This window comes from Mytilus trossulus, chromosome 2 (genome assembly GCF_036588685.1).
Source record: "Mytilus trossulus isolate FHL-02 chromosome 2, PNRI_Mtr1.1.1.hap1, whole genome shotgun sequence".
Taxonomy (NCBI): Eukaryota; Metazoa; Mollusca; class Bivalvia; order Mytilida; family Mytilidae; genus Mytilus; species Mytilus trossulus.
The window spans coordinates 78,665,566-78,776,694 of record NC_086374.1 but is presented as its reverse complement, the minus strand read 5'-3'; the positions used below and the strand labels follow the sequence as shown (position 1 = coordinate 78,776,694).

Below are 111,129 nucleotides of genomic sequence, written 5' to 3'. Positions count from 1 at the left end.
GTCCGTCAACTTTTCATTTATAATTTAACATGAAAATAATCGATTGAAACCAAAGTTTGTCTGCTTTATCTGAAGGATGCCATTTATAGAAAATGTTCTGTCCTGTTGTTTGTTAGGTTAAAAGTGTAAATTGCAGTTATAATTAACTTGACAATTTATTTGAAAATTTGAGAAAAATCCAACTCCTCATTTTGGAGTTATTGGCCAAATGACCAGAGAGTGTGTCAAAAGTCAAGGTCAAAAACTTTGGTTCTAGTTGAAAACCCCATGTCCTATGGACAATATACATTTTTTACCCCTGCTGTAGTGATGTGGGCAATAAGTTTTACCCTTGTCCATCTGTACGTCCGTCTATCCTTCCATACATCTCAAAAAATGGTTTCATTCTTCTTTAGTTTGCATCAACCAAATATTATGAAACTTATCAGGGGCAAATTCAGCCATTTTAAAAGGAGGGGGGGGGGGTCCTAACCCAGGACAAAGGGGGTTCCAATTACATGTCCCCATTCAAATGCATTGATCATCCAAAAAGAAGGGGGGGTTCCAACCTTTGGATCCGCGCCTGCTTATACACAATGGTTATTACCTCAAAACACAGGTTCAATTTGAATTTTGGTGGTTTCACTTTTACAGTTCAAGAGTCGTGCCCTTTTACAAAAGGAAAAATTGCTGTTCTAAAAATATAGATTATGTCATTTTTAAAATCTTCTTTGCAATTTGGAGTTATCTTTCTTTAACAAGAATAGTAGTTGAATTAACTACAACCAATGCTTTATGCAATGCAATATTCAACTTTACTTCACACTGATAAATTAAAGCAATCTTTACCATTCATTACAAGCACTTTGATAACCATTCTAGGCTTATGTTCCTTTACAAATGGAAAAATTGATGATTTATTTTGTTTCCGTTCTCTAACTTAAATTTGTCTTAACTAAATTTAATAAAATGTATATATATATAATGCTTATAACCACTAAACTCAGTTTAAGTTCAAATTTTGGCAGCTTCACTTTTACAGTTCTTGAGTTATGCCCTTTATAACATTATATGTCTACCATGTAGTTGAGAAGAAACTGAAGAAGGACAGTGGCCGAAACGTCTTGAAAATACTACAATAATGTAATATTTGTTCCCTATTGGAATTTTTGAAACAAGGATATAGGAACTAGGTTAAAAGTATAAATTGCTAAAGAATCAGCTGGATAAAATACACATTCTCTGAAAATTGGAGATAAAAAAACAAAATACTAATGTTGATGTTATTGCACCTGTAATATCTAGTTGGTCCCATTTTTAGAAGTTGTTCACTGTTGCCTTGTAAACTGTAGGAGCTAGCTTACAAGCGTTAATTGCAAAAGGGTCAGCTGGATGAGATGTATCCACCCTGAAAATTGTAGACTTGTTTCCCCTGGAATAATTTTTTGGATTTTTTTAATGTAATAAAAACTGAAAATTACTTAAATGATAAGAACAATTGAATCAAATAAACCTGAAAAATTCTGAAAAATCTGTCATCACTCTTGATACTGTTTGTTCTTGTGTTGTGCTGTTTAATCTGATTTACCCAATTATGTAGCGCTGAAAGATTTGCCTCTTTGTACTGTTCTTATGTTTTGCTGTTTCATTGTCCCAATTTATGTAGGGCTCACAGACATGCCTGTTGGTACTGTTTGTATTTATGTTTTGCTGTTTCATTGTCCTAATTTATGTAGCGTTCACAGACATGCCTGTTGGTACTGTTTGTATTTATGGTTTGCTGTTTCATTGTCCTAATTTATGTAGTGCTCAAAGACATGCCTCTTGGTACCGTTTGTTCTTATGTTTTGCTGTTTCATTGTCCTAATTTATGTAGTGCTCACAAGACATGCCTCTTGGTACCGTTTGTTCTTATGTATTGCTGTTTCATTGTCCCAATTTATGTAGCGCTCACATCCATGCCTCTTAGTACCGTTTTTACACCCCACTATAAAAAAGGGGGGGTTTACTGTTTTTCCTCTATCTGTCAGTCCGTCTGTCCGTCCATCAGTCCGTCAGTCAGTCTGTCCAATGAAACTTTTGTCACATTTTTCTCAGGAACAACACATCCACCCGTTCTGTAATTTGGTATCAACATTAATATATGTCAGCCATACCGTGTGATGCGTTTTCAGATTCATCACTTGACAACTTCCTGTTTACCGAACACTTGTAGGATTTTACACATGATAGCCAAGATGAAAGTTTTCGTCACATTTTTCTTGGGAACTACAATACAAGGATTTCTAAAATTTGGTTTCAGGATTTATATAAGTCAGCTTTACTGTGTGATGCGTTTTCAGATTCATCACTCGACAACTATCTGTTTACCGAAAACACTTGTATGATTTTACACATGATAGCCAAGTTGAAAATTTTCGTCACATTTTTCTCAGGAACTACAATACAAGGATTTCTGAAATTTGGTTTCAGGATTTATATAAGTCAGCTATACCGTGTGATGCTTTTTCAGATTTATCACTCGACAACTTCCTGTTTACCGAACACTTGCATATTTTTACACTATTAATATTATCCACTTGCGGCGGGGGTATCATCAGTGAGCAGTAGCTCGCAGTTTCACTTGTTTCTTATGTTTTGCTGTTTCATTGTCCCAATTTATGTCGCGCTCACAGACATGCCTGTTGGTACTGTTTGTATTTCTGTTTTGCTGTTTCATTGTCCTAATTGATGTAGCGTTCACAGACATGCCTGTTGGTACTGTTTGTATTTATGGTTTGCTGTTTCATTGTCCTAATTTATGTATTGCTCAAAGACATGCCTCTTGGTACCGTTTGTTCTTATGTTTTGCTGTTTCATTGTCCTAATTTATGTAGTGCTCACAAGACATGCCTCTTAGTACCGTTTTTATACAACCGCAAAATTTGAAAAAAATTTCGTTGTATATTGCTATCACGTTGGCGTCGTCGTCTGCGTTGTCGTCATCGTCGTCGTCGTCCGAATACTTATAGTTTTCGCACTCTAACTTTAGTAAAAACGAATAGAAATCTATGAAATTTTAACACAAGGTTTATGACGACAAAAGGAAGGCTGGGATTGATTTTGGGAGTTTTGATCCCTACATTTTAGGAATTAAGGGCCAAAAAGGGCCCAAATAAGCATTTTCTTGTTTTTCGCACTGTAACTTTAGTTTAAGTAAATAGAAATCTATGAAATTTTGACACAAGGTTAATGACCTCAAAAGGAAGGTTGGGATTGGTTTTGGGAGTTTTGGTCTTAACAGTTTAGGAATTAGGGGCCAAAAAGAGGTTCAAATAAGCATTTTTCTTGTTTTTCGCACCATAACTTTAGTAAAAGTAAATAGAAATCTATGAAATTTAAACACAAGGTTTATGACCCCAAAAGGAAGGTTGGTATTGATTCTGGGAGGTTTGGTCCCAACAACAGTTTTGGAATAAGGGGCCCAAAGGGTCCAAAATTAAACTTTGTTTGATTTCATCAAAAATTGAATTATTGGGGTTCTTTGATATGCCAAGTCTAACTGTGTACTTATATTCTTAATTTTTGGTCCCGTTTTCAAATTGGTCTACATTAAGGTCCAAAGGGTCCAAAATTAAACTTAGTTTGATTTTGACAAAAATTGAATCCTTGGGGTTCTTTGATATGCTGAATCTAAAAATGTACTGAGATTTTTTTATTATTGCCCAGTTTTCAAGTTGGTCCAAATCGGGGTCCAAAATTAAACTTTGTTTTTCATCAAAAATTGAATAAAAGGGGTTCTTTGATATGCCAAATCTAACTGTATGTAGATTCTTAATTTTTGGTCCTGTTTTCAAATTGGTCTACATTAAAGTCCAAAGGGTCCAAAATTAAACTTTGTTTGATTTTAACAAAAGTTGAATTCTTGGGGTTCTTTGATATGTTGAATCCAAACATGTACTTAGATTTTTGATTATTGGCCCAGTCTTCAAGTTGGTCCAAATCAGGATCTAAAATTATTATATTAAGTATTGTGCAATAGCAAGAAATTTTCAATTGCACAGTACTCAGCAATAACAAGAAATCTTCAATTGCACAGTATTGTGCAATAGCAAGAGATTTTCAATTGCAGTGTATTGCGCAACAGCAAGAAATTTTCAAGTACACAGTATTGTGCAATAGCAAGTATTTTCAAATGCACAGTATTGCACAATATCAAGAAATATCTTATTTCACAATATTGTGCAATAGCAAGATTTTCAATTGGAGTTATCTTTCTTTGTCCAGAATAGGTAGTTGAATAAACTTAAATCATTGTTTTATTCAATAAACAATGTATATTCACTTTTACTACCAACTGATAAATTAAAACAATCTTTACCATTCAGTGATAACAAGCACTATTTTTTACATTAAAATATTTTATGATGTATTCAAATGAGTAACTGTTGTTGCAAACTCCATTAGAAATTTGAATTGAGATCAGTTTTGGAATAAAGGATAGGGGAATGTGAGGAAAAAAAATTGTGGGGGGAGGGGGGTTTAATTTTTCTCATTGGAGATTTCATAAATAAAAAGAAATTTCTTCAAACATTTTTTTGAGAGGATAAATATTCAACAGCATAGTGAATTGCTCAAAGGCAAAACAAAAATTTTAAGTTCATTAGACCACATTCATTCTGTGTCAGAAACCTATGCTGTGTCAACTATTTAATCACAATCCAAATGTAGAGCTGAATCCAGCTTGAATGTTGTGTCCATACTTGCCCCAACCGTTCAGGGTTCAACCTCTGCGGTCGTATAAAGCTGCGCCCTGCGGAGCATCTGGTTAAAATCTATGCCAGCTTACGAAAGGGATTTTGGTTACATGATGAATCCTAACGTAATATTTTGAGTGTTTTTAAAATCACCGAGTTAGCTGTGTAGTATATCTTTTTTATGTATCCTTCCTGAATTAATAATGTTGTAGAGCTGCTCAGACTAATCGTATCATCACTATCGTTATTCGTTACTTCGGTGTGGTAACATCTTTAAATTTTATTTTATTAAAACAAATAACATAATACATACAAGCACACTTCACTGACAGATCCATAGTCAGATATGTTATCCTCACTAATGAATTCAGAAAGTAATGACTTTGGGGAAAGTGGTTCATTGTGTGTTTAATCTTAAATGTTAAGTTAAAACAATATAAAAACGGTAATGCATAGCAATTCTACAAGTCTGCCATCGCCTTTGATCTTCTAGGACACCAATAACTTCACTCAAAAGAAAATAGCTTCTTTACTTTTCCCCAAAGTTAGTACTTAAAAGTTTTCATTTCCCATGTGATCGCATGTTAAAGCGGTAAACAATAATAAAAATGATAAGAAACAAAAATAAAACTTATTTGGTTGTCAAAAAAAAATCATTGTTGACAAGTTGTCTTCCCTTTAGTGTCTTCGATCACACTTTGTGTTGTTCATCTGTGAGAATTCTGTTAAATGCTGCCGCTGTATATGACCACATATATGGATTATACAGTGAATACATGTTGTTTGATTGCGTCTCTTTCGTATTGGGTATAGTGGAATTCCTGCAATAAAAAGTGAATTTCATATTTTATAGTGACGAAAACTAAGTGTAGACAAGAATTTGAATAGTAAAATACTATACAAAATACTATACAAATCCTTGATTTAGACACAATGACGCGAGTATTTCAGAAATAGGTGTAAAACGAAAAAGTCAAAACGAAAAAGTCAGAACGAAAAAAAAACCATCATGAATTATTATTAAATTTGCAATAACTAGCTGTTGAAGGATATGACAGAATTAACCGATTCAATTTATTTGCTTTAAATGCTTATTGATTTAAAAAGTCACCTAAAATAGAAGTTAAACTGTTACTTTGTTCAAAATGACCTACGTCTTTTATCAAAACTTAAAAGAGGCGGAAACTATCAAAGCCAAAGGGATATTTAAACTTAAAGTAGATGACAAACTGGCAAGCCGTAGTAAAAAACTGAAAAGTGATCTAGAGACAAAATATGAATCTGCAAAACACAACATAAAATACTAAACACAGAACAACAAAAATAGAGGTGTCAGAGTTCGGAAAATGCAAGCTTACGACTATCAAATCCATGGAGATGTACACACCATATGCAGGTGTTTCTAAATGTTACATATTCACAACTGGGAAACATCTCTTTTTTCTTTTTGTTCTCAACCTACTCTTTTATCAATTTCCAGAAGTAAGTCAAGATTTTATGTAGATTTATTTGAATCGGGCGTATCCTTGTTTTAAAGTACGATGAGATCGTTTCGTTCAACATACTCACCAAACTGAATTATTTAGTGAGAAGACACCATCTTTAAAGCGGACCTTGAAGTGAAAGGACAAAGCTAGCGTCTCTCTATTCTTCTAAACGTACCACTCTGACCTTGAAGTGAAAGGACAAAGCTAGCGTCTCTCTATTCTTCTAAACGTACCACTCTGACCTTGAAGTGAAAGGACAAAGCTAGCGTCCCTCTATTCTTCTAAACGTACCACTCTGACCTTGAAGTGAAGGGACAAAGCTAGCGTCCCTCTATTCTTCTAAACGTACCACTCTGACCTTGAAGTGAAGGGACAAAGCTAGCGTCCCTCTATTCTTCTAAACGTACCACTCTGACCTTGAAGTGAAGGGACAAAGCTAGCGTCTCTCTATTCTTCTAAACGTACCACTCTGACTTTTTCGAAATTTTGCATTAGATCTAATCTTCTGCCAAAGTTTCATATGGTTCTACTGAGACTACTATAACACATGTGTTATAGTAGTCTCAGGATTCTATGACATTTTGACAAAGTAATTGATAAACTTTAGACTTTATCTGAATGAATACTGCAACTAAATATCTTCTTTCAACAGTAAAATACGGGAAAATGAAAATAAAAAAATAAACAATTGTATGTTGTCTTTTTGATTATAGGTTTAGACACCCATTACTTACTAACTTACCGTATTTGTTGATCTATGTGGGCTTTTTCTATTCTTTTTTCTTTTGCTCTCCGATTTTGGAACCATATTTTGATTTGATTCTCTGACAAGTTTAGCAGTTTCGCGACTTCATATCTCCGAGGTCTGGAAATATATTCAGTCCTATTGTATTCGATTTCAAGTTTTAATGTCTGTTCACTTGTGAATGTTGTTCTTTGTCGCCTCGGTCGACTTTCACGTCGTTTTCTTCGCTGCACTGAAAACAAAAGAGGTGAAATTAAAAGAAGTGAATGCTTCTATTCATAATTGTATTTCCCCTCTTCAATATAATTTTATTATGTTATAAAAGCGTTGACCGCAAGCACATTTTTGCGCTTTAAACAAAATGTGCTTCGGTCAAATATTTTAGACCCAAATAAAAGAATAAAAAAAGCCCAATAAAAGGCAGGTTAGCAATCGATTCTCTAATAATTCCGTAAATTTGATTTGCAGACACATATAAAATTGTATTTCTATTTTCAAATAATTACATTAGATGTATGTTTCATTATAATACGTTATTCTGATTGGCTAATAGCACATCACATGTTATTCCGTAAGCAATTGCATGAGACAATAACATTTCATTCATGATGACACTAGGTCCCACAATAAAGTGCACTGGGTGACAGGTGAATTTAAAAATCAAACTTCATGAAAATCGTGTTTTTATAATCCTATAGCTAAAAAATGTAATTATAAGTATTGAATGCTTCTTTTTGTAACTTTATAGGGTTGTAAAAGCGTTGACCGTGTGTACATTTTTAGAATGAAGCGCTTCCGCGCTTCATACAAAATGTACTTCGGTCAATGCTTTTACACCCCAATAAATTTACAAAAAGAAGCATTCAATTCTTAAATAAAAATTCAACATCGGTGGCTGTCACACGTTCTCCTTGGCAACGTAAAAAAATATGTGCATAAAGGCTTAATTTGACTCATAATTTTATGGTTTGAGCATAAAAATGTAATTATAAAAATTGATCGGTGTTTCTGTAATTATCTAAATCTTATTGGATTTTAAAAGTTATGAGCGTGCGCACATTAAATATGCTTATTTATAGATTTCCTTTCAGAATCAGATTGTAAATAAAATTAAAAATTAAAAAAAAAAAAAAATGAAATATAGGGAATAAATAATTTTGACTGGCCTGCGCGGCGACGAAAGTCCCAGTATGCGGGACATGTTACTATAATATTCTGCAGCGTGAACTATTTGGGAAAAGCTTTACATTTTACAAGAAAGAAGACTTCTTACGGTATTCCTTGTATGTAGATACCTTAATTTACAAATTGTACAAATTGTCTGTCTGTTATTTTTCTCGTCATGTAAATTGCTCACTTATTATGAGACAGAGAGAGACATAGTCAGTGATCATGGTTATAAAGTATCTTGATTTGGTCCGTTGCTCAGCTAGTATAAGCTGTAGCAGTAGGTCTACAACATGTGAAGTATGGAATGATTGTAAGAGGTACATGACTACATGTCAGTCTGAAAATTCTCAAATGATAGCACCAAAGCAATTCTTACTTCGATACAAAAATTACAAACACATCAATCTACTAGAGAATAGACTATAAAAGGAGTGTGGTATGTGGGGAAGAGCAAAGAAAAGGAAAAAGATGTCGTATGAGGTGAAGAGCAAAGAAAAATAAGAAGATGTGGTATGAGGTGAAGAGCAAAGAAACGTAAGAAGATGTGGTATGTGATGAAGAGCAAAGAAAAGTAAGAAGATGTGGTATGTGGGGAAGAGCAAATAAAAGGAAGAAGATGTGGTATGTGGTAAAGAGCAAAGAAAAGTAAGAAGATGTGGTATGTGGGGAAGAGCAAATAAAAGTAAGAAGATGTGGTATGAGGTGAAGAGCAAAGAAAAGTAAGAAGATGTGGTATGAGGTGAAGAGCAAAGAAAAGTAAGAAGATGTGGTATGAGGTGAAGAGCAAAGAAAAGTAAGAAGATGTGGTATGTGGGGAAGAGCAAATAAAAGGAAGAAGATGTGGTATGTGGTAAAGAGCAAAGAAAAGTAAGAAGATGTGGTATGTGGGGAAGAGCAAATAAAAGTAAGAAGATGAGGTGAAGAGCATAGACAAGTAAGAAGATGTGGTATGGGGTGAAGAGCATAGACAAGTAAGAAGATGTGGTATGGGGTGAAGAGCATAGACAAGTAAGAAGATGTGGTATGGGGTGAAGAGCATAGACAAGTAAGAAGATGTGGTATGGGGTGAAGAGCATAGACAAGTAAGAAGATGTGGTATGGGGTGAAGAGCATAGACAAGTAAGAAGATGTGGTATGGGGTGAAGAGCATAGACAAGTAAGAAGATGTGGTATGAGGTGAAAAGCAAAGAAAAGTAAGAAGATGTGGTATGTGGTAAAGAGCAAATAAAAGTAAGAAGATGAGGTAAAGAGCATAGACAAGTAAAAAGATGTGGTATGAAGTGAAGAGCATAGACAAGTAAGAAGATGTGGTATGAGGTGAAAAGCATAGACAAGTAAGAAGATGTGGTATGTGGGGAAGAGCAAATAAAAGTAAGAAGATGAGGTGAAGAGCATAGACAAGTAAGAAGATGTGAAATGGGGTGAAGAGCATAGACAAGTAAGAAGATGTGGTATGGGGTGAAGAGCATAGACAAGTAAGAAGATGTGGTATGGGGTGAAGAGCATAGACAAGTAAGAAGATGTGGTATGGGGTGAAGAGCATAGACAAGTAAGAAGATGTGGTATGGGGTGAAGAGCATAGACAAGTAAGAAGATGTGATATGAGGTGAAAAGCAAAGAAAAGTAAGAAGATGTGGTATGTGGTAAAGAGCAAATAAAAGTAAGAAGATGAGGTGAAGAGCATAGACAAGTAAGAAGATGTGGTATGAAGTGAAGAGCATAGACAAGTAAGAAGATGTGGTATGAGGTGAAAAGCATAGACAAGTAAGAAGATGTGGTATGTGGTAAAGAGCATAGACAAGTAAGAAGATGTGGTATGAGGTGAAGATTATAGAAAAGTAAGAAGATGTGGTATGAGTGCCCTTGATATTTAGTAAGAAGATTTGTTTTGAGTGCCATTGATATTTAGTAAGAAAATGTGGTATGAGTGCCATTGATATTTTAAACTAAATTTTAAAATACAAGGCTATATTTTGTGTGATGCAAAGATTAAAAACACATGCAATAGACGTATATATTTATTTTGTGTGGCATTAAAAAAAAGTAAAATTTAGAATGGAAACGGGGAATGTGTCAAAGACACCGCAACCCAACCAAAGAGAAAACAACATAAGACCGTCAACGCAGCGAGAATATCGAACCCCAAAGATGGACAACATATTTTTTCATAAACTGTACAAATGCTTATTCATTAATATCTATTTACAATTATATATTGTGTATATATTATTATAATATTGTATTATATATATAGGTTATAATTATCCATATTTTGAGGGCTCTCAGGAAGATATCTAATGGGATTATCCTATTGAAATAAAGATTGTTTATTTATTTACATCGGATGGTTCCTACAACACAATGTATACTATGCGGTATGGTTTTGCTCATTGATGAAGTCCGTACGAAGTCCCATAGTTGTTTACTTCTATGCCATTTGGACTCTTCTTGAGAGTTGTCTCATTGGAAATCACACAACATCTTCTTATAGTAATATGTATAGTAAGCGAAATGGACGCGATACAAAATACTTCGAAAATATAAATGACCCCCCCCCCCCAAAAAAAAAAAAAAACCCACACAAGACTATTAGGCAAGAGGTTCTTGAATTTGGAAACGCGGGGTTAAAAATATTTAATGATGAAAGTAATTAAGATAGATGACGGTGTGATTGTTAGCTTTTCATTTGGTGATGTTGAAGTTCTAGTGCCACAAGTTCAGCTATAACATGTATATTTGCCAACATATCTAAACAAATGTTAACAGCCCCTTCCAACCAAATATAACATGGTAATTAAAAATGTAAGTTATATAGGATACAATGCTCTGTTCAATGTTTCCAGGCGCTAAGTTTTTTTTAAACATTTCTTTGTATCCTAATGATGTCAGACATTTGGAAATTGACTAATTTTTTAAGGCATTGTGTTAAAAAGCCAGATTTTTTTAAGATATAGATAATGCCTAAAATTTTTAGGCATTTTACAACTAATGGGATGCATTATTTTAGTTAATGCCTGTAACATATACATACAAGAGCTACTTTAAACAAATTTTGATTACGACTAAAAATGTCCTTCTGATTTACATTTTGAATGAAACCCCAAAAAAAAAAACCAGGATAACAAAATCAAACTTTATCAAAATTTGGCATTCCCACATTATTGATACCTACAAATAATTATCAACATTCCCCAAAAAGGTTATTTGTACACTCTGTGAATATTGTACGATCTGTATGGTAAAACATAAATTACAAAAGGAAATTTCGGCATCTGTGTTATTGTCTGTTTTTTTTAAACTGTCTTAGTTTCGAAGCTTTATGCATGATAGCTCATACTTACTCAGACCCATGAAAACTGATGTGACTGGGGAACCACTGTCCATTATATCCATGAATGAATACGGTTTTCGTGCGGCCTCGGGTTGTATTCTGGAAGCATTTAGTGGTAAACAGCCAGGATCGTATTGAGGTGTTACTGGTGACCAATTCATAAACGCAGAGGAAGGCTCAGCTACTGGCGCAAAACTATTACTTCGGACAATGTTTGGTATGCTTAGCATTTTTTCCATTTTGTTCCCCAATGATGCTTTCCTTAAACAAAACTTAAATCAATGATAAATCCTCTGATGATTTTTTACATACTGTTTATTTCAACTGCAAAATTGTTGTCATTCTCATTATAATTATTCCTGTTTACAGAAAATCCCCCAGGTTAATAAAACGCGTGCCCTGTTTTTATAGTGTCTATTCGAAGTAAAAGTGGAGAAAATTGTGAGAATTGTAAAGATGTCTCTCTGCACGAAAATGTTTAAACAAAGTAATTTGTAACTTAATTGGAATACTCGTTTGATAAAATTAAAAGATCCTTAACTTGACATATCCAGAAGCTATTAACTCTATCGTATTTTGGTTAAAAAAAATCTTCACGACAACCAATTAACTCGAATAACAACATAACATTGATACAAGATCGTTTTTGTTTAGGTTAATTATCAAGTGATTATACTTAAGATATTTTCATCATCTTTACAATTTAGATATTAAATATTTATGAACAATCGAAGCTAATTGAGCCATTTCTATTATTTAATTCATTCAAATTTCCGATCTTAACGTGTGTGTTTTAGAAAACTGCAATTAGACATTATCAATAATAGATTAATTCGAATTGGAATTTTTAGGAGAATTTTGCCCATTAAAACATCCTGTTTATATTACTGTTTATAGCCTTTTAGCTAAGATGTGATATTGTTCTCACGAATGTTATTGCTCTCCTGGCAAGATAATTATAACTTTCGTTTGTCGTAGGTCTTCAAGTTTAAATAGTGTAATAGTATATTCATTTCAGTTATTTTCTGACTGCGTTTTTCTGCGCTTTCTTTTGTATTTCAATTCATTAGAAGTATGCCATCCTTGGTTGAATTTTGCAGATCAAATGATATTATGTTCAATCTTTAGTGAAATGGAATTCAATAATATGTTTAGGATTCAAATAGATGCAATAATTGTAAATGGATTGACGTTTAAAAAAAGTGACTCAGTGTGGAGAACTGTGCATAAAAAACGACAGATGAATAGTGATTGTAATGATGAAAAAGGTAGTCGATCATTTCTGCCCCCCCCCCCCCCCCCCCAAAAAAAAAAAAAAAAAAAAAAGAAAAACCCAATGCAAACTCCCGGATATTAAAATAGCAAATAGAGTTGCAGCTTCCTTTGGTTTAATAATCCCTAGTATACTTGAACCAAGTCTGTAGGTTTTTTTTTAACTATTCATATTTTGACAGGAAACTATTTTTTGTACATCAATATTCATTTCTTGTGTATAGTCTTTGATTTTAAAAAATGGACATATTTAGTAACTTATCAAGATCTATTGTGCAAATCAAAATTACCATCTTTAAAAATATGAAGATAGAGATCATTTGCTATTGAAATTATTAAAAGAGAACGTCTTGTTTATCTTCATATTTATATAATAAATACTCCTAACGGAAAACTCTTACTCTTTTAGAAACCAGAACACATCAGACCTACCACACACGCGAGAACAAACTGCAATATGATCTACAATTTTAAACGTTTGTGGATGCTGAATAAGTTACCATATGCGTTGCATTAGAAATCATTTTCTTGATAACTTCTTGGTATGGCAGCTTATGCACATGTTTCGCGTCATAACTATTACAATTCTGTTCATTGTTTTTGGTACCTGGTGTTCAGTGGTCGTCGTTTGTTGATGTAATTCGAATCATAAGTCTTTCTAGTTTACCGTTTTTGGAATAGAATTAACTGTTGGTTTTCTTGTTTGAATAGTTTTACAGTAGCCATTTGTGGATCCTTTATAGCTTGATGTTCGGTGTGAGCCAATGCTCCGTGTAGAAGGCCGTACTTTGATTAGGTTACTTTTACAAATTGAATGTCTTGGATGTCTCACCTTGGACAAAGTTAATGTAAATGACACAGTAAATGATGCAATGTATTGTTTATCAGTAATACCCGGTATAGTGCAGGGGACAAAGAACAGTTAAAGTAATACCCGGTATAGTGCAGGGGGCAAAGAACAGTTAAAGTAATACCCGGTATAGTGCAGGGGGCAAAGAACAGTTAAAGTAATACCCGGTATAGTGCAGGGGACAAAGAACAGTTAAAGTAATACCCGGTATAGTGCAGGGGGCAACTAATAGTTAAAGTAATACCCGGTGTAGTGCAGGGGGCAAAGAACAGTTAGTGTAATACCCGGTATAGTGCAGGGGGCAAAGAACAGGGTAGTCCAAAAATCAGGTATAGTACAGGGGGCAAAGAACAGTTAAAGTTATTTATTTGCTCTATGTATTTGATTTTGAAATTTTTCTTTTGATACGACAATTAGGATTTGAGTGGAGATATTTTTGATTCAGGAAATCGTGTGAAAACTAATTGCATTTTAATTCATAGTTGAACCAGATGCTCCACAGGGCGCAGCTTTATACGACCGCAGAGGTCGAACCCTGAACAAGTATGGACACAACATTTAAGCTTGATACAGCTCTGAATTTGGATTGTGATTAAATAGTTGACACAATATAGGTTTCTGACACAGAATGATTGTGGTATAAGAACTTAAACTTAAAAACTTAAAAATTTTAAATTGGACAATTACCTATAATGGTCCAATATCCAAAATCTAAATACATGGTTAGATTCAGCATATCATAGAACCCCAAGAATTCAATTTTTGATGAAATCAAATAATGTTCAATTCTAGACCCTTAATACCTCAATGTAGACCAATTTTATAACCGGGCCCAAATATTAAAAATCTGAATACATGGTTTGATTCAGCATATTGAAAATTCAATTTTTGTTGAAATCAAACAAAGTTTTATTTTTGTACCCTTTGGATGTTAATGTAGACCAAATTGAAAACGGGACAATACTGTGCAATTGAATATTTCCTGCTATTGCGCAAAACTGTGCAATTGAAGATTTCTTGCTATTGCACAATACTGTGCAAATGAATATTTCTTGCTATTGCGCAATATTGTGCAATTAGATATTTCTTGCTATTGCGCAATACTGTGCAATTGAAGATTTCTTGCTATTGCACAATACTGTGCAATTGAAGATTTCTTGTTATTGCACAATACTGTGCAATTGAAGATTTATTGCTATTGCAGAATACTATGTAATTGAAAATTTCTTGCTATTGCACAATACTTAATATAATAATTTTGGACCCCGATTTGAACCAACTTGAAAACTGGACCCATAATCAAAAATCAAAGTACATGTTTAGATTCAGCATATCAAAGAACCCCAAGAATTCAACTTTTGTTAAAAAGCTAAGTTTAATTTTGGACCCTTTGGACCTTAATGTAGACCAATTTGGTAATAGGACCAAAAATTAAGTATCTGAATACACGGTTAGATTTGGCATATCAAAGAACCCCAATTATTCATTTTTTGATGACATCAAACAAAGTTTACGTTTGGCCCCTTTTGGCCCCTAATTCGTTGGGACCAAACCTCCCAAAATCAATCCAAACCTTCCTTTTGTGGTTATAAACCTTGTGTTAAAATTTCATAGATTTCTATTAACTTATACTAAAGTTATTGTGCAAAAAACCCGAAAAAATGTTTATTTGGGACCTATTTTTGGCCCCTAATTCCTAAACTGTAGAGACTAAAACTCCCAAAATCAATCCTTCCCTTCCTTTTGTGGTCATAGACCTTATGTTAAAATTTCTTAGATTTCTGTTAATTTATACTTAAGTTAATGTGCGAAAACCAAGAAAAATGCTTATTTGGGCCCTTTTTGACCCCTAATTCCTAAACTGTTGGGACTAAAACACCCAAAATCAATCCCAACATTTCTTTTATGGTCATAAACCTTGTGTTTAAATTTCATAGTTTTCTTTTTACTTTTACTAAAGATAGAGTGCGAAAACCAGATGTCTTCGGACGACGACGACGACGACAACGTGATACCAATATACGACCAAATTTTTTTTCGGTCGTATAAAAACTGAAGGAGAACGACATTTGAAAGCAAAAGAATCTTGCTTCTTAAGATACAGACTAATAAAAAAATATACTGGTTATTTTAAATAATCTGCAATTAAGTGGAATTAGCTTTTTTATTGTAAAGTAAGACCAGAAGCCATTTACTAAAAAAAGTATCTATATCTATAAGAGCAGACCAACTTGCAAAGAGATCAAATAATCATATCTTACCACACCTTCTAATTTACACTCTTTAACTTTTACAGATAAATCATGCTTTAAAAAATCCCCTTTGTCTTTCTGTTAGAGTAATATTGGATCAGGCAAATCATCATCAGTGAGAACAGAACTTGGAAGGTATAAGAGAAAGAGATGCACATAAAAGTTCATAATTAACTATACTTATTTGCTTTGACCTTTTAAATTCTGATGTTAATCCATCATTATGTTAATTTTGTTAATTTAAAAAAATAAAAATTCTACCGTATAGTTAACTTTCATTATTTTACGACATAATAGTTATCAAAAGTACCAGGATTATAATTTTATACGCCAGACGCGCGTTTCGTCTACATAAGACTCATCAGTGACGCTCAGATCAAAATAGTTAAAAAGCCAAATAAATAAGAGAGGATTTCAGCTTCTCAATTATGAATTTTTCATTTCTATGTAGCAATATTTCGACACACACAATTCTTGGGCTTGTTTTGCTTATCATGATAACATTGATAGAAGGTTGCTGCTCAGAAGGAAGCTACTTAAAAAAGAGTTCCAATTGGTGAAGTAGAAATCAACCCTTAATAGTTTTTACGGAAGAAATTTGGAGATGGTCGACCGTTATGGAGTATCTGTTTCACAGATGACAACACATATGCTACCATTGTCGTAACTACAATCCAGAACCCTTTTTCCCTATTTCCCGAATTTGACGTACTGAATAAGACAACACCGCATTTGTACTAAAACGAGGAACACGACGAGTGCTACATATGGAGTTGGATCTGCCTATTCTTCCGTAGTATATTATATCGCTGCCAGGCTTTGGTAGGGTTCGCCTTATCCAGCCTTAAATTTTCTATTTTGTGTTTTGTGTCCTGTTGTTTGTCCTTTTTAGAAATGGCGTTATTAGTTATTTTCGTCTTATGAGTTTGAATGTCCCTTTGAAATCTTTTGCTTCTCTTAAGCAAATTGGAAATTACCCTATACAACACTTCAAGTATAATATAAACTCATTTTCTGATATATTCTTATATTTGTGCATGCCAAGTGTTGACTGTTTATAGACAAACACTGTGAAAAGTCATGAATGACCTATTGATCTGATCTTTATTAAAGTAACGTGTGATAAATTTGATAAAGATTTCTTTCAGAATTCGTATGAATGATACATAAAATTAACGCCAGTCATTGTGGACAAACATATTTTGTACTGAACGAATATCGTATATACCTTTGCAAAATATATTTTTTAAAGTAAAATATTGCAGGGGAATTGAAGAGTCGTTAAAAATACCAGTATTGGATTTCGATATGAATTATCCTTCTTTGTACGATAAAAAGGAAATAGTAAAGATTTGAATACAGCTCTTTATTATTGAAAGTAAACATAATCAAAACGACATACAATTCAATAATAATAGATTGTGTACTTCATGACAGAAAATGTCTTCTACACTACTACTGTAATTTTCAATTTATAAAAAGTTCACCTTTTTTAGAATACTTAGGCGACTGTAGTTTACCGATGTTTATAAAGAGACAAACCAAGACAACAACGGACACTGAAAGTTGTTCAGACAGGATAAGCGGCCCCGGTATACATGCATCAATAACCATGCGATTTAACACTCATTTGAACAGTTGTTATTGGAAATAAGACACATTCAGCAAAATTACAAATTAGACGATAATGTTCACCGATTATGTAGCAAAAGGTTTGGTGTATGTGTATATGAAATGACAGGTGTAGTAAAACAAGAATAAAGTAAAAGGTGTACAGGACTTAGTTTTTTAGAATACTTCGTTATAAGCCACGTTGCCAATAGTTATCAAAGGTACCAGGTTTATTTAATGAATGGTTATTATTTATTTTGAATTTATTGAACCATAAAACTAATTTTTGACTGTTCGCATTGGAAAATCCGCGAAGCGGATTATGTTAAATGTGAAGAGTCAAAAAATAGCTTTATGGTTCAATAAAATCAGAATAAATTATTGCCATTCATTATAAAAAAATTCTATAAAAAATAAGGTTCAATGAACTTTATATATTATTTATCTTGACAATAACAACGTACACACATGTTGGCGTATGAATACACAACGTCAGAGTGGGCGTGTCGCCATCAAAATTTACAATATTGAAAATAAAACTAATAAGTTTAAGCAATCAGAAGACAATAAATACACAAAATTTATTTATAATTAAATACACCAGACGCGTGGTTCGTCTACATAAGACTAATCAGTGAGGCTCAGATAAAAAAAAATGGAAAGCCAGACAAGTAAAAAGTGACAGTCGAAGAGCATCGTTAAGGACCTGTTGTGCCAAATACGACTAATTTAATCTATGCTTTGGATAAGAAATTGCTAAGTATATTGAATAATTCATACATGTACCAAATCATTCGTTGTTTCACTTTTTGTTTTTAAAATTAACTCTTTAAAGTATCATAACATGTACGTATTACAGACTAGGGGAATAGCTCTGGTAGCATGGATGGAGGCGATTACATAGGGACACACAAAAACACATCAGCTTCCATTTCTACATTTTAATCAGACAAAGATGACGTCACAAACATAAATACAAAATACTGACAAAAGGGGAACAACTCTCTTTCGCATACAGAAACATAATCTGACCATATATACTGATATATAACATCCCGCCCCCAAAACAAAAAATTACTAAATTTTAACAATGGTCAATATGTTTATGTGTTATGAAAAAAAATACAATATAAAATAATTTCCAAAATTAACAGTTTACATGAATAAAGTTAATCTCTCACTCTCTAGTAACCATTGTAAAACAAACGTATCAACGCTGCAAAACCGAAAGTCTGGCATCTCGAACTCCTCCCTCGCGGATGACCTTATGCACGCATTACTCTCACACAAACAAAAACATAATCTGACCATACATACTGATATATAACATACGTTAAGACGGCACTAAAACTTCTTTTTTTTTTTTATGAAATACAACAAATGAATCTGAAGTTTGACTTATATTAGACAATAACGTCTAGAAAAAAACACAAAAAAGTGTCAGGAATAATTATCAATAGTTTTGTTAAGTAGGATCCTATTGTCGAAATTTTATGACCCGCCTATAGAGGATATTTGTTGTTACAATTTATGTCTGTTCGTCCGTGCGTCCCGAATCATATTACAAACTTTTGAAATCATTATTTGTTTGAGTTTTTGATTTTGCATTTCATAAAGGACTTTTTGTTTTTCATTTTGAAATTCCATTGGAATTCGGTATTTTTGTTATTTTACTTTTTACTAAATTTTAGTTGAATGGTTCACTGAACATGGCAATATGATACTTTAAACCGGGATACGGTGCTTCATGGACAAATATACTTGCATTAAATGTTTTGTAAAAATATGTATGCGTTTTCTTTTATCTTTCTAGGAACTAACAACGTCTTATGCATAAGTTGCAAGCAACTGATGTATACTATATATTATAACTTAACTTGGAAGTAGTTATCAAAGGTACCAGGATTATAATTTAGTACATCAGACGCGCGTTTTGTCTACATAAGACCACAAAATATTTATAAAGTCAAACAAGTACAAACTTGAAGAGCATTGCGGATCCAAAATTCCAAAAAATTGTGCCAAATACGGCTAATGAAGCATTATCAAATATTTGTCAGTTTACTTGATATATTTTCCAAAAACTGTGAGCACATGAACCCTAGTAATTTTTGTCAGTAACTGTTGTATATGATGCTAAGTGTCGGTCTGTTATCAAGTCATAACTAACTTGTTTTTAAAGTATGTTCTTATGTTGGACCATTACTCCACTGTCGAATGTTGTGGGGTAAGTGGAGCACTCGCAAACATGTTTAAACCCATCAGACAGCAGTATGTATTTCAGTGGTTGTCGTTTATTGCAGTTGTCATTTTGTTGTATGTAATTATGAATCAGGCCGTTTCTTTCTTGATATGTTTTGTTTTACATTTCGGACAGCCATAATCTTTTATAACTTACTATAATGTATGGTGTTTTCTCATTAAAATAGATTATACAGAGATCCATACTTGTTAACATCCACTTCATTCTTGTCTTTCGTAGATAGTTGTCTCATTCCCTTATAACATCTTCGTATGTTGATATATCCTATAATTAGTTATGCGGGAGGCCAAAACAAATTAAGATTTAGGGTTCGACTCGTTGATTTTCGGAAAGGAAAGGAGAGGGAGGGGTTGAATGCCGGACGAATGTCTCCTCATTACACGTTAGGCTTGAGAATTCAATAGAAATATGTTCTTTTGTTGTTTAAGTGATGTAGTATCTTTTGTTATTTTGTTTGAGCAAGGCAAATTTAATTATATTTTGGCAAGTAATCCTAATGATAATTGAACTGTATGAATAGCAGTAAGAAGCGATATGTATGATACGGACATTCATTTAAAGCAAATATAACATTGTTTAGAACTATTGTAAATCGTATTCCAATAACTACCTTGTAAGCTACAAGAAAAGATTTTTTTTTCAAATATTATTTTTTGTTCAATCAATAATAATTTAATTTTGGATGTAACGCGTCTCCTGATTGGCTGACGTTATTTTGTTATGAGCCCATAGACATAATTCAGTCATGTGACCGTGACGTCATCAACGTTTTTCCATGGTTATCTACGGTTTAAAATGGAATTTAGAATTACATTATAAGAAATGACAGTAATATTTTTTCTGTCTATTCGAAATAAATAAAAAATGTGGTGCACACTGTTAAATAACCCGCTATGCGCGTTATTCAGTGTGTACCAAAATTTTTATGTTATTTCTTCATATACAGAAAAAATATTACAGTTATTCCTTAAATGAAAATGAAAAAGCTAAATGATAATTCGCTATTGGTTTAATTTTGTCAAAATATGCTGAGAAACATCGCTGATAAATTATTCACTTATTGCAAATATATGATTCGACCTCATTGGATCAGTATTCATGTGAACTTAAATCTGTCCTTCTTAGATTGAGATGGATTACGCATGAGTTATGCGTGTTCCGTTATTAAAAGGAAAACAATGTAAACATTGACAGTGAAACAAGGGTAAGCAAATTGATTAACTGAAAAACTCTTCCTAAAACATATAAAAACGATGATTAACATATGTTTAACCTACAATATGAAATGAAACAGACGTAGAAAAATCATATTGCACACGTTCGCTTTCTATTTGTATCTATATTTACGTTCAAATCGGGTTAATGACAGTAGGCTGTCTTCAGAGGCCACCTTGCTGGTAAATTAGATGGCGTCTGGACAAAAATGCAAACGATATGATGAACATTTCTATTCAGTTCATGCGTTGTAAATTGTATATTTTAGACTTTTTATAATTTGATTATACTTTTAAGTATGTTATAAATCTAATATGATAATTTAAGTCGAATCGCTGAACAAATATTTTTACAGCTGATACCCTTTAGTCCGAATATCATCTCCAGGCAATGTTGATATAACATGTTTGTTTCTCATCATTGAGAATTAATTTTTTTCTGTATAATTGTTATTGTTTATTGTTGTATTTATATTTTCTAATGTCAGCTTGTATTTATAATGTATTGAATTTAACACTAATAAAATTATTTGATTCATTTGATTCATACCTGATCAAAGAATACTTTGCCTTTATCGGGTTGGATTTCTATTTAATGGGACGTCAACTTCATATTGATACATATATTCAGGCAATTAATTGTTATTAATTGGTGATTTTGAATTGTATTATCAGTTGGAAGCTACTTACTCACCTTTAAAGCTTTATATCTGATAACTTCCATTCAAGAATGGTTAACACTGTGAAAGGTTTTTATTCCAATTTGGGATTTCAAGTTCAACCTTGGATAACAACAATCGGTATTGTTTAGAACAATTGAAACCCGCCAATAAAATATCATATTATTATTTATCTTTATTTACCTGTTTTTTTCTGAAATAACTCTTATTTTTATTTCAATTGTTTTATTTTATTATCATTAAAGTCATAAGAAACCTCAAATAAAAAAAATTAATGCATATGATTTTTATAACTCAATGGATAGTTTTCATTATAAAACTTATGTACATATACTTTTTTCTGAAGAACATTCTTTAATCTATTCTTATTTAGAAGAAGTTTACTTTATTTGAATAGCTTCCTTCCAGCAAGCAATTCCCCCGACATATTTTCCGTATGCAAGGTGACCTCAGTGTGACCCATCTCGTAAAAATCCGGTGACCATGCACAATACGAATGGATGTCCTTAAAATAAACTATTATCTGAATTTACATGTTAAACACGTGCTCTATTTCCATGATTTTTTGTTTATTTTTCGTCAATTGTTGACAAACAGGTGACAATCGTTAAACTTAAGCTTCAAAACACGAACTTACCTGCCATATTTTCACAACAACACTGACCGATTGAAAAAAAAATGACAATTATACGAAATTTACACGAAAAAAAATGATAAATTCGAGCACAGAAGACTAAGTTTATGATGTTTGTATGCATTGGTTCAAGAATTGGAAGAACATTATTTTTCACCGGTCACTCGTTTCTTATGACTTTAAACTATTGTGGTGTGTGATTCCATATCAGAAGCTTGAATGCAATATTTTTTATATAAATTTTTCATGTGTTCGAAAGTAATTAGGTCTTGTTACTAGGAACCAGGAGATTTTCATCTGTACTATGAATGCCCTTTTTCTGTGTTATGAGAATTCATTTATTTTACGGTAAAAACAATTTTAGCAAAGTGGAAATCTGTCAATAAAACGTTTCGAGTATGTAATAAAATCATTTTCAGATATATTCTTATATGTTGTTCTTAATATTAGGGTGAGCTATTTATAACCGTTCACTCATGGAAAGATATAGTGGATGACCTTATGATCTTTTTCTATAGATCTGTGAAATTTTCCTTGTTATGTAATAGAGCAATAACTGATAGAAATTGACCAACGGTTGTTATTGCATTCGACGGGTTCGACCGGTAAATGCATCGCCTCTAAGACTTTCAGGAATGACATTATGAACTAATTTACAGATATGGAATATTATGTCATAGATGATAAAATGATACGTTCCATTTATCATAACCACAATCTTCGTTCAGTTGATTTCTTGTTATAATATACGTCTGTTTACCGAGTAAGACCAATCAGTGGATTTATAATTGTTAAATGCAACACGATGCATGGAGATGCACCCCAGGGAAACTTCTGTTTAAGGTCTCTGAAATGTTCTGTGAACAAGTATTTGTCTTTTTGATTTGGCTCTAATTTTGTTAAGACAATGGTATTTTCTGATTTTTTTCGGCTTAAGACTTTAATTGTCTCTTGCACCTGTATCTTCTTTTGTATACTTTATATTCTGTGGCGGACCGAGGACTTTCAAAGAGGATTCCTTCACGCGTAGAAAGCGAAGTACTCGAGTTATTTGGTTATTTAAGCCCATAAGTTCTATAGGTGACGGTTTCTTTGTACGAATATACAGAGGAAAAGTTTTGAAAGTCAGTATACATCATGTGTTATCTGATTCATATTGGTTCTCACTCTCCAAAATCACACACCTGGCAAATTCGGAAAAAAAACTGCGAGGTTCGAACTAGCAATCTCAGTGTGGATAGGCTAACGATAAAGTAGTTGAAGTACTTAGATCACTCGTTTAACGAGGTCCCTTCAATTGTGTGCTTATTATCAACAAGGAAAAGCTTAAAATGATATAAAACACACATGGATTTGCAGGCGAAATGATTGAACATTTCAAAAATTACAACGAGGAAAGAAATTATATTATTTATGTAGGGTTGATATTATGAACTTAAATGAAATTATTTTCTTCTGAATTGCATGTCCGAGATATCGTTTAGGTTATGCATCTGTATATATATGTCTGTGTGTTACGGAAAATAAGTATAACCAAGGAATCCATGTCATTCCTTAAAATTAGAGATAAAATTTATTATCCAAACAGTGACTAATTTCATTTAATCGCTTTATATCGCTAGGGAATTCATGCAATCCCTGGAGTTTTCCAAACAATTACACACATTCCCTTAATCTTATCATAATCGTTTTAATCATTTTAAATTGGACATTGTGTGAAATAAAATGGGTATAAAAAAATTTAAATACACTTGCTTTTATTGATATTTAATATACACATACATTGTGATAAATAATAACGGTTACTATCTTCATGTACATGTAGGTAGTGTTCAAGGAACATACTGATTAACTTACAACTAGATAGTTATTCCCAATGAATGTGTCTGATTCATATGAAAACTGATTGAATTTTAAACTAGTCATCGTTCATGACAGACTTACACATCTTCAATCCCAAGGAAGCAGTGAGACGTCGAATGCTGATATACATAACATGCATGTGATATAGATGCTCGACTATGACAAGTTGGCCTACTGGATTAAAGTAAAAATTGTAGACAACTTGAAAGTATTTAAAAGCAATGTCTAGAGTACTACAAAAAATTGACCTTCCACGTCACCTCTGCCTTATGGTGTTATCTAAGAAAGAAAGAAAAAAACCACTCTGATATATGTATTTCTACCTTTATGACCAGAACTTATTAAGATTCTGGCTTTGTTCATACAACTGATTTTTAAACGCTATTGATGAAATCACATCCACAAATGTTCCTATTACATGTATGATATTGAAGAAAACAGAAGTTCGTTGTAAAGAGTTGAATGCTTATTCAACTACAACAATTATAATAACTGTTAAATAACTATGTACCAAAAGTACTGCATTTCATTTAGATCCTGTTGACAGAGTTCTTGGTGTTCCATGCAACCTATTCTGTTCCGTATTGATGAAGGCCATTACAAACTTGGTTCGTCCCCGAGGGAATCACCAGCCCAGTAGTCAACACTTCGGTGTTGACATGAATATCAATAATGTGGTCATTTTTATAAATTTCCTGTTTTACAAAAGTTATAATTTTTCGAAAAACTAAGGATTTTCTTATCCCAGGCATAGATTACCTTAGCCGTATTTGGCACAACTTTTTGGAATTTTGGGTCCTCAATGCTCTTCAATTTTGTACTTGTTTGGCTTTATAAATATTTTGATTTGAGCGTCACTGATGAGTCTTATGTAGACGAAACGCGCGTCTGGCGTACTAAATTATAATCCTGGTACCTCTGATAACTATTGGAACAACAATAACCATCGTTGCTAAATATCCAAGAAACCAGTTGACCCATACATTGTATCCTGAAGACAATGACATTAAGATTGACACATTTGTAAGCTTTCGAGATGCAAGGCGTGCTTAAACGATATGAAATAATCATGGACGTACTATTAAAACAACCCACGGCACTGTCATATGGTATTGCACTTTACTATTTCTTGTTATGTACCATATGCTTAAATATGAGTATAAACATGTGGTTGTTAAATATGGATTTTAAAGGAAGCACTTCAAGAAATTAAAAATTTAATAGCCTCGGTTCAAAAATTTTAAGTTGTGTTTATATCGAAATTGCTGTTTTAATATAAAACTCGTATACAAAGTTGTTAAACACATATTAAATTGTACAATAAAAGAATAAATTAGGAACTAAGATCTTTCATGCAATGTTAACTTTAAATGAATCAACCTTTAACGTTAACATTTGATGCAAATCCAGAAAAACAGGTAAAACGAATAAAATTAATAAAGAGTTATTTTCGTCCAAAAGTTAAAATGATTTACCTTAGCTGTACTTGGCAAAACTTTTAGGAATTTTGGTCCTAAATGCTCTTCAACTTAGTAATTTATTATTTCTTTTAAACATTTTTTTATTCGAGCGTCACTGATGAGTCTTTTGTAGACGAAACGCGCGTCAAGCGTAAAAATTTTGTAATCCTGGTATCTATGATGAGGTTATTTATAACTCAAATGATTTACCTTTGTTTCACTTTCAATGTTGATATTCTCTTCTTATAATAACTGAACACGCATTAATAATGCGTAATCTATATCTAGGTAATGGGCTTAATTGAATTCACATGGACACGAAGTCAATGAGGTAGAACTATTCACTTGCAAGTGAATAATTCATTATCTTAGCTTATTTTGACAAAATTGAACCATATACTGGCTGCATAAAGCAAATTATTATTTCACCATTTCACGTTTATTAATGACTGAACAAACATTTGTTTTATATATCTCGTAGCAAGTACCCCTTGATTCATTAATCATTTTATCCAAATAGTTATAAAAGAATAAGAAAGAAAAAAATACAAGGTAGCTCATCTCTACTTTTCCTACCTGTCTTGCCACTAATCCAGATATGAAATGATAAATGATTTTTAAAAGAGAAAAGAATTATCAAAAGGACTTTTGCAGTCCGAAATCAAAGTACAAATCAAAGAACAACTTTACATAAAGCATATAGATGATCCCATTTTCAGCAAAAGGAGACATGTATAAAACCACAAAAAAATTTATTTGAATTTTTCAATTAACACAATCATGACATTGCTTTTGGGTGTAATACTCAATCTGTTGTCGAATTAGCGGTAGAAAACGTAAAATATTAACGTTTTAAGGCTTGCATCAGGCTGACGTTTTGTTTGTTTGCACCTACGTTGAATGACATTTAGCGCACAGCAAAGTCTGTAGTACTATGGTCATTTCACATCGTCAACATGGCAATTTTAAGAAAATCTTTGTATTGACAATTGCAGATTTGAAGATTCTAAGATAAGGGTTAAATCATGAACTGTTTTCCCAAATTTTATGTGCTCTCTAAACAAATGTACATCTTTTTTGAAACAATTCATTCAACGATCATTTATTTTTTTCTACTTTTGCTTAAATTTCAACGAACAAAAGTTGTATGTATAATCAATGATATAGTCCATTTACTGTACCTTGGATTCAATTTTTATGAAACTCCAAAGTACTTATATCAGCGAATTATATGTGTACATTTTAGTCAATGTAAATAAGTGTCAGAGAGTTCCACTTCATAGACAATATTAATAGTAATATGATTCATATCTCTGAGAATCGTTGATGAGATTACTTTAAATTGGCTTTTCAAAGTTAACGTCTAATTTAAGAATTTCTATGGCGTAAAATTATGCAGAAAACCTGACCAGAACTTTTATTGATCAGATGGACGTCAATTTACCATCAGAAACACAACTTTCGCCCAGGACGTACTTAATAAACGGCATTTGGTATTAACAAAACAGCAATTTAGCTAAGATGAAATAGACTAAGCGCTTTAAGATAATCATATTTCTGATCTTTCCGTTTTCCGAGGCAACTTAATATAAACTATTCTTGTAAATGGAACTCAGAGAAAATATTTTTTTTCCGACTTAAAAGAAGTAATTGTTACGGAGCTAAACATTTAATATGATTAGTTCTTGTAATATATAAGCGAGAATTTTATGGAAAATGAAATATAACAACATAGATGTAATCCACTGTCAATTTCCGGTTGTCATAATGTAAAATCTAGTGAATTCTTTCCTTAATTGTATTTCATTCATATTTTGAAATTAAATAAAATAAGACGTTCATTAAAGACAAACACACTTACACAAGCACTTACATACTAGGGATTGGTCCGTTTGTTTTCTGAAACGGATTTTATTTTTTAATATTTAAACTTCATGGCCTATATACTGATAGTAAGTCGAAATGATAAACGTTTTCGTGTATGGCTGTCGTAACCATATCAGGAAGAAAATTGAAAAATTCAAATTTTACGTGCTGTTCATGTATCGGCGCAGTACAAGTTCAAAATAATAAGATTTTTCACGAAAACACGTGTCGAATATTTTAACGAATGAAAAATAATTCCATGTGCTTTAATTTGAGATGCAAGCATTTGAAAAATTGGAATTGGATTTTTGGTGGAAATAAAAGGTATTAGAGTGTATAACTGTTAGGTGATGTAAAACCATACTTAGAATTCGAAATTGCATAATTATTTACCAGGTAGAAATATGAGATTCGTAAAAGAATTTTTGGGATTATATAATAGTTTTATGGTTTCAAAACATTACCGAACAGATGAAAACTAAGTAATGAACATCATTTAAATAGAAACACAAATGGCCAGGTCTGAAACCTTAATATAATGTATTGGTAAAAAGCGCAAGTAAAATATATGTACACTTTATAAATTCTTTCAAACTCTCAAATTTGTTTAACTTTTTAAAAACTCTTTATTTTGTACTACAAAAGTAAGACAGAAAATAATACACGATATACCTGCACGGAATCGTTATAAAGTATCAATATTTAGTGTGTATTCGTGATTGAATTTACCATTGACATTACTCACGAAAATTGTCAATGGTCATTTTAACGCCGTTATATTTATAAATATAAGCAGACCTGTAAATATATATAAAAGTAAGAGCAACAGTAGAATTATTTCATACTTCTGTTTGAAATTATTTCAACGAAAAACATACAATATAAGTTATTCAATAATACACGATGGTGTAGATTCTGGGTACTGACGTTGTTTATCCTCTTTTTAATGTTGTAAGTATTCTTTTGTTTGTCTTATGTATATAATACTTCTTTTACTGTTTAGTTTGACTTTTGTCATATGCCATGAATCAGTACTTATATACCCATTATTGTGTTATTGTTCTATGATGATTTTTGTATTCTTTTCTTTCAATTTTGCAAATGTGATTTGTCTACAAGTCGTTTAGTGTTCCTTAGATACATGCGGCACTTAACTTATACATCCCGTCACTGTGTTATTGTTCTATGATAATTTTTGTATTTTTGTTTTTCAATTTTGCAACTGTGAATTGTCAAAAAGCCTTTTGGTGTTTCTTAGATACGTGGCCCTGCACTTATACATCCTGTCATTGTTCTATAATAATTTTTGTATTCTTGTCTTTCAATTTTGCTAATGTGATTGGTCTATACGCATTTTTGTGTTTCTTAGATACGTGGCCCTTTTCTTATACATCCAGTCATTGTGTTATTGTTCTATGATTTTTTTTGTAAACTTAACTTCCGATTTTGCTTGTGTGCTTTGACTATCCTTTTTTGTGTTCTTTGATACAAAAGACGTGACTCTACACTTATACCTACCGTCATTGTGTTATTGTGCTTTTTAAAATTTGTGTATTCGTGTCTTTTATTTTTGGTTATGTTCTTTGTCTATATGCCTGTTTGTGCTTCTTTGTTACATACTTGTTTGTTTTTATTGTGATTTAGATTGTTAGACACACAATATTGACTGCTGTACCTATTTTTGACGTTTTTAGCTATTATATCTGTTTGTTTTGTTCACGCATCGTTTTCAATATAATGGAATTTGATTCGACGTCATACAAGTGAGAGGTTAGCTAGGTATAAAACCAGGTTTAATCCATCATTTTCTAAATAAGAAAATGTCTGTTCCAATCAGGAATATGACAGTTGTTATCCATTCGTATGAAGTGTTTGAGCTTTTGATTTTGTTATATGATAAGGGGATTTCAGTTTGGAATTTTCGTCGGTGTTCATAACTTTAGTGATTTTACTTTTCCCATATGAATTCTAAAAGACTTATTGGCTAGAGAGTCATATCAAAATTTACGTATTCAGTCTTCCTGCTGATGCCTTCTCTAGGTTGACCTTTTCAGCTGACATTCGTTTCAATCACTGGACATGCTGAACACATGCTGAGTTCATGCCTAACCCATCTTAAACCACGGGTTAAATTAAAGGTTGCTTGTTCGCACCAAAAATAATGCGATGTATAGTTCCGAGATAGCTGTTGTTTCAAAGTAGATATTTGAAAAGTGGTATCATGTGTATTTTTTTTTGGCACATATCTAGAATATTTATTAAACCGAATATTTTAAAAAGTAATGAAATAAATACATTTCCACTTAAAAATGTTGACCGCGCTGTTCTCGTTGACCATATCACCTATATAAAAACCTACCGTATGATGACATTGCCAATATATTGACGTATTCGGTTAAACAGACAAAGTATATGCTTGCAATTCAATTATAAATCAGCGATAGTTTTGAGTCCATTGTCATAAATTTTAACCAGGATGGCTGCTTACTGCGATTTATTATATCAATTTTACGCTTTTATTAATGTTTATAACAAAACAAATTGACATATTACTTTTGTCTAAATCTTAGCTAATTTTCCTTTAAAGACATTTAATACTGGATCGCTGCATCAGAGATGATACGGCAAATACATATCTGAACTGTAAAATATTGATCAATATTTATATATCTGTCGCTAAATTATCTAGCTTCAACAGAGTGTTGATGTTAATAACTATTATACTGAAAAGACGCTTGGTTATAACATAGACAATTCATGTACATCGTCTACTGATCATCAAAAATAAGACTTTTACTCTTGGCTTTCTAACTGACAGTTAATCATATGAAGGAATGAAATCCTTGATATATCATGATGCACTCTGTTTTAAGTAATACTTTAATTCCATACACATGTAAACATAGTGTAATTTTGACCACGATCCCTTTTCAATATTTAGTTTTGGATAAATTCTCCTATATTGGTTTCACATATAAGGTCCAAATATAAAACTTGTCAAATCCTTTCGACTATAAAGAGTCAATAGCATATACCTGGAACATTTTTTAGCAGTTATACATATTTCCATTACATTCAAATGTTTTACGTCATTACACGTGGCTTTAAAATGCATTATTTGCTTATCTCACATGTAATAGTTTCGCTCACAGGGTCAATATCTAAAAATTGACAAATCTTACTGGAAATTAAATATAAGAGAGTCTTTGAAATGTGCTAAAACAATGTTTCCAAATTTAATATTTTCCGTACAATTAAAAAAATAGAATTAAAGTTTCTCAACTCTGCGTGTTGCTGTTGAGGACATTTTATTACAAAATAGTTTAACATGTTTCAAATTCATCAGCTAATTAGAATGATGTAAATTGTATAATGACAAAAATGACGCTTTACATCTAAAACAATTTTGTTTTTATTCCTTCTTGTACATTCATGTATCAAAAGTCATAAATTTCAAAAATCTTTAAAAATAAATTTTAAAAAGATTTAGTGCTCTCTTTAGGATGAAGACATTTTGAAACCTGCCATAGTGTGAAATAAATCAATGGGAAATTGGTCCTTACTTTTTTTCCAATTTGATATACTGGAATCCACTCCATTACATATTGAGACATAGCTCTAAAACCGACATTTTGGTACTGAAATGAATTCTTGACTCAGCTTTGTTAGCTTTGTATTTTGTCTATATACCTGATAAGATTGGATTTTGAGTTCTGAAGCTGTGACTCTTTGAAATTTTCACTATTTCCTGTTTACACTAACTCTGAACACTAAAATACTCTTAACTAAAATATACAAAATATTAGTCTTAGAAATTTTGGGTGATATGTTTACAATTATTACATACATATAATCAGAGGCTGTTGAGGAGAAATGTTTTACTAATGATAAGCACATATTGATTTTTTCTCCATAGAAAATCATGTAAGCAAACTAAACTAAAAGCATCAGCCATGAACTGAGTTTTTTCTTCATTTTTTAAAACATTTTGCGTCTACACATAAACAATACTGAATTCGACAAAGGTATACTATTCATTTACAGCGATAAGATAACTTACTTACACGACACATTAGCATCAACTTTATAGGGATTGGAATGCAGATGTTTTAGTTTTGACAGTTGTGGGTTATGATCGACACGACCAAAACCTTCGACAGTTATTTATGCATCATCCCATAACAGACGAAATTGGCATTTATATGAGGGACTGATATCTTGCAATTGTCTCGATCGGAAGGGTGACTTTTATTTGGTAGATTTAGAATATTTTGTACTTTGCAACCAAAAAGACTAAATATATAGCTATATCTTACACAAGTGTTTCCTTTCATTGCACAAAATTTCAGTATACTTAAAAGACCGCCAATTTTATTCGTATATATCAATTTCCAAATCCGTTTTTGTTTTTGCGTCAGTAACTGCCATGCATGTTTAAAAGTTGTTCAACAATAAAAATCAGGAATTGATCAGTAAAAGTGAAAGGTTGACATTAGCTTTCGATTTTGAATGGGAACATTATGATATAATAGCCAACCGAGTATAAGTATTATTACATCTTTGAGATACCAAATCAATGTGATGTAAAATAAATTATACACAAATGCTTATAAAGACACGCACTAGCTCAGATATAATTTACTATAAAATTGCAATAATCTATACACTAAAGCGATAATCTACAAAGAGATATGCAAAACGTAGAATAAGATTCTTGTGTTCAATCATTCATTTAAGTGAAATAATAGAATAATTATATGTACCAGAACAAGCAAACAAACATCGCCGATGTATTTATTACTTGCAAGTGAACAAGAAGAGCCCACTGAATCCGTTAAAATTGAGAATTGAAATAAGGAATGTGTCAACAACCCGACCAAAGAAAAAACAACAGCAGAAGGTCACCAACAGGTCTTCAATGTAGCGAGAAATTCCCGCACCCGGAGGCGTCCTTCAATTGGCCTGTAAACAAATATATACTAGTTCAGTGATAATGAACGCCATGCTAATTTTCAAATTGTACACAAGAAACTAAAATTAAAATAATACAAGACTAACAAAGGCCAGATGCTCCTGACTTGGGACAGGCGCAAAAATGTGTCGGGGTTAAACATGTTTGTGAGATATCACCCCCCCCCCTAATACCTCTAGCCAATATAGAAAAGTAAACGCACAACAATACGCACATTAAAATTCAGTTCAAGATAAGTCCGAGTCTGATGTCAGATGATGTAACCAAAGAAAATAAACAAAATGACAATAATACATAAATGACAACAGACTACTAACCCCACCACATTATTTATGTATGTGCCTGTCCCAAGTCAGGAGCCTGTAATTCAGTGGTTGTCGTTTGTTTATGTGTTACATATTTGGTTTTCGTTGATTTTTTTTTACATAAATAAGGCCGTTTGTTTTCCCGTTTGAATTGTTTTACGTTGTCTTATCGGAGCCTTTTATAGCTGACTATGCGGTATGGGCTTTGCTCATTGTTGAAGGCCGTACGGTGACATATAGTTGTTAATGTTTGTGTCATTTTGGTCTTTTGTGGATAGTTGTCTCCTTGGCAATCATACCACATCTTCTTTTTTTTATATACTAGCAGTTAACTTACATGCCAGCTTCAGACTTCAATTAAACTGACTGAAAGATTATGATTTCATCATATGAACATCAGTCACAATCCTTCCCGTTAGGGGTTTAGTATCATACCATCATAACATATATGAGAAGAACGTAACCCGTTTCATGCCAACAACTGGTTTTTGAATAAATGTGTTTAGTTCCGATGGAGAGACCCTATAAGTGAATCAATATGAACGCCAACATATGCAATCTTTAATGACCTGACAACAGTATCGTAACTATATCCCTTCTTAATATGTCTATTCAAAGGTTTTGTTAGTTTCTGAGGAGAATACTGACACCTTTGTGCTTTATAAAGAATATTTCCATAAAAAAAATTGGATGTGAAATACCTGAACGTATAAGAAGTCTGAATGTTGAGCTATATTTTCGAATGATGTCCTAATACCGAATTGTTTGTTTCTAGAAAGTTAAACTTGAATATACACTGAGTACTTATCAATGGATGAACATAAACATAATATGATAAATAAAAACCGAGTAACCCTATTGTGAAGATCACTACAAACAATGGAACACAACGGCTTTATTTAAACAAAAACGCAGAAATAATTTAGTGATTCATTTGTGAATACGCCTTTTTCTAGACTCTCAAATTTAGACATCAAAACTAATATTGAAACAAATTAGTATGAAATCGTTTTATCTAAACCACCTTTCTATTCACAAGTTATGTTCGTAAAATTAATTTTCATTTGTTCTTAGGGAAAGTAAGGGGAAAATCAATAACATAGCAAATTAATTCTATGACTTAAAAATTCCACCATTGAAATGTTAATAACTTAATGATTTGAGAATGTCCCATGATGCCTGTCATTAGGAAAACTAACAAGTTTTCAAATGTGCATTAAAGAAAGCATATTCGCTTCATCTGCATCAGAATTAATCCAGCCGAATACTATAACATGCTTACTTATCAAATTAAATACACTCAAATACCAAATCTTGTTCAGTCTAATAAGATTAGTACTTAGCGAGAGAATTCCGATAGCCCGCATTATCAAGAAATGATGTGATATATTCTTGCGAACGCACGTCTAAATAATTAGTTGATCACATTCAATTCGGGATTATCGTTTTATAACGTAGTTTTGTCTGTCAGTAATGATAAAGAGAAAATGTCACTGAAAAACAAATACAACAATTGTTCATCAACCGATTAATGCATCATACATCCTTTTCATTCGCCCTGTCAATGAAAGGATTTCGTTTCTTATTTAAACAGATATAATTTCATTTGACAAAAGAAAATGCTTAAACTTCTTCTCTAAAAGGGCTTTGAAATGTGATTTTGTCTCCTTTAACGAAGTTTTCCATTAGGTTATAATTTCTTTGACATGATATACCGAACAATATTTTTCTTGAATTATCAGACCTGAACTTGCAATTTACAGATCTATAATGATTAGAATAAATTTTGCAACAACCAATATGTATACATTAAGGTGTTAGCCAGGTAAAAACAACGGTTATTCGATAAAGGAAGTAAGTTCTGAGACAAATAGGTTTATTTTTGCCTATATGCAGCTTGCCATGTGGAAAAGAGTGTTATTTTCGTATTGAACGAAAAAAAGGTTTTGAAGAATTAGGATAATTTATGACCGAATGTTTGAAACAGTGGATACCATTGACTGTTCCTCTGGTATCTTTCGTCCCTCTTTAAAGATAATAGAATTTGTAATCGCGGAATTGGGATTGAATTTCATTTTGTATTCAAGACTGTTCACCAACTAAAAAAATAAGAACCACCGATATGTACCTTTAAAAAATCTCAAAGCTTTTTTACTATAAACGCATGAACTGTACTTCACGCTATGAACTGTATGTAAGAAGGGCTTTATAAAAGACTCACTTTTTCATTAGTTTCGTTTTTATAATTGTAGCATGCTATTACATATTCGTATTCTATCTGTTTTATTTGTTTATATTGCCAGGTTTGGCTAAAAGAGGGACGAAAGATACCAAAGGGACAGTCAAACTCATAAATCTAAAACAAACTGCCAACGCCATGGCTAAAAATGAAAAAGACAAACAGAAAAACAGAAAAACAATAGTACATATGTCACAACATAGAAAACTAAAGAATAAACAACACGAACCCCCCAAAAAACTAGGGGTGATCTCAGGTGCTCCGGAAGGGTAAGCAGATCCTGCTCCACATGTGGCACCCGTCGTGTTGCTTATGTGATTACAAATCCGGTAAATAGTCTAATTTGGTAGGTCACATTCATGAAAAGGAAGGGGATTGTAGTTACGAGGTAAGGAACATATCCGATATCATTTGTGAAACGGTTATTCCATAACGGTTTACCGACTCATGATGGCGTCCGTAAAATTTACGAAGGAATGATTTCAACTTCACCATTTGGAATTCTTGGTTTAATAGCTTCCTTGTGAGCAGCAACCATCTATCAAGAAAATTATGATAGGAAATGCAAGCACGGGAATATCGTATCAATTAGGAGATATATATCCCGTATGCAGGTTCTGCTGGAATGTTGCTACTTAGAAATGGAAAGTTCACAATTGGAAAGCTGAAATCATCTCTTTTGTCGTAAAGTTTTGTTTTGTCAATTTCTAGATGTAAGTCAAGATATGAAGCCGACTTAACTGTATCTGTAGTATCCTTTATCTCTAGATCGATGGGATAGATGCGTTCCACATAGTCACCATGTATTGAATTGTTTAGTGAAAGAACATCATCTATATAGCGGAAAGTACAGTTAAAGTATATTGCTAACTTCTTATCTTTCTTTCTAAGAAGTTCCTGCATGAAGTCAGCCTCATAATAATAAAGAAACAAGTCGGCAAACAGAGGGGCACAGTTTGTTCCCATTGGAATGTCGATAGTCTGTTGAAAAACACGTCCTCCGAACGTAACAAATATGTTGTCAATCATGAAATCAAGCATCTTGATTCTATCAGTTTCAGAGAATTTTTTGTTTGAATCAGAGTGATTCTTTACAAAGTAGGATTTATCCCTCCCTAAGACAAGATACTTGTATCTACGTTGGCCATTCTTTTTTATGAAGCAAAGTAATACCAACTCTTTCAATAGTTATCAAAGGTACCATGATTATAATTTAGTACGCCAGACGCGCGTTTCGTCTGCATAAGACTCATCAGTGACACTCATATCAAAATATGTATAAAGCCAAACAATTACAAAGTTGAAGAGCATTGAGGATTCAAAATTCCAAAATTTCAATTTGTCTTTTAGTTTGGAATGTGGAATACTTGTGTAAAGAGTAGAAAGTCAAATGTTTTAATACTGTTACAAGATGAACGAGAGTTAGATTGTATGTACTCTTAAAGGTCTTTATAATTTTTAAGTATCCACATCTGATTAACGCCACCTCTAGAATAGGTAGTTTCACAATAACTTTGAAGCCCGTCTTTGATTGCTGATAAAATAGATGTTAATACTTTAGAAAGAGGTTTCGTGGAGCACTTGGAAGACCCAGTAATATACCGTTGTTTGTAAGGACACTTATGTAGTTTAGGTATCCAATAAAGTGATGGAAGATCCAGTTCTTCATCTTTGGTTGAAATTCCAAAGGAACAAAGAACAGACCTATGATTATCCAGGATTTCCTCTTTGGTAAGTGTCGTGAGGGTATAAGTTGAGTTTCCAAGTGAATTCATTATTGTCAATACCTTATTCGTTTATCAAGCAGTTAATGTAATGATGTTACACGCAAAAACGATGTTATTTTGGGCTTTGTCTGCGGGGACAACAACATATTTATCATGGAGGTCGGATAGGTATTTAGCAACATTTGGGTCTTTAAAGATTGACGTAGCATGGGCATTGATGGACCCATTCAGTTTCTTAATTATGATTCATCGTTCATGAATATAATGTTAGTGTATTGTCCTTTTGTATACTAATTGTATCTGAGGTTTATTAGATACTTTGTTTTGTCTCGGTTCTTGTTTAGAACTATTGTACCAAGTTAGATTGCACCAATAGTAATTGAAGTGCTTTGTATCCTCTTCATAAACATATGTGGTAACTAAATACAAAATTGTAAACTACAAGACTATACAGCAAATACTAAATTGTATAAATAACATAAGGGTCAACTGAAACATGCCTAAACAAACAACAACATACATTTGTTTATTGTGTTTCCCGAACGATTTGCTTTCCTTTGACATGCGTCTTGTGATCATTGTGTGTTGAGTCTGCCTCGGTGGCTCGTAGTACATTGTAAAGTCACTGATAACTTCTCATTGTAACGTCGCTGACATGTCACTGATATTGTCTGCTCTCGTATTAAAGCCGTTCTACGAGGATAAAGAATCGACTGAGCGGGGTGATGTTTGCGATGTGGATGACGATAAAGGCAAATGCTTAAGCTCCATTAAAAGGAAAATGGGTAAAGTGCCAAAATCGTCAAAGTATAATTACAAATTTTATAAATCTAAAAGTAGATTTACTAGATTAACATGTATTTTTTTAATAACGCTTATTTCGACGTACTGTACGACTGATTGGCTGCTTGCATCTGTAAGGACCGACGATTCATAATCTAAAGTAATAAGTAAATGGTAGTATTTGAAACAAATAATACTGTTTCAGTGTGCATGATACACGTTTTTGTTTTAACTTCCACTAGTTACCCTCGAAACATTTGTAAAACAAGAACATTACGAAACAACAAAAAAATGACACATATAGGAAATGGTCGAACGGTTTTTAGCAGAACAACACTTGTTGGACAGATGAGATGTAGTGGTTACAATGCAGAAGAATGACACGTGTTTCTAAAACAAAAATAAATATAATTTCTTGATATACAGGTCTCACATGTTATGCAATTTCAGTCTTATGTAATATCAAGTGGTGTGAAGAAGGTAATAATAAAAACAGGTGATGATAAAAGACGATAATTGTAGCTGTTACAATACTTATTGTTTCCTGATGTTATTGTAAACAAAACTTTATTCAGAAACAAATATATAAATACGCACATAAAGTTCCTGAAGTTGAGAAACTGCATCATAAATACGATCTTTCTACGCACGATGACAACCGTAAAACCTGTGAAGTACTTTTTCCGTAGTTCAACCTCATAACGCTGTTTGATTTATTCCGGAATTACACTAGTAAATGCATTTTAGTCTTAATAGTCATTTTGGTCTGGACATCATTTGAAAAATCTGAAACTAAAATTGTTTACACTTGCTAAGGGTTAGAGTAAATTTGTAGATGTTTTTTTGTTGTAAATTCAATACTCTGGCATTTAGCTTGCGGTTAATTCAGACCTGTTTCATGCAATTCAGTATATCTTCTACTGGTAAATACCAAATACTGAACATTTTGAAGGTCTTGGCTGATATCGAATTGTCTAAACATTATTACATTTACTGCAGATAATATGTTAATTGACTGATAGACTGAACATGTCTTGTTAATATACACCAACGGGAAATGTACGGTAACAAACCTGAAATTGTGTTCCCCTTCCATTTAACAAACATGTTTTATCCTTGAAATATATTTTAAGTAGTAGTGGTCATTATTTTAAAGATTCATGATCATGAGGAATAATTGTGAAAGTTGTTGCATGCAGACAAAGTTTGATTCAAAAATTTCTTCTCTTACTTTATCAATCAACGGGACAAATGAAAAAAACTGCCAGATTCCAGAATTGGTACAAGCGACAGACGCTATTTGTTCTTGCGGGTCAATATATTCTTTCTCTCTCATTTGCTTCGACAACAACGATAAAAAAAAATACATGTTCTGTTCCAATTCCTTTTTAAAAACAAAAATGTATTCCCTTCTTCGAAATGTGTGTCTTGTTGTAATCTAGGTAAAATTCTTCCTTGAAATTCAATTCTTTATTGTGAAAATGTATACCCAAATTAGAGAGAAAAAAAATAGATAAACATGTGAGCGATCCTTTTCTCAAAGGACAATCTATATCTAAACTACTTATCTTTTTATCTATAACGAGGATCGTTATAAATTAATTGGAAACACAAGAACAAAATAAGAAATAAAATTGTTGGCTTATACATTATTTTATTGCTGTTTAACATTTAACAGTTTGTAGGGGAATTTCTCACGGTCATACTTGATTTTCTGTTGCGAATTTACGGTAGAAATTGTTTAAAATTTTCTTAAACCTACGTTTAGTTCAGTGCCCAGCTAATCTTGGATACTTTGACAGTCTACATGGTATAATTCACAGAGACGTCTCCAGTTGCGTAACTAACGAATGACTCTAAACAATGAAAATGAAAATCAAGGCTCAAGTTTAAACTAGGCCCAACTTTTAACTAGCTGCAAATTGTGATCAATTGAGTTGTCAATTGAATGCCATTCTGCAAGGTTAAAGATAAAGAGTAGCAGTTAAAACCCTTTCTTTTTATACTTGTCTTCGTTCGCAGCTATCCAAAATCCACACGTTCGAATATTCTACCTAAGAAGTGAATTTGGCTGTCCAGTAACATTCAACAATTTATAAGGTCAAATAAACCTCCCGCCAGAGGTTGAAATTTCTGTATGTTTTTGTCATTTTTTCCATAAACGTACATGTTCATTCCGAATAGTTCAATTTTTCCAACATATATTTGTATACGGTGTTCTCGATCAAAAGGTAAATATCTTTATTTTTCTCATTTATCCATTGTTTTCAGTATTTGTAACTCGTTAATTTAACCACCAAAGTACAACAGAAGCTTATAATTAAATCGATAGCTATTTGTTTAGAACTCTTTTAATATTCAATCAGCTAAATTGATTCCAGTCAATTATCTCACTTACATATTCAATTATTAACCTACAACATTTGACATTTATTGTTTTTTATGATGTTTCCTGATCAAGTATCTTTGTCTTTTTTGCAATTGTTATTCTAATAATGACTATGTCACTTAACGACATCATTGATAACATATCAAACATACATGTAGAGACATTGTTACAATGCAGGAAGTGTAAAATATCAGAAATATCACCATCAGCATATTTTAAGTAAATTAATAAAGAATTTGGACTCAAACAATCTGATACTAATTATAAATAAAAGATTTTGTTAAATTCTTTGTGAGTGAGGATGACTTTTTTTCAAACATAAATGCCGTTTTTGTAAAGACTTTCAGACTCAAATATTTAGTATCCAATCAGAATTGGAAAATTTATGATAAAAAAATCATAAAATTATATTGTATCAGATCGCAATTAATGACGATGCTACACAAACAAAAAACAGTGTGCAAGTCTGAAAGTTGTGAACAACACTACTGATAAAAATATAAACGAAAATTCATTACTAGTATATCGTAAGGAAAGACATATTTCGGCACAACATATGACGTTCGTAAGATCAACATTACAAAATCAGTATTTTTTTCAAAGACATATCAACATGAATGGGTATACAGCATAAATATATATATTGAGTTCTTCAACTCTGGACTACGATAACGATAAACTTAAAACAAGGTATTACAACTTGATCACTTATAAAATTTTAAATGTCGAGTGACAGAATGTTTCATTTAAATTATTCCAAAACATCAAGTTAAACATCCGCCATTACTTTATACCACTCATAATTAGTCCAACTAAAATCACGTGGTGTGATAGAGAGTGTAGATTTCACTTATAACCCACATTGAAACTTAACAGTTAATTTATTTTTGTTGCTTTAAGATTTGAGCAAAAAATCGTGATTTATAAGTAAGGAGAACTTAAAGAAAAGTTCAGGAACATTCGATTTTGTTGACCTTTTGGTGAACGAAAGGTTTCAAACTTTTACAATGTGTTGTAAGCATCTATTAATATTTGTTCTATGTTTCCAATGGATTATTTGAAATGGTCCTTGTTTTGCATCTGTCGTTATCGTAGGTATAATGATTTGGGATAAAATCTTTAATAATCAATCATTGTTTTTGAGTAATTCTAATATATTAAGAATCCGGTCAGATTAATGAGACTGTATTAAATTGAACATGTTACTTCAATCGAAATATAGCAGAAATGATTCTTTAAACCTAGTATTCTTACGTCTGATCCAATTTCAAGCTGTTGCACATTATAATCAATTCAATGTTATATTCAATGTGAAGTTCGTCTGAAGAATTTATATTAATTCCTCCTCACGACCAAATCGAAAAGGAGTATGAGGAGCCTTCTCGGCACTTCTTCCATATCGAAATAATGCTGCTTTTTTGCCGAATCGTAAAATAGAGTTCCTCTTTAAATCTTCATCTAAGTATGTTTGCCATGCTCCTGTATCGTCCTGGTGTCCAAAACGTTTTCCAAACCTAAGAAGTGAGCTTCGTTTTCCAAAGCGTAGGATTGATCCACGTTTTCCAAATCTAAGAAGGCTTCCTCTTTTACCAAATCGTAACAAACTTCCTCTTTTCATCAATTGAACTAAATCCTCGTCGGTAAAATCGTAAGAATCAACGGCGTCTTGTGATGGATCAAGTCTTTTCTGCATAGAAAGTTCATTGTCCAAACTTAAATCTACAATTTAAAGATACAAGGCTCATTGTAATCAATTGATGTCTGGAGATTTAATTTCGAAATACAAATATCACATTAATATATATTTGTACCACTTTTTTCACTGAAATATTTAACCAGTAATATTTTGTTCTTCTGTTTTAAAGTTTCTACAGGCATCCTTATTGTCTGTTATTCTTCTTCTTATTATTATATGTGATTGTCCCCAGGGCAATAAAAGGTAATTGCCAAAACTACTTTTAAATTAAAAAAAAAAGATAACATGGTGTGATAAATACTGTTATTTAAAAAAAATCAAAGAAAATTCTTTTTATTATCTTTTGTACTTTCCTTGTGATACAATTAAACGAGTTCAACCTCAAAATTGTATTTTCGATTAACACTCAAAATCTGAATATCTATCTTGTTGACATAAATATTCATATATCTGAATATGCATGGTAAATATGTGGTTTCCATGGAAATAAACACCACAATTGTTTTGTATTTTTCAGTTTTTTAACTTTTGATTTATATTTTACTGTTTGCAAAGGTATGAATTATTCTATATGATAAGAATGTTCTTATCCTAGGCAGAAAATCCTAGCCGTATAAGGCACAACTTTTCGGAACTTTTAGTCCTTAATGCTCTTCAAATTTGTTCTTGTTTTGGCTTTCGAACTTTTTTCATCTGAGCGTCACTGGTTAATCTTGTGTTGACGAAACACTCGTCTAGCGTATTAAATTTTAAACCCGGTACCTTTTGTTAGCTATTTGTTGTGTGTTTTTCTGTCCTATATGTTCTCCCATTTATTTGTATTGTAATCCTGTCATGTAAAGTTGTCATTTGATTTTTTCAACATTGCCATAAAAGCAGGGTTTGACATGCCACAAGACCAGGTTCAAACCACCATTTGTTCTTTTTAATTGTCCTGTACCAAATCCGGAAAATGGCCATTGTTATATTTATCGACTCCTAGGAGTCGATATTAAGAATTGACCGATGACCTAGTAAATGTCCTTCAATCCCGTAGAGTATCGGATTTGTCCTCTCTATTTTAGCAATTAAATTTTACACAGGTAACTTTTATCTATAAATAGTCGAATCTGGAGTAAACAACAACGTTAAACGATGTATATACTACTTTATAACTTGTGACCTCACGTGTGTGGTAAAATTTGTTGATTGATGCACGTGGCTATTCCAGTAAAAGAATTAATCTACAAAGCGAGAGCACTTTCCATTTTCATCAGCTAAGAGTCAACTATAGCCCTTTTTGAAAGGCTAATGCTTGTATATACTTATTACCACAAAACTGAGTACTAATTTGGGTTGTGTCACTATTATAGTTTTTTATGTATGTTCTATTATAAATACGTTATAACTTATATGCACACGGGGGCATCATCTGTGTCCAATTGAAACTCGACCCATTTATTTTTGATTTGCTTTGGAATTTATTTGTGTGTTTTAAGTGCTCAAGTTTTAATGGATTAATTGTGCAATCATTTCATTCTTTGGAAACAAGAATCCACATCTGATTCATGCAATCACGGTTTTTGAGTGCTGATTTATCAGATTAAAATAATGGTAATAAGGATTGTGTATATGTTTCATAACATATAATTGAGGTAAACTTAAGTTAGAAAACGGATATGAAAAATTCAGCAATTTGTGAAAGAGGGACGAAAGATACCAGAGGGACAGTCAAACTCATAGATCGAAAATGAAATGACAACGCCATGGCTAAAAATGAATAAGATAAACATAAAAACAATAGTACACATGACACAACACAGAAAATTGAAGAATAAACAACACGAGCCCACCATAAACTAGGAGTGATCCCAGGTGATCCGGAAGGGTAAGTAGATCCTGCTCCACATATGGCACCCGTCTTGTTGCTTATGTGATAACAAATCCGGTAAATAGTCTTATTCGATAGGTTATATTCATGAAGTGGAAGGGGATTGTAGTTACGACGTAAGGAACATATATGATATCATTTTTGAAACGGTAATTCCATAACGGTCAACCAACTCGACCGTAAAATTTACGAAGTGATGATTTCAACTTCACCATTTGGAACTCTTGATTTGATAGCTTCATTGTGAGCAACAACCATCTATCAAGAAAATCATGATAGGAAATGCAAGTATGGGAATATCGTATGCAGGAACTGCTTGAATTTTGCCACTTAGAAATGGAAAGTTCCTAATTGGAATTCCTCTTTTGTCGTAAGGTTTTGATTTCAACCGACCCTCATTGTCAATTTCTAGATATAAGTTAAGATATGAAGCAGACTTAACTGTATCTGTTGTATGCTTTATCTTTAGTTCAATGAGATAGATGCGTTCAACAAAGTCATCAAATTTTTAATTATTTAGTGAAAGAACATCATCTTTATAGAGGAAAGTAGAGTTAATGGGGCATAACTTTAGAACGATAAAAGTGACACCAACAACATTCAATCTTGATCGGTGTTTCATGATAATAAGAATTGTTAGAGAACGGAAACTAATTTTGGAAAGTGTGTACGTATAGACGGACAATTGTTAAACTTAATGCCCCTTCCACCATGGCGGATGCATAATAAACACACGATGTTGACATGACCGCATACTACGTAATAATCAAGGTTTTAAAAATAAATTCATGGCGTTTTTTTTTACTATCATCTATATTAAATATACTTTTTCTCAAACTCAGAAACAATGGCTCTCATCTGGCTGGTACTCAGCTATATTTGAAAAAATATTTTTTTAAATCATCCCTCATCGTACATAGATGTCATGGTTATGTATAAATGCATTTAAAAAAGCCAAGCTCTTTAAGGAAAGCTGTACATGTACACTTTATTATGACTCCATTAAAAATTTATGAATCCAAAATAGCCTTGCACCTTCTAAATGACAGTAATTTCATCGGTGGAATCATGAATATAGAATGCCATTCCTTTCGAGGCACTTGGTATTTTTCTACCAAGTTATGGTAGCAATCAAAATCAGTGTGACTGATAAGATTATAAGTTTTCTTAAAGCAATTGGTTCATTAATTTCATGAATTTTTTTCGGAATGGGTATTAGAGTCTGAATAGTTATCAAAGGAACCAGGATTATAATTTTGTACCCCAGAAGCGCGTTTCGTCTACATAAGACTCATCAGTGACACTCATATCAAAATATTAATAAAGCCAGACAAGTACAAAGTTGAAGAACATTAATGATAAACAATTCCCAAAACTTATGAAAAATTAATCAGCTGTTAAACATAAACGCTAAAGATATGCTTAACGCAGTTAGGATTCAAAATTATTTCTCTATTTCCCCACCAATTTTTATAATCTCAAAAATGGAAGCCATGTAAGGACGACGCACTGTCAATTCAGCTTGTAAAAACCGATAATTTTATCCACATAGCATCATTATCTCTCTTTCATGACAGTTGTATTTTAAAAGACAAATGTATTTACAAGCTATAAAGCATCATGTAGTGTACTTTTACGCCTTTTGTCAACATAAAACTATTGTCTGATCGGGTTTGTCTGGTTGAATTTTCGAAAGTTCAAAAACATTAAACGAATCCCTTATAAATATTTCATTGAAAGGCAGTCTAGATATGTGAAGAGTTTGAAACCGAATAACTATAGATAAAACACACCAAAAATGAGATTTTTTTATAATATGCATTTATAGGATTCACTTGTAAAGTCTGACGCTAAGGGCTTTTGTTATTCTATATGCAAAAAAAAAATATCATTCAAAAGAATCTACTCTGTTGTTATAACTCATTAGAAAGGTTTAACGCTTGATCCATATACTTTCTTTTTTTAGAACTGTGAATTCTCAACGTTTTTTTTTTTTATCAAAACGTAGCCTCAATATTTCCAACATAATATAAATTGAGGCAAGTTGGTGTCTGAAATATGGTTGCATTCTACGTTTTTCAAAACAAAACGATCAACTCAAAAAAGACTGGACATAAATATGTGTTCCCGATTTCTCTTTTCGATGGGATTATGTCCTATGTTTAGGATTTTTTTGTTCAAAACACCTATTGCCGAGGGCACATATGCAAATTAATGTTTTAAACAGATCGATCTTTTATCTTTCTGTGCATTTTATTTAGATAGAATTAAAGATTATTCACAAAAAGAAAACTTTTTGCACCTTACATTATCGACTTTTTAGCCAAAATCTTCATTTAGTTTAGAAGGTTACAAAAAAAGGGCGAAAGATACTAGAGGTACAGTCAAACTTATAGATTGAAAAAAAAACTGACAACGTTATGGCTAAAAAAAGACAAACAGTCAAATAATAGTACACAAGACGCAACATAGAAAACTAAAGACTCAGCAACACGAACCCGACCAATAACACGGTGGGTATGGTTGTCCTGCGAGAGAACGTACTGTGCTGGTGATTCGGTCCTGACGGGTGCTGGTGATTCGGTCCTGACGGGTGCTGGTGGGTCCTGATTCTGTGCTGGTGGGTTTGTTTACACTGTATCAGAACGGCAATAAAACGACTGTTTTGTTGCTTAATTTTTCTCTGATGCGTCACAAGTACCATGCAAAGTATATTACAACAATATTATATTGCAAAAGTCGTGCAAGTTCGTTTAACGGAATTGTCCTGACGCGGTGCTGGTGATAAGAAAAACGGTCCTGGTTCTGTGCTCCGATGTCCTGGTTCTGTGCCTTTATATTTTAGTTAAAAGTGGCATATATTAAAGATCATTGATGCTGTACTGTTATTGACTAATTAACTGTTGCCTGCTTTCTTGAAATTGACATTGTTTTGAATCCGTTTACTGTTATTTTGCAAGAAAAAATACCCCTATTTTTTTTTATTTTTTTTAAATTAACTGTAATCTTATTTATTGGCCTGTTAATGGAACCCTTCTTGTCCCCTTTTAAGATAAGAAAATATGTTTACGATTTTCGGGATTACGATCATTTTGCAAGATCACCAAAATACGTTGTAATTTATACAATACTTATATAAAGTAGACGATGTGGTATGTTTGTTGTCAATGGACAAGTTTCATTAAGAAACCAAAAGAAGTATGTGTTAATAACCATACGTCATCGTAATACCTTCAACAATAACCCATTAAATAAAAATGTAAAAGGTTACCGTTTTGCATAAAAATAGAGAGAAAAAATATAGAACAAAGAACTTTCTGAGCGTTTGAATCATATGTCTTTAGCAGCTTAAATCAAATTTTTATGTGAACAATTGAGTGCTGACTATAAGAATGACGATAGTATTGCGGGTTTGTTTGTTTGGTGTTGTTTGGTTTTTTTTTGGGGGGGGGGGGGATAAGTAAGAGCGAGGTTGCAGTAAAAGTTTTAAGCTTGGAATAGTTTCCCGTTAGATTAAAAAATTGTATTTTAAAAGAAAAATGTATCTTATAGCCATTTAGAATCACTTGCTGTATCTGTAAGATTTTTTCAACATAACTTTTTTGTCTGAACGGTTATCAGTTTGTTTTTTTCGAAAGTTCGAGAGAACACTAAAACAAATCACTATTTTAAGAAAGGGCAGACTAGAATTAATCAGAGAATGAAGACGAAATAACCTAGAGACCACTATAAACAAAACTAAGATTTCTTAGCTTTTTCATTTCAAAATTCCAAAATAAATAAATATTTTTGATAAAGAATTACGGGGGAGGAAGTGAACAATGTGTCCTACTTTACTATATTTAAATATTTTTATGAATACAAATCAAATGTGCCTTAATTATAATTGAAAATGAGTAAATGGAAAAAATACCTAACTAAAATACACTTTTATTTTAATATTGGTAATATCACTAAGCTTTTAAGTTTTGTGTGTCAAACACACCATCTCTGTAGTAATGACTCCATACTATTTTTTTCACTTCATCCATTTTTTTCTGCATTTCTTTATATTGTGAATTCTTAGTATTATTATGTTTAAATGTAGCCTTAATTTATATTTAAAAAAAAACGAATCTAAAGCCAGATATATCAAACATTTTTGTTTCCATCTATCCGTTTTCAGGACAGTAACAATCAACGCCTGGAAAGTAAAATGCGTACTCGGCTGTCTGAAATCGATCATTTTTAGACACCCTCCTAAAACAAACCGGGGTGGGGGTTCAGAGATGCAAATTAAGTACTCAGATCGATATTTTATCTTTTCGTTTATGGTTTATGACCCCTTCTGTGGCTTGTCAATTACGAAATGTGCAAACTGCAAAAGTATCAAAACAGCACAGACAATATATAACAGAGACATTATTTTGTACATATATCAAGGGGAAACTTCTTGCAAAGCATTATTATTTATAGTTTATTACTGTTTTAAGCAGAAAAAGAGAATTTGGTGAAAAGAAAATCACTATTTTTGTAGAAAATTCACAGACGTTTGTAAAGAGATTTTTGTTATGTTTAGCATTGGATCAACGCAAGGGTACATTATCCTTTAAAATCTATTTAAATGTATTTGAAACTAACGTTTGCTTTGATAATTGTGCATTTCAAAATTCCCCAAGGGTAACTGGGAAATAGAAATATGGTCACTTGGTCTTCTCCTGACCGGCAGTAAAACGCTTGTTGAAGTGGGGCGTCCGTTTGGCAGTGCGGGATGTATCAAGTTCGCAGTCGCGTCCGGTCAGAATGGGGACGTTAAATCCGATGTCTCGTGTAAAGAGAGTGCCACGCTCTTTGCACGTTAATAACCCTTGCAGCAACTCTTTGAGGGGTCCGTAGGTGGCCTGCTGAAAGGCAAAATTTCTGTTCCTATCCAATACATCCTCATTTTCCAGTGGCAGTCCAAAATTCCACGACTATTGGCCTCTTTTATGACAAGACCTACCTATTGTATTTATTGTGAACTTGTTCTCGTCCTGAATATGCATGAAATATTTGCCACTGAACGTTAAGCAACCAACAATCAATCAATCAATAGCTTCATACTTCCAATTGAGTTTACAAAAGAAATTCTTAGATTAAACACCTACATTTAACTTTAAAAGGTCATAACAGTTTAAAACAATACAAATCTACACACACACACAAACTGGCTTAATTTCAAATGGTTATCAACCTGAATCGCTATAAGATCATATATAAGCTCACATGTGTCGAGGGATCGTATGAGGTTCATGTATTGTCTTGGCGTCCGCAATTACAAAAAGATCTTTTTTGAAATTACTTGACCAAATGTTACCAAATAATTTTTCAAGAGTGAATCTAGGAAAAACAATATTCATCAACAAACATGACCACTGTCTGTTTAAATGTATTCGAGGTTTTAGTTACAGCCGATTCCATCGAGTATATAGGCAAATATAATAACTTTGGTTAGCTTGCTTGTAAGCTAGACCGTACCCTCCTTGCGAAGTAGCCTGGTCCTACAGACAGAAAGATGTGTCATTTGTCGGACTAGTATACTCTTAAAGTAGGGTAGTTTACATAACCTAACAATAACTTTTCTGTTCATCAAGCAATATAACCAAAGATATTCCCTTTGTCTTCACACTCATTGAAATCGGCTTTAATATTGCAAAAGTTTAAGCAATTAGGGCAAAACTTTCCGAGTAAAAAAAATCAAAATGTCTTTCCACCTTGCACATTTCAGAACGTTCAGATCAGATAACGAAACTGGGTCCAGCAAAATTTATAAGCAATTTAAGAGTTTGACCCTCACAGTTTCCATTCACCTTCCATTCATGATAATTAAATTGAACTGTAAAACATTTATTGGTACCTTCTTAATTCCTTTATAAGTCTTATGTAAACATAATTATGACAATAACTGTTGTGAGCACAAGATTCACTGCACACTTTTAAAGTTCTGCTCCATCAAACATTAAAATGTGAACTTAAGTTTTGAGACTTTTAAGGTGGTATGGGTGTCTTTCGCCATCTTGGATTGTAAAAAACAGAGAATCTAAGGTCAATATTTTCTATCAAGTTAGCAAAATTTGATGCAGGAATGCAGAATTTAATGTGAATTTTCATCTAAAAGAACCACTTTATAAGAATATAACTTAGAAATATTAATATTTTTTACAAGTGTAGATTAATTTTGGTTGTTTTTGAGTATTTTTCAAATTGGCATTTTAAGGGGAGGTAACTCTATAACAGTGCATTTTCTGAAGGACTCTACATGAAATTTTCCTATTTTGTCTTTTAGATGGAAAAAACGTACGGTGACCCTATCTTTTCTTTTGATATTCTCAAAGCATTGTCTGAAAGCAATCTTTTCCTAATTTATTTTACAATTCTATCATTTTGTTTAGTTTTTATTCACAAAATGGTGTTTTTTCCTGTATAATCCATACAAAATTTGTCATTTTGTCACAACCTGTAGCTTGAGAAAATGCACGGTGACCTATCATTTTTTTAATATTTTTGATCATGTATCAATAGATACTACATTTTGACAAAGTATGAACAAATTCTATCATTTTTATTTTAGACTCCCATACCACCTTAATCGACACGATTGAGATTTTTGTATTTGAGAACATGATTTATCTATTAGTTGAAAATGCGGCTTTGAATTAGCTTTCAGTACCTGCGAGCATTCGTTGTTCAATAATGTGTGTCTTTGTGTAATTATTTAATGTGATAAATTGTTGTGTTGGTACACCACTGTAACAATGAAGGAAGAAATGAGGAGGGTTGGTTAGGTGGAAGTGGGGAAGGGTATGCGGAGCGCTGACAAACATGTATATGGGGCATGGGCTTTGATCATTGTTGAGGCATCAATGTAAGGGGCATTTAATATCTTAATAAAACTATTCTTATTTTAGATACTATATATTGTTCTCTGATATTGGACGAAAGATGTTGCCCTTTTCTGTAATTATGTCATACAAGTTACAATAGTTTGAAAACACATATTAAACAGCCAAATGGATGCACAAGAGCTAAATAGGAGTAATAGATCCTATTGACGACGATTAGCTGCCCAATTTTATTGATTTTGTAACATTTGTTTCAAATATGACCAACTTCTAATAAAAAATCACCAGCACCGTATCAGGACCCACCAGCACAATGACAGGACCCACCAGCACAGTATCAGGACATGAATAAATTGAGAAAATGCTAAATTTTTATAAATTGCAATGTTTTTTTACAAAATAGTTTTGTCGTGTGGATTGCAGTATATAAAGCGGACTCTATGAGCATTTTTGTTTTATTTTTTCAGTTCGAGATTTTCTGAAAATGAGCATTTTTGTGTTACGCTTACTGAAACAGTTTAGGGGGTCAACTTTTCAATGGTTTATATATGAACCCATAAGAAACAAAATTGAAAAATCTCAACTGTTTTCTTCCATTTTTTATTAGTGAAAACGTCAAAAATCATCATTTTCGTCTTTGTTTACATTTTTTCATTGATCACCAGCACCCGTCAGGACCGAATCACCAGCACAGTACGTTCTCTCGCAGGACAACCATACCCACCGTGAATAACCTGGGCTGATCACACAAATAACATAACTCCATACTATAAACTATCAAAAAATTAAGCAGCTACTTTACACTTGTAAAGCGCACAGGAACAGATGTAAAAAGTAAAATCACAAAAATACTGAACTTAAAATCAATTCGGAAAGTCCATAATCACATGGCAAAATCAAATAACAAAACGCATAAAAAAAAGAATGGACAAGAACTGTCATATTCGTGACTTGGTACAGGCATTTTCAAATGTAGAAAATGGTGGATTAAACCTGGTTTTATAGCGCTACCCCTCTCACTTTGATAACAGTCTCATCAAATTTCGTTATATTTACATTGATGCCTTAACTAAAGAAACACAATAAATAAAGTAGTCAAAATATGGATACATCAATCATCATCGTATAACAGTTTTACAAGGGACATTTTAACAGAACACAAAAACATCTATCTACAAACAGATTCATTGATTTGTGTGTCTGACGTCAGAAAATTTTATACGTCACATAGATTTGTCGTTCAATGTGCATACAAACAATTTTAAAATAACATAGGCAATATAGGCATACAGGGTTAAAAAATCAAAAGTATGTTAGAATACATTTCAGAAATGGACCGAGATTTTAACTTGTCCAAAAGATATCTTAGAATTTATAAGAATCCACAAATAGTTAATTCTACTTCGCGATTGAATGATATTGATGTTTGTGGTTCAACGTTTATTGTAATTCATAATAGAAATATATCATATTGACTTAAAATAGAACACTTTCATACTGACGGGATCTTTTAAAGTACGAAGTCACGTTATAAAAACCAAAGAAATACAAAACGTTGCATATACAAAACACACCATCAAAAATGAAAGACAATACAAACACATTGACGTAAACCATTCAAATATATTAACTTGTCCATTTTTGCCTTCTCTAACAAAGAGTTCCATTTCTTTTGTTTAACTTAGACTAAATATTAGCCTAAACGACGTTACTGACCAAATTAATTTTCTTCAAAATTATAAACATCAGAAACATGATTTTTTTATAGAGAGACATCGTCAGTCTGAATATATGTGAGGCTGAACTGTCTTGCTTCTTTGAAAAAAAACTTATCAGTAATTAATTACTTAATTACTTCTATTATAAGAGTGAATAGAGTCAGGATTCTACTTTGTCAAAATTATCCCACCACCTTTTTTGTTTGATCGTAAAAATGGAAGTCATAGTAGTTATGACGTGCTGTCAATTAAGCTCTTGAAAACCGCTAAATTTATCCACATATCATCATTACAACCCTTTCATGACAGTTGTATGTTTAGTTGTAAATGTATATACTGGCTATTAAGCATCCTTGTTGTATTGTTATTAATGCCTTTTGTTGAAAATTTGTAACTATTACCTGACTGGTTGTCAGGAGGAATTTTCGAACAGTTCATAAAACACTAAAAAATCTAAATAAATATTTCGTGGAATTAAATGATACAGTTTGAATGGAAAAAAACAAGATAACAAGCACACGAAAATGCCATTGAAAAAAAAAAGATATGCATAAAAAAGATCGACAAGAAAAGTGAACGAAAATTAAATACTATTCCAAGTAGGAAATACGAACTTGAGTTATGTTGGTTAAACACGGCTTACATGTTGTTATGACTCATTAGAAAGGTAATTCAATTGATAACAACTTCAGTTTTGGTCCTGTGAATTTTTAATGTTATTATAGCAACACTAGATAAAAATAATTGAATTTGAAGCTAGATTATGTAACACCTATTTTCAGTTTTTTAGACAAAATAAAAAACGCCTGAACATAAAAAGGTATACCCGACTGTCACAGTTCGATAACAAGTTCCCTTTTGTCGGAATTGTTGTAATTAAGAACGGTGTGTTCTGCTTCCTGATTTTTTCAATTGGCTTGAATTAAAATGAATTTATTTTTAAATATGATCTATCTTAATATCATTTTTACAGAAAAAGTTTTTCGTTTCGTGTTATTCCAGTAGTCTCAAGAACTTTCTCACAGTTTCATTGTAGATCTTTTTTTTACTCTTGTTATATTATAGATAATGTCATTGAAAACATGCCAATTGTTTATTGAACAAAAGGATCATTTTTGTTATAGGTTGCGAACAATTGTTGTTTTACTGTTATTTTTGTAATTCTAGATACAGGTACACACATGTTATGGTGATTGTTGATCATGGGAACATTCTACGAGGTTAAATATGATTTACGAGTAGCTAAAACCACAGTTAAGGGTTACTCCTTTGTTGGTTTGTTCGTTCACCAATTTTCAATTAATCTAATATGTGTTTATAGCACATGACATACAATTGATAACACTTGACTGCGGGAAAAATATGTACTTATCATGAAGATAGGATCAGCATTCTTTGCATCGTTGTTATAAATGATTAATTGAAGTCTAGGGGTTATGCAATTGTAAAGATGTCACTTTGCAGTTGTACTTCGAGATTTAACCCTTTCAGATGAAGAATCTAGTTTGGCAATGTCTTTTATGTTCAGGAATATTCCTCAACGTAATAAATATATTTAAAATTTTTATTTCATTAATTATATATTGAGGGTTTCTTAATAAAGGTTTATGATATTTTAATTTTTTCATTTAATTTATCACTTGGATTTAATCTTGTCATCTATGATGAATTTATTGGCAAGCTGTAAGAAAGGACAGTAAAAAGTTGGGAACCATACTATTTTCTTATCAACAAGTATTCCACCGGATCAGGCTGATATCTTGTTTGAAATTGAATAAAAGAAATGGAACAATTTATTAGAGAAGAAAAAAATGGCCAAGTTGGTATTTTTGAATTATTTACATTGTATCTATGGGCTTTTAAAATTTAAAGCAGGTGAGTTATTTAAGATTGTTAAAACAAATGTTTTAGTTAACCATTCGATTATGGTTTGCACAAATAATTGTGTATCTTTTTTGTGCATAAGGTAAAATTGCGACAAAAAAATTCAACTGAAAGAAAAAAAAGAAAAAATTGTAGCATTAAATATCATCTCCGCCTCGATAACAGTTTTGCGGGAAAACAGAAAACAATCTTATATCATAGAGAAAGACGTGTACGCTGTTATATGTACAGGCGTGTTTGTGTGACTGTTTTGTCTCGTAAACATATAAAGCAACAATATTTCATACACAATCTCGCTTCCATTCTTTTTTTCATACATATTTAGGTTATATTTACAATATTATTAAAAAATTAACATAACTAAAAAATAAAATATATGTTACTAGCAAAACAACTTTCTATTGAGTTATAGTAACACATTTGGTGTGTTTGAGTGACAAATTTTGATACAAAATAACAAAAAAGCACTTGACATCAGCCTCTTTACGAGAATCTTAAAAATATAATATCTTTAAAAAGAAGCGTCATTTTTTGTCTATATTATCAAGGTTAAATCGACTTCAACCTCTGTAAATTTTTGGCTGCCCTCCGATATAATATTAAATTATTTATTTGAATTTTCGAAAATTTACCCTTACAACCAATCAGACTATAGATTGAAATTGAGAAAAGGAATACAAGTAAACTTCATGGTACTTTATAACTAGTTGATACGCTTGTCTATTAAAATCAAAGTACATGTATGTAAGAAGGATATAACAGGTAGACAAAAAAATCATGAGCTAAATTGAGAGCGTGTCATCCCTACAATAGCTTCCATTTTCGCGATTGAAAAAAAGTACAAGGAGGAGAAAATTTTGAGGAGTATAACCCTTGCTGAGATAAAGTATTTACAGGTTACATGATATTACTCTCATTAAAGGGGCATAATTCTCCGAAATAAGTGACCAACTACGAATTTTAAACTTAATTAACGTCGATGAGAACTATAGCCGTGCGGGTGCTTACTTATTTTTCATAGTTTACACATTCAATTGACATAAGTCCCCAACCAAAACAATAATAAATAGGCTCTGCGTTTCGAACTCATTCAATATAGTATTGGTGTAATAACATTAACGGTTCGAATAATCTGCACCAGATGCGCTTTTTACAACTATTTGGACATACTTCATTAAACTCCAATGGTAAATGTTGATACGAAAGCGTTTGCAATGTTGATTTTCCATATTATAAACTTCTCATTATGACCCTAAAAATTATTCAGATAATGCTGTTTTTATATGGTTCGAAACATTGCTGATTTTAACTTTTGTCATAGATTTCATTTAATTCAAACAAAGACTTTAGTTGTCAGAGAAATCTTCGAATTCCCTCTAAAATTCCTGATGTTAACTCTAGTTTGTACTACGTTTTGATCTCAAATAGGAAGATAGGTGCAGCAAAGTAAATAAAACTGATTGTAATTTTCTCCAATATAAAAAAGCCACTAACTTTACCAAATATTTTCTCGTAAGTTTTTAAAATTTATCCTCATCTTTCACATTTTTATTTGGACATTTAAACGATGTCATTTGAAGCAAAATCTAACCAATACATGTAAAGTTTGATATATTCAATTCTTTATTACATTGAGCAAATGATGCTCATCAGTACAAATTATATATATTGAAACAGACGTGTGTATAATAAAGATTATAAACGCCGAATAACATTAAATCATAAGATTATCGATTAACGTGTATTAGTACTTGTCCTCGATTGTATCACCACCGACTGAAAATTGTCACGGAATTCGATTGACCCTGAGCAACACGACGGGTGCCCGTACTGAAACTGGATCTGCTTACCTTTCAGATACACCTGCGATTACTCCCATTTTGTTTGCGGTGTTCTATATTCCCAATCTTTAGTTATCTTTGTAGTCTTTTGTGACACCGATGTCTGAAGGCTTTAAAAAATCTTTCAGATTTTGAACCTGTGAGTGAAACCGAGTTCAGGAGAGATTACTCATTATTCCTTCATAAAAAGACCAAAGAAGTGTACGTCTTTGAGTTGTAACAGGTCCTAAAGGTCTAAACTTGACAATTTAAAAGGTATCAAATCTTATCCACTTTTTATTTCTCCTAAGACTTGGGGAATAGTATTTCACTTTTGAATAGACTTATAATATTCTCTTCAATATTTGTAACAAATTAAGGGAATGAGAAAAAACGAATGTTTGTTTGCGGTACTGAAAATTTAGACAAGACCACTGGCTTGGGTAAGAAATTGTTAAAGACTAACTGACCTCAACATATTTAACAGACAGAAATATTTCTGACTGAAGACTTGTAACGGTTTAATAATACGCAAATGAATAAAAGGAGTTGTGGGTTAAGTCAACGAAACGGCACTCCAAGAACGTACAAAAAAAATTTGATCTTAAGGTCAACATGCTCTTCAACTTTGTATTTGTTTGGCTTTTTAACTATTTTATTTTGATCTGAGCGTCACTGATGAGTCTAATTTAGACGAAACGCGCGTCTGGCGTATAAAATTATTATCCTGGTACTTTTGATAACTATATACAGTCTTCAAAATAGACGGAATAATGTCTTTACAATACGTCACGCTATAAATTCAGAGTATAGAAAAAGAGTGAATAAATTAAGTAGGAGACCAACAAGCTACGTCATCAACCCTAATACTGTGGAACGACTGCATGCTATTAAGTGCTCCACTTCATAAAAATTCACGACCGGATTATTTACATTTTGTTATGCTAAGGTCTTTTATTGCTTACTTTACGATATGAATTTTACTAAAGGTTGAGGACCAAATTTTGACCTGTAGTTTACTTCCTAATATTTTGATCTCTGATGGATATAAGTCTTATTTGTCAACCATACCACATCATCTCATTTTCATATTAAAAAATCAGATGGTGTAACTATGATACATTTCCGTCTTATTCTATCTGGTTTAGATCATTTTCCACATTTAACTGTTGAAAGATAATAATCTATGAATAAAGTATGATTTTTGGCTATTTATGGAGACTTAAAAATTAAAAAAAGAGTCTTAACTCAGTTTTCAATAAGATTTGAATAGATTATTGGAAAGTATATGTAAGGAATCAACATATCAACGTATTTGTGTATCATCGCCATTTAATTCCAGATTAACCATTTTTTTAACAATGATATTTGCTAAGCTGCGTATTAAACTCTGTGAATACGTGGCTTGTAAATATTCATTTTTGGTATTATTCGTAAATCTTCAAAAACAAATTGCTTGAGATCTTTAAAATTACGCTGGTCTTTTTAATTTATTTTTACAGTATATATAAATTTTCGTATTGTGCGAACCCTGATGATTGATTTCGGATTTAGTAATAAATATGAAGTAATGAAATGTAAACTCAACTGGACTATGCAATCTAGTGTTTGTGAATTGTAAAAGCGTATAATGCCTGCATAATCTTTTTTTAAACAGATTAAAGCTACTTTCGTTGGTCATATGAATCGTGAGAATATGAAATACGGAGATGCAGTTATGATAACCAATCAGGCAACAGCCAGTGATAGATCAAATGAGGTATACTAAAGCAACTATACGTCATTATACCGGCCATCAGCAAATTGCAAAACACATACAGTATTGCAGATTATAACATACTCAGAGATGTATAATAGCAAACAATTTAACAGAGAAAAATTAACGACCTGAGTTATGTACAAAAGTGCAAACTAAAAACAAATGTTATATACATCAACGATTTATAAGCACAGAATTACAGGCTGTTGACTTGGGACAGACACATATATAATGTAGCAGGCTTAAACATTATTGTTCAATTTCTATGTTTCAGTCAACTGGATATTTTATTTAATAGTTTCACATTCTACATTAGGAGAAGGATCTGCTTATCTTTCTGTAGAACCTAATGTCATCCCAGTTTTTGTGCGGGTTCGTGTTACTTAGTCTTTAGTTTTTTGTGTTGTGTTTTGTGTACTGTTATATGTCGGTTTGTCTTTTTATTTTTTAGCCATGGCTTTGTCAGGTTTTTTTTTCAACTAATGAGCCTGAATGTCCCTTAGATATCTATCGCCTCTCTTTTACATATAATTTTCTCTTATATATTTTTTTCTTTTGAATTGAAACGTCACTGTATGACGATAAGGTTGCAAATGCCATTATTCAATGTATTAACCTAAAATATTCAATATGAAAACATTGATGGAACATTTTGAAGGTTTACGAACGTTATGTCAACTGAGTTATAACACAGAGTGTGGTATGGTAGCTTCAAGTGCAAACTGTCAGTAAGAGTGTATAGATTGCAAAATATTACTTGCCTTATTGAATATACCGGATATCATAGACAGTATATCGTTCACATCGAACCAATAATTTAAGAAATTATGCAAAAGTACCGTGTGAACTTTACACAAAAAAATGCAAATCACAACTCAAAGAAAAACAAAAAACAAATGACAGACCTCATGTGAAGCATCGATTGGCAGGCGATATATACAATTACTCATGATAAGTCCGGGAACAATAATCAAAACAAGAAAACATACAAAGAAATGAACAGTTATGGTTATGCTAAAAATCACTTACCGACTTTACTTTCTGCCGTTAAAGCAATTTTTATAATTGCAAAAAAAACTGCAAATCCATAAATTAATATTGTTTTTGTGTCCATTGTCTGAAAAGAGAAAAACATAATATCATAAAAGTACAAAATTATTCATTTACAGTGTACACACAAAAGACAATGAAAAAACTCTGTAACTAACTGTAAAGGACTGATTGTATAAATAATTCAAATAATGCACCATACTATCCGAAATATTGCATATTTTATCATAGTATTGAATGCTGATTTGTTTTTTTAATATGGTAAGTCTAAGAATTGAATGTTTTGTTTAAAAAAACTAAATAAGTAAGTTTGGTATTGTACCCCTAGAAAAACTAAGATGGTTACTTCCTTTCATTTTTGTACAAATATCACAAAAACACAATATTGATTTCTTAAATTTGCAATTTAATGATGTAAAAAAGATTTCTTACATATATTTTAAATCTAAAAGTAAAACTTCGGCAAAGTTGAACTAAATAACATTCTACGTGGAATGAATTATATGTCATAACTGGAATTCACATGATGAAGATGTCGGATTTCAAAATAGACTGCTCGTAAAATATGTATCAAATTTCAAGCATTATTATACATGTTTGTCAAATGATTATATGTTCAATACTGCAGCTAGCACCCTTCCTGTTGTCTTTACTTACCAAAGTTAGTAACATATTGATATATCGTGCAATGTCGTTTTCATGTCATGTCACTTTTCTTCACACCAAGGGGAATGGGAATTTCGTTTTCTTTACGCGTTAAATTTCTTGAAAACTTATAATTGTATCCTTTTTTTCAGCTGCAGAACAAAAAACCTCCTTGTTTTTTAATCGGCACAAAACAGTTGAAGAAATCAAGAAACCTCCTTCTTTCTCATTTTCTTTGAAAGTTGATATTTTTCTGACGTAACCTAATTTGATGTTTTCAAAATTTTCTAATAAACAACCTTTGAGAAGATTGTTTCAAAAACATGTCTATGCGTTCGAAGTGTTTTACTGGATGCATATCTTTATCTCCTTTATAGGTCTTTCTTTATTTGTCTTTGTGCTTTAATGTTTCTTTTGGTTTATGACTTTCGAAGTGACTTGTTATTCATCCACCCCGCTGTCGGGGCTTTGACTGTGGGTGGTATTGTTGAGGGTATGTCCTAGCGTTTAATTCTAACGCACAGGATTTATACACTGATGTTTCCATTTTGTTTTACCTATTTACATTTTAGCTGTTTTATTTTACATTGTATACAATATGTACTATCAACTGCATGAATATTTTTGATGAAAATTCTTCGGATCTTTTTCTATTATTGTTTTCATTTTTTAGTCAGTAGTGTTGAATGTCTGTGATGTATAATTATACAATTCTTTGTTGCTAAATCCTAATTATGGTAACATTAAACTATTATGCCTGCTTGAATTGCCATCTCAAGTTTGTCGATAAATTAGAATTATAAAAAATCGCCGTACACGTGGAAAAAAGTAAAACTACAAAAATACTGAACTCCGAGGAAAATTAAAAACGGAAATTCCCTAATGAAGGTTCAGCTAGCTGCATGCACCAAATCTGGAATATGTCAGTTGTTTTCTGGCATTCCGTTGGTTGATATTTTATGGACTCCCTCACTTTTAATTTAACTTGAAGTTTGGTATTTTTGTAATACTTTTCAGAAAAGAACACACCTTACCCATCTAAGTAACAAAAGAACAAATCTGTGCACTTGAATGCAGGTTTGGACATGGAATACATTTGATAAACAGTAAAAATAGGACAGTTGTCACTTTTCATTTCACTAGATTTTAACATGGAATACATTTGATGAATAATAAAAAGAGGACAGTTATCATTTGCTACTTAATGCAGCTTTAGACATGAAATAAATTTGATAAATAATCAAAAGAGGACAGTTGTAATTTTTATATTTAATTAACGTTTAATGTCGTTATAGATTAATCTCAACCAATATATGTCCATTAACAAAGTTTTATCCTGATAAAGTTTCAGCTTTTGATTTACTTTTATAAAACTCGTGATATTGATGACGTCTAAAGAAGCTAAATCTGATCTAGTATGTAATAAATTACTCATTGTGTAAATTCTCCAGGAAATTTACTCCCCAAATTAATGATTCTTGTCGAAGAGAGGTGAACGATGGATACTTTTCATTTCCGAAACCACAGCTTAATTTGAAATTCAATATCAATATCTCAAACATTAGTCATATCTCTAGAAAGCACTGTCATCTCCTACTTCCCTTAATGGACTATGTTGTTCTTTATTTCTCTAAAATTACTCAATCTGTAATGAAACTCTTCAAAAACACATCTAAGCTAATGCTAAGAGAATAGGTCATAGCAGCCTCTTTAAGTTATGGATAAATTTTTTTAAGATTTATTTTTTCTTTGCATGTTTTAAAATGATTTCCTTTTTCTTTAAAATGGAAAGGCAACAAAACCTGTTATAGATGAACTATACTACGACATCAAATATATATATACAAAACAAAAAATGAAATTGGAATAACCGTAGATTTGTTCTTTGTGAATCATATAAGATGAATAACTGGTGATTAAAATGTTAAAGTCAAATAGTATATATGAAATTATAATGTCATCAGGACTGAGGCAATTAAAATTCTTGAAATTTAAAAAAAATAATCTTTCATATTATGTTGTTTTGATATTGGATATATTTTAAAAGTATTTTGTATCTAGTTTAAAAAAATCTATAGTCGTATAATTAAAAGCATCAAACAAACCATGGGTAAATGCAAAATAAACAGCAACAAAACATCACTTGTGCAACAAACATGTGTCTTAATCTAAAATGTATATCGATTTTAATGATGATCAGGCGTCAAAGAAAAAAAATGTCAATATGAGTAAGGTCCAATTTATTGCTAAAGTGGTTATATGGAAGACATCTAAAATTGGCGTCCGCTGTCCCTCCATAGTTTTAAAGCGTCATATGGCTTTATTAGAAAAAAATATATAGGGACAAGTAGACGGACATGAAAATAAAATATAGCATTATCATTTTCATTTGTCAAACAAGAATGAAATATATAAGTATTTCATGAATATGGATTGAATATTGTAAAATGAGGAGGAATTTAGAAAAAGGGATGGACTAGATCGCAAAAAGGGACCAAATTTTGCGTACTGTTGTAACTATATAAATAGCTAGAAAACTGAAAGCGATGCTATCAAGAATGTGTATTTCGTGGCACTCTCTATACATGGTCCCTTGTCAGGCTATCCGTATTATGACCTTCCTATTTAACTTACGTGTATTTGAAACCCGGATCCAATGTATACAATAAAATCAACGGTATCAATTTTGTTGCACCAGATGCGCATCTCGACAATACATGTCTCTTCAGTGATGCTCGTGTCCAAAATATTTGAAATCCAAAGCATATATAAAAGATGAAGAGCTATAATCCAAAAGGTCCAAAAAGTATAGCCAAATTCGTGAAAGGAATCAGAGCTTTGCATGAGGGAGATACATTCCTTAATTTATAATAATTTCTAATATTTTGTAACAGCAAATTTTAATAACACAAAAAATCCGTATTTTCATGCCAGTACCGAAGTACTGGCTACTGGGCTGGTGATACCCTCGGGGACTATTAGTCCACCAGCAGAGGCATCGACCCAGTGGTAGTAATAAAATCGTATAAATATATGTTTCTTCGTATAACATAAAAGTACATGAATTGATATAATAGAAATACACTTTATGGAAGTTTGTAGTACTAAACTTGAAATGTTAGTAGCAATGGTTTGAAGTATTTGTTGGTCATAAAGTTTAGACTTATCTAAAAACATGTGTCCTGAATATTTTGGCATGCGTTTCAAATTGAAGGAGGCGGGCAAACATATATAGATCACATCATAGAAGTATATAAATGGTTAGTAATGCTACTCCTTGAATCTTTCCATTATATTTCGTAATTTTATAAATGCTTTTGCAGAATCACTTAAGTCTTCCGATGTAAACGACTTAATATGAGTGCGAAATCTGTAAATGACTTTTATCAGGGAGAACAGATTTTCATAATGCAATTTGATAGAAGATTACATATTTGATAACTATTTCCTGAAGATACCTTATAAGTGCACATGATCATAGAATAGCCATTCAAAACCCATATTAATGTTGATGTCAGGTCTTTTCACATAGAGAGCATGACCGTCTCGACATGATCAGATGGCAAATAAGGCAATCCCTTAAACTGCTTAAATAATTAATCATTATTGCCTTTTGTTTGACTGTATATTCTTCATGGAATCTCGTAAACACACATGCATTTGAAAATACAACTATCTTATTTGTACTCGTAGGTGGTCAATGAAAAATACATACAGTCACTGATGGTTTCTTATTTTATAGATTTGATGAAATTCTAGAGATCAATGATGATCTACTGGATAGTTCTTTACATATTTATTTTTACGTAAAACAGATTGTAGTCCAAAAAAATAAGTATATGGTATTTACAAACTTGGAATATATGTTTTTGCAACCTAAATCGATAGTCAAAATAACGATTCCAAAAACATTTGTCAGAAACGTTCGAAACAAAAATATTTGAGAAGTAAATAACGCAGACATTTACGTCCATCAAAACCGAAATAGGTACAAAAAAGACCTCCAAGATTTTAGGACAAGATATGTATTCACACTTGCATACATAATGTGAGTTATATCAGAATATTCGCAACAAATTATAAATTGGATGCATGCAGATAATTATTAAATAAAGGCAGACAATTTCTGTTTCTGAATAAAAGCAGACAAATTAAAGATCAATGAAACATCTTCTGCATGTTCAGCCTGTGAACAAAAAAATGATGTGACGGTACGGCAATTCAGTATCCTTTTTTTTTTTTATCTCATTCAATACATCATTTTAAATGACTGTATTATATATTGCACCTTTCATTATATGATATGGTCTGCTAACGCACTCAGTATGGTATGACCTTTTTTCTTGATTGTATTTTTTTTATCTTGTGTCATGAAAATAGACTACATATATTTTCATTGTCATATCAATTGAATTACTTAATTCTAACAAACTAGTCTGAAAATAAAGTCATGATTATCATTTCGAACAATTTATTTGTCTAGCCGTTATATTTTTAGAAAATTGAAAATAGTAAATGTAAAGCGCATCTCTTGACTAGTTTTACAGCATATAATGGTGTAGATAAAACCTCTAATTGAAAAATTTAAGCACCAATTTTGGAACGTCATGGTGTAACAAATACCTGTGTAGTAAAAAAGTTAGTTTGTAAATATAGGTGTAAATTAAAACAATTTACGCAATTGATCACGACTAATTGATAATAAGACATATGCTATTCTTGGACACATCAGTACTTATATCAACCCTTTGGAAGTAAATCACGTAAATCTACATTTGTGTAGTGTTTGGTAAAATCATTGTTATTTTACAAATTGGTTATGTCATCAGTATTTCATCGGATTTTTGTCTTTCATACATCCTCCTTGTTCTTTTCGCATCTTTAAGTAAATCAATGTCATCAAAATACATTGCTATTATTTACATTTGTCATGCAAAAGATATCAAGCTCTTCAATACCTTAAATGCAAAAGAAAAGAAGTCTTGGTCGGAAATTAAAATAAATCCGAAATGCCAATAAATTCCAAAAAAAGTGATCAGATCCTGACGCTCAAGGTGTCAACAAACAACTTTAATGCCGATATCGCAAGACAGATTCTTTTTCAGGACTAAAGATGAAAAATTAAAAAAAACTTATGTATAAAAAAGTCAAGTTATATGCTCTTTCTAATTGAAGGTTGTAGACAGCAAGATTAAAAGTTCGGTTAAATATAATCTAGCTACTCTGAAAAGAACGAGCTGTAACAGTGCAACGGAATCACTGAGTTATTTTTCAGGTTTTTCATCTTTCAATAATATGGTCGTTCTCTCGTACTTCAGGTGTCTCGTATTTTATTTGTTTCTTGCAACATTTGACTTTATAATTAGTTTTGATATGAGGCAGGCATTACCTGTGAATGGGGACGAAGTCTGTATGAATTTTTTGTTTTGTAACTTACATATTTGTAATTTGATATACCGTAAGGTTTCCGATTTTGGTTCTGTTGTTAGGGATTTACTTGTAACTTTATTTAAGTTATGCCGTCATGTTCTGTCAACAAAGAAACGCATATCCACCAGGTAACGTTAATTCATATCAAAGACAAAGAATTATTAAAAATGAAATATTGGTATTGTGTTCCTTGAGTTCATGTATTTTACAAGACTACTCAAATTCTCACGACCACGAGACCGGAAAAGGAAGTAGATTTCTGCGTTCTGTTTAAACCGGAAATTAAAAAAAACGACAGAAAATTTTTTGAACGATTTTGAGTTCTATCATAAATCAATTGAAACGGATATTAAATATATATATACCTCATCACAACGAAAAAACTTAACTTGGATCATTGAATCATTTAGCCATAGCTTTCAGTTCGTATTCAGTTGCATACACAGGCGAGAAATTTTGTTGCATATACTAACGAGGATTCTTGTTTAACTAAAATCTCCTTAATTTGAAAAATACACAGGATGTTCTCCTTCCAAAACAGTCTTTGGTAGAGTGCTGCCTTTCAAGGCAATGCTTGTTGATAGACAGTCTTCACATTTATATAACCACAATAGATACAACAACCATGCACCACTCATTAACCATTATTTTACGCAGCGATATAATGTATTAATTGCGTATGTCCAATGTTAAATTTTCTAAAGAAACAATTATTTTTAGTTAATTTGATGCATGTGGACATCTGAAATAAAGTGAATTAAATTTAAGTTTTTTTTTATTTTCATGTTAAAAAATTCGAATCTTGTTTTATAATTTTATCCCCACAAATTCGAACAGTTATTTTTAGAAAATTTCATTCTTTATTTAATAAGTCCTCTATGATGTCCAACTGTCTATTATGGGAGTTTCAAAATGTATCATTTCCAGTGGAATTAAGCAACAACACACACTATGTGATATCCATACGGTTGTGTATTGTAAATTTCGTAATATGGATCAAAGGTAAATTTTTCAAAATAATATAACCAATGTCCAGTTTGTGTACGGTTTGGTTATGTTCTTTTTATATTCAATTTGGGTATCAACATGGTCCATTAAAGTTGGTGTCTGATTTTCTTGGGTAGTTAACGTTCTATTACATTCCACTGGAGAAAACAGACAGGTTAAATTCAACACTAACACTCGATTGTAAACTTATTTAAACACATGAACATATTTGTCAGAGTTTTCATAGACGTAAGAACAAGATAAAATGGTCGTAATTGTATACTGATTTTTTTATAACTTTTGAGTGATATTGGTGGTAGGACTTTGTTTGTAAAACGTAGGCCTAATTTGAATATTTTTGTGCGTTTTAACTGAGACATCACAGAGATTGGATTTATCTTCTTAGACCTAAAATATTTTATATCCTGTGTCTACTACAAATATTTTAACATCATTAATTTGTTATTTTGCGACTAGTGTTGCAAATTAAACAATACGAGAAGTCAATTACTATAATTTTTACTTTTACTTCTGACAATACTAATTTCGGTAAAACTAATCTGTTTAGCAAGTTAAATATGTTTGACAAACTCGCTAATTATACAGCAAATATTTTTCGTAAGCAGTTGTAAATGTACGTAAAAACTTTATTGTTTGAATACAACACCATTTTAATTATTTTAAATTGATTAAGTGCGTAAAATTCAATATTTAGACGGTTTTTGTCCTAATATTTCTCCAATTTCAATCAACAAAAGATATAACAAATGTTTACATTGTACCCCTCAGTCGGTAATTTCATCGCAATTTACAAAAGGGTCTTTAATCTAACTAAATAATGTGTATCTTCGTGTTAAAAAGCATTATTGATAAACTGACTCCCACTAAAACTACGATCAATATTTAATTAGTAATTAGTCGCCTTACACAGTCCTTCCAATAAATTCAACATAAAAATCAAAGTTTTAATACCGTTCATTACTTGTATGCAAATTTGTGTTTAACACTTAGTCGAAGATATCGATTTATGAACTATTTATTATGCTTTGCTTACTAATCCTCTTTTAAATCCATTCAGTAATACTTCATAAAGCACAAAATCGTCTTGATAGCTAATTATTATTATACAATATTTATACAAAACCGATCATATCTTCTTCAATTACTTTAATCTGAAATCTGACAAAGTCTGACTTTAAGTCACCAAATATAGTTAAAACCGAAAACCAAACTCGTTGTGTGTTCATGAGACTAAATCATGAAATGTCAACCAAAAATTGTTGATGGTAAGACATTGAATCAGGTGGGGCAAGTATGATAGCATTGACTATTTGAGTTATACTCAACTTTATTTTTAAATGTCGTGGGATGGAAGTATCGGAAGCAATTATTGTCTGCCAAAATCTCACCCTTCCATATGATATTATATATCATATTTTTTAATTTGATGTTTTATTTTTTAGTAACACTTTTTTTTATTATATATTTTTAGAAAAGTTAGTATTACATGAAATAACAAAAATACCAGACACCAAGGAAAATTAAAATTGTAAAGTCCCTTATCAAATGCCGGAATAAACAGCAAAAAGTATGTTAGTTAGGTATTAAATAAACTCATCATAGATACCAGGACTAAATTTTGTATATACGCCAGACGCGCGTTTTGTCTACAAAAGACTCATCAGTGACGCTCGAATCCAAAAAAGTGAAAAAGGCCAAATAAAGTACGAAGTTGAAAAGCATTGAGGACCAAAATTCCTTAAAGTTTTGCCAAATACAGCTAAGGTTATCTATGCCTGAGGTAGAAAAGCCTTAGTATTTCAAAAATTCAATATTTTGTGAACAGGTAATTCATAAATATAACCATATCAATGATAATTCATGTCAGCATGTTTCACCCTTGATTGAGCCAACAACAGTTATCAAATCATCTGAATCGCATTCATTGTTAACGTTACGAACAAGGCTACTATTTATGTTTTGAATGAATTGTTAAACACTTATTTATGTTTTAAATCATATCAATTATTGAACACTTATTTATATTTTGAATCAAATCGATTATTGAACACTTATTAATATTTTGAATCAAACCAACTGCTTATCACTTAAGGTATAAAACCACTAATTCAGGCCCGGTCAGAAAGAACATACAAGAAAGCAGTATATATTTTAAACAAAATAGTTCCTACGCATAGCTGTATCTTTGTCAATACTGGGAATATTTGGGTATTTTTTTTTATATATCTAATGAAAGTTTGGGGAGTTGTGATCACTGCAGAACCCTTGTTGAAAGTTTGACTTGAATAATAAAGAAGTCTATGAAACTTTAATAGGAGGGCACATTTGGGCTGTTGTTTAGATCAGAAGTTCCGGTTTTTGTACTATCCAACTTTGGAAAGCCAGTACGCTCTAATAAACAATAATAGGTATGTTGATTCTTTCAGAACAAGTCAGAAAAAGGTACAGTTTTGACGTGAAATAACTGTCACTTTATTTGAACTTAAGACAAAGTAGCCATAAATGCTTGAAATTGCAGAATTTAACATAGAAAGCAATGGGGCTATGAATTAGTGGTTTTATACCTTAAAGTCATATGAATAAACTCATCATAGATACCAGGACGACTAAATTTCATATATACGCCAGACGCGCGTTTCGTCTACAAAAGACTCATCTGTGACGCTTGAATCCAAAAAAGTTTAAAAAAGCCGAATAAAGTACGAAGTTGAAGCGCATTGAGATCCAAATTTCCTAAAAGTGTTGCCAAATACAGCTAAGGTAATCTATGCCTGAGGAAGAAAAACCTTAGTACTAAAATAATTCAAAATTTAGAAACGAGTTACTGGTAAAATATAGTTTTTGTAAAAATTCTCGAACAAATGCATGTATTTATCTTAAACTTAGTCTTCTAACCACGAATTTATAATTTGTTCGCAAAAAAATGTTATGGTTTGCCTTAAATTAAGCCGTTGGCTTCGTCGTTTGAACTGTTTCGTATTTTGTCATGTAGGGGACTTTTAAAGCTGGGTTAGAGTATGGGTTTTGCTCAGTGTTGATAGCCGTATGGTGACCATTTATGTTTAAATCCATGTCATTTGAACTTGATACTGTTTGTGTTTGTTTTATATTGACTCCCACATTTGTGTGCCTGTCCCTAGTGTTTTGTAATAGGATATTTTTTATGCAATTAATCTTTCAATTGAACCAAGGCAATTGATTTCTATATTGAATTGTTTTTCATTTTGTCATATCAGGACCTTTTACGACTATCTGTACGTTGTATGTTTTGCTCATTGATGAAGGTCAATAGGTGAACAGAAGTTGTTCACTTATTTGTTTGTCATTTAGTCCTTGGTGGATATTTGTCTTGTCTCTTTAATATCAAATTAAGAAACATCTTTTGTTCTGAGATTGGGTCGCGTTCAATTGTATCATATATCAATCAATGTAAGTTATGAATAGATATTGGCATATTTACTGTATGTCTTTGGACGAGCTGATGTGTAAATAAAAAGTACAAATGTATTTATAACACTATATTTAGAAAATAATTGGATTATATGTGCTGTTGTTGTGAGGTGTTAATTTACGTTGTAAGAATCATATTTACTATAAGGTAATATAAATGCTTGTTGAGGTTATTAGTACTTTTCGTCACGGGTATAAAACAAGCAACAATTGTGGCAAATGTATCTTGTTTATTGGATTCTCTTTAATGTACCGCCGTATAGCGCTCTGACAATAACGGAATGAAATCTTCTGGATACATCGACAATTGTAATCAATAATGTGGTCATCTTTATAAATTTCCTGTATACAAAACTTTGAGCTTTTTGAAAAACTAAGGATTTTCTTATCCCAGGCATAGATTACCTTAGCCGTATTCGGCACAACTTTTTTGGAATTTTGGATTCTCAATGCTCTTCAACTTTGTATTTGTTTGGCTTTATAACTATTTTGATATGAGCGTCACTGATGAGTTTTATGTAGACGAAACGCGCGTCTGGCGTACTAAATTATAATCCTGGTACCTTTTGATAACTATAAGTAAAACAGTATGTAAAGCAATAAAGGAATATAAAACAAGACTAACTAAACAGTACCATTATTTGATAATCCTCGGAACTTGTCTTGATAGCTTAAGGTATCTATGGCCATTGTTATAATATTGTTCGTTTCTGTTTTCTCTTATTTTTGAGATAAGACGTGGCACGGTACTTGTCTATCCCATATTCATGTATTTGGTTTTGATATTATATTTGTTATTCTCGTGGTGTATTGTCTGTTGCTTGGTCCGTTTCTGTGTGCTGTTGCGTTTCGGTGTTGTGTCGTTGTTCTCCTCTTATATTTAATGCGTTTCCCTCAGTTTTGGTTTGTTGCCCCGATTTTGTTTTTTGTCCATGGATTTATGAGTTTTGAACAGCGGTATACTACTGTTGCCTTTATTCATAACCGATTTGACTAAAAATTGGATACCATTTGTTCATTTTTGTGATTTTACTTTTTCCTTATTCTAATATGTATTGATTTTTGTATGACTTTTATATGATTTACATATAAAAAAAATATCTGACTTGTAATGGTTCGTTAGAACTTTCCTTGGTTTACCATTTGACAGCCTATGTTTGTCGAAAGTTCTTAATTGAAATATTGAAAAAAACACAACAGAACTATTATTTCTCTTCTATTGCATAACTAAAAAAAATAATGGCCCGTACAGCTTGAAAAAATGTATTCAATAATAAGAAATTAAAATTCCGTTTGGGTTAGTAATTATAAGGATTAAACACATTTCTGTCTATAGGTTATCGATGTGTGAACTAGGCCACTGACTCACAAAATGTACAAAAAAGTCTATCGTTTTATCCAGATTATGAGTTTAGCACCATTAATAACCTCTAGAGAAATGTTTTAAATCCAATAATGTTTACTTCGTTCAAACTGAGCATTGAACCTTATTCTTTATTAAAAATTCTAAGCAGAAAATAAAAATTAAATGTGGTACATTTAACTCAAATATATGTTAGTAAGACTTCGTTCACATTAATAAAGTTGTGCAGTCCATACTCAATGCCTTTCATTTATAAAATATATAAAATTCTTCCGCAATTTTTTGCCCAAAAAGATTCTTTTATAAATGAATTGAGGTGACAAAAGAACAACTAAACAAACCATAAATGTAAATGGTCCGAGACCACAATTGTCGTCCCTTGATTCTCGTTCTCCACAAATATAATCCTACAGTGTTGACAGTGGGTTACTTGCCAATAATTTGCATACCCCTTCCAAATTTATTTCTCCATGTGTAATGCCTCAAATTGCAAGAAGGGGGTGCAATTACACTGTAAAAAAATTGGGGTCCAGAATTTTAAAGGAAAGTAGTGATTTGGTTCAGCTGAAAAAGGTTAAAAAATTAGCACTTCGGAAGCTTTCAACAGATTTCAAGACACCCTAAACATAAAATTGTCCATATTTTGAGTTAGAGCCGATGAAGTTTTCTATAATTTTGATATAATTTGTCCCAAAAGTAGTACAACACACTGTAAACATTTCATTGAGAAAGCGCAGGTGGCATTTTTTTGAAATTTTCATTTATGTTCTAAAAGGAAAGCACTACGAAATAATTGTGGTTTCGTACCAAATGTGTGGTTCTGAATGATAAATACTATAATCGTTTAATCGAATTGGATTTGTTTTTTACTTGTATACTTATATAATTGTATACGTGTTAAATTCAGATTTCTTAATTAACTGTCCCATTACCAGCTAGGAGATACAGGAATGTATTGGCAGTGAGTTCTAGTCAGTGGCAGCTACAAAACCAACCACTAAGTATAGTATTGCACTTTTATGTATTAATTACGAAGACGCAATGTATGTCATAACCAAATGGAAAATTGTGCAGATAACAAAAACGCTATGACTAGTAGCTGCAGAGAGAAATTTAGCATTTCTCATACTATTACATGCCATATATCTTATTTGTTTGAATTTTTGTTTTTCATTGATTTTTTGTTTATAATTTCATTACACAGGCAAATTTTGTTCACGTAAATATCACGTGAAATTCACGTGAATTTCACGTGAAATTTTTCACGTGAGATTCACCTCAAACGAGCTTATACATGAAACTCACGTGAAATTTTTCACGTGAATTTCACGTGAATCTGATGTGAAATTCACGTGAATTGAGATTAACGTGAAATTCACGTGAAATTTTACATGTGAAATTCACGTGAATTGAGCCTTCACGTGAAATTAACGTAAATCGAGCTTCTTTTAAAAAAAAATGAAATTAAAGTGAATTCACCCTCAATCACACAAATTTCACAGGATTTGAGCTAATTTAACATTCTTCTTAGTCTTGACCATGTGTTCATACTTCCATCCTATTTCTACTTTCTTTGTTTCCAAATGTTTTTGGTCTTAAACGAAGAAAGCAATAAAATCATCACAGGTTATAAATAATATCCAGGGCACCTTAGTTCACTCCTAGAACTATTTTGGTTGTGTTGGAGTCTCAATCCTTATTTGTAAATGATTTATGGACTTTATAGGAGATGTTTACACTGATGTATATTTCATTTCAGTTGATTTTTATTATGTATGTATGAATAAGTCATATTGTGTGGTCATCAGTTTTGATACAAACCAATCACATAATATGGAAAAGTACCTGCACAAGATGCCAATTCTTTTTAAGAAGGTTTTAAAGAAGAAAAAACAGTTCACCTCACAACATATGCATGTACCCATTTCAAGCCAGAAAGCGTTTCAGTGGTTGTATTAAATTTCATCTTAACTAAAAGAAAATATTCAAAGAATTTGATGTTGATGGCTATTCTCAATTCATAGATCGTGGCATATCTTTAAGACACCGGTCTTTTGTTGAGGACTGCCTGTTAGAACCTAAATGCATTCAGGTGTTTTTGTTGTAGTATTCATTGCTGTCTGATTGATGTTTACCTCATATCTATTGTACTAATAAACTAAAATAGAAAGTTCTGTGAAATATAGCTGATATACAAATGTACCATATTGAAAGTCTCTCTGTAATTTACAATCATTTACTTCTTATTTCATATATGCAAAAATAGTTTGTTTTTCTCATTTTAACCCTGATCTTAAGGTTAATGCATAATGTTGATCTCAAAGCTTGGCTGCACAATAAGCTAAAAAAAAATGTTATTTCATTTTTTTATATAAAATTCATTTTAAAACATTTTCATTTTTTACTGTAACATGTATGTTGACACAATAATTTGAATTGTATTATAATTCTGAAAGTACTTGAGGTTGAAAAAATATACACAATAGTTAATTCCAGTTGGTTTACACTTCTTGAATACACCACTACTTTGACTCTGTTAATAATGTTTAAGACTCCTCTTCTGCATATAATTGCGTTTTGTTCCCAAGGATTCCTTTATACATTTGCACTTATCATCCTAAGATGTTGCTCCAATAATAAAATCCTGTAATGCATACTTAGCAATCAGACTCTTGGAATACTTCCTACAGTTCCTGTAATATAACAAAATCAGCATGTTTGTATTTGTAGTCAAGCAAAAAAGATTACATCAATTTAACATGTTTAATCTCCAATGATTTATCAAACTTATAAAAGGAGATAACTGTAATTTATTTTAAGCTTTGACATGATCAATTGGTGATTTGATGGTGATTATTATTTACCCAGTTAACATAACCAATCATGACTGTTGTGAACGTTAAATATCGCGGCAGTACCTTTTTGTAAATGTTACGTCGTTACTGGCAAATTTGACAGTTGCCGATTTAACGTTACGAAATTCCGCCAACATGTGGCGTTCGAATAGCATCTTTGTTTTCTAGCTTGTTATGAACCTTACATTTCTTTAGTTACTTGTATTTACATGCTTTATATTGTTAAATCGATGTCGAGACGTACGAAATCATGCTTGCTTTCTTTATAATTCATATTTATGTACGTACTGACAGTTATTTACATGATAAACCTTGACCGGTAAGGAACTATATTCTTACACGCAAGGATAAGGCGTGCTAAGAACTATAACCAGATGCTCCGCAGGGCGTAGCTTTATATGACCGCAGAGGTTGAACCCTGAACGGTTGGGGCAAGTATGGACACAACATTCAAGCTGGATTCAGCTCTAAATTTGGATTGTGATTAAATAGTTGACACAGCGTTAGGTTTCTGACACAGAATGAATGTGTTCTAATGAACTTAAAATTTTTATTTTCTCTTAGAGCAATTCACTATGCTGTTGAATATTAATCCTCTCAAAAAAATGTTTGAAGAAATTTTCTTTTTATTTATGAAATTTCAAATGAGAAAAATTGAACCCAATTTTTTTAATCACATCCCCCTTTCCCTTATTCCAAAACTAATCTCAATTAAAATTTCTAATGGAGTTTGCAACAATAACTACTCATTTAAATACATCATAAAATATTAAGATGTAAAAAAACTGCTTGTTATCACTGAATGGTAAAGATTATTTCAATTTATCAGTTGGTAGTAAAAAGTGAATATACATTGTATATTGTATATAACAAAGATTTAAGTTGATTCTGAACAAAGAAAGATAACTCCAATTAAAAAAAAATCTTGCTATTGCACAATATTGTGCATTTAGATATTTCTTGCTTACTATTCTGGACAAAGAAAGATAACTCTAATTAAAAAAAAAATTAGCTATTTCACAATATTGTGCAATTAGATATTTCTTGACATTGCGCAATACTGTGCAATTGAAAAGACTTGCTATTGCACAATACTTAATATAATAATTTTAGATCCTGATTTGGACCAACTTGAAAACTGGGCCCATAATCAAAAATCTAAGTACATGTTTGGATTCAGCATATCAAAGAACCCCAAGATTTCAATTTTTGTTAAAATCAAACTAAGTTTAATTTTGGACCCTTTGGACTTTAATGTAGACCAATTTGAAAACAGGACCAAAAATGAAGAATCTACATACACAGTTAGATTTGGCATATCAAAGAACCCCATTTATTCAATTTTTGATGAAATCAAACAAAGTTTAATTTTGGACCCCGATTTGGACCAACTTGAAAACTGGGCCAATAATCAAGAATCTAAGTACATTTTTAGATTCAGCATATCAAAGAACCCAACCCATTCATTTTTTGTCAAAATCAAACTAAGTTTAATTTTGGACCCTTTGGACCTTAATGTAGACCAATTTGAAAACGGGACCAAAAGTTAAGAATCTACATACACAGTTAGATTCGGCATATCAAAGAACCCCAATTATTCAATTTTGATGAAATCAAACAAAGTTTAATTTTGGACCCTTTGGGCCCCTTATTCTGTTGGGACCAAAACTCCCAAAATCAATACCAACCTTCCTTTTATGGTCATAAACCTTGTGTTTAAATTTCATAGATTTCTATTTACTTAAACTAAAGTTATTGTGCAAAAACCAAGAATAATGCTTATTTGGCCCCTAATTCCTAAACTGATGAAAATAAAACTCCCAAAATCAATCCCAACCTTTCTTTTGTGGTCATAAACCTTGTGTCAAAATTTCATAGATTTCTATTAACTTAAACTAAAGTTATAGTGCGAAAACCAAGAAAATGCTCATTTGGGCCCTTTTTGGCCCCTAATTCCTAAAATGTTGGGACCAACACTCCCAAAATCAATACCAACCTTCATTTTGTGGTCATAAACCTTGTGTTAAAATTTCAAAGATTTCTATTCACTTTTACTAAAGTTAGAGTGCGAAAACTAAAAGTATTCGGACGACGACGACGACGCAGACGACGCCAACGTGATAGCAATATACGACGAAATTTTTTTCAAATTTTGCGGTCGTATAAAACCGGACTTTTCTTATAACGAAACCAATTTGAACCGAGCTTGAAAGAATACAAGAGGTAATAACGCATACACGAAAAACACATTCAAATGTTTTAACATATTGTATTTCATTTACCTGTATTTATTATTATTGATAATAATAATCTCTGATACTTTTAAAAGTTGTTTAGTCATTATTTAATATCCAGAAACCAAAGATATTGTTTTAAATTAAAGATTGGCAACAATCTTTACAATGACCCATAAAACAAATACTGTCAAGCAAATAATACCAAGTCTAAGGTCAGAAAAACCAAGGCAGACAGACATGTGCACCTTGCAATCATTACCTACACCAAATATAGTTGATCTCTTAATTAATTATAGCTTGTATATAGTCTACAACAAACAGACCAAAATATGAAACTTATTATTGACCAATGAACCATGAATATCAGGTCATGGTAAGATGAACCCTGCCCAGACAGACATGTACACTATACAATCAGTTGCAGACAAGACAAAAATGGCATGATTCATGATACCAGTAATTGTTTAATCTTGGTCAAGCTCTTTTGATAATTTTCCTCAAACAACAAGCATAACATGGGAATATCAATATGAAATAAGAATTGAAATCCTAGGAAATACAGATAATAAAATTATATTCTCATAAATTTATATGGACTGAAAAATGGTAACTAAATGCCTAATTCCATACATGTATATAGCAGATTAACTTTACCATTGATCTGTTGATTGATAGTATTTTTTTTATTTTGTCAGTTTGTGTAGACTCCTTTTTAAATTTGCACAGGCATGACAGGATTCTGCATCTTTGTTATATACCATTTTGACTACAAATACTGTAACAAATACATACCAGTTTAAGTTACATGTACTGTTGATCTAGAGTCTCCTCTACATGTATATCTAATCAATTCATTCATTTATTGTATAGCTTCACTTCCACTTACATCTTGGGAGCTACAAATATGTAATTGTTAAAATTTAAATTCCATTAACATGATTAATTATTATAAATATATAAGCCCTGAACCTGATAAATGTTTTCCAAATAAAAAAATAGGAATACAACTGGAAATTCATTTACCTTAGATATATATGTCAAATTCACACAACCAACTGTTGTAAAAAATATTTGCCAAGAGCAGTGAATCGGATAATTCTGGAAATTCATTTACCTTAAATATATATGTCAAATTCACACAACCAACTGTTGTAAAAAATATTTGCCAAGAGCAGTGAATCGGATAATTAGGTCAGACACTCACAGACATTTTTAGATTTTTTGGTTGACATACAGACATAATAGAGGGAAAAAAATCAAATTTCTCTTTCGGTCAGACAAACCCTAGTCAGTTTGGCACAGACTGCAACGTTAACAGAGAAAACAATGGATTTTTTTTTACAACCAATAAGTGAACATCACTAGCAAAATGACTAGTACTAGTTTTCTAGATTGAACTGTTGCACATTTTGTCAGGATCATTAACAGCTGTATTGTTCTGTTCATTGTTGAAGGTCATAATAAAAGTGGCCTAAAAGTGCTTGCATCCCCTTCATGTTGAACATGGCTGATCATGATCATTTTTTTATTGGCAATCCTACCACATCTCCTTATTTTTAATTTACTAAAAATTTTCAATCTTCAAGAATTAAATTCTATTCATATACAAAAAAAATGTACACCTCTTCTTTTGCATAGACTTCTAGGTACTATTTCTGAGACTGTACCAAAAATATGTATTACTGGAAATCCACTTTTAATATTCAGTACTATTTTGTAACTTTAAAATTATTGTAGTTTTAGGTACTGTATTTTTGTACTAAAATAATTGGTATAGAAATAATAAAATTTGGTATAGAAATAATACCCACAGTGATCACAATATTCCATGTTGGAAAATCATAACTTTAAGAAATTTGAAATAGACAAGTACTGTAAAATACATGTACAGAATGTCCAGTACTATAATTTTTTAGAACAGAAATAGTACCTGCAAAAGTAGCAGTGAACATGTACATGTACATTGTATATACCTGTAATCAATTAAAGGTAATCTGATCAGCACTATGAAGCAATGTCATTAATATTCAAAACACTCTGCCATTATCAGAAATCAAATTAATCTAAACTCCAATGACATTCTATATATACATGATATATGTGCTAAACACTCAAAACTTTTTTAATACCACAATCTGACAGAATTCATAGATATACATGTACACAATCATCATTAAGTATAAAAAAGAAGATGTGGTATGATTGCCAATGAGACAACTGTCCACAAGAGACCAAAATGACACAGACATTAACAACTATAGGTCACCGTACAGCCTTCACAAATGTGCAAAGCCCATACTTAATAGTCAGCATACAAGGTAACTAGAGGCTCTTAAGAGCCTGTGTCGCTCACCTTGGTCTATGTGCATATTAAACAAAAGACACAGATGGATTGATGACAAAATTGTGTTTTGGTGATTGTAATGTGTTTGTAGATCTTACTTTACTGAACATTCTTGCTACTTACAATTTTCTCTAAAATAAACTTGGACCTTTAGCAATGTTTAGTTACAAAGGAAAATATTTTTAAAAAATTTACACAAGTAAGTTTACCAAATTAATGTAAATTGTTCAAAATTGACTATAAAGGGCAATAACTCCTTAAGGAGTCAATTGATGGTCATTTTTGTCATGTTGACTTATTTGTATATCTTACTTTGCTGAACATTATTGCTGTTTACAGTTTATCACTATATACTAGATATCAGCCAAAATCTACATTTTACCCCCATGTTCTATTTTTAGCCATGGTGGCCATCTTGGTTGGTTGGCTGGGTCATTGGGCACATTTTTTAAACTAGATACCCCAATAATAATTGTGGCCAAGTTTGGTTAAATTTGGCCCAGTAGTTTCAGAGGAGAAGATTTTTGTAAAAGTTTACAGACGACGGACGCCAAGTGATGAGAAAAGCTCACTTTTTGTTGGATGCTGCATCATAATTATTACAAGTTAAATGAATGCAAGTCATTAAGTACATATATGTAGTTACTACACAGCTACTTTTGCATCTATAGGTACTAATTAAAGTAAATTTCCAGTACTGCATATTTTAGTACAGAAATAGTACCTATGCAAAAGTAGGTGTGTAGTACATAATATTTGAAGATAAAATAAAGGATTTAATCTAATTATTATCAGTCTCTGGTCAGAAATGAAGCCACACAACAGCGAAATGTAAGTCTCAGAGATGCACATACAATCATTGTATATACATTTGTACATGTATGGTGAAGATTAATACTTACCATTGGCTGTCAACATACATTTTATGTACATATAAAAATGGACTGTCAGGCATTGAATCATTTGACCCTGCATATAGGTTCCTTCATTCCAGTATCAGTCATTATCCATAGTCAACTCCTCTGTCCATTCCTTGTTATATTGCTGAAAGGGAGAAAACAGTATTTAGCATGTGGACACAATACTATTCAAAGAGTTTTGCAAACAATTAGCTTATAATATCCATGAATTTCTTTCTATTTGTATTAGACTTGGAATTGTACTAATTATCTACATGTATCAAATATCATGAGCCTGTGTCGAGCCTGTGTCGAGCCTGTGTCGCTCACCTGTCTTCACTGTTGTTTTAAAAATCACAATTAATAGCATTAGATACCCTTTAAATGATTGAGGCAAAGTTTGATTAAATTTGGCACAATAACTAAAAGCAGGTCATCCCATTCATTGTCATGATTGTAGTCTTACAAAAGTAACTGAAGACCCTCCCCCTTTTTGTCATTATTAAATTAGTTTTCAAATTGTTACCATTTGAAATTGATTTTTATACAATTTTCCCTTACACTTCAATAATAAACCCCTTTGATCTTATATTTTTACCACTTTGGTATCGAACCCTGAGGCTCAATTTCATAGAGATCCATAGAAAGGTACACTGTATGGGATTTGCTCATTGTTGAAGGATGTACTGTGACCTGTAGTTTTATAATATGTTAACTTCTATGTCATTTAATCTTGGGTGATGGGAAATAATACCATATCTTTTATATCTACTGTATATATTCGTTCAGATGTATGAACATATACAAATGATGCACAATGTACATGTATATTATTCAAGGGTTTAACCCTTTCCTCCATTGAATTTTTTTTATTGCATACTTGATTCGCATAGGATTATTTTCATAAAATGCTGAACATATGCTTTAAAGTATCAAGGCATTGCAAAAATCAACTATTTCATCAAATAAATTTAAGTCAAATATTCCTATGATATATATTCCTTTTCATATTGGATACAAACTTTATTAAGTCAACTGCAGACACTTTGTAGTCAAAGTGTTTCAACTGAGGTACTACACAGGCGTCAAAAGGAGTCATTATGGAGTAAGGGGGGTGGCGTCAAAAGGCGTCATTATGGAGGAAAGGGTTAATTAATGTTTGGATACCAGAAATCCTTGTTTTTTACCCATAATTATAAAAAGGTATAGTCCATTACCCCAAAAAGTAATCCAAATCTTCCTTTTGAGGTATGGAACTTACAATGCTACATGTACAAAGTGGTACAATTTTATAGAGATCCTACACATACACAATTCATTGCCATGAAACATAAAAAAATGCTTGTTTTGGACCATAATTCCATATCAGTTTCTGCTAAAATAAAATAGTCTGAACTGAAACAAATGTTACACTTGATATGCAACTTGTCATGGAAATACTATACAATAATCATGATAAATCATAATAATCAGATCAATATCTTCAAGCATATAAACATGTAACCCAAAAAAAAAAATAAACTGATTATTTGCATGAACTTAGTACATAGCTCTGCAAAAATAAAACATCTGAAGTTATTTTTTCTGAACAGAATATTTAGAGCTTCATTTGTAAACTTGTTACTGCTTGTCATAATCTAAAATAAAAATATCTATAATAAGGGTGATGTTTAACCCTCCCCCCTCCCACTTTCTGTATATGTATGTGCCAGTCCCAGGTCAGGAGCCTGTAATTCAGTGGTTCTTCTTTGTTGCTTTGTTTGTTACATAATGATATTTGTTTTTTGTTCATTTTTTTGTTTATTAATTCTGCCATTAGTTTTCTTGTTTTAATTTTTTACATGCACATTTGTGATTTTGGGACCTCCCATCAGGGTTGGCAAAAACCCGGGTTTTATGAGTATTGCCCAGCCCAGTGGGAAATACTGGGAAAACCCGGGTTTTACTGGGTTTTACTGAGTAATACTGGGCAATACTTGGTAATATAGAATACTGGCCTGAATTTTAAAGAGAATTCATTTATAAAACACAAATGCATATATATAAACCTATTTTTATTTATAACGATGTTCCAGAACATACGAGTATTTGGACCGTACGCGTACGGTCCGGACCGTATACGTATACACATACGGTCAGACCGTATGAGTGTACGCGTACAATCCAGCTGATCATACGTTTTGGGATCATATTGGTTAAATTTAAACAAACATTTATCAAAATCTTAATTTTTAGTTATACAAATTGTTATTATTACAAAATAGAAGGCCGATGATAAAGTGAATAAGCGAACAATTGAAATTAAATATTTGCTTAATTGTATATCCGTGAATTCTATTTTTTTACTCTCGCCGAAGGTGACACTTGATTCTAATAAGAACGTCGTATTTTTTCACATTTACATGTTTTGTTAATGCATGTTCCTTTGCGTATGCATTTCTTTTGTAAAGTTCATAAATATTCTAAAACAGTTGTCCTCCCACATTATGTTTACTTCCGATAACTTCAATTTCAATGAGCATACTGAGCTGCAATTAATGAATTACCGGCCTGCAAAATACAGGAGATTAACAGATTAAATAAGCTTGATCTTTTTAAATAGTTAATATATTAATTAAGTTTCTATGTCAAATGCTGTTGAACTTTTTATATCAATTGGAGATATAAGTCAAGCTGATCTGTTATATACATTTGTATCTAATAAGCTTGACCAACTTCTTAATATCAGTCAGACCGTACGCGTACGGTCCGACCGTATGCGTATTTTGAAAAAGTACGCATACGGTCCAGACCGTACGCGAACGGTCCAAATACTCATACGGTCTGGAACAACTACATGTACATTTTGTACGTTTACTTGTTTGAGAGTCCTATAAGACATACATGTACAAGTGTATACTATACATTTGAGAAAGAATTATTCTAATAACTCTGAGATTTTTGTTTTCAACTATATATAGCTAATATAAAGAATTGACCAATTACATGTAATAATAAAGGGCTGCGCTTTAGCGCATGATACGCCCGTTGCTCTTTTAACTTGTCTTTTATGCTTTAAATGAATTTATATGATCAACTAGAAATATATATACAAATCAAAAGGGATGTTACATTAATATAATATATTCACCAAAGTTTCATAAAATCCCCCTTTTTTAAGTATAAAAATTCATTACTTAAGAAAACGTAAAATCTAAAATTTATAAAAATGGAAAGGGAGCTTATGTCAATTGATATAAACAATTTATCAAAGTTGCATAAAATTTTGTGAAAGTGTTAGTTATTGTCCCAAAATTGGAAAATCCCCCCTTTTTTAAGCATAAAAATTCATAACACGGAAATGTTAAATCTGAAATTTATAAAAATTGAAAGGGAGCTTACATCAATAGATATAAACAATTCACCAAAGTTTCATGGACATTGGTGAAAGCCTTTTTGAGTAATTGTCTGAAGTGTTGAAAATCCCCCTTTTTTTTATGAATAAAGCCCCATAAATCCAAAACTTAAAATCTGAAATTTATAAAAATTAAAAGGGAGCTTACATCAATAGATATAAATAATTCACCAAAGTTTCATGGACATTGGTGAAAGCCTTTTTGAGTTATTGTCCGAAGTGTTGAAAATCACCCTTTTTTTATGAATAAAGCCCCATAAATCCAAAACTTAAAATCTGAAATTAAAAAAAGACGAAAGGGAGCTTATGTCAATAGATATAAACAATTCACTTAAGTTTCATGGAAATTGGTGAAAGTGTTTTTGAGTTATTGTCCGAAGTGTGGACGACGGACAGACGGACGGACAGACAACGGTATACCATAATACGTCCCGTCTAAAAGACGACGGGCGTATAAAAATTACTTTGAAATAATTTATATGTACAAATGTACATAACTAATTAATACATTGTAATAAGACAAGTAATTATTCAGATAAGAACAAAGATATGTTTATATAACAATAATCAGCCTTTTCATTTCTATACGAGTTAATGACAAGACCCTGTAGGGTGTTTATTTAGCAATCATGATTGCATATACATGTATACTAGCAATTTAATTTACAATCCACATAAACACTGCAATAAAATGTTTAGATTATTGAAACAATGGTTGGAAATCAAATTAACAAAGAATCCTAAAATGTGTAAGTCTTGTGTTTTGCCTACATGAAAGTTAAGTAGAGAAGAGAATGAAATTAAATTTTTTAAATGACTCTCAATGGTTATCTGTATAAAATGTATATATTTAGCTATAATACTATGAAACTACAACAAGTCTTTACTATTTATTGTTGAAAAAGCTTGAAAAATCATATTGCCCAGTATTACCCATTTTTGGGAGTATTGCCCTGCCCGGGAATACCCGGGTTTTCCCGTCCCAGTAAAACCCAGGCGGGTTATACTTTGCCAACCCTGCCTCCCATACATGTAAATGTAGCTGAGTATGTGATATTGGCTTTGCTTATTGTTGAAGGCTGTACAGTAACCTTAAGCTGTTACTTTCTGTGTCATTTGGTGTCTTGTGGAGAGTTGTCTCATTGACAATCAATTCCACATCTTTTTAATATTGTATCATCTTGTTGTAGTTATCATGGTTATTGATTCATACCATTTTGCCAGTTCAAGACTTACAAAAATGTATGGGAACATTTCCTCCCCTAACTGGAAATCCCCTGGCCCTTGTGGTAGTTTTCTATAAATTGTTATCCAAATATGTTTGATTAAGAGAAATCAACACAATTGTTTTCCTTATGATATGACGTTAAATGGTATCTAATGTAAAAAGTGAGGTACAGCCACCTGCAGAATAAGAGTGTACACCAGATTAGGTATTTGTGCTGGATTTCAGTTACTGCTAGCAAGTCGAAGATGAAAACATTCAGTCATTGCAGATTTCTGTTTATTCCTGCACTATTAAATCATTTGTTTGAGTTACCTGTAGTATATTCTCGAGTATTTATTACTATTCATAGCTCCTTGATATTGGTTGTCTTGTTAAATTATCCAAAACAAATACTATTGTTGTTGACAATCGGCTGCGTCCTTCTCTTCAAAACGCGTCAAAATCTGTATCTTTCAAGCGTTTTAAAAAATCCGAATCCGGACTAGAGATTGGCGGATATTATGCTGATGGTCAAAGCATTTCTCCATATAAAAAAAAGGTATCCCCCTTCTTTTAATATATACTATACAAATTCTTGGAACATGTAAATAATTATTTTGTTTATAAGCATCCTTTACAAAGGAGCACCTCCACATGGACAACCCTTAACACCCTTTAATTTATAAAATATAATAACTTATTTAACTATAATTTCAATTAATGACTAAGGGACTGTTATATTAGTGATCATTAGTTAGCATAATTACAGATTATGACTGTGATTTCATTATGTAAAATAATATATATATAAAGATAAATGTTTAACTTTAATTCAATGAGAAATAACCCAGCCTTGTCCAATTAGCAATTCATTTACCATACATAGCTTTCACATACAAGGGCAGATCCAGAAATTTTCATAAGTGGGGGACCACTGACTGCCTAAGAGGGGGCCCGCCCAAGCCACGCTTCATTAATTCCCTATATAAGCAACCAATTTTTTTTCCCAAAAAGGTCCCCCCCTAAATCCGCCTCTGAAATAACATTTTACTGTCAGTCAATTAGTTTTCATAACATGCACAAAACTTAGAATGGAAAACAATTGTCAAAGAGACAACAACCTGTCCAAATAGAAGACAATAAACAGCCTACTAATCCATCTAAGACACTGTATATTAAAGACCATAAATTTATTCATTATAAATAAAGTTAAAAAGATAATTAAAAATTTTAAATCAGTTCTAAAGCAGATTTTATGGGGAAAAGGGGGTGGGGGGGATTTACCACATTCCCACGGTACCTTTTCTTTTTACAAGTCTTCTCACACTTTTTCAATATCCTGGACCCATATCTGTCAATAATTGCAACTTTATTTACTTTGCCTTTTTTTCTGAAACTATTTTCCTACATTGATTGGAAAACAATTCCCATAAGAAATTCAAATAAAAGATACACATGTATACAAAATTCCAATTTAATGACTCTACTAGATATATATATATATAAACAGTGATAGAAAATATAATTCAAAACCAACATGTTTTTGTAGTTGCATCTAACCCATTATCAAGGGAGGTAATTCATGCTTAAGAAAGGATAAATATTAATCATTTACATTGATGTACTTCTTGAGACACAAAGAATAACAGCTTTGAAATGATTCAATTTTGCAAAAAGGAAATTGGAATGAATAATAGTATGTGTAAAATTCAGGTGAATTTGTTTCTCATAATTGCATAAATTTAACTCAATAAATTTAAATTTGTCTTATTAACTCATGGTTTAATTCAGATAAAATGAAACATAACTTTCACAGCCTGTGACAGGGGTTTTGATTCATGTTAATTTCATGTGAAATTTTTCACGTAAATTTAACGTGAAATTTTTCACGTGAATATAACATTAATATTTTCACATGAATTTCACGTGAAATATTCACATGAATTTCACGTGAAATGAGAATTTTTAAAATTAAATAGATTCCCAGGGAATATATGATACATATAATACAAGGTATGAGATGTTGAGAAAATTTTTGATTTTCAGTTAATTTTTTATAACTAAGACACCATTCTTATTTTTTCACGTGAAATTCATGTGAAATAATTTCACGTGAAAATTTAATGTGAATTTCACGTGAAATCTCTTCACGTGAAATTCACGTAAAAAGTTAACGTGAATTTCACGTGAAATCACTTCACATGAAATTCATGTAAAATTCACGTGAAATTAACGTGAAATTTATGTGAAATTCACGTGAAATGAGATTCACGTGAAATTCACGTGAGCAAAATTTGCCTGTGTAGTGAGGGCCTCCGGGATTATTAGTTATAAAGCGTCACTGTAAAACCTTTATAATAAAATGTTGTTGTTCTTATCTAAGTTTCAACTTTAAAACTTAAGTTAAGTTAAAGTATCAAATGCTTTTAGAGCTTGTTTCTAAATTTGATTTGACCAGGGCACTGGATTTCAAAGGTATCTTAAGACTAAGGCTTGTCCTTAGATGACATAAGGACATAACTTAAAATAAAGTACTGATATCATTATTGTTAGTCCTTAAACCAATCAGATAAGTACTATCTTATAGGCATTTTGATCTAAAGTCTATGACTAACTACACATAGGATAGTTATGTAATTGTCCTTAATAAAGTTTGTGATAAGCTTTGCCATTTGCGATGTCTTAGAAAACTTAAAAATACCTAATATTTTATACATTTTGTCTTTATTCATCAACATTTATTTTCACATATGATAAGATAATATTTGATTAACAATTGACGTGCTAAAATGACTGAAAAATTAATTGTTTATGTTGGACGCTATTATATAGCTTTCTAGGCTAGGTCATTGCTGTCAGTTGTCATTAATGGCGGAAGCCGACGTATCCGAAGACATCAGTTAAATGGGACTAGTCATCGATTGCCTGGTTTCGCAAATCCACTAGTTCATTCATCTCGGATTCTGACACGTGAAATTTGCGGTCACAAATTGGTTTGTTTAGGTTTAGGAACAGTTTATAAACTTTGAAATTGTCAATATTTTAGTTCTATAAATGTCATTTCAACCGAATTGGTAGGTTCAGAAATACGACCTTATATTAAGTTTTCACAAGAACATATTAAAAAATAAAGTCTGTTATACTTTTTCTAAGTATTCAAAAGTCAGTAGTATTTGTTTATTTATTTGTATCTGTTTTGATGCGTACATATTCACTTTTTTGTTCAGTTTATACATATTTGAATATTCAATACCTTGACATATAAATATGAATAAATAAATCGTACTTAAATCATTTACAGTTTGAGTTATTGTTAAACGTCACAAACAATTTTAGAACGTCGACGAAACTCTTTTATCAACGTCGAACAGTTGTATATAAAGAATTGATTAGGAAAATGTCACAAACTATTATCTATGATAGCAAGTATCAGTAACCATTTATCATGACAGAAAACAATTGTCTTTCCATTATCACATTTTCTACATTCTAAGTCATTAATGCTTTGTTTGAATAAACTGAGTTTAGCAAGGATATTATCAGTTCTACATCAGTAGTCTGTCTCAGGCTAAGCAATTTATAAACAAGACTTGTTTATTTGTCCACTTTATTGAAATTGTTAATACTTAAGGTCAACTGACAGTAATGAATGACACAGTAAGGAACTAGTTTAAAACTTTGTAGCAGTTATTAAATTATCATTCAATCTACCCGAAACATGCCCAATTCGTATATTGTTAATGTGAATTTTCGTATATTGGATTAAACTCTTTGAAGTCATTATTTTTATTTCGTTATTTTTCCTTTTTATGTAAATGCTTTAAATGATATGCTTGATACCAGTTGAGACTTTCACCATCTCTCGTAAAGACAACCCTGCACTTCATTTTTTTGCTATGAAATAGAACACACATACAAAGCTAACAAGAGAACAAGCAAACATTATATCTATATTCACTAAATTTGTTATGTCTTTATGACAAACCCCTCACAAAAAACAATTATTCAATCTCTCCGCATTTCAATTACTATGACAAAATGAATCTTTGAATTGCGTTTACCTCCTCATTAGTGAATTACTCAATTAATATGTTCTGACTACTTGACTGGAGTTATACCCATTTACTGATGTCATCCACATCGAAGTCAATCAGCAATTCAAAAATTCTTTACCAGTGGATAAGGTGGTTATGTTATGTCTCATGTATTTGACTAATAGTTGACACTTACATTTGATATAAATATCCTGATAACATGCAACCCATGTCATTTACTAAATGAGAGCGGTCAAGCACTTCTACCTTTCAATTGTCTATTCTCCGGTTATCATTTATCTTGAATGCTATACTTTTGCACTTTAAAAATATGGCAACCCTATTTTTTTGTGTCAGATATTCGGAATCCTCTAGTTGTATCCATGTAGTGACTGCACTATTTTCTCCTGCTTATCCGTACCTTTCGTTTCTTTTTTTCACAAATGATTAAAACCCTGTTTTTGTATATCTAATAAATTTCTTGTTTCGTGTTGATAGTGTTAGACTGAAAAAATTGTGATGTTAAATGTATGTAAAATCTAGAAAGAATCATTTCTCGCCTGCTAGATTATATTTCATACTTTTTATATTTACATATTTTGATTAGAAGATTCCAATAAGGGTAATAGTATCGAAGCTAAACCAAGCTTATTTTGTTCAAGACATCAATATGCTATGTCAAAATAATTCCACGAAAGATTTAAAGATATTCATTTATTAGATTAGAAAGAGTTGCGGAAACAAGATTGCTACCACTCTTGTCAATATGAAAAATTCTAACAGTCGTGATGAACACAAAAAGAATCAGGTTTATAAAAAAAACTTCAGGTTAAGGAGGTGTCAGGGAAACAAAACCGAAATAACGATCGCTATTTAGCGCCACCTCCACAACACTTGTTGGTAATATACTGTATCTGAAAGATTTTTGGGTGTTTTCATTGCAGCTAACATTCTGTTTTGATACACATTAACTAAACAATATTAAATATGAATCAAGATTTTTTTTCTATGTTAAAGGGGGAAAATAGTCAAAACAGTGCTTGTTTACTAAGCAAGTTTTAGTAGTCTCATCTATTTAGCGATTTGGTCGAAATTTCATAATTTCTTTATACATTTTTTTTATAACCTAGTTGTTTATACCTTTAAATTTCCTTCACTACCTATAACAGAGTTACATACATTTCGCGGGGAATGATATTCTGGTCAAATATACTGCAAATATTCTATTTAAATCGAGCAGTTCTGTTATATTTTGGGAAGTAGTATTTTTGTTTGATTTTGTCATTTAAGAAATTTTAAATTTTGCTAGGAAATAAGTATTAAACATAAATAACAGGAGATGTCAACTAAAAACAAACCAACAACAAGAATTACCAATAAAATATACAATGATATAGCCGTTTATTGTTGACGACTGTATCTTGACCTTGACAATTATTTTGGTTATTCGTGTCGTGAAGTTGCTGTCTGAACGGTTTATACCCGACATCTTTGTTTTCCAAACTTTACATTGAGTTCAAAGCAAAAAAAACAGTTTAAAAATAACTTTCACTTAAATAATGTGAGGATAATAGGAAATCTCAATTTCATTACGCATTTTCCATTTGAATAGAAATTGAAAAACAAATGTTTTGCTTTTAAACACTAAAAAAAACAATTCATAAAAAAACACAAATTAGAAGATGCATAGGGACATTGATTACTTAATATCTGTGATTTTTTTGTGATTTCCTGTTAGTAATTTAAGAAATAAAGCGGAAATATCATGTCAATCCACCATAACTTTATCAAAAAGTCTATGTTTAACTATAGCGAGCCGAAAAATTAATCGGATAAAAGTGGATTATGATGTGTATGAAAAGTACTGAACATTATATGGAAGTTTGATTAATATCCGGTCAGTCTTTTCCAGATATATATAGTTCTTCTACGAGAAACGTCTTCGGTCATCGGCTGTAAGAATTAGTTGCTCAATTATTAAGATGTATTAAGACGGACTATGAGAGATATAAAATATGTTTTATCTCTTTAGCACTCATACCACATTTCCTATATCTATTTGTTCAAATATGTTCTTGATGGTTTCGATGTAGGTATGAAAAATAATCCTTCCCAAAGATTAAATAAAATCAAAAAAAATCACTGCAAATTGAGATTATTAGGAGTCAAAATTGTAAGTATGTAAAAGAATATACTTCCAAAAGATTTCAACAACAAAAAAAAACCACTGCCATGGGGATTATTAGAGGCCAAACTTTAATGGCTTACATTTTGTTGAAAATTATTATAATGATCTGAAATTCCTGTTTTAAAATTGTGTTGAATTGGTTGAAGAAGAAAAATTATAAGATATGAATAATAAGTTGTTTAAAACATTGCTCATGCCAAGCTTTCTTATTATTTTTTGTAAGAGGAATGTAAGTTTTGTGTTAATACGTAATTAATTATGGCATCATATTCACCAGTCTTTTAGTTAGTGTTTTTAATTTGTTTTCGGTCAGATGTTGCCCTGCTAATTTATTTAAGTAGTATATATTCAATAAAATTGAGTACTATATATATGTATATATGTTGGTATATATAAACCTAGTAGTTTGTTTTCATTAGGGTTTGCTCTAAATCAAGACAACACTAGTTTACCGATGATAAAATCACATATATCAATTACGCAGACAAAACAAGATAATTATCACAAACTGAAGGAATCACATTTACTCAAAAAGGAGTAACTTTCCTGATATTTAACGCATATATAATTAAAACAAACTGGTTTTACTTATCCATCTACTGTTTTTGATTTCAAACACACGCTATGAGTTGTTCAGACGTTAATATAAATTAAATGAATTTGGAGGAATTCTACATCCAGTGTAGACTTAACAATATTTTCGGACATTACTAGATAACAAATTGACACAAATTAATTACAGTTTATGTTACCTGTTTTTTTATATAATTCATCACAATATCAAATTTTCAATATAAGCTGAGTGTTTTAATTTGAAATCCCACTGTGATCCCCATGTAAGAAACCGTAAATGGACACAGTGTGGTATTCATTCACTCTCTATACAAAAGTCATTCAGCTATAAGTGATCTATTAGAAATTCGTTGAAGTGTTTAACATACTATGATCGAAGCCATTTAAGGTTTCTCCCATCATTGTCTCTACACCATGACAGAGACATTTCCAATATTGAAAAAAGAGGTTCATCTGTTGTATGAATTTAATCTAGATTAGTGTTAATAAATAAAATGTCTATTGATAATTATTTTGACATGGCGATGAACAAGTGAATCTATTTAATGATACACACAAATGACTGCTACATTACACGACAAGTCCAAATTCTACCATCAGATTCTGTAACGACTTAAGTAAAACTGCAATTTTCATTTCAATAGGAATTGAAAGAAACTAATAGCGTCTCTAAATTTACAATTCAAATGATAATCAAATTTGTTTCAGCGTAAATTACCGAACACGAAAAAATCCGTCAAAGCAACTATGAACAATTACTATGTAATTTAAATTTCAGATTGTAATCAAAATTTATCAGAAAGTGCAAAAACTTTGATAAATTGTTATAAATGAATAACTCAATCACTGAATCAGGATTGCCATAAATGCAAAATTTGCACATGATGGAGTCTGGTGACTTACAGATAAGTATTCTACGGGTGCGACACGATTTTTCTACTTTAAAAAGATGTTAGTAAAATGCATATGAAAGACGATCAAACAGCAAATTGGCACCAAATCACACATACAAACCATAAGGAGAGTTCCATGGGACATACGTGTGTGGAAGTTTTGCACTGATTAAAGGCATTAGATAGGCACAAGGCAATGATCAAAACATATATTTATTGATAGAAGGAAGTCAAAATGAAAAACGGAAAACGAATATATAATTAAAACAATTGAAATCACTTGAAACAGCCATAGCAATGTGGATTTTTATCTTGGCATTATGATCCTTTTTTTTTTAATTTTTAACCTCCAAAAATTGAAAAATACTTATGATTGCTATTTAGAAATAATAATTGAGTTGACTAAAACAAAAATTTCTCTTCAGTTCCAAGTTTTTATCAATTATTGTTTGATTATGTCCAGTAGAGTAATATGAGTTATTTTATGGGCAGAGTGTGCCATTCTGCCAACACGGACCTTAGGATTGATATGGATATGGTTATTCATTCCGCCAAACGTACATCCACTTGGCATAGACCTTTCTTTACACATAATTTTCGTGTTTTTGTGATGGTGCTGTCTTTTGTTGCCATTCGAGTTTGAATATCCATTTGGTACCTTCCGTCTTCTTTTAAGAATAGTAATCAATCTTAGATTGAAGGTTTTTGAACACCAGTATACTACTGTTGCTTTTATGAACGTTACAGTTAGAGAAAGATGTAAGGAAAGCTTTGATGAGACAGAAGAAGAGGGACTAAAGATACCAAAGGGATAGTATGTTAGACGAACAAAATACTTTTAGAAAAATGACTCTTACCAGTTAACCTATTGACTTAGAGGATAGTCAAGTGACTAAATCAGTCTTTTATAGGCAAAAGATCATATGGCTGTTGGCATGACACATAGTAAAAGAAATTATTAGCTTGGTATTTTTGTCAGTTTTTTTGCTACTACTGGATGACTTTAACTGCTAATAGTATCCCCCCCCCCCCCCCGAGATTATAAGAAATTCAGTTGAATAACAATGAGTTGAATGTATACGAAAATGTACGCCTTATGTAAACATCATAAGCTAAGTTTTTTAAAAGAGTTTTAACCATCCCTGAGTCGATGTCATTGTCGATGGACATCTTGATCCCGATATATCAAAAGCCCAGTAGTCGACACTTTGCTTGTTGATATGACAAATCCTTGATATTGTATATGTCGTTCATTGAATTTAAGATAACTCGAAACACTTGAGATGGACCTCATACATTTACGACATTAGCCGTGTTACCACAACTTTTAAAAAATTTTGCTTTATGTAGAGGAAATGTACAACTGGCGTAACAAATCTTCATTCTGGTATCTTTGAAGAACGTTGCATAGAAATTGAAATACAACTGTCCGTGCGTCATGCAACTCCATGTCTCTAATGTTTCATAAATATTTCTTGGTTGAGTTATCACTCTCAACTGATGATGGGCTTCACTTTATCATTAGTCAATTTATACCGCTGAACAAGTTAGCAAAATACGTACCATGTTTGATATGATCGTTTTTACAATGTTATTTTGTATATGTCTAGTTTTTTCCAATGACCTCGTTCATCCCGTAAAGTCTATTATATCCGCTGTCTAAAGCGTTTATTTTGTGGTGAAAACAAATTTCAGAAAAATATTCATAGGACCAGCGTAGTGTTACACTACCTTGGCTGTTGATAAGAGTTTTGCATGATTGGAAAATTGATATCGCAAATTTGGGTGGTCTTAATTTGTTTTCGACATGTTTCCACTTTCCTGTAAATCATCTGTTTTGACATTAGCAAACAAGGTTGAACTCAATTGTAATAAAATAATTAAAAAAAATATGCATTTGTGATATAAATATCCTAATTCAAAGCTTTTGTGCTGAAATTAACATTGTGAATTATTTTGATATGAACACGCTCAAATGAAGTATAATATAACTAGAACTACTTGCCTATACACCTTGAAGAATATTTAAGCAGTAGGCATACAAGAAGTAAGGAAACCAATGCAAAACGTTTGGATAGACATAACAACCATATAGATTGGCAACACTGACGTACTTGTATTACTTGTGTTAGAAGCGATGAAAACCCAGAAAACAAGTTGGAAGCTAAATTATACATGCGTTCTACCTTTTTCACGAATATGACCAATTGAATTAGACTAACAACCGGGTTTTTTTCTAACACGATCAAATGACGGGTGTCACAACTGGAAAAGGATCTGATTACCCTTCCAAAGAACCTAAGATCACCTGCGGTTGTTTTTTTGGGGTTTCGGGTTGCTCAATCTTTAATTTTCTCTGTTGTGGTCTGTATATTGTTGTTGTCTTGTTTTGCCCTAGAGTTGTCAATTTAATTTCGACTTATAATGCGTTTGAAGGTCACTTCGATATACTTTGTCTCTCTTCCTCTGTATCCTTTTATAGTTGATTATAAAAATAAAATTGAGAATGGAAATGGGGAATGTGTCGAAGCGACAACAACCCGACCATAGAGCAGACAACAGCATGCATGGCAATAGTAGCAAAAGTCACAAAGAACAGTATTCAAAACACATCACAGAAAACTAAAGCAACATGAACCCAAACAAAAAGCAAAGGGTGATGTTATGTTCTCCGGAAGAGTAAACATATCCTATTTCACATTCTCATGGGGAATACCGCGAAGTTAAGAAGATTAATTATCTTTATGTACCTTATTTATTTACTGTCAAACTTTTATGACGAAGATGAGCGTGAAATATGAAAACAGCACATTCTTAATTTCATTCGTCCGAAGCGCCTTTATTCTTCACCAGGAACATTAAATACCGAATATTTAAAAGCCCAGAATTTGTAATAACCTAAATAGTCGAAGCGCAATATGGTAAAAAAAGACCCTAACAATTTAGCCAAATTTATCTAAGGTAAAATTTGCCTGAGGGAGTTATCCTCATTTCTTTTTTAATCTAAAATTTATCAACGGACAATTTTAGAACGCTTTGTTTTAAATCATATCAGTACCGAAGTTCTAATTACTGAGCTGATGACACCATCAGGGACGAGTAGTCTACCTGCATATTTGTTTATTTGAGGTTAAGCGACTACTTTTAATTTTACTAGTAAGTCTCTATTTCTTTTACATTACATCTCTCCCCACCCTATTTTTGTTTTCTCGAATTATTTACATCTTAGGAATTAAATTTAGAAAGTCGCCATATAATCAAATGTTAGTTGAAATTCATAATTAAGTTTGTATCTTTGATAAGTGTTCATAACATTTGTAGTATTTACTACACAAAGCGGATCCTTAAATGGATTTTTTTCCTATTTGTAACGTTCTAATTTTGATCATGAACACGAAGATTGATACATTTTACAAAATGGTAGAGGTACACATACAGTTATGATGAGGACAAAGTACCATACTACTTTTCGTTTAGTTTACAAATAGTTTATTTGTATCTTTAATGTTAGATAGTAAAAATGGTACATCTTAATTGGTTGTTTATTACGCATAATAAACTTTTCACCTCTACTCTACTCCAAAAGTTTCAGACAACAAATAATCCGATCTAACACTAAGATAATAACTATTAAATGTTGTTGGAACTCCATCTCATATGTATTATGTGTAGTTATAGTTTATCAGACCAGACAGCTAATTGTTTGTCGTCTAATTAATATTATAAATCATCAAATAAGTTGCAATTATTAAGAAAATCCGTAAGAAAATCAGAGTTTTCAAACGGAATGACAAAATGACTATTACCTCAACTCTTAAATAGAGAGTTACTTAGTTCACGTAGATAACAATCATACAGGTATATATAACTTCGTTTTCTTTTCGGTAGTTATTTAATAACGTGCTGCATACGATAAAACTTATTTAAGGCTATCAATGATTTTTTTTTTTAAAGATAAGACTTTTTATTGTAAGTTTTACCTTCAAGGAAAAACGTAGATTTCAGTGATGTAATGTAAGTTGGCTGTAGTTAAAAAAAAATCAAAAGATAACAAGTTATCCAACAGTATGCTTTGTAAATACAAAAACACATTTTTATTAAGTTTGAAAGTTATGAAAAAAGAAGAAGCCTACATTTTGTTTCGGCTTTTTTTACAAAGTTATGAAAAAACCTTGATCACGAAAAATTGAAAAATTAAAACTTGTCATGAGGGATATGTATTTATTTAACAAATCTCCCTTAAACAATCAAAGGAACATTAGTTCTAAAATGGGGGATGTAAAACAATTTGTCTTCACTTAACCGAAGACAGACACAATTACTCGATAAAAATTATCTGTCAGATTCCATTAGGGAAAAGAAAAATATGCCATAACGGATGAGATACCAAACACTTAAAACTGTAAAAACCATCAGAAGCGCAATTAACTTACAGCAGAAATTGTCATTTGTAACACTTTTTTAACGCCTTTTTTCATTAGACGGCACTATCGTTTTATTTCCGTTGAATAATGTTATAGATACCAATGACTCTCTTTAAAAAAAATAACAACCGATTAACAATATTACAAAATAATAATAAATATTTGCATTTTATAATTAAACGAATAGAAATTTCATTGTTTTTAAAACATTTTTTCAAGAAAGTTATAAAAACAGTCTTACCTGAAGTTATACCCGAACCGTTCAATTCCCAACGAGGCAGCAGAATGGACGACATCCACACACGTGACTCTTTAAATATGCCATTTCAAAAGGTCATTGGACGGCACTGATTTAAAATGTTGTCTGCCCACGATTGTTTTCTGTCAATCACATTAAGACAGCTTTTTTTTTATATTTCATCTAAGTTTGTATCAATAAATAAGAAATTACGTGAAAAGAAATAAATTTAAAATTGTTATATTCACACAGAAAGAATCAATTGAGTTTTCAATGCAAAAAATGAATCGCTAGGAATAAACTACCATATGAACAATTAGATGTTGTGATGAATAAAATAATCTTCTTCCGTTTGGAGTATATAACTATCAGTCAATACAATATTTCAGGGCTTGTGTTTCTAATTAAGGTTTGTTTAAGATAATGATGTTGCGTATAAGTATAACGTATACGGCACTTAAGCCATGGTTCTTTTGTTATGGTATTGTTATGTTGCCGTCATCTCTTGGATAGGAATGGTTATATTAAAGTCTTCTCGTTGAACTGATCTTTGATAGGAATTGTTATATTAAAGTCTTCTCGTTGAACTGATCTTGGATAGGAATGGTTATATTAAAGTCTTCTCGTTCAATTGAACATCACTGGCCCTTCTGGAAAATCAGAATTCAACTCGGTTGTATTTGGGTTTGTTATGGTCAATCTATAGTTTTATATGTAACTCCAAAGAAATGTTTACTAATAAAAGAGAAGATGTGGTAGGATTGTAAATGAGACAACTCTAAAAAAGAGAAAAATGTCACAGAAATTAACAACTATGGGTCACCGTACGACTTTCAACAATGAGGAAAGCCCAAATTACTTGTATTTTGTTTTTTGCCATTAGGTTATTATTGTGATAAGAGTTATGGTTTTATTGGCTCCATTAGTATCTTCTTATTTTTGAAAGCAGCTTTGTTAATGTGATAATTTAGTGTTTTATTCTTAGAACACTTCTGTTGCCTAAAAAGGGACCTCTAAAAGTAGCTTGTCACTGTAGACCAAACGTCAATGGTACCACCATTTTCAATTGTTTACGTATTCCATAAATTGGTTTTAAAAATTGATATCATAAATTGGTATGATGTTTTTAAAACGTTCAATCAATGAGACAAAACTAACTTAAACTAGTGATACATATAATGGGGCACAAAGTGAGGATAAAAAGAATTTTTTTTTTTAACAAAGTGATAATGGAGATTTTGAGGATCCATCAAGAACTGAACTTGAACTGAAATTCATTGTTAAAAATAATAATTACTTTTTCTCTCAGAGAAACATAATGGTTGCGGATTGATTTTTTTCTGCATGTCTGAACAAAACGAGAAATGTCTGGTTGGTTCGTTGTCAGAGAAACATGTTCCAGACTTGTGACATGCCTAGTTGTATAATGTTGTATCTTTAGCTAGAATTTAAAAAAAGTGGATAATGTGTCGGTCTTTTGCAAAGCAGAACTTTTACTCCTACCACGATAACATGACAATGTGCTGTATTAGAGATCATTCGTAAGAAGTGAAACATTATTGCATATAATCATGTGAAAGTATTATTTGTTTCAAATACTCAATTGAAAACGATCTCTTACAATTTATTTACCCTAATGAATTTCAGAAAAGAATATAAACAGTGAAGTAGGATCATCCTGCATGTTTCCAGTATAAAATTTAATAAAGTAAGTGTCCATATAATTGGGTCGTAAACGAACTATATATAGTTTCATGCATTTAGTCTGTGTCCATTCTAGACGGTCGTAAACTAGTTTCCAGTATTTAGTCTGTGTCCATTTAAGTGAGTCGTAAGCTAGTTACTAGTATTTAATCTGCGTTCATTAAAGTGTGTCAAACTTGTTTCCTGTATTTAGTCTGTGCCTATTTGAGTGGGTCGTAAACTGCTTTCCTATACTTGTAATGCGTCCATCAAAGTGGGTCAAACATGTTTCCTGTATTTAGTATGTGCCTATTTAAGTGGGTTGTAAACCAATTGAACCAAACTGAATGCAAATAGCGAAATAATATTTCTATAATCCGGCTTTTATAATGAATGTGTGAAATAAACTTGAAAATTTTCATTTCTCTCTGATGCATGGCTATTGCCCCTGTCTGTGATGAAACATCGCCTTTGAAAAATATTGTTTCAATGGTAATTTTTGGAATTTTTAAATCAAATATCTGCATCAACTGTTCCCAATTTAACTTTTTTTTCTTTTTTTGGAGTATGAAACATCATCCCATGATGAAAATACCAAATACAGATTAGACTTCAATGTCAAAGAAAAACAATAAAACACTTTGGTAAATAATCCACAACACATCAAACATAAATCCAACGATTAAGCGTTATGAAACTTACTAGAATCCAGCTTTACCTATGTGCTCTGCTAAGGTTCTGAGTAACTGTAGAGTTGGACATCGGCTGTCATGAACAGATATGAAAAGAAACCTGTAAAATAAAACCTCTACATCGGCTGTCATGAATAGATATGAAAAGAAAACCTGTTATCTTTTTACATACATTTTAGATGCATTCCGCCGTTATATCGCTTAACATAGTTTACATGACTAATATCTGTTTATTCTTGGGTAAGGAGAATTGCGTCTGATGCATCGAACATTTTATTTTTAAGTTTGGTTAAATAGTTCATCTGTTTCCGTAAGCCTTTTCTAACGTTTCCTGGTATTACTTTTCGCATCGTACTGTTCTTTTTAACTTCCTTTTATACAAACTTCTATGACATAATAACCAAAATGCAGTAGCTCGGTAGATGTTCCTAATGATCATATCTGTTAATGATGTTCTTTTGACAAATGCACAACTAATTTGTTGCACATTAGTAAACTATTTTTTAAACCACAATTGATTTACAAAGCGTTTTCAAATGTAGTTGTTAAACATATTATGACACCTAGTTAAAGACAAGAATTCATTTTAGATACATGCGTTCAACCAATATAGGAAGATGACCTGGAAAGGTTATTGTACTTTGCCAAATCGACCCTAGATTAATTTTCCTTATTGTTTATATGGATCCAAACACTGCAGCGATTTTTGCATCCACTACTTTAAAATTTTTGGGTTCAATCGTTCCTGATGAAGTTCAATTCAGTGCATCGGACACACAATTTTATGAAGTGTTTATTGTATGTATAAGCATTCTCAAGGAATTTGTTTTTGTCCCGGCCGATAAAGCTGCTAATAATATTATTATTGTTTGACGTAAATTTTACATTGAGGTTCTCAAAAAAGAAATCACAATTCCCCAAGATTCCAATTGACTCCATTTTCAGAAAACGACATTTGTAACAAACATAAACTTTTAGATACCGCTTTACAAGCAGAACCAAATACAGTGAAAGTCACTACTATTTATTGGCTTCCAAAGCTACACAAAACACCTTACAACTATAGATTTATTTCGTCTTCAAGCCATTGTTCCACTACTAAATTGTCTATTCTTTTTAACAGCACACTTGGTACAATCAAAAACCTGATAATAAATTGTTCAAATAAGCCCTTCGAAAATAGTGGAATTAATTACTTTTGGAGTGTCAAGAACTCGTTGGAAGTACTTGATAAATTGCATGCTGATATTGGTGATTTTGAATCTGTTCAAAGTTTTGATTTTTCTACCCTGTATACCACATTGCCTCACATTCTCATTAAGAAAAAATTCACACACCTAATTAAATGGGCATTTAAAAAGTCAGAATGTGAATATATATGTTCAAACTCTTTTAGGTCATTTTTTAATAGCAATAAACAAAAAAACTATGTCAATTGGACATGCTTTGATACTACATATGCCCTTGAATTTTTACTAGATAGCATTTTTGTTCGCTTTGGGGATTCCGTTTATCGACAGGTTATTGGAATTCCAAAGGGGACAAACTGTGCACCACTTATTGCGGACCTGTTTTTGTATTGCTATGAGTAACAATTTATAACAAAAATAAGCATAGACCCATCGAAACAACATCTGATAAACAAATTTAATAATACTTTTTGATATTTGGATGATATTTTGGCTCTCAATAATGACGACTTCAGTATGTATACTAAAGAAATTTATCCTGTTGAAATTACTTTGAATATTCACCTAAAAAATAACAAAACCTTTGAATAGACTTATTAATAAGGGATATAGTTACGATACTGTTGTCAGGTCATTAAAGATTGCATATTTTGGCGTTAATATTGATTCACTTAGAGGGTCTCTGCATCGGAACTAAACACATTTATTTAAAAACCAGTTGTTGGTATGACACGGGTTATGTTCTTCTCATATATGTTATGATGGTATGATACTGAACCCCTAACGGGAAGGATTGTGCTTGATGTTTATATGATAAAATCATAATATTTCAGTCAGTTAAATTGAAGTCTGGAGCTGGCATGTCAGTTAACTGCTAGTAGTCTGTTGTTATTTATGTATTATTGTCATTTGGTTTATTTTCTTTGGTTACATCTTCTGACTTCAAACTCGGACTTGAAACTTGAACTGAATTTTAATGTGCGTATTGTTATGCGTTTACTTTTCTACATCGGCCAGATGTATAGGGAGAGGGTTGAGATCTCACAAACATGTTTAACCCCGCCGCATTTTTACGCCTGTCCCAAGTCAGGAGCCTCTGGCCTTTGTTAGTGTTGTATTATTTTAATTTTAGTTTCTTGTGTACAATTTGGAAATTAGTATGGCGTTCATTATCACTGAACTAGTATATATTTGTTTGGGGGCCTGTTCAGCTGATGGACGTCTCCGGGTGCGGGAACTTCTCGCTACATTGAAGACCTGTTGGTGACCTTCTGCTGTTGTTGTTTTCTGTGGTCGGGTTGTTGTCTCGTTGACACATTCCCCATTTTCATTCTCAAATTTACTTGTTGATACTACTGCTTGGAGGGGGGATGCTAGTCCACAAAGATATCATTACCTCAGAATTCAGTGTTTCAAATCTTACATGGTTTCCTTTTCCCTATTTAAATTCAGTGTTTATGAATTAATAAATGTTTAAGAAAGAAAGGTTCCAACTCAGGCAAATTCATGCCCCTTTTGGTTACATAGCGGCAATATATATTTGGCGTGACTCGATACTTATACATCCCGTCATTGAGCTATTGTCCGATGGTAAATTTCTGTATGTTTGTCTGTAGGTTTTGCAAATGTGCTTTGTAAATATGCATTCTTGCTAATCTTCGTTGACATATTTGCTTGTTTTAATAGTGATTAAAATTATAACACAATGTTGGCTACTGTACCCCATTTTATGACAATATACCTATAATTTCAGTTTGTTTTGCTCACACATCATCTTCAATATAATTAAATGTATGCAACCTTAATACAAGTGAGAGGTTTATCTAGCTATACAACTAGGGTCAATCCATCATTTCTTATATAGGAAAATTCAAGTTCCAAGTCAGGAATGTGACAGTTGTTACTGAATTGTTTGATGTGTTTGCCCTTTGGATTTTGTTATTTGCTTTGGTACTTTCCTTTCAGAATTTCCCTCTGAATTCGGTATTTTCATTATTTTACTTTTTCCTACCGTTGCAGCGTATTTACGCATCACAGCCTTTCAATGCTAAGGTTTGTGTGGAAGTTAAATACAAATCAGCGATTAAGACGCACGACATCAATAAAGCATTTATTTCATTTTCTAACATAATTATTCAAAGTTTTGTAACAGTATGGATCCCATTTATCACCTTTACTTGAATCAAAAGATATCACAGTTAGGTGTTTTCTATTGTAAGCTTTCTGTTTTTTAATGTATGTATGACATAGTTGATACAAATACCTACCTCATATAGTCAGCTGCAAACAGGCCCGAATAGACATTATGAAACTAATCAATTAATAAAACTAGCCGCCTAATTTAAACAAACAATTTACGAAAACAAAACTACAGAAATGAACCAACGACAACTACTGATCTATAATCCTAAATTTAGACAAGCATAATAATTTGGCGGGGTAACACATGTTCGAAGGCGCCACACTCTCCTAATCTTGGACAATTGCGCAACGGTACAACACCAGAACACTCAATGCAATACAAAACGACATTTATTTTAAATTTGCATTTAAATTGTTTTTTCAGTTGTTTTTTTGAAGAAAAAACCACACTAAGTTTATATTTTGGCGTTCTTACAATTGTTTCATTTTTCAATTGTATTATCTTAAATAAACAGAAATTACGTATTACATACACATTGTATTGCACATCGTATTTCTAGATGAAGGGGTATCACTAAAAGATTGGGAGGTCAAACAGGTTTGGTAGCTTCGAAATAAATAGGTATCAACAGAACAGGCAACTAATCAACTAGATAATTTTGCGGCAAACATTTGTTGCAGATACATAGACGTCATAGAAACCCTTTGAAAAAACATTTTTTATCATCAATTTTAAAAACTACTGCACCAATAAGATCTCCGTTTGAAGCGAGACTGAATATAAATATCTCTTACTACGTCCCAATCGAATGAAAAACATGGCCGTCAGTGGAAATCTTGATTCTGATTGGCTATTTTTTAAAGTCATATATTTTCCCTAGACTTTAAAACTATAAGGATATCATCAGCTCAGAATTCAGTGTTTCAGATCCTACATGGTTATATATATAAAATTCCGTGTTTATAAATTAAATAATGTTTAGGAAAGAAAAATGTCAACTCCCTCAGTCAATTTCGTTATCAGCAAGTGATGAAACTGAAACCCAATAAGGGATTCAAAATTTGTAGTAGAATAATTCTTCCGTCTAGAGCACATGGCTGGTGTTAATAGCAGTAAAGCGTATTGTTTACATGGACATGTATGTGTGCTAAATCTAAGGTCTTATGTTTGTCTTTATAAAAAAGAAGATGTGGTATGATTGCCAATGAGACAACTATCCACAAGAGACCAAAATGACACAGAAATTTTGTATTGATAAAATTTTGATGTTCGTCTTTTTGAATCTCCCTCTGCTTCATGTTGTTAATTTGCCGTTTGCTTTAGTTCTCTTCCATCTCAACAAAATACATTCAATGCGACAGTTTGTAGAAAGGTGACTGGAATAACACGACTCAAAGCTTTGTTCGGAAACTTCCAATCGTTAATTATTCGCCTTGCAGTCTTTTAAATACAATGAGAAATTGTGCATATGAAAAATACTGCTATATAAATCATGGTTTAAGACACAATATACTCTTCCGTAACGGAAATGAAACTCGAACAATGTTCAGCATTAAACGAATGCGACAAATATGTCATAGTAAATAATGATCGTCAATCTAAGCGAAAAATTACAAATGATGTGTTTACACGATGGTACATGACATTTTTATTAATATAAGATAATCGACAAGAAGGTTTTCTATATAACTCTAATCATTGGTCTTGTTCACTTATTTTCATATTCAAAGAGAAAAAGGAAAAATCATGTCAGTAGAAGAATAGGGTCTGGTTGTAGTATTGAAAAGAACAATAGCTCATAAGAAGAAGAAGAATGTGGGTATATTGACAATTAAAACTATTGTCGTATGGGACTGTCACGGTGTTAACATTGATGGTATTTCCAGATGAAAATAAAAGATGTTTCCATACCTTACTCTTTTTATTTTGCCATTCTAGATATTAAATCATGCCGCTATTTGTAAAATTGTTTTGTTTAAAGTAAGAAATGGAGGGATACCAAATGAAACCAACCACTGATATTATTTTGGGAATAACTTTAAAAGGGTTGATTTGTTCAATTTAAATATTCCATTAAATTTTAACAAACTAATCTTGAATAATAACATTAGATGTATGTTTCATTATAATCGTTATTCTGATTAACTCCATTGCAATCTCGCGTCTTTACTCAATCAATTGCATTACACAATAAAATGTATCACTCATGATGACACGAGGTCCCACAATAAAGTGCACAGTAAATTATAAATCGTGTCCATGATCCTAACTAAAAAAAATGTAATCATAAGTATTGAATGCTTCTTTTTGTAACTTCATAGGGTTGTAAAAGCGTTGTCCGTGTGCACATTTTTAAGATGTATACAAAATGTACTTCGGTCAAAACTTTTACACCCCAATGAAGTTACAAAAAGTAGCATTCAATTCTTAAAAAACCTTGCATTAAAGTTGGTTTCTCAATTCCAATTATTTGTCAAAATATTTCATCTTCTATCCGAAAGCACTGGCGTCTAATCGAAAATGACTCTTCCCTAAAAGAAATTTTTCCATCACCTCCTGTTATTGCCTATCGCAGACCCAAGAATCTCAAAGACATACTTGTGACATCTAAAGAAAAGAAACACGAACTTCTAAATTTGGGTGTTACAAACAATGCGGTAGACGCAACTGTAAGTGCTGTAAAGCCGCCAACACTGACCACTCTTTCAGCAGCACAGTAACAAAGCAGCGATACAACATCTATGTTATATCTAATTGCAAAACGGAAAATAGTATTTACATTCTTACTTGTGGAACTTGCAAGCTGCAGTATGTTGGTGAAACAGAAACCACATTCAACATCAGACCAAACAACCACCGGTCGTTCTATACAAAAGGAAGAAACTGTCCAATTACGAGACACCTCTTAAGAACAGGACATACTTTTGAAAATATCACCTTTCAAATAATTGAGGTTAACCAAAATTGGGACTCCGAAATGAGAAAAAAAGAGAGAAAGGTTCTGGATGCATCAGCTACGTACTCTTGAACCTGATGGACTTAATGAGAGGGATGAAAAACAGTTCTACCCGAAACCAAAGGAATAAATCATCAATTTTACTTCTATTTAACTAAAACAACTATTTGTTTTAATTTAAAAAAAAAAAAAAAAAAAAAAAAAAAAAAAATATTTATGTACAATAAACGGCAAAACTTTTTTTATACAGATCATCAATCAATATGTTAAACTTTTGTGTAGCTCAAGCTACAAAGATATTTTTTGTCATGCATCCGATTTCACCTAGATAGATGCACACGCCCGATGAAGCTAATTTGTTTAGCGAAATATTGCGTGAATAATATATAAAATATAACACCTAATTTTATAACACTCATTAGTGTGTTAAAGTTACATTTTTAGACACTGATATAGATATATATATATATATATATATATTAAATGACTGAATAAATAGTCAACGATAAATCTTACGGGATCATAAAAACATGATACAGTACACTACATAATATAATATATAACAAGTCTAAAAGAATACAACATCACCAAAAACACAATAAAACGAACAATATGTTAGATATTTCGGATAACAGATATCCTTCTTCGGTAATTGCACGATGAAAAATGAATCATGTCAATTCAAATTAAGACTCTATCAAAATCTTGATTTATACAATTTAAGCGAACGCTGGAACAATTTAAAAAAAAAATGTTTTGTATCTTAAAAAGAATGTTCAACGTAGATAAGTATCTTGTCTTATGGATTGATATATCCTACTTCGAAAGAATCACTCTGATTCAAACAAAACATTCTTTGACTCTGACATTATCAAGATGCTTGATTTCTTGATTGACAACATATTTGTTACGTTTGGAGGACGTGTTTTTCAACGGACTGTCGGCATTCCAATGGGAACCAATTGTGTCCCTCTTAATGCCGGCTTGTTTATGTATTATTATGAGGCCGACTTCATACAGGAACCTCTTAGGATGAAAGATAAGAAGTTAGCAATATCCTTTTAATTTACTCTCCGCTATATAGATGATGTTCTCTTACTAAATAATTCACAATTTGGTGACTATGCTGAACATCCCGTCGAGCTAGAGATAAAGAATAAATATAGGATATACCAGATATACTCCGCCGCATAACTCGACTTACATCTAGAAATTGAAAACTTTACGAAAAAGAGATGAGTTCAGCTTCCCGCTTGTGAACTTTCCATTTCTATGTAGTACATACCAGCAGCGCCTGCATTCGGAGTATATATCTCCCAATTGATATTGGATATGTTCCTTATTGATATCTCCCAATTGATATAACTCCCGGGCTAGTATGTCCTATAAAGATTTCTTGGATAGTGGATTGCTACTGACAAGTAAGCTTTTAAACCAAGAGTTTAAAATGGTGAAGTTGACATTATTCCTTCTTAAATTTTACGGACGCCATCACGAGTTGGTTGACTGTTATAGAATAGCCGTTTTACAGATGATATCGGATATGTACCGTATGTCTTCACTACAAACCCCTTCCCTTTTCACGAATATGACCTACCGAATTAGACTATTTACCGGTTTTGTAATAACATGAGCAACACTGTCAGCCCCTATATATTTTTGTTAAATTTTACCATTGAATAGCTGTCTCCTTGTCGTATGCCCAAATTTTTTTCATTCTTAAATATTCTACTACTAATTGTTTATCCGTTAAATATAATAAATTGAAGGATAAACAAAATAATTACTATCTGCCAAGACTGACTCTTCCCTACTTTACTTATTTAGACCCGATGATGGATAATGTAAATCATGTCAATGCATGATGGACTGATCCAGCTGTAGGAAAAACGTACGAAACTGAATGTCGTGTATTCTAGAAAAGTTAATTTAATACGAGACTTGTATTTCAATATTATCGTATACTTACGTTGATACCATGTATGCCAAACTACATATCTATAAATAATCATACTGTAAAGTTGCTTTATAATTTAATCATCTAGTTATTATATAAATATATGCTCATTACATAGTAAAAAGTAAATCATTTTACAGCATCCGACGTGCATTTCTTGGTCTACCTTCTTCAAGATCCATCAAATTTAAAATTTGCCGGGCAGACAGACAGACAAACAAAAAGGAACAGAAAGACAAAAACAAATAGACAGACACTGTGTTAACTATCGTGCCCCACAAAGTTCTCAGCTAGGCCATAGTAAAAGTATATAACAAATCCTACAACGAAGTTATGCAATATTCTGTCCAATGGTTATATAAATAAAAATCAATGATTTATTGTAGAATTAAGGCACTCAAAATCTTAGAATAAAAAAACATAAAAAGACAACAAACAAATAAATAATTTATTATTATGAAATAAATAGTGAATGAATTATTTTGATTTGTGATAATAACAATCATATACATAAGTTTTAGAAAAATAAGACTTTCACTTTATAATGTTCCAATACAGACAAATTTGATAGCAAATATTATTATACAGAAATGGAAAATAAATAAAGTCATTTACCGATTTAAGGTTTTATAGCAACTTAAAAATCACAAAAAGTCATTACATATTATTTTATATATACTATTCGATGTGTAACTTTGCTATTTTTAATATTATGATAAAACATGTTGTTGATTTTCAATGTAAAGATAATCAAATAGCAAAGTATCGATAAATGTTGCGTACGATGAAGTTACCAGAATCTAAAACTAATTTTTAAATATTTTTGTGTTAATTGCATTTTCGCTTTTTATGCAATAATTATGACACTTACGTGTTCGAGAAATACCCTCTTAGACTATGCAGAGGAAATATTTCCTGCCAAATTTAACGAAACAAGACTAAGAATAACTCGTGTATTAGTCATTTTGTGCTTTTTAATGCTGAATATTTTGCGTTATGTTTATATCAATGTCCTATTTTTGAAGACTTCATAAGCAGTGTATATAAGAAACGTATGTAAAACGAGTCTATTCACCATACGCTCTTTTTTGGGAGGAAGGGAGGAGTTCTTTCTTTTTGAGGGATATTTTATTCATTGTTTATGTTTCTGAAATGGTTTCAAAAATAAACACAGCCACATATGATTTTCATGACGCCACTCTATTGATCCGTGAACAAATGCTAAATAAGTAAATAGTTATCAAAAGTACCAGGATTATAATTTTATACGCCAGACGCGCGTAAAATATTTCTATGAAAACATAACATTTCTAAAAGGTTACAAATCCCTCAGGTATAGATGACCTTAGTTGAGTTTGCATAATCTTTTGGCTATATAGCTCCTCGACTATTTGCAGTATTCATACATCATTCACTTTCAAGTGTGTGGGTTTGGTCGCTCTAGGTAAAAAAAAATAAAAAGGTGTGCTGGAATCATCAAATTCATTAAGTAAATTGTCAATGGTTCATTGCTTGTATGTCAATTAGTAGTTTGATCCGAAACTTAAATTCCATGCCAAGAAGTCAAATTAAAATTAAATTCACATTTGTCCTTCAGTTTAACAAGGTCTCAATTGACGAATTTTAAAGTCAATTTACAAGACATATATACAATTGGTGATTACTATTTTTCATATATAAAGGTCAACCAACTATGTAAAATACAATACCAAAATATTATGTTACAAATGTATATCTACCTAAATTAGACAACAATATTCTATTTATTTATTTATCGTTTTCATTATGTATAGTTTACTGATTAAATATATTACAGTGACTAGCTTCCTATCATGGTGCCAATTTATATAACGAAAGAAGGCTAAATATAACAGGAAAAATTATATAAGATATCACAAAAACCTGAGTCTTTATTCAACTAAAGCATATTGTGAATTGGAAAAAAAATTATTCATGCCATATAAAATCCAATTATAATTTAACATAATATACAATTTGTTAAGCCATTAACCTATTTTAGACTAAAGTGCAATACACTGAGGGTAAACATAACTCAATGAAAATGAACAGTCGGACTCCTGACTTTGCACAAGAACAATCCTAATGTCTTTGTGAGCCCATGTCAGTTTTGATTTAAAGAGAATATAATTCAAGCTTCATTTAATCATTTCTTTCAATCATTAGAGTTCATACAAAAATAAATATGTATGTTACTTATCTGCTAAACACATTTGACAGAACTTTAAGCAATCATATTAGGACGAAAATGAGAACATTAACAAAGTCCAACATGTAGACAGCATTAAATATTTAAACAATAAACTTTCACGTTGAGTGTCAAATTACTGTACTTGGTTGTTATTTTTACAAAAATAAAATAGAAAGTCTTGAATGATGTTCTCCGGATGACCTTAATTAACTGAGTGGGTTAACTTGTAAACCTGATCGTAATTTATAAATCTATATAATAGTACGTGAAATTCAGACTTATTGTTCGTAGTCTTATTAACCGGGTTGTATGATCAATAGATCAGCTAAGCATACAAGATGATTAACAAATCTTCGGACTTTTGAGCATTATCCCAAACTATATATACAAAGGAGACGAAATGAAAAATTGTAAAAAAAAACCTGTAAAATTTAAGTTTACAGGTTTTTAGAAGACTTCATCAATATAAAAGGATAACTCAACGTACAGCAACAAAACAAACATTTAACTTGGCAGGAAAATAGATGAATGAATAGGGCAAGTAATATGGGTTGTCTGCAAATCAATGTTGATAAAGCAACTGACAGAAACAGCATGCATCAAAACAACTGAAATTGCAAAATACAGGACTAATACGCCGACTTAGAAAACCACGAGTCACTTCGAGGTATATGAAAAATAGCTTGAAAATAAAATAATGCATGGACATGGTAGTAGTTGACAATATCCAAAAAACACACTGGCTTAAGGAGTTTAAGAAAATAAACTTAGTAGTACCAATAATAGTTATGCCAAAGTGCTTACACCATAACAGTGGACGAAGTAAAAACTAATATACACAGCACTGCTTGCCCACTTTCTAACCAATGTATAATACATGTGATATTTTAATTTATATGGACACAAAAAGAGTTTCTCCTTTGTAATAGATAAGCATTCAATATAAAAAAAAGAATTAAAAAAATATATATATACACCTGGAAAAAAGTATTGCATCACTTCCATAGAAAACAATGTAAAATTACATGATTGTAGAATGTGATTTATTTGGGTTTACCAAATAAATCTAATCTATTTATGTTTTAAAATTGAATTCATGGTATTACTTTTCTTTTCATTTTCTGCATCAGATGTTTAGTTTGCTGTAAAATTTACTTTTATAAAATGTCGGTAAAGAAGACAAGACAAAGCTTGAATAATTTTTTTCTGTACATCTCTAAAAAGTGAAATCACAAAAATACTGAACTTAGAGGAAAATCATTTCGAAAAGTCCATAATCACATGGCAAAATCAAATAACAAAACGCATCAAAAACTAATGGACAAGAACTGTCATATTCCTGTCTTGGTACAGGTATTTTAAAATGTAGAAAATAGTGGATTAAACCTGGTTCTATTGCGCTAACTCTCTCATTTTAATGACAGTCTCATCAAATTCCGTTATATTTACATTGATGCGTTAAATAAACAGACACAATAAATAAAATAGTCAAAATATGGGTGCATCATTCATCATCGTATAACTAACAATGATGCGTATAATGATGCGTCTCTTTGGTCTTAATTTTGCCTGAAAGCTAAGTTGATAACACAAATTCGACGTTTAACAATAAAGGGATTAAAAGTATTTGTAAAAAGCAAAATGTACTCAATTTACAATCATGTGATTTTACATTGTTTTCAATAGAAGTGTTGTAATACTTTTTTCCAGGTGTTTAGTATAGGTTCAATTAAGGAATTACTTTTATTTTGTGTTATGTGTGTTCATTTTTTAGTTTTCATAGTATACGATATACTGATTAGATACGTTACAGTGACTAGCTTCTTATCATGGCATCAATTTATATAACCAAAGAGGGCTAAATATATAAAGAAAAATGGTTATAATTCACACAAAAAACCTGAGTCTTTATTCAACTAAAGTATATGATAAATTGGAATGAAATCTTCAAGTATTAATTTCATTAAAATTCAATAGTATTTTAACATTATTGACTTTTCCTTTAAGCCACATGAGCCGGTCAAAATTTGACATAAACAGCCTTAGTAATATTAGTATTAAAATTTTGTTAAGTAAAAGAAAATAACAAATTGTAAGTGTTATACGTCTGAGTATAAACTCATCATAGATACCAGGATTAAAGTATTTTGAACAAGATTCGCGTTTCATCTACAAAAGACTAATCAGTGTCGCTAATCCAAAAAGTTTAAAAGACAAAAATAGAGTGAAAAATTGAGAAAAAATGTGGACCAAAATTTCGAAATATTACCAAATACAGCTAAGGTAATATATTCCTGGGAAGTATTTTTCTTGAGTTTTCTTTATAAAAGCAGCAAAAAGCCAAACATGTATAATAAATATAGAAACGTTTGAAGGCTTATAATTGATAACCATATGCATATCATAATGTGTATTTCTCGTCAGGGGTGCTCGTAATTAAATATCTTAAGTTAATATAAAGAAACCGGCATTAAACATTATAAAAGATATAAATGGACGTAAAATATTCTACAACCCGGTAAAACAAGTGCATAATACCGGTATTGTAAAGTACAAATCTATTAAAATTTAGTATGGAAGATCAATTAATTAATTAATCATATTGCTATCTTGTTTTATAACAATGGTGGTA

General features: G+C 31.7%; 2 protein-coding genes and 1 long non-coding RNA gene across 3 annotated transcripts; all 3 read right to left on the bottom strand.

The window, feature by feature from the left end:
• Positions 1–5,055: 5,055 nt before the first annotated feature.
• On the bottom strand, positions 5,056–12,045 carry LOC134705426 (homeobox protein rough-like). Its single transcript, XM_063564155.1, has 3 exons — positions 11,459–12,045; positions 6,945–7,179; positions 5,056–5,536 (listed from the first exon to the last, which is right to left on the bottom strand). Exons 1-3 carry the CDS (start codon positions 11,685–11,687, stop codon positions 5,407–5,409), a joined length of 594 nt encoding a protein of 197 aa, XP_063420225.1. The 5' UTR covers positions 11,688–12,045; the 3' UTR covers positions 5,056–5,406.
• Positions 12,046–39,774: 27,729 nt separating this feature from the next.
• On the bottom strand, positions 39,775–95,895 carry LOC134708061 (FMRFamide-related peptides type HF-4-like). The gene is made up of 3 exons (XM_063568350.1): positions 95,671–95,895; positions 58,465–58,552; positions 39,775–41,547 (listed from the first exon to the last, which is right to left on the bottom strand). The coding sequence occupies exons 2-3, from the start codon at positions 58,547–58,549 to the stop codon at positions 41,159–41,161; spliced, it is 474 nt and encodes a 157-aa protein (XP_063424420.1). The 5' UTR covers positions 58,550–58,552; positions 95,671–95,895; the 3' UTR covers positions 39,775–41,158.
• LOC134708060 (uncharacterized) lies at positions 72,578–83,768 on the bottom strand. Its single transcript, XR_010105798.1, has 4 exons — positions 83,651–83,768; positions 78,720–78,861; positions 76,266–76,369; positions 72,578–73,074 (listed from the first exon to the last, which is right to left on the bottom strand). It is a non-coding gene; the product is annotated as an uncharacterized LOC134708060 (long non-coding RNA).
• Positions 95,896–111,129: the final 15,234 nt, after the last annotated feature.

What these genes read in the sequence shown, in the direction of transcription:
- LOC134705426 (XM_063564155.1), bottom strand. Translation starts at nt 11,687, where the DNA reads ATGGAAAAAATGCTAAGCATACCAAACATTGTCCGAAGTAATAGTTTT. An exon ending in ATCAGTTTTCATGGGTCTGA is followed by an intron (nt 7,180 to 11,458) that starts GTAAGTATGAGC and finishes TTTTGTTTTCAG; the next exon opens with TGCAGCGAAGAAAACGACGT. An exon ending in CACATAGATCAACAAATACG is followed by an intron (nt 5,537 to 6,944) that starts GTAAGTTAGTAA and finishes TTTTTATTGCAG; the next exon opens with GAATTCCACTATACCCAATA.
- LOC134708061 (XM_063568350.1), bottom strand. Translation starts at nt 58,549, where the DNA reads ATGGACACAAAAACAATATTAATTTATGGATTTGCAGTTTTTTTTGCA. An exon ending in AACGGCAGAAAGTAAAGTCG is followed by an intron (nt 41,548 to 58,464) that starts GTAAGTGATTTT and finishes TTTAAATTGTAG; the next exon opens with ATTTAAGTTTGGACAATGAA.